Raw genomic sequence first — 144,179 nt, 5'->3', positions numbered from 1 at the left:
TAAACCAGATTAGTATGGGACCACCTCTGAGTCCCATGAAAAAAGAATTATCGAAATCGCTTGACGTGGTCCAAAGTTATGCGATAACATACATAAAAAAAAAAAAATCAGACGAACTGATAACCTCCTCCTTTTAGGGAAGTCGGTTAATAAAATAAAAATTACAATTATATAAATATTATTATTTAGAGCATTCAGGCTGAGAAGATTTTTAACACACCACTCAATAATCGCGCGAAACTCCTCATTAAACCTAAGGCCTTATGAAATATTTTGCTTAAATATTATTTAATTAAAAATTTGCTCCTTCTTGAATCCCATTCTCTTTGCTATTCATCAGCCTTGCAAAAAAAAATATAGCTCTTTAGTCGCATGCTCACAACGTTTAATCAGCTCGACAGTGGCATAAAGGTGATCTTATTGAATCTCTATTCGATTGAAGATTATTATTTATATTTAATCTGGCGAAAAAACTGTATTAAATTTGTTTTTTTTTTAGGAAAAACTGAAGTGATGGCATTTCCGAACTTTGTTATAATACTCATGATTTCGAGAATGCGCTCTGGTGATTTTAAGAATTTTCAAAGTCTGCCTTTGTTTTATTATGTCTTTATTTTTAAATCTTTATTCGTGTAATCTTCTCAACTTGAATGACTCATGCACGCATTAAAGTAAGCTTCCCAAAAAAAAACACCATCCCTGCTATTAAATGGAAGACATGATCAAAGTGATTCACCAACAGTTTGGGTAGCATAATTTTATAGCAACGCGTAAACAACTAAAAGATAGCTGATAAATCTCGAAAAAGGTGTTGCATGCATATATTTTCAAATTTATGTAACGTCAATCGAAAATATTCCAAGAAATTTAAATTCCACCGCATTTCTTTGACAGCTTTTGGGGTTCCGCCTACAGTCACATATGTACATACACACATATAATCATACCAATTTTTAAACAGCTTTGCTTCACTCGCTTGAATGACACAATTTTACATGCGAATCTAGCTGGCGTATTGCCGCAACTTCACGAATAATCGCTTGCTTGCTCAAGGGGCACACGGCAATGATCGCGCTGGAGAAAGTCTTTCCCAAAGCGAAAGATCGGCGTAAACATTTCAATATTTTACAAGCAATACTCACGCGACGACGATGCAGCAACAGAAATACACAAAGTGGATGTACATATATTTTTTTTTGTATTAGGGCTGGGAGCTCTATCCAGATTTTTTTTTTTAATATCCGGATACCTGAATATTCAAATATTTGATTAAAAAATCTGAATATCCGCATATCGGATAACAGAATGAACGGTTATTAACCGGATAGCTCAAATAACGGATATGAACCGGTTATCCAGATATCCGTATAACAAAATAAAACGGATATTAATTAAACGGATTTCCGGATATCCGGATTTTGTTCATATAAATACACGAATATCCGAACGGATAACCGAATACACGGATAGTCCCAGCCCTTGTTTGGATATTATATTTTTGTATTAGGGCTGGTAGTTGTATCCAGATTTTTTTTAATATCCGGATAATCCGGTTATTCGAATATTCAAGGATTAACCGGATAGTGATAGCGATAATAACGGAAATTAACCGGGGATAAACCGGCTATCGGGATAACAACATAGAGCGGATTTTAATTAACCGGATTGCCGAATATTCCGATTTTATTCGTATAAACGAATATCCGAACGGATAACCGCAAATACGGATAGTCTCATCCCTAGTTTGAATATCTATGCGCCAATAAATAGGAGCGAAGTTTCACAGCAGCAAACAGGTGCATTGACCCAATGCTGGCATTAAACCACGGCGGCGGCGCACAAAACTTATGGTCTGATTATGGCAACATAACGTAACTTACAGGCTCTCACTTAAAAATTCTCTTCAATGGATTTTACTTATAATTGAACAGCCGAAACTTAACCAACTAATAAGCGAATCACGCAGCGATCATTTGTGTATGCCAATTGGTCTGCGTGGCCCCAAAAAGAGCAGCGAACGCGCAACTGTAAACAGGAAAAAGCTGAACAGGCAACAAACAAAACCAAATGACGGTAAATGGCCAAAAAAGAAATTTGTTACGCCAACAGCTAAGTGGCAACAAGTTGTACTACATACATAGTTTGTGTGTGTGCGTATGAATTTATTAACATTACGTTTGCGTGAACAATTTATGCTGCAGAAAGAAACTTTCTTTTGTAAGATCGTTGAACTTCCAACAATTGGAAATTTTTTCGTTGAAGTGAATTGGTAAACACTTGAGCGGCAGTAGGGCATTTAGTGCGTATGTAAATTTTGTATGTACATATGTTTGTTGGTTGGTTAGTAGGTTTGTTGTTAATGCAGTATGGAGAACAGTGGCGCGAAAATAAAAAGGCGTGATTAGATTTTAAAAATGTTTCGATCTGCAGGTACATATGTATGTCTGTATGTATGTATGTAAATTTGCAGTTTACTAAAATTGATACTAGTCCAAATGTCTGAAATCATATGATCCTAAATGTTAGCGTAAAAGTAAATAAATACATACCATGGAAAAATAAATAGGGGCACGACAGTTTAGCAAATTTTTTCCTATTTTTCTTTTGTTTATTTAATATTTATTTTTTTTATAAAAGCATAGCTCATTTTCTAACAAAAACCATATAAATCTATATATCAAACTTTGTGCAAAATTATAAAAATTCTGCAAAATTTCATCTAAATTTTCAACTTTTTAGTAATTTTTTTTTGAGTAGGAATGTAGTTTTACAGCCCATTAAATTTTAGTAGAATAAAGTGCAAGTTTGAAGTTCCCAAAAAAATCACGTTGATTTTTGATAATTTTTATTCTGAATATATTAAATACACACTTCCATAAAAAAAAATGTCGAATATACTTTGTATGGAAGAAAATGCGTTAAAAAATTGCCAAAAATCATCGCGATTTTTTACTTTATACTTTTTTGCACTTTATGCACTAAATTTTTACAATTTATTTTTATTTATTTATTTTTTTTATAGGAAAAACACAACCGACTATTGAAGCTCATATAAAAATTTAGGAGTACCGTTAATTTCATCATGATCCAATGATCAGAGCTAAACCAAATTAGTATGGGGCCATGCTTGAGATACCACTTTTCCGATAAAAAAGAATTATTGAAAACGGTTAACGTGGTCAAAAGTACATGCAAAAATTTCCGATGAAATGATAACCTTCCTCCTTATTTTGAATTAAATAAATAAATAAATAAATAAATAGTTATTTTTCGGAAATCTAATATGTACACAACCACATCTTTGAATCCTTTATTAGTTTAGGATAAAAACTTAATTAAAATACATTTTCAATACCTATTCGTCCTTATGCGCCAAAAAAAATATTGTTTTCAACGATTTTTATTCGTTGTTTGTCAACTTGCACTAAATTTTATAAATATTTTGTTCAAGTAATCATATCTGTAAAATTTCAAAGTTCTATAAAAAAAAGTCTTGACATCAAAGAGAAAAACCGCCGTTTTACATTATTTGGCCCCTAATTTGGTTAGTACATACGTATATAGATTTTTTCATATGTTTTGAATTTTATTGGTTTTTTTCGCAGTTTTAAATACTGCGCTTACCAATATCGATGTTTTCATCATTTTGCATTCGTACTCAAACTACTCGCCATTGGCATAATATTTATCGCAACTGTGCCAAATCAGATCCAAATCGGCCTAGTGCCATTCAATTTCTTCACTCGTAAGTCATTAACTGCAGTAGTTCCTGTTATTGACGTCAACAAACAACAATCACAACCCACTGGCCAAACATTAAACAAAAAAGTCGCGCAAGCATTTGTACATATTACATACATATGTGCATTGTATTCATATAAATAAGTATCTGTTTTTAAGTAAACAAATAGGCGTCACAGTGGAGAAATTATTGTTTCGACAATGCATACGAGTATACTTCACACCTATCACATTAAAAAAATTTCGTTAAGTAATAGAGAATTAAAAGAAATTTATTATCTACATACGTACTAGGTATATAAAGGAGGTATAGATATTAGAAGTTTTTTCTTGGTAAAAAATAATAAGGTTTGCTAATATTTTATTCATTTTTTTTCCAGCGAATTATTGCCGGTATTACATATTCATATTTATAAAAATGTATGTAGGTATGTATGCATGTATTTTCAGTAATTACGTATACGTCGTGTACATACATATGCATGTATATAGTTTTCTGTGGGGAAATGATATCTTGCATGTACCCACGCCTGATTATTTGTTTATAAGTTATTGTCGAAATAAATAAAGGTAGCAACAATTCTTAATACAATAATATAGCCACGTAATATATAAAACCATTTGTTTAAATAGTAAGTATATACATAAATGGCGGTAAATATCTTATCTTCGTGCAAATTCAGCCAGCTCAACTTTCAAACCTTCTCAATAGTTTATTTCGTGTTTTTAATCGTAAAAATTGATCGCCTTTTCAGCATTTTAATGTGATTTACAATCGAAAAGTTAAATTAATTATTTTCTGTGCATTTACGTTTGTTAATATGAACGAAAATCGCAACTGCTGGCGTAAAACCTTAGCTGACGAATTAAGTAGCACGAAATATTAGCAGAGCAAACGTCTTTGGCGGAGAATTAAATCTGATCATACAATTGTAAGATTTCCGCTCGAAATCGAGTAAAACATCTTGTGCTCATCAGAATCTACCAGTATGTCTGTGGTCATAAGCAATAACCGCGTAAGTCGAAAAACCTGAATTCAAGAAAAAAACCTTTTAAACATTTGGTTTGTAATATTAACCTCATGGGGCGTGATGGGGATTTCACATACACATGGAATAGTAGTTGCAGAATACGATAGCATATATAACTCTATTATTTCTTAAGTCGACTTAGGCGGTTATTGCTTATGACCACAGATATTTTTAGTTTCTTTAAAATCAGAGACTGTAATAATTACACATCCATGCAAAAACAAAAGTTGGTGCGCCTGGGCGACACTGGAGAGAAGTGAAACTTACGTTACAGATGTACTTATTATGTCTCATAACCAATATACATATGTGTATACATATGTACATCTGCTTTTGCTTAAGGTTATCTTTATACCCGAGCGCACTTGTGCACAAGGGTATTATACATAACTTTGTTCACATAACGGCAAAACGAATCGAGATAGATATAGACAAATGTATAAATAAATGATCAGAATGAAAAGAGAGAGAGCACACGATAACTCGAGTAAAAATTGAGATATCTAAACGAAACTTAGTACGTGTACTTCTTTCGGGCGTCGGACGGATGGTATTGAAAATGGGAAATATCGAACAATAACCACGTCTACCTCCCATATAACGGTAGTATCGAAAACTGCGATATTTTAGTAACTACTGAAGATTATTCACTCAAAATTGATATTTACAATAATTTTATACATTTTTGGGAAATGGGCGTAGTCACGCCTTCTTATTGTATTGTGCAATCAGAAACTTTTGATTTTGGTTATTATGCATAGTTTCATAGGTATATGGCCAAAATCGCTATATCTGTTGGGTATTTTTCAGAAGAAAATATATCATAATAAGAGTTAGTGTAGCGTTTTTTATCCGATCTGAAACAATACCCGCTCGCTGTAATCCCAAAACTAACTAAAACATCGGTGATTATGGATTATTCAAATTTAACTAAGTTTACCTGTTTTGCCCTGTAACTTTTTTACCGTTTGTTATTTGATAATGGCGTTAAAATAATATATTATAAACCATACTCTTGAAAATTACACCAGAGCTGAATGTATGACTCTAATAGAACCAGTGTTATATGTACATATTCGAAATTTAGCATCTGATAGGAAGCTCAAGAAAAAAAAATTTCCGCTGGCACACTTATTTATCGGACTGTTATACACTTCTATAATGTGTTGAACCTAAAATCGAAGAAAACTCCTAAATTTTTGATCTCATCAAGCGAAGCAAGATATGTGTTGTTTATATGATAAGATGTATAGATGGGTTTAGGAAGCTTAGAAAAGGTGACTTTATGACATTTTTTAATATAAAGTGGTAGACGATTCGAATTTAGTAACTAAAATTTTATGGGAGATCTTATCAAACGTTCTGGAGAATCGATTTGGATCCGTTCCGAAAGCTTGCATGATAATCATCAGAAACAACTGACGATTGGATAACGTTGATCTAGCAGCTACAAATCCATGCTGACTAGGACTAATCAGCTGTTTTACACTAAAATAAATCTTGTCTTTGACGACACATTCAAAGAGTTTAGAGACTGCAGCTAATTTAGATATTGGTCTATAGTTTGAAATATTACTCTTATTGCCGCATTTGTAGTTTGGGGTAACTGATGTCAACTTCCAATCATCGATATACATATATTCCTTCAGCCAGGGATTTATTAAAGACTAGCTGGCCACAGATGCACGTTGCTTCGCCACGCGCTGATTGTATGCATATGTATTGTACATTTATGTATTTGGAGAAAGAAATCATATGTCATCATTAGTTTATTATGTACATAAAAAATCTTGTCTAAATCCGTTCAGTAGCGTGGTTAAAATATCTCGCTTTTCCTTTATACTATGTAATTTTAAATAGGTGGCAACCCTACTCAAAAAACTTAAAGTTTTTGTACATGCGAAGGCCATGCACTTTAATAATAAATTATTAACATCCAGAGGCTAAGTCTTTTCATTTGACAGTGACGGTACAGAACTGATGCCTACGCTTATTATGATTGATATGGTAATTTTATTAACATGTGGCAACCCTATTAAAAAAATATCAGTGCTTTTCTAGAGGACAATCGCTTTCATTTGACACCTCAACTTTTGTAATCTAACGAACGGTGCAGATCTTATAGTTTTTTAGACAGGTGGCAGCCCTATTAAAATTCTAGATTACCGCGTACAAAGAATCTCGACTTTCCTTTATACTATGTATAGATTAGCTTTAAAGGATGCACTAGAAATGAGCAATATTTTAGCAACGCTACAGATAGACCATCGACATCAGTTTGAAACAATTTTTAATTTTCTCCAAGCCATCAATGATGTCATCATCTCACAGAACAAGTTAGTCGAAATCAATCGAAGTAAACAAATTCCTAGATAGGTTTCGGCGAACGGCTGCCAAGTCATCTACAGGAAGATCAACATCAGACACGAAGTTTGATGAGAAGAAATCAGCGAATAAATTTGCTGCATCACTAAGGGAGGAAGCAGTGACGTCTTTATAGAAAACGGAACTTGGAATACCAGAGGTTTTTTTCATCGATTTAATATATCGCCAAAAGTTCTTCGGATTAGTTTTTATGTTAACCTCAAAATTTTGAATGTATTTATTAAACAACGATTTATTTAAGTCTCGAAACTTGTTCCTGTGGAAGATATACATATAAGTCATAAAAGCGAATTTCATTAGTTGACTAAAACTTCTTAAATAACTTGTTTTTCAAATTCTTCAGATGTTTGAGATCTTTCCAAGGATTTTATAATTCCTAACTTATTTGATATAAACCTTAAGCAAATACTTTAACGATGTATGAATTTTATAAATTAAAGAAGCAACTTTGAATGAACTCCTCCAAAAGACCTTCTGAAGTACGTCCTAAAGTAAAGCCCTTCTTAAGGCCTTCTATGGGTAGCGAAAGATGAAGCCCTTCAATTGATGTCATTCCATACAAAAAAAAAGGAGAAAGGAATGTAGAGTGGATGGCCTCTTCACTCTCACGAAGACCTTTCGGAAGGGCTTTTAACTCCTGAAATTATCTAATGGGTTATAAAATGATGTATATTTAATACAGCCATGCACGAGGAACATTTTGGCGAGCACGTTCACAACTCGCATTCGTCTTTTGAAATTTTTTCTGTAGTCCCGCAAATCCCGCGGATTCCGCATGTGTAAACCCTCATTTCTGACCCTGCAAAAAAGGCGCAAATTTGCGGGACCCCGCATTTGCGGGATTAGATACCCTAATCTAGGGACCTCTACTCATGTTCGTTCTAATTACATTTTGCCTTTATCTTCATTTTTATCTTTATACTCTATATGTTTTTATTATTTATGGCCTTATAACAATTATAAATATTCAACACTTTTTATTGGGCTTGAGGCCGTTTTTAATGAAAACTTATTGTGGAAAAGCAACAATAATTTGAAAAAAATGGTAGAAGTGATAGCTATTTCGTAAATCGCCACATTTCCTCATCAGGCTTCTTTCAGTAGGATACGAACCGACGATCTCACTGCCTCAGCCAGTTGCCTATGCACTGTGCTAAGTTCGCCTTGTTAATTCTTGTTGCTTATTTCCACTATTTCACTTGTTAAGCCAACTACAATCAAGCGCAGCAATTCACTTGATCATGTGGTTGTTGGTTTTTGTTAATATTTCTATTATTAGAATTAAGTTATTTGTCCTTGTTATTTTATGGCCTTATAACAATTATATTCAAAAAATAAAACTCAAAAAATAACCATTACTTTTCGAGCAAAAAATAAAACTTGATTTTTATAAGTAAAAATTAAAAAAATAAAAATCAGTGCCGCAGAAGGTATTCCGAGTAATAAGAATTGTATTAGTTTACTCCTTATGCACGTAGCATTTCTCTTTCAGTGTGATGTTTTGAGTTGAAATTTAAAAAATCGAGCCCTAACCGCCAAAATAACGTGAGCGACATTTTTTTCAAAATTTTCTTTTTGATGCAGAAATATTCCTAGAGCATCTAGATGCATTTCTGCATCAAAAATAAAATTTTGAAAAAAATGTCGCTTACGTTATTTTGGCGGTTAGGGCTCGAAATAATCATTATTATCGGTCCTTGATTTTCGATAACATTTGATCATTATTTTTAGGCTTGGAATTTTTCAGAACAGTAATTTAATTTTGGAATTTGTATGTCGTACTTTTAGAATTATTTTCATCTATACGATTCGAAACATCTTTTAAACTGAACTGCACATTGATTGTAATTTTTTGAATCAGTAAATTGCCATGTTTTTTCACAAAACAACTTAGTGCCAGTTTCAACGTCGCATATTTTGTCACTAAAAATGCCACAAACTGTTGCAATACCGCAGCCGACATTAATGATTGGAAATTTCGTAATGCCAATATATATATTTTTTTTACTTTTACGACACTTCGCGCATAAAAGCAAAAACTTTTCGACAGCAATAACTTAGAGAAAATCAAAAAAACGAAAACTTTCACATTTCTCTCGATTACAACATTTCCGCAGTGAAAGAGTCAACCTAGCCACCACCATAGTGACGCTTGGATTGCGGCTGCGTGCGTACAGCAACAATGTGACAACAACGTCACATAATCAACTGCTGCAGTTCAAAGACCTCAGCGATTGGCAAAGAGGCAACCAACCAACCAACCAACTAGCCAAGTAATACAACGAAACTTTAATTGTAAGTTAACAGATAAATATGTATGTATGTATGTATATGCAGCGAAAACATTCCCGCATTCATGCATACATACATACATACGCTATATTGAAAAGCAAAGAAATTAAAATATGTAATAAAAGTTTACACCATCGCGGCTTAGTGATTTGCGGAAGAGTTTTTCACGTTCGCCGTGCTGATTTGGCTTATTGCGGTTGCCGGCGGTAACAAGTTATCTGCAACAACAGCAGCAGCAATTGCTGGCAATAAATCATCGTGGCGTTGTTGTTGCTGTTTGCTTTTATAGCTGCAATGTAATGGCGAAAGTGAAGTAACTTACGGAAAACTATACAACTGGCTATATGTTAAAATATATGTATGTATGTATGTATATGTGGCAGTTCAGAGTTTGCTTATTTACCGCAATTGGAGGGATCGTAGTTCAACTACAAATACTATTCATGGCAGTAAGGAAAGCCCAGCTTACTACGACTCTATACTTAGTTTACTACATAGTAATATCGTGGATTTGAGGTGAATCACCTGAGTGTTAGCTGCTTTGTGCAGTCAGCTCTGCAGCAGGTATTTTTTTTTTTTTTTTGATAATTCATATGTAGACGATGAAAAATTGTCAAACTATCGCTTTGTTATCGTTAAATAATTTTTTAATTTAAACACATTTTTTCGATTGCCGATTTCATCGTCATACATATGTCTAGTCGGGCTTGCCTTGCCCGACTTACATACTTACATTGAATATGCATTAGGGTGGTCCAAAAAATAAAGTCGGAATTTTAATGCTCTTACCCCCTAGGATTGTTCTATATCAAACAAATATACCCCTGTTTTTTTATTCGAAATAAAAAAATGTTGATAGGTCGCTCAAAGCGCTCAAAGTTTTCCATATATGCATTTTATATGGACAAAAAACAATTTTTCGTAGAAATTATATAGAATTTTGAAAATAAATATTTTTCTATCGGAAAACTCTGTTTCTCTTCAGGAGACTTCCAATTGTTTTTAATAAACAATTGGGGATTATTATTGGAATTCTCCTGAAAAGAGAGAAACCAGGTCTTCCTGATCCTCAAGAGTTCTATACCATTTCTACGGAATGTTAGGCCGTATGCATAAAACCTGAGGAAATGGTTTTTCTTAAAATTTGAGACCTTACTCGATTTCCTCAAATAAATTTAAGTGAAAAGTATGAAATTCAAGAAAAAGCAATTTCTTCGTTTTTATGCATACGGCCCATTGCTGGCTATATTTTCCGATGTATAACAATCCTAGGGAGTGAGAGCAATAAAATTTGGCCTTTACTTTTTCACGTGCATCTTTGCACCACCCTAATATGCATACATGAGCATATTAAATTCGTTCAATTTACTGTAAATTTCATCATTATATGTAAATATAATCTTCATTTGGATGTAAATAGATAAAAAGAAGTATACATATGTACAAAGGTATGTAAGTACATATGTGTATGTATGTATGTATATGCATGCTAATATTTGCAATAAAATAACTTAACATAGTATCCCAGTCACCCAGCCGATTGTGCACGTCACCAACTTATCGCTTATCAATGAATAGATTAGAAGATTAAATAAATGTTGCAATTCAATGCATGACACCAGAGAGAAACTTGCTGCATGAAAGTGAAATTACACACACTTTTCCCCATTGTTTTCCTACATTTTTCTTTCAACACATTGCACTGGCGACCCAACTCGCTTTGATTACTCTCTACCGGGTTTTGTGTAATACCTACTAGCTACGAGTACCAGCTACGTACATACCTACATACATACATACATATCGTCGATGTTTTTGCAAAACCGCCCATCGCCCAATTGCTAAACCGTCTACATTACAGCACTCAAATTTTACAGAAGAGCGAAAAAACGGTTTACTCTTTGAAGGCATTGCCTTGATAGGCGGTACTTTCTCTAGCTATTATTTTACAAATCTGTTGTTTTAATAACGATGCCTGGAGTTCAGGGTTATCAAATCTATTTTTTGCCACAACGGCGATTTGGGCGGTTTTGCAAAAACATCGACGTTATGTAGCTACTCGCTATGCTTTGCCAATTAATTCAATTTATTGCAATCCATTACGTTTTACGGTAGCTTTTCCGCATATAGACAAGCAAACATCTTTGAATATGTACAAACACCCGTATACATACGTACAGTGCCGATCACTTGGATAGCGCCCTTTTTTGGTCCTCAGTATTGACAGTTTCCTTTTGCTTATTTTTGATTCNATTTTATTTTAATTTACTTCCGATAATTTTTTATAAAAATATATAACCCGATTCTTAATACGCCCGGGGAGTTTGTTCTCCGGGAATTCGTTTCTCCCGACAAAGAAATCCTCCAATAATTAACTCCCAGGGAGTACCATTTTCCCCGGGAATTCGGGAGAGGAAATTCGAACTTTTAAAAAGCCGTTTGACTTTCTTTTAACCGACTTCCAAAAAAGGAGGAGGTTATCAGTTCTTTAACAGCTCAACTCCGCCATTTAATATAAAAAATCCGTATGGAATTTGGGAATTTTTATTTATGATAGGAAGAAAATGAAATGAGAGAAAACTCCCAGGGAGTTTCTGTTCAGAATCGGCCTGATAGTTCGTACTAAACAAAAAAAACATAGAAATAAAATCTCTAAACTTTTGTGCAAAACTTAGGAAAATTCAATAAATTTGCATAATAATTTGCAACTTTCTATTCAAAATTTTCAGAAATATTTAAAGTATGCAGTTTTATAGTCCATTCAATTCTAGTTTTCGAAATTGAAGTTCCTAGAAAATCGCGTTCCTTTTTGACAATTTTTTTTTTCTATACAAAAAATTATTGTCGAACACACTTTGCATGGAAGAACCTGCGTGAAAAAAATCAACGAAATTTTCTAGCTACTTTAAACTTGCACTTTGTTATACTGAAATCTCGAGTAAATTACGAAAAACAAAAAAAATTACCAAAAAAAATCGGAATTTTCTCAAACTCGCAGTTAACTTTTTTCTGTTGAAAAACTTCCAAATAGCGCTCATGTTTCTACTAAATCTCAGCAAAACGCAATTGTATCACCTATATGTATTTTTTTAATATAAGAGCCGTTTATTTTTGAAAGTGGCATAAGTCACTTCATACCCCTCGTACTTAGATGACCGGTTACTTGTAACCAAATGCATGTGTAAATCTTTCTATCGGCATAAACTAATGGCCAAACGTTTTACCTTTGGTTGATGAAGATGAACAAATAACCGACGCGTCCAGAGTTACAAGTAACCACCAGTCATTCAAGAACAAGGGGTGTGAAGTGATTTATGCCACTTTCCAAAATAAACGGCTCATATAGTGTTCACACATTTTCAAAAGTGTTATATAGACATGCGAAACAACAACAAAATTTTAACAACTATCGTAAAATAATGTAATTTCGCGACGAACCCAACNGAAGAGCGAAAAAACGGTTTACTCTTTGAAGGCATTGCCTTGATAGGCGGTACTTTCTCTAGCTATTATTTTACAAATCTGTTGTTTTAATAACGATGCCTGGAGTTCAGGGTTATCAAATCTATTTTTTGCCACAACGGCGATTTGGGCGGTTTTGCAAAAACATCGACGTTATGTAGCTACTCGCTATGCTTTGCCAATTAATTCAATTTATTGCAATCCATTACGTTTTACGGTAGCTTTTCCGCATATAGACAAGCAAACATCTTTGAATATGTACAAACACCCGTATACATACGTACAGTGCCGATCACTTGGATAGCGCCCTTTTTTGGTCCTCAGTATTGACAGTTTCCTTTTGCTTATTTTTGATTCATAATGTTTTTTTATAAAATGCTAGCATATTCTATTACAATAAAAATTTTTGCATATATAGTTATGCCAATACTTTTTGCCGACAGTGTACATACTAGAGGTATACGCCGCCGAGCCACGCCGCCGCCGCCGCCGTTTTTTGTCATTCCTCACGCGCCGCCGCCGAGTTATGAAAATATCGGCGCGGCGGCGGCGGCGGCGGCGTTCGGCGCCTAAGGAATTTTGTACAAAATTTTCATGATGTATGTACATTGAATACATCGTTTGAAGGAACTAAATATTNGAACCTGCGTGAAAAAAATCAACGAAATTTTCTAGCTACTTTAAACTTGCACTTTGTTATACTGAAATCTCGAGTAAATTACGAAAAACAAAAAAAATTACCAAAAAAAATCGGAATTTTCTCAAACTCGCAGTTAACTTTTTTCTGTTGAAAAACTTCCAAATAGCGCTCATGTTTCTACTAAATCTCAGCAAAACGCAATTGTATCACCTATATGTATTTTTTTAATATAAGAGCCGTTTATTTTTGAAAGTGGCATAAGTCACTTCATACCCCTCGTACTTAGATGACCGGTTACTTGTAACCAAATGCATGTGTAAATCTTTCTATCGGCATAAACTAATGGCCAAACGTTTTACCTTTGGTTGATGAAGATGAACAAATAACCGACGCGTCCAGAGTTACAAGTAACCACCAGTCATTCAAGAACAAGGGGTGTGAAGTGATTTATGCCACTTTCCAAAATAAACGGCTCATATAGTGTTCACACATTTTCAAAAGTGTTATATAGACATGCGAAACAACAACAAAATTTTAACAACTATCGTAAAATAATGTAATTTCGCGACGAACCCAACACCTTGTGAATTGCGTAATTGTTCGATTCGAAGCGCAAGATAAAAAATCAGCAGAATATCGAAGCCGGGCCGACCCTTCGGTCGGACACTAACACCGACCACTTTTTTGTGTGCCGGTGTACTTTTACAAAAGTCAAAACTTGGGCTGTGCGCTAAATTGATTATCCGACGTTTTAATTAATCATAATTAATCGGAAATTATGATTACTCCAAAGTTCAGTTACTCGAGTAATTAAGATTTCAATTAAAAAAAACTAAAATATTTGAACAATTTGTTTTATAATTAATCAACATTATGAATAAAAGGAGTAATCAAATTTTGTATAACGAAGGGACTGATATTTTGAAATCGATCTTTCTTTTTTAATTAAAATGAAATATTTTTTTTTTGATAAATAAATACATACACTGTTAAAAGGAAGTTAAACATTTTCCAAAGCAAACTCTTTTAACGAGTATAATTCATGTTTTTTTTTATTAGTCATATTTTAAGCAACTCGATTAATCATCGTTTTGAGTATTCAAAATATTGATTAACCGAACAACTGATTAACCAACTTGCTCGAGTAATCGAATAATCGCACAGCCCTAGTCAAAACTCATTAGTTGCAAACAGAAATCATTCACATTCACGCCAAAATAATTCGCCTATTTTTCACACAGTCTGCATACAGCTTTATACTTTCATTGATAGGAGCTTAGCATTCCTAGTTGTTATTGTTGTCGTCACGATCATTGCAACAACTGTGTAATGTCTATTGCCGTAAGTGAGAGTATTGCGTTTTATATATTGCGGAAGTTAGTAGCGACCACTCCTGCGGCTGTTATGCCAATCGAATGTATTATTGCGCATACGCACATACATATGTACATATATACATGTATAAATGAATTAGTTGATACACATACATATGTAAGTATATTTACATTTTTACAAAGCTGTTCATGCGACTTTCGTAACAGGTCAGTAAACTTGGCGCTAAAAGCGACCGACGACAACAAGCGACTGATAAACAAGATTTAAGTGAAATTTCAGAGAAATTTTTTGGTTAGCTAATTTTATTGTAGCAACTTAATGCAGACATGTTAGTAAGTACATATGTACATATGTATGTATGTATGCACATATGGACTAGTACGTCGTCGTAAGATGTTTGTAAGGAGAGCTCGCTGTGACCGGCTTACAACACGCGGCTTGACAATGTGACTTGAATGCATATAATCCACACTAGACATGCGGCTAGCTTATGCTAGTTTATGTAAGACATATTGGTCATCTCCTTCTAAGAAGTACGCGCATCCAAATTTGCTTGCATACAGCGTCGTAGTTGCGCACTAATTGTATGTAAATGGCGCAGAAAACATGCAGATTTCCTTAATTCTGGGAAATTCTAACGAATGGCTGAATTGTAAAATTCAAAATGATGTTTTTGTTAAAAATGAAGTCAGCTTGGAGTTGGAGTGATGTGGTAAACAGGAAATGCTTTGAACTCTTAACCGGAAAGTTAAGAGAATGAACGCTAAAAATATAAGATCCAACAAATATTCGAGCAAAAAAAGTAAATGCGCCTGGGCCACACTGGAGAAGTGAAACTTACGTTACATATACATGTACATAGTTTGTCCCACAACCAATAAATGCACATACACAGCAAACACTCTTATGGACATGACCAGGTTATATATCTGCTTTTGCTTAAGGTTAAATTTTTTGTCATTTTTCTATCTAGAATCTAGATCCATACCTCTACCCTGGTTGTCTATTTGCATTTATGTTATTCTGTTTTCCTTTATCTTTATTTTTATCTGTATACTCTATCGCAAACAAAATCGGTAGTAACCTCCATCAAAATATCGATAACAAAATCGGTAAAAATATCGATACAAAATCGATAAAATTCTCGATAAAATATATATATATATAAATATCGATAACAAAATCGATAAAAACATCCACAACAATATCGATAACAAATTTTATACAAATATCGATAGCAAAATCGATAGAAAAATCAATGACAAAAAATATCGATAGGAAAATCTATAACGAAATCGATAAAAAAATATCGATGAAAAATCGATAAAAATTTCGGTAACAAAATCGATAAAAATATCGATTATTATATTGATCAATTCCGAAAGTATCGATAGCGAAATCTATAACAATACCGGAAACAAAACGATAGAAAATATCGATAACAAAACCGATAAAAATATCGACTATTAGGTCGATAAGTTCCGAGAATCCCAAAAATCTCTAAAATCCCGAAATACTTCCCAGATTGAGTATCTGTGTCTCTATCTATATCCTTTTCTCTATAATTACACACCTCTATTTTAATCTCTCTTCCTCTATCTTCATGTTTACTTTTATCCGTATCCTCATCTTCATCTTTTTCTTAATATTTATGTTTGTTTTTTTTTACTTTTATGTTTATCATTTTCTTTATCTACTTTTGCCTTCATATAAGTAAAGTGTTTAAATTTACCTTGTCTTCATTTTTGCCTTTATCTTTACGTGTCTTTGTTTTTGGTTTTTGTATTTACCTTTGCCTTAATCCTTTTCTTTATCTATGTACGTACTCACCTTGACTTTCATTCTTGTATTGGTCTTTTTCTAAGTGTTTTACTTTAACCTTTCCTTTGCCAGTTGTTGTTAAATTAACTAATACCATGTGCATACACTCAAGAAAGTACTTGTATCAGCCCCAACCATTTCCGTTGCACCATTTCCGTGTGCAATTTCCGTTGAATTTGCCAATTCACTCCCAACCAACCAACCGCCCTAAAGAAGTTTCACTTCAAAAATGGCGGTTTTCCAAGAACTATTTTTTTAAATGTTTTTCTTTATGACGAGATGGTTTATTTTGTGAGTATCAACAATTATTTGTAATCTGTTTTCGAAAACTTATGTTAAGGTATATTTAGTAAGGTGTTAAACATCACAGAAAAGAAACGACCGGCGTGCCTTGTTGAGCTCGGCAAAATTCTGATGTCCGTCGTGGTGATCCACTCCAAACTGTTGTAGGAGGTGTGTGCATCAAGATGTTGCTGGTCAGCTTCAGTTCGAGTAGGAAAGAACTCGCACTTGGACATTTCTTGGTTTTCTTCGCCCATCGCTAGCTGAACTCAAATTAGGCTTATCAGATGTAAGAGCACTTGAAGGTGAGAGGGTGTCATCTTATCCTGTTTCAGGGGCACTTCTTTCTAGTTGACTCATCCGCTAAACTCTTTTCTGAAGTATCACTGACCGGAGAGCACCATGAGCGAGTTTAAGTCGCCGATTCCCGCTTAGCTAACTATCAGAGTAGATGGCAGTTAATCGACTGCTTCTTTGATTGCAGCTTCCTCTGCTTGGAAATTGCTATAGTGGCGGTAACTATAGCGAAGCTGCTGCGGACCTCATATTGAGGTTGATAGAGAGTTCCTGGCAGAAGAAAATCCACTAACCCTCCCGTATATCTTCCAAACGTCTACGTAACAGCCACAGGTGATTTCCAGCTGTAAGACCAATTCACTCAATCTTTAAAAATGTCTGAACGAAGTCGACTTCGTTACCTTGACTACAACCGACCCACTAGATGGCTTACATACCTGAGATTATCTTTCCTTAGCAGCCCTGTTACTTTACAGTTAAGGCTCAAACAATCAGCTTGTTAAGCACCCAGTATTTTTCATACAGTCGAAACTCCTCAATGTTTATTGCCAACAATTTATGCACTTTGATTCTCATGCTGCCGATAAAATTTGGCGCAATAAACAAAAACTTAAGTATGGATAAAATACAAAAGTAATTTCATGAATTGCCATAATTGCTGCTACTTGTCATGGCCAACTACAACGGGTACAACATTGCTGAGATATAATAAGCAGCTTGTAGCCAACAGCAACAAGCAGCAAGCAACAACCTCAGCAATGAATTCCACAAACGGCCGCAAGAAAACAATTTGTAAAAAAATTGATACTGACGAATTGAGGTGGCTGACGCCTGGCCTCCATCAAAGCTGACGACTGCCTAATACCACGCATCTAAAATGCTTGGCAAAAGTCTTGAAAAACTTATACGAAATAGAATCAAAGCCATAACCAAGACCGAAAGCCGAAAGACAAATCTCTTTAGGTGCAACATTGTGCTAGAAACCTCAAAACTAAGGCAATGCAATAAGATGGAATTACGTTGTAGTCGTTGGCGCAGCCGCAGTTCAATGCTAAACCACAGGAACAACAACAATGGCAGCAACAATGCCAAGCGACATCGAGACATGAAACGAGATGAAAACTTACTCAGATTGAATGCTATGAAACACGCAAATGTAAGAAAAATAAAGATTTCGTTGTCGAGTTTAGACGAGATGTGATTTGAGATCAAAATCAGAAACAAAAAAAAAACAAAAACCGAATCATACAAAGTGAAGCCAAACAGCTGCGATTGTGCAGTAGGTGGAGCGGGTGCTGAAGCAGCAAATTGCTAGCAACTCTGTACATACATACAAACATATATGGGTACAAAAGTTGGCGCAGCTGTGCGGATGGTGCAATTCTCTCATTAACAAAGTCCAACAAAAAGCCTCATTAAGATCGCGTTGGGAGCAAAGAAGCACAAAAGCTACAAATAAACAATATAAAAAGTATATTTTTCTCATTCGAGTACAAAATCAAAAATGCAAACAAAGCACCAAATATATTGGCATTAATGCAAAATTGTCAATTTTTCGGTTCGATAGCCAAGCATGCGACCAAACATGTATGAGTAGCCGAATGAACGGATAGACGTTCGCCAGCCTCACTTGACTTGACCTTAAGTCACACATGTGTTCGCATCGTTTTGAGATCTGTATTGTACGCTCACTCATATGTATGTGAGAGCGTATGTGGCGTCATTTGGGTAGTCTAATTGGCAGTATTTAAGTGGCTGAGTGATGATGAAATGTCGAGGAAGCTGGCGCAGGCGGAGGTGTGGCAATTTGGAGCTATTGTTTTGAATGTCACAAATATTTGATAGCGTGACGGCGACGTAAGCGAATTTGTATATGAGTGCTGTGATTGGTCTGCAATGCATTTTCAATGTTCAGGTGCAGATGTTTGCTGAAATGTTGCTTGAACAGCGAAAATTCGCTAAACTGGGACGATGCAAGAATTCTAAAGAATCCCACAAACACTCATTGCTGCTCTGTTAGGGTATGTTCACACAGAAAGCGGAGCCGAGCCGAGCCGAGCGAAGCCGTTCTGAGTTGAGTGAAGCTTTCAAATTGTTGTAGCTATACATATTAAAGTGTTCATACAGAAAGATTTTTCAGAGGCGTTTTGGAGATGAACGCAAAGCACAGCCCATGCGAAAAGCGCTGCTTTGCTTCGTTCAATGTGAACCCCAGCAGCTTCGCTTAGTTCCGCCTTGCATCGCTCGCGCCGCTTGGCTTTCTGTGTGAACGCACCCTTAGTCAAAGACCCAGCAAGAGCCTTAGATAAGATTGAACGAAAAGTAGATGTTAATCCATTCGCCTACAGAAACTAAGGAAAAGGTTGCGAAGATCTTTGCGTAGATGGGGGTTTAGCGGTCCACGGTACGAAATAAGCCTATGACTAAATGACTTTGTACGCAACTCGAGACAACCAGCTAAGCTGTTCCAGAAGGATGGTGAGGGCCAGTGAGATAGTCAAATGGCTGATGGACCGAATTCATTGAAATAAGTAAATAACGCCGGAATTGGACGGAAAATTACTAAAGATTTTTTATGGCTGGGATGACGGTTAAACTGGGCAGATTCCTCGTTTAATAGAGCGAAGTAGTTAGGATAGTCAAGACGTTCAAAAAGTAATCGGACTGATCAAATTAAACACAATATATAAAGTTATAAAATTTTATCTTTCGACATACGAACCTTCCACTTCCATATAAATAGCAGAATCCTTCGAACCGAACCATCTCAAAACGGCCCGTTTAACCCCATTTATTGAGTTTCATCTTGAACCTTTAGTGTTCTGTTTTAATTTAGGGAATAAGAAATAGTCCGTTGGAGCCTAATCTGGACTATAGGGTGGATGAGAAAAGATTCCCCAGCGGAATTCCGGAAAAGATCCTTAGATTGTCTCGAGCTATGGGCTGGCGCGCTCATGCAACATTCCAGGTGGGGTGTATTGGTAGATACATGTCACATCCCCAGTTACTATGCGAAAAAAAGAAACAGATTCATCTGCTGTTCGGATAGAACGCAGGCATTAAAAGAGATGTAGTCATACGGGAGTTAAAAAATGCTCAACGAAGAGGTGCAACCTCCTTTTACTACAACTTTAAGATGCCTTTTTATATAGAAACGCCGTAATTTTCAGTCTGGAAGCAAAGGGCGAAAACTTTTACCTAATAAAGATAAGCGTAAGTCAAATGGTCAAAGCGCAACCAGTATCTCTTTCGCTATCTTTTTGTTAGACATTTTTATTTGTGTGTTTGGAAATATCTGGCTACATATATGTATGTAGGCAATTCCTTCAGACAAGATTAATTCAATCCATTCCATTCAGCAGTATGTCTTCAAGGCGTGATGTAACTTCTGCGAGTACGTACACGAAATTCTAAATTCAATTCGACGTATGTACATTAGGGTGGTCCAAAAACGGTAAAGTCGGAATGGTAATGCTCTCACCCCCCTAAGATTGTTCTATATCGTAAAAAGTGTACCCCTATTTTTTATTTTGAAATCAAAATCAATCAAAAAATATTTAGAGGTCGCTCAAAGCGCTCAAAGTTTTCCATGTATTTTTATATGGGGAAAAAATAACTTTTCGTAGAAATGGTATAGAATTCTTGAGAATCCCCCATTGAATTTTTCGGGGTTTTTGTGGGCGGACCTATAAATTATAGTTGCGATGAAAAAATGGTTTAATAAACAATGGAGTATTATTATTGGAAATCTGCTCCAGAGAAACAGAGTTCTTCGATAGAAAAATATTGATTTTTAAAAATTCTATACCATTTCTACGAAAAGTTGTTTTTTTTCCCCATACAAAATACATGGAAAACTTTGGGCGCTTTGAGCGACCTCTAAATATTTTTTGTGATAAAATAAAAAATAGGGGTATACTTTTCTCGGTATAGAACAATCCTAGGGGGTGAGAGCATAAAAATTCCGACTTTACTTTTTCACGTGTATTTTTGGACCACCCTAATTGTACATGCATAACGTCTCGAGTGCGCAATTTGTCTTCCTACCGATGCTCGTTTATTTTCATGTTTCGTTTTGGCTCTGAATTGTTTAAACTAAAGATGTGCTCATCGAAATTGCAAATATTCTAAGTAAACAAACAATAAAATAAAAAATGGTGACATTTTTATAAGATAAATTAAAATATCTGCGGAGGCAATATATTGGTACATCGTATGTATTTGCGACATTTCACAAAAAAATTTGAGAAAAACGTAGAAAATAAGATAGCTGGCCGGGAGGTTGTATAACGTCATGTCTTTTCGGAGTTCTTTTGCATAAATTTTGAGATTTTTTTAGGAGCATGCTAATATGGAGAAGACGTTGTTGCGTAAAGTTTTTTGCTGCAGCGTCTGCATTTTGTTGAAAGAGAATTTATTTTCGTTGTTTAAGAATAATTTACTTGGAGTGCTAATGAACTTAAAAATAACAAATGCGTAGTTCGTTTATGTAAAGATGTTTGGATTTGAGTGTTGGAGAAACGATTGTCATCTAATGCCGAATTTCCACTAGGCATTGAAATGACAAAAAATTTGTGCCATTTAAAAAATGCCACGTGGAATGAATTTAATTACAATTTTTTTAATGTGAGCTGGACCGATTTGAAAATGCCTCCTAAAATCTCACTATTTTGATTGCGTTGTTAAAATTTAAAAAAAAAAATTGTATGCGGACCTTATAAATTTAAACTCTACTATCATCTGAGGTGATTGCTTGGAAAAAATATATTTAAAAACTAGATTTATTTATAAAAAAATCGATTTTTGAAATCGGCCCAGCTCACGTAAATCTTAATGTTTTTCAGAAATATTATGGTGCTTATCTTTAAAAATAATAATTTTATAATTACGATAGAAAAACCGTACCGATAATTTTTGGTATTGAGAGTGATGCACACTAATATACATGTGTAAATCTTTAAATAACTTTTCTAGCTATACATAGCCTTTATATATACATATATCGTGGCCCGCATGCATGAAAATTTTGGGAAATCAAGTTTGAACATTTTTTTTACGAGTCTTAACTCTACATTTATGCGATTGAATTTGTAAAATATGTGGCTTCCATGTACGCATGATATTCTGGGTTTTGGTATAACATAGAACATCCAAAGGTTAATCAAGTCAGCGCAATAACTCAAAATTGATAAATTTGCACATTTATGCTTCTGGCATTAGGGTGACGACATTATAAACGAATTCTGAAAGAAAAACGATAAAAATAAATTATAGCCCATTTCCATCAATAGCTTAACTGTAGTTATGAGTTGAGTTAAGTTCCAATAATTTTAATCTGGGCTGATCGACAAGGTTTGTCTCTTACTATTTGCTTTTTAACCTTCGCTTGCTTGTACTTAATATAAGCAATCACCCCCCCGAATTGTAATCTCCTTTTTCATATAGGCATAAACTGCAGTTAGGGTTTGGTGGAAATGAACTATTATTATGTACACTTGTTTCTCCTTTTTGGAATTCTTACCACCCATTTTAGTTCGCTTAGCAGAATAAGTAACGCGTTTATTTTGCTCCGCCGATTCAAACCAAAGGAATCAAATGTACCTATAAATAAATAGTTAAAACTAATATTCTATCTTTCTATGCATTTATGTACCACTTGAAATATTCACTCAAGTGCAGCTCAGAGTTTATAACACTGCCTGTCTACATACATATGTATGCATATCCGTAGAGTTCCAAGTTCAATTGCTCTACGCTGAATAGTTGAAAGATCATATGAATATTTGAGGTGATAAGCGATATTCACTTCATAACATCCTTTCCTCGCAGACTTGAAAGACATTTCGTCAATCTCGAGCATTATTAATGTTTTACGTTGATATTTCATTTCATTTATTTTATTTTATTTTTTCAGTGAAATCTTTTCCAACAACACTGGCTCTTTCAATTGTGTAAAAGAATTTCTCTTAAAACTCAATTGAAACGCACATTTTGATGGGATTTGTAATAATGGGAAAACTAAACGCTTGTAAGCAACCAAATGTAAAGGAATGAGGAAAGCAACTGCGTTGACTGAGCCTTAGTTCTCCCTTTGCTCTTTCCGTATCAAGCGGGGCGAAGAAAGGCCACTTGAAAGGGTTACTACGCTATGGCTACCCACTGTGTCACAGGCGTTTTTTCTTCTCCAACTCGAAATACCCTTTAACGGGTTATCAAACAATAAAACTAAAATAATAACAATAGAACTTAGCAACTTCCGCTGGAACAATGCGATGCGCTCGCAGGAAATAACTGACGGTAAAAAGTGCATTTTCACAATAAATTTTGGTTTTTCATTAAAAGAAAATATATACATATATATAGCGGAAAAGTGCAAAGTTCAAACAAGGAAGCAGCATATTGCTTTTTTTTATAAACAACAAGAAAGGTGAGCCTTCTTTTGTGCATGGAAACAAGTTCAAAGTGTTTTCCCTATTTAGCGTTGCTTTATTAGATAAGGAAAAAATGAAAAATTGAATTGACGCAAAATAATGATAATTTCAGCAAAAAAAAAAGAAAAGAAAGCAAACAAACTGGCTGCGTTGAATGGGAGGGCGCGCATTCACCCTAATGATTGCTTTCACAAGGGCAATTGAGGCGACGATGATAGCCGTGGTAGTGGTGCTGGTGCCACGCATGTCGCCAAGCACGACGAGTTCAAAGACAGACTTGCGCGCTGATGGGCTTGGAAACCCTCTCCGCGCAAGGACACGACACGCATGTCAATTGTTTTCCACCTTTTTCTTTGCTGCTTTGCGCATTTCAGCCAAACAATCAAATGCTTTTTCGCATTGTTTTGCTTCCTCTTTTAGGCGCTTATGTCAAGAAAAAGGAGGATTTTTTTTTTAAGATTAATCTATTATTTGAAAGGGCAAAATGTTTTGTAATTTTCTACGTTGAAACCACCGCTAAATAGTTTTATTGGAAAATTGTCATTTGCGCATGCTTTGAGTCTAAGTATACATATGTATGTGCAACTTCTTCAACTGCGCAATTTCCAAAGTTTTTTTCCCAGTTTTTTTTCAGAATGGTTTTTTGCAGTTTTCAAGCATATTTTTGTTTGTGATGAGTTTATCTTTTATTTGCAGTGAAACAATCACTTCACTTTGCTGCAGAGATGCGTAAAATCTTTCCCATTCAATGTTGTCCCGGTGTGCCACTTTAAAAATCATTTGAGTTCTCTTCAATTAGTTGAGCTGTGTACGCAAGCAGGGGTCCGAAACTGGTTTGCGATGTAAACAAATTATGTATAAAAAGCCAAATTAGTATGTATTGCGCACAAAGAGGTTTGTTTATTCTTCTTAACAGTATTCTAATTTATAATTTTGAGACTACTCAAATATTTATTTATCTTTGTTTATTTATGTACAAAAACAGTCAAACAAAGTTTTTTCTAACTAGGAAAATGGCTATAAGAAGTCAGAATATGTATTTGGTGTTTAACCCTATCCCGATAATAAAGCTGTAAAGTGTTTGGGTTTGAAAGGAGCAACGTTTTTTTCTAAATTATTCTAGTTGGCTGGAATATGAAAAATTCGAAAAGGCAATAGCAGTTGTTTGCATGGACTGTCCAAGCTTCTCATCCAATTTGCGTTGTGCCTTTTGATGTTGCGACATAAATGGAGTGACCTTAAGCTTTATGCCGCTCCCGATCGTCAAATGGTTTTATTAGCAGCAGAAATAATGGGTGTGGTGGGGGTGTTTGCCATTGCATGCCGAGAGATGAATGCCGCTAGAAAAAGAGTTATCTATCTTTTTTGGACGTTGTGCGGGCGAAGGATGAAGGATTGCAGCTGGTTTCTGTCGAAATTATAGAGGTTTATCCATTTAAAGTAGCTTTCTAATCCATACATTTTCTCTGGTGAAAACTGACCTGATGCTCTTTATAGATAAGACAAATTTACCGACGCTTTTACCATCACTATTACAGGGCAATTCTAGCAAAGATAGTTTCTTTATATAAACTTTTCGCATGCAGATAACTTATGACCTGGGTTAACATATAGTATATTTATAGAGAAAATTAAATTTAATTAATAAGTAAAATGAAACATTAAAAAAATTATGCCAATTCAAAGAAACACTGTTTAAGAAGGATTTATTTCGAAAATCGTCTTATATATAATGATGTGCAGACAATTTCAAATTAGTTTAACAAAAAGCGAAAAAATCAATTCAAAAGTGACGCCAATACCGATGCCATACATGTACATGGTTGGGCCGGAAATGCCTCCTAAGTGTATACTTAAATATTGATAAATAAAGTTGAGTATTTAAAAGAAGAAACTAATAAATGTAGAGATTAAAATAAAAGTAAAGAAATCTAAACATAAAGACAAAGAGGAAGGTAAATTTAATTATTTAATATAATAGCAAAGGTCTGGGTGAATATTTAGATAAAGAAGAAATACAGATATAGATCTGAATTAAAGTCAAGAAAGTGACTAATATAAAAATGAAATAATAAAAAAACGGCAGAGACAAAGACAGAGATAAAGGTAGAGACAAAAAAAGAGAAAACGATAAAATTGAAGAATGGAATGTTATGTTGTGTTGTGTTATATTGTATTGTATCGTGTTGTGTTGTGTTGTGTTGTGTTGTGTTGTGTTGTGTTGTGTTGTGTTGTGTTGTGTTGTGTTGTGTTGTGTTGTGTTGTGTTGTGTTGTGTTGTGTTGTGTTGTGTTGTGTTGTGTTGTGTTGTGTTGTGTTGTGTTGTGTTGTGTTGTGTTGTGTTGTGTTGTGTTGTGTTGTGTTGTGTTGTGTTGTGTTGTGTTGTGTTGTGTTGTGTTGTGTTGTGTTGTGTTGTGTTGTGTTGTGTTGTGTTGTGTTGTGAATTCAGGTTGAATTTCAACCGCTGTACAGTCAACCCTGTAAAAGGGCATGTTTTTGCCTTCCTCACGGAATTCATAATATTGTCGTTTTAAGAACCTATCTGATTTTCTGGGCAACCATCACCCCTGACAAAGCTTCAAAGAGCAGAGAATGTACCTTTTTTGTCTAACAAGAGAGCATTTTAAGAAATGAACACAAAATTGATTCACCTTTTGCCTTTACTTTAGACCCGAACACGAAAAGAGAAATGGGCAATCCAAGGGCGACATTTTTTTGGTAGAAACGAAATCACCATAAGTTCTTTTTTATTGAAATTATCAATTCAGTTTAAATTCAACACATTGACCATGTTCTGGAACCTCGAGACGCCTCTTTTTAAATAAAATTTACTATATTCGGTGTTAGAATTTATTATCTTTTTTGTCACATTTTAAATCATGGCGTTAACGGGGCAATTCCGGCTAAGATAGTAAAAAGCCTTTCGACAGATGGCAAGATAGTTCTAGCACAAAAGTCTTAGAAAAAAGCTCTAATATTCACCACTCATTGGAGAGGTCCGAGTTCGAGTCTAAGACAGCGGATTTTTTTAATAAAATTTTTTTCCTTTAATTTAATTTTAATATATTTTTTCATTTAATTTAATTTTTAGAAACTTATTTTATATATTTTTTTATAACATTTTTTTATCTCTCAATTTAATTTTCTTTTAATGTGCAGATGTTATTGTTTTAATAAGAATATTTTTTAATTTCATTTAATTTTTACGACATTTTCTTTCATTCTTAAATTAAATTTGTTTTCTTTGTTTAGTTTGATTTTTTTTAGGTTTTTGGTTGCGTTTCAGTAGATTTATTTAAGGGAAAATCATGATAAAAACATAGCAAGGTAGAACCGTTCTCTCAATTAGTCGGCCATGATTTTTTTTTTGAAGTTTGCCAACATTTTAAAATCATATAAAAGTGAAAATAAAAAATTGAAATTGTTCGAAATTGTTGTTGCTTGAGATTGAAAATGAAAATGTGTGTGTGAGTTTGTGAGTAAATTTAAAAATTAAATTGTTTGGAAACGTCAAGAATTTTAAAAGTGACTCTCAGCGGTTCTACCTTACTATATTTTTATCATGGTGAAAATTACTTTAACTTTTGAATTATTGGTTTCACAAGGCAATTTTTTTTGTTCTTTAATTTTGATTTAAGTGACCTATACTCTTCACTTAAATAAAAATTAAATCAGAATAACCACACTCAGAGATGTTACACGTTTAATCAGCTGATATATATACACACACCACAATTTCGTGTATCAGGTGTTTACTTGTAAACCAGCCCTGCTTTCACAACCACTTTTAGCGCGGTGCTGCCATATTGTTACTCACTTAAATTTGAATGAGAATTAAATAAAAAATCAAAGTTAATTTCTACTTAAATGAGTATGGTAGGACGCAGCCTTAGATTTTATTGTGTAAAAAGGAAAAAATATATTTATTAAAATAAAATTGCATTAAATTTTTGTATTTTTTTATTTAGTTTGCTTTTCTTTGGTAATTTTTTTTTATTGTTTCAATAGATATAAGTTTATTTCATTAAATTTTTAGGATCATATTTTTTCGTCTTTTTTTAATTTAATATTTTTTTTTATTTTTAGATTTTGCTTTAAAAAGAAAGTTTTTTAAATATAAATTTTTAAGTACTATATTCTTCTTTCTTATTTTTTTCTCCTTTTTCTAATTTTATTTCTAGATTTTATTACTTTAAGAAGAAAAATAACAATAATAAATTACATCATTTCATTTGATTTTTAAAAATATTCTTTTTATTTGTGTTTTATTTTCATTTTGTTTTTTTTCTTTAATTTTCTTTTATTTATTACCTTATGTTCTTCTAATTTAATTTAAGTTAAAAATAAATAAATTATTTGCGAACAGCATAACGCAAAGCCTTCTCGCTAGCAAATCTTTAAATTAGTTTTTCGAAAGACAGAAAAGAGCTTTGAAATTAATTGACTTCGGTCTTTCGAAATACTGTGTGTACATGTCAGTCGAAGGAATTGCCCTGTTAGTATTACTAAATACTTTCATTTTAGTACTACCATTAAATATGTACAATTTCAATTGATATTTCAAATCATTGCGATTACTTTTATCTGCTATGTATAATCCTTAGATTTCGCATAATCTAATTTAAATAAAAATTAAATAGAATTTGCTTTTGCTTTGAACTCTTTAACTAAATACAATTTATACGCGCATTATTTTTTGTCGTTATATCTGCCTAAAAATCAAACATATAAGCATACATGTGCACAGAAAAAATGAGTTCGTCAAGACCATTTATTCTCTGCTACTTAACATTCATCAAAGGTTTTAAGGCGAAGGTCGCGCTCAAGGTTGCATTTATTTATTTTGTTTTTTTATTTTTCATTGTCTATTCTTCTACTTTTTTAACGTACAATATAACAATATGGTTAAACACAAATTTTAATTTTTAGTGCAGCCAGGCCCAAAAATTAAGCAAATATCTACATAAGTGAGCTGAGCTTTTTTGTTGAAGAGCAAGAGCACTCGCGCACGCTGTGTGTACTGAAATGTATGTATGGTTTGCACGTGCATATTTACATACAAATGCACATGTGTATTCACTTAAAATTGTTGCTATGCTTTAATTTTGTATGCATATATGAATAATAGAATTCATAGGCCCATTGCCGGTGTTGCGCAGGCGCGTCAAAACGCAACCTATACGGCTCAAGTATACTTTTTTTCGCTTGCGTTATTGCAATGACAAATACATACATATGTATATGTATGTATTTATATGTTTGCATTAGGCATTAACAAGCGATTTTCCAATTTTTATACAATTTGAATTTTTGAACTTTACTTGCGCTTCTGTTGGTGCTGCTGCTGCTGTTGGTATTTTAGTTTTGTTAAGTGCATCAGAAAAAAATGAAAAATGCTTTGTTGTTAACTTGTACAGGCAATGCAAGATTTACGTTTGCAGTCTAACAAATTTAGGTTTCTTAAAATTATTGGCTTGTTATAAGCTCGTTTGCAGGTTTATTTCTTTGGCTCTTCGACTGCTGCTGGTTGGTTGGCCAATGTGGGTGCGTACAAGTTTTCGTGAGTTGTTAATTCGATTTTTTCAATCTGTTTTTTTTAGTATTTATTTAATGTGAAGGTTAATTGGGGGTTACGTTTATGGTCATCTTGCAGTAGCTAGACTGCTTGCTGCCTACTTGTGTTTACTGATTTATTGACCATTCGTTTTTATCTCTTTGCACATCTCAGTGGCTTGCATTTAAAAAATACAAATCATGCATTGTGTAACAACTTGCAACACTGCCTGCAATTTTGGTAAAATATATTTCAAGAAAATTACAATTATTTGATTTTACTGCAGCTGACTTGAAACAAAGTGAGTTTTTTTGTGTCCCTGGAAATCGGAATATGTGTTAATTCGGTCGTTTAGATTTTAAAACTTCTAGAAGTGTATTTAATGCACAGGTCCGGCATCTTTATAAATTAAGAGAAACGTGCTAGGTTATGGCAGTAGATTTTCTTAGTTTTCTTAGCACACAGACAAAAGCTACGTTTTAGATGCAATGCTTTAATTATATTCATTAAATATGTGGTATAGGCTGTCTTCGTATTATGTTATTCCTTTTGATAGAAAAAATCACAAAATCTTTGGTAAAAAAAATAGCGAGATCCTGTCTCTTTATAGCTGGACCGAACCGCAAGGGTGAAGATATTAACAGCGGGGTTCCTTTTGTTCTGCACTTCTAGTTTTGAGTAATACTCACCCGAAGGTCTATGCACAGAAATATTTCCCATAGAACTTTTTCTCCTGAAGTTACAGCCACCGATTCAGCAGATCGCTGTACAACTAAATGAGCCTTTCTTCAGTCCACCACATTGAAATGACTGGGTGGTGTATTGGTTAAAACCGATATAGCACCTTAAGGACTACGCGCGTATTATTGAGTTTCGAGATTGCTTAATGCCTTTCTGAGCTACGCATCGGGATGATTGACTCGTCGATGGATGACTTCGGATGAATGGAAAAGACTTCGGATCGGCCTTTGAAGAAATAAATATACCCAAACTAGTCCTTTTGGAACGGACTGTTCACATTTTTTCCATTTTCTCTCGAAAATCCTCCGACGTACCCCGCAAACTTATTTTCCTTAAGAGGTTGAGGTTTTTTTGTTTGTCGGAACCAGGCACAAAAAAAAACCTGTGCAGAAAACAGCGCTCAGCGCTACATGCTGTCCGTTTTCATGTCCCCTGTAATCCGTTTTAAATCCGCACGATTTAGGAACAAACCCACCCTGCAAGAAATGGGACTAGTTTGTAGCTAATTATTAACTAAATAGCAATCGACTAGTGGTAACTATTTATTAACTAATTCCTTTGGTCGTAACTAACTACTTTTGGAGGACGATGGTCGCAAAATAGTGAGAACTGGTTTCCTCTGCATTAGATGTCAACTAACTTGTAGCTATCTACTTTTGGACATAAAATATCAATAAGAAAAACAAAGTATTTTTTTTTTTTTTTTTTATTTTTTATTTATTTAATGTTATTAAATTTCATATTTGTTTACATATTAAACTGTAGGTGGTCCCATATTCGAACACCGACGGACATATCTTCAAAATGATAATATAAAATTTCAATCTTCCTCTCATTTGTCATGATTACGAAAAAGAGTCTGCGAAGTTCAGAAAAAAGTGCATTGAAAGTAATTTTTGCATGAGGATATTTAAATAGAAACTTGTAAAGAAAACAAACTCCCGATAACGTCTGCATGACTGCTGCACAACTTTACGACTAACTTAAAGTTAGTTTTGACGTAGCTAATGAAAAGTTAGTTATTTATTGAATTCCCGCAAAAAAGCTAACTAGAAGTTGGTTATTTTAATCAATTTTCTGCAAGGCACGCATATTGTCGGTTATCCAAGAACCCAGGTCATCGTCTCTCAACACAACTTGGAATGATTCTTGCAAAAGAGGGCAGAAGCACAAAATGTTCCACCGTGTCTAATCCTCCTCAAGGCAGGATGGACAAATGGAGTTTTAATGTACGCCTATCACAGTCAGATGTTTGTGCCACGTGAAGTGACCAGTCAGCAGTTTTCTACAGTGCCTTCTGCTTAATGAGAGCAAAAAACTAGATAGACCTTCTGAGATTGAAGGCAACATGAGTTTTGCTAAGGGAACTCAACATTATAGAATCTCTCAATTCTACATCAAGAGCAGCACCAGTTGTTGTAGAGAAAGCTCTCGTACACCATACGGCAATAAATTCACAAATTCAGAGTATCCTCTTTGGTGACAGAACCCACGTTTTGCCAAAATGCTGTCAATGCTTTGTGCTCCACGTGAGATTACCACGATAGTTTTGTATTTATAATTACTCCCAGATACTTCACTGCGCAAGAAGGCGGAATTGTGACTCCTTTAAGTGTGAGGGAAATGAGACCATCCGACTTTCTCCTTCTAGTAAAGAGCACACCACTAGTTTTGGTTGGATTAGTGGTGAGCCCATTTCCATCGCACCAAGTGTCAATCATATTAAGTATTGTCTGCGGTTTCGTGCAAATAGCCGGCAGAGATGGGCCCTTGACTAGACAGGCCACATCGTCCGCATAGGCATGGGCGTAGATATCAGAATCATTAAGAGTGACAAAAAGATAATCAATTACCAGGCACCAGAGCTAAGCAGAAAGCACACTTCCATGAGGGCAGCCCTTTTTAACTCCGAACGTGACATATTGACATCCTTCTGCCTGAATCCTGATGACCCGCTGCATCAGCATTGAACGAAACCAAGTTACCAGTGCAGAATATACTCCATGCCATAGAGCAGAATTGCACTTGCTATCGAAGGTGTCAAAAGCACTCTCAATGTCTGCAAAAGCGCCCAAGGCGAAGTCTTTCCTATTGATGGCATTGCTAATTCTGGCAACCAGATTTTCCGAAACCGAATGGGAGCACGTCTCTACGAAAGCGCAACTCTACCAATCTTTCCAAAAATTTTGGTATGAAGGATGTCATGCTAATAGGCCTGTAGTTTCTATGGCTAGTTATGTAGTCATGCTTAGCAACCTTAGGTATAACGGCAACATCACGCAGCCTCCAAGGTTGTGGTATGTAGGCAAGTGCAAGCGACGCTGTGGAAATCTTTTTCAAGGTTGCCAACGAAAGAACAACGCCTTCTTTAAGTACAACAGGTAGGATGTCATCCGGACCGGGCGATTTGAAACTGTCAAACCAGCTGTACCTTGACACATTGGCTCTCGCATTTCTGCCCTCTCCAGTCGAGGAGAGGAAGGCGTAACTATCACCTGATTTCCAGGAAAGTGAGTCTCTAGAAGAACAGAGGTAGTATCAACACTAGCCATCAGGTCCCTTGAGTGTACCCAGCTTTGTAGTTTGTCCTTTTTGTTTGTCCGTTTGTGCTTTTTGAGGGTTATCTTGAAGTAATGGTCAAAACGACGATTTCTTGCGGGAGATAATGGGTTAAAATATTCTACGAAAAAATTTCCCATGAAATTTTACTATATACGTCTTAACATTTAATTTAGCTTAGACATTTATTATAGCCATTTCTTCCACTTTTTTGAAAGCTACTTAGGTTGGAACACGAAAACTTTGGTAGGCCATAAAATAAAAATACGAACTAATTATTGCAAATCCATCGAGTGTTCTATTACTGGACATGTATACTTTCAGAAAATATTAGCAAAGGCCGGACTGGTTTCGGCTGTCGCAGTGATATTCGTAAGGTTTTTCGAGCTAAACTTTTTTTGTTATTTTTATATAAAAATACCATCTAAGCTTTAACCAAAACTTTTAATTTTGTAATCTGAATCTCTAGAACAATTTTAGTTTAATGAAGTGACAGTTTCAACCCGCTAAACAATTTTGGAAATTTTTTTTCGATACTACTTTTGTGTTTTTTTTTATATAACAAGTGCACGGTCTCCCGCATGTTATTTCATAAGAAATTCATGCATGTATGAAAAAAGGGCGAAAATCCATCACCAAAAACAAAAACTTCTCAAAAATCAACGGGTTTTTTTAGCCATTTGAAACTTGGACTTCATTACACTAAAATTGTATGGGCAATAAAACTGCATACCCAAAAATGTGGTAAACTGTGACTTATATGATTTTAGTTAATGCTTGGACAATATTTTTATAGAAAAATAATTTAACTCGAAAAACATTTGGACTTATTCATTTTCCCCGAACCGGCTCACTTTTCAATTTTGATTTCCATATATTTACTATGGGCGGAATAAAAACTTTCGGAAGAAATTTTTTTCGAACAAAACTCAGGATAAGGCAGATTATGAATATTAAAAAAAAATCAACACGTGGTCACTTGTTTGAGGTACTGTATGTGCACTAGGCACGACCGAAGAAATTAAAGGTACGTTGACGCCCTACGAACAGGGTCACTCCCCTCCATATGCACCTTTAGACCTGGACAAGTCTGAAGAAGGCTATATCCGTCGGATGAGATAAACCCTACGGAAGTTTAAATTTCGAATGGAGCAGTAATAAATTTCTGAGTTGGTGGTGCGCCTTTTGCCCGCTCCTGAGGCAGCCCACCACTAATCGGCTTCATCGAACTCAACAGGGTTAGGGGGGCCGAATCAAAAATCCTAGGTGGGTTAAAACTCTCCTCTCTCCTTTATCTAACTTAAGTGGAGCTTGACGACAGGACATAACGAGCCCTAACCTCAAAAAAAAACGTAAGCGACAGTTTTTTTCAAAATTTTTTTTTAATGCAGAAATTCGTCCTAATGCTGTAGGAAGGAGCGTTTCTGCATTATGCAAAAAATTTCGCTTAGGTCATTTTGGCGGCTAGGGCTCGTTGGCATACTTACTCGGTTGGTTGGTTTAGATGTATGTATATTTGCATTTTTATGAAAAAAAAATATTCATCCAGCAAGTTATACCTCTCTGAGTCAAATTTCAATTATTCAAAATGCTTCACGCATATCCAGTTATCTCATTGAAATACACTGTAGAAAAACCGTACAACCGCACATCGAAACAAACTGCACCCGCATTACGCAAAAATCCTTCCATTATCCTTAGATACATACAAACAAACATACATTCGTATGTATATAGTATATGGGCAACCATGGAAAGGGCGCAAAATTGCTTGCCATTCAGAGCGTGAGAAATATTCTTACCAGCTAAAAATTGTTACAATTTACAAAAAATAAATACTCTAAGCAAAGTAAACATACATACATACACTTATGTTCTTGTGAAATGCAAACAAACAGCTAAACGAAAAAAAAAAAAACATTCCATCAACGTCATCAATATAACAAGCAAATACTACACCCATATGTGCCATTTCAAAATAAAATCTATTCAAAATCAAGCGTTTCCCATAGATCCTCCACGCACCGAAATAAAGATTGCACGCGTAACATATGTAAAAATCTCCAAACAACAACCAAACAAAAAAATCAACAAACGAAAAAATCATGCGTTGCAACAGCAGATTGCATATCAAATTTTCAAATTTTATGATAAACGACCATTTCGATGGTGGCATCTGCTGCACGAACACCACCACCACAAATGCCGCCACTGTCATGTATGTATGTACCATTGCTTCAGAAAGCACCTTAACATCCTCAGAACAATGCCACTAACTACCTTCCTTACGTACAGCCCACGTACACACATGTGAAGTGTTCTAATGTTTTGTGTTGTTGTTGTAGTTGTATTTTTTTTTCGTTTGGTTCTGGTTGCTTACAATCATCACTGCAACATATGTATGCCTTCGGATACTTAGCGTTACAAATGTGCATATGTTATAACCGAATCATGTGTATGCACACCTTTGGCGAGGATCAGGATGCAATGTAGCAGCGGATTTTGTGTGAATAGCTTCAATTGTTGTATGGGTTATTCATATTGTGATATGGTAGGGATTCTTATGTAAAATGTAAAAGTTGCACCGCTTATTGTGGATTTGAATGATGCATATCTATTCAGCAATTATGCAAACGCTTGCAAGCAAACGTAGCGGAGATTAGAAGGAAGGAATCGGATTTCCTTTGAAATCAAAGTTCGTATTGTGTGTATTTTTTAGTGTCATTCTCTTCTTCTTTTATTTATCTCAATCAATAAAGTTCCAGAAACAAGCACAATAAAAAATAAATCAAGTAGGTATTTGAAAAATGTTAGCCTTAAAACGTTTATTTAGGCGAAAAAGTACCGAAATTACTAATTTGTTGATTGTCACTCGAAAAAATCATATATTTTTTTTTTTAATAACTTTGGGAAGTTTTCAAATAGAATTTTCATATTAAAGGCAATGAAAGTTGGCATCAAATAGAACATATCTGTGAAGTTTCAATAGTGTGCCACCAAATAAAAAAAAATGGCAGCACGCCGAATATCTGGCGCAGCTATTTTGTAATTTTTGAAATTTAATATTGTTTTTTTTTTCGTTTTAAAAGTTTAGGATGCTTCAAAATGTTAACACTAAAAAGCGAAAATGTTCTTCTTGTCGAAGGGAACCAATCCAGAGTAATTAAACTAGTGTGCCACGAAATGAAAAAAATTTAACTAATTATACAATTTACAATTAAAATTTTTTATTGACACTCGAAATCCATTCAAAAATAGTTATGTATATACATAAAGAAAGCAATATGTGTATGTATATGTATACTATTTAATTACTTTTACCTGGATCCCGACATCCGGTTGCAATGGAACTCCACACCACAGCCCCCACGTTATTCCCCGAGGGGCCGCACCATGAACAGACCGAAGTAGTTCTCGCCAGCTAGACCAGCTCGAGCAGCCACAACTTGCAAAACTTATTCTCATACACACTCGATGTCCACCACCTGGGGACAGTTTCTCCTTAACTCCAATTTGCCTTCTTTTCATCATCTTTTTCTCCATTTTACAAGTCTTGCCAGCGGTGGTAGTACATGTCTTGCGCGACCCGCTCGTCCTGCACAACTTTTATTAATAAATACTAGTTATTATTATTATTATCCCACGGCCGAAGCGTGTTGGGCTACCCACTTAAACCCAAACTCCCACCGCTCGCGCAAGAATCACGCATCTGGCACCGCAATTCTGCATGTCTTCAGATGCAAGAGCGCGCTGCTAGAGCCTCTCGGCTGCTCTTTTGTAGGGGCGTTTCAGGGGTGTCCTCAGTAGACATCCCTTCGCTCGTTTGCAGCGGAATACGAATTTCACGTATCTCGCAACTGCTTCCCACTTGTCTGCTCTATTGCTCGCGCGCCCTTGCCGTGGTAGCTGCCCGACCTATCTCGGCACTGAGATTGTAAATCTCTTTTCGCTCGTAAGCAAGTAGCTCAATTAGCATGAAGCCATAATAACTAGAACCACGTCCGCGGACACTGTACGGTATGGAGAAGCAGTGCGTAGTGCCCCTCTGCGCTGGCCCGAAGACATTTGAATCCGGTATTTTTTGACTTTCAATGCGTCGGCTCGTATATCTGCCCCGTACAGGAGCACCGACTGAACTGCTGTCATCAGAAGTTTCCTGCGGCATGGCTTCGGGCCGCCCACGTTCACCATCAGCCGGCTTAGAGCTACCGTGCTCTGCGCAGCTTTTTCACATACTCCATAGATGTTTTCCCAGAATGTGAGTTTGCTGTCAAGCTTCACCCGTAGGTATTTTGTAGACCGAGAAGTTTTCACAAGTTGAGGTCCGACCATCATATTTATAATTGTTGGGATCCGTTTCCTAGTGAGGAGCACGATCTCTGTTTTGGCTGTAGCCAATTGCAGACCGTGATCGCTCATCCATCCACTGACCTGGTTTAGCTTGAGCTGTGCTAGCTGTACGTTTCTTTCTGTTATGACGGCGGTCACGTCGTCAGCGAAGGCGACAAGGAAAGCGCTCTCCGGCATTTCCCTGCGCAACAGACTGTCATACGTGGCGTTCCAGAGGTGTGGGCTCTGTGCCGCTCCGCCGGTTATACGTCTCTTTCTCTGACCTGGTGTTGTGTCGTACAAAAGCCAACGGTCCTATCGTTGAGTGTCCCTTCCTGAAGCCATGTTGTGGGGGTGAAAGGCCTCCCTCGCTCTCTATGGACGTCAAGCGTATTTTGAGCAGACTCTCCATCATCTTGCCTGCTGTGTCTAGAATGCAGAGTGGCCGGAAAGATGAAAAAGAGTTTGGGTTCGCTTTGCCCTTGGGTATAAGCACCAGCCTCGCCTTTTTCAATTGGCTTGGGAAGACCCGGGCCCTAAGGCAGCTGTTGTACATGTTAAGCAGGAGATCAGGGCTCATTTTCACTGCTAACCTGATTGCTTCCGCTAATATGCTATCGGGTCCTGGAGCCTTGCCGGCTTTCATGCTTCGCAGGGCTAACTTCAGCTCGTCTGTCGAAAACAGTGGTGTTTCGGCTTGCTCCTCGACGAACACTGTATCTGCTCTTAGTGGGTGTGTGGGAAATAGTGCATCCACTATATTCTTAACTCGGAACTAATCCTTCGCTTGCGATGATGTATGGAACTTTTTCATCACTATTTTGTACTTCTGGCCCCCGGGATCACTATCCACTTCGTCACATAGCGCTTTCCAGCAGTTCCATTTACTCATCTTTATATCGGCCCTCAGTGCTTTCTTAGCGCTCATGTGCGCCTCAGGTCTGGCACCAGCGCGCGTTGCAAGTCTCCGCATTCTATGGCAGGCCCTTCGGAGCTGTGCAATTCGGTCATTCCACGAGTATACTCGCTTTTTGCCTGACCATGCTCTCCTCTGCAGCATTGAGGCTTTGCATGCCCGGGGTATGCAGCGCATGATTTATTCGATCAGCTTAGCACAAGACTCCCTGTTGTGGATCTCTCCCGTTGTGGGTGAAATAACTTGGGAATCTGCTAAGAGTGATGTGTCGAGCTTGCGAACATCGACCCTAGACAGGTTACCTGGGAGGGATGCTGCGTGTTTGGTCTCGCATTGTGTCAATGACTTGGAAGGTGATGTAGTTATGGTCGCTGTCAGTCAAGTCTTCCATCACTCTCCATCCATCAGCGTTTCGAAGAAGGCTTTCTGTAACCAGGGTTATGTCAGGGATAGAGTATCCAAAACCTGGCCTTCGATATGTAGGGGTCGTTCCGGTGTTGAGGATGGTCAGGCCAATGGGGGCTGCCATTTTAACGACCAGTCTTCCCCTGGTGTTTGTGTTCCACGCCTCTTGCGTTGGAATCTCCAACAACAATTATGTGGCCGGTTATATCACGCAATTCGTCTTCAAGACCTTCGAGCTTTTCCCTAAAGACAAGCACTGTGTCGTTTGGAGACAGGTAGCAGCTCACCAGAGTGATTTGCGCCATTTTCACCCAGACGTTACTATTATTATTATGTGCCATGAACACTGCGACCTCTAGGATGGTCTCTAGGATGTATTCTGGCGTTTCTTCGTCCATCTCACAGAAGCGACAGACGCTCGTGGCTGACGGATTCATTTTACTGAGGTGATAACTCAGGTAACAATGTCCCGTGAAGTACCCATTGAGAGTTCGAACGTTCTTTGATCGACAGTTGAGCAGCTTCCTGTATTTGCCCTGGACATTCACTCCAGTGAATTTTGGGTCCACCCACTTGGTTACGACCTCCCTCACGAGTACTTTGGTGAGCCCACAAAAGAGTTCTGAACCATGGAATATTGTCGAAGCTCCGTGTTTTGCTGGGCGGTCTGCCTGTTCATAGTCATCGTGACCCTCATGCCCCGGCACCCAGCCCAGTAATATGTAATGTGTTCTTGCTTCCCAGAGCATTTAGGGTGCTGAGGCAATCGTTCACTAGTTTTGATGTTATTATGTGGGACCCCAGCGCTGACAAGGCAGCCTGACCGACCGACATAATGCAGATGCTTTTAGAAGCTTTGCCACTTCTGAGGAGGCATTCTCTGCCACAGATCTCTATCGGGTGAATATTTGCTAGAAAAATGATGGGGTAGGTGCCCATTGGTATCGATCTTTTAAAATTCGGCCCAAATATACCAGCTCCAGTTTTTCTATTATCAAGTTTTGATCCGTCAGTGTAGATACCTTGAAATTCCTAGAAATGACTACTTTTGGAGCTATCCCGTCTCTCATGTGCATTATGGGGTCATTTATGAATTTTATTAGGACCTTCGTATGACCTGTCATGTTTCCGGTTTTTAATTCGGACGTATTTAGGATTCTCAGTGCCAAAAGGCTAGCCTCCCTCTCTGTTAGGATATTCTTACTAGTAAAGTTGTTTATGTTCTAGCGTCTAAATGCTCCTCACGCTCCTTAGTGGCGATGAACTCATCGATCATTCGCCACTTGTCGCAACTGTACCCACTCAAACCAGTTTCATTCAGTTCTCCTTTCGCCTTTGATCTCTTAGCAATATTAAACAAATAATCATATATGTATGCGTTTTCTCACACTCCGTCATTACCCTTGTAAGCATTTCCCACTGCTGGGACTTGAAAAATAATCAGGAAACCACAGCATACCAAAATAAGACAATTTTCAAATCGATAAAATTGTCACTGTCGCGGCGGCTTGTACACTTTTATTTCATTGAAAGGCGAAAATCAAATCAATGGAAGCATAGAATGAGCGTTTCGGTGAAAATTTCTTAGCAAAATCCAATTGTAAGTAGCCAAGCAAGCATAAAATAAATAAACAATACAACAAATGCAAGCGGCAATGACTTGGGAATGGCTATGGGAATGTGAAGTATGTATGTAAGTAAATGTAGCTGAAGCGATGTCTGAATCGTGTATTTCACGCACCAAAGCCCTTAACTCTTGATGCTAAGCAATGTTGCTGGCGAACTCACGCGATCGACAATCACTGTGCTCTCCTCTATTTTCCCAACTTTGTTGCTGAGTGCTGATTTGCTTGGGTATTGTTTTTGAGCATTGACTAGCGTCTAAATTGGACGCTCTACGAATAGTTTGCTTTTTACGGTGGTGGAATGTTTGATTAATGCCGAATGTAGTACATACACGTGGCTGCAAATACACGCGCGCACATCAGTCCAAGCGATAAATATGGTAAAGCACAGCAGCGACGTGGATTTGGAATGACCATGACCATGAAGAAACCAATGTGCGATCTAATTTCAACGGGGAGCGGGGGTGCGAGGGAAACTACTTCGCAACGAGAAAACGAAAAAAATTAAAAGAGGGGAGGGAGCGCGTATGGAAGATAAGAGAGAGAGAGCTCAAATAAAAAAATATCGCTAGTGGACCGATAATTTCAAACTAACAGATAGATATTAAATTTCAGCGCATAGCAACTCGCTTAGCAACAGAGCAACATGCGTTCGCCTCAACTATTTACTAGTAGTCGGAAGATACATTTGTGTTGCCAGCGTCATGTTGTTATGAGGAATTCCCTATTTTGAGACATAAGCGAAGACAGTGGACTGCTAACCCTGGGCGAAGGGGTTGAAGTGTATGAACGTGCGAAATGTGATCCTTTATTTGGCGGCTGTTTACTTGCGCAACGCCACTGAGACATTGAGTACAACATTAAGTTTTTATTTATAGGTGAGTGCCTGTCCACATAGCAGATTCATTTAGTGGCCAATGGCCTTAGAGTATGCGTACATTGCATTGGAATTTCCTTCCATTGCAGATAATGATCACTTATAGTAGTGATCGTTTGGGACGAAATGTTAATGGCTGTGGTGGTCTGCGGCTTTGCTACTTTGCTCTTTATTGTTTTTGCTAAACGGGTTTTGCGTTGATTTTGCATTCATATGCCGTCATGCATACATATGGATGGACGCAGCTAGCCCACGATCAACGAAATTAAAATCGTAAACAGACATACATATCTACTCAGAAGTAAAATATGCCCAAAGGATGCAGGCTACTATTGAATCTAGAATTATTTGTATTTCATTTAAGCGGAATAGGAAATAAAGTGGTTGTTTTATGTTCATTTTGTAGAAAAATTCGTTAAGTTGTTTTGCATGATTTTTTTTTCTTCTCTTTAGATGCCAATTCACTTTTTACGTTGTTGTTACTCTCAACGATGCTGCTGAATTGAAAATGTGAATTTTGTACAGTTTGATCAGTTGCGAGGATAGTAAAGGGAAGTGACGCTTTTTTGGTGGAGGAAACGTTATTTTAAATTTTCAAATTTCTACATTAAAATGCATACCTATCTAGCAAATCTTGTACAGATAATAGTTGCGTTTTTTTACTCATTTCCAGTAAAATCCAGTAAAAGTTTTTAGGAATTTTCGTGTTTTGGCGTTTTCGTACGCAAAAACTTGCAAAGTAGGGGAAATTGAGAGAGCGAAAAATGACAGCTGAAGTTGCAAGTTTTTACTGGATTTTACTGGATAAATTTTTACTTGTAAGAATTTGCCAGTACGAAAAACAGCTGATCGCATGTTGCTGGATGAAATTTAAACTAATAAGGAAACTGTTTGTGGCTTTTTATTGTGGAAATTCACAAAATAAACATATTTAAATATAAAATACATTGCTTTATTAGGAATATGCTGCGAATAAACAACCAATTAATCAGCTGTTCATGAAACTTGCAAATTATTACTGGAAAAGCGTTCACGTACTTTTTTGTAAATTTTTTCTATGAGAGCGAATTCTTAGAAATTAAGTTACTGGAGAGTCGCTGGCAAGTTACTGGATAATTTGTAAAAAAACACAACTAGTATTTCTATTTAAGTATATCATGCCATCAGCCGTTCCATGTTCTTAAGTACTATCTGTCACTAGTTAGAAATACCAAAAGAAAAGAAGTTCCTCTTCGGTACTTCCAATGCAAAAGATGCTTTTGTCCATATTCCATCTATCGCAGAACCAATCTCTCATCAGATGATGCCATCTTCAGCGTTTTACATACATAAGAATGGGCATAATGAGAAACGTTTGAAGTAGTAATGAAGTAATATTAATGCTGGTATCAAATTAGGTGAACCTTTCTATTATTTCAAAACTATAATTTTTAACAAGGATCTCGTCTGATAATTTTTCTTTAAAAGGGTATTTTTCATGGCTGTCCTTAAACCTAGCGCACAACCATATTTTGGTATCATTTTACCCCAGGTGATTTCTAGTAAGGCTAAAAGGTATCTCTAACGTACACCGTCCAGTGTGCATTCCAAGTCCTTGTGTAAGAAGAAAGTTGGACCTAAAAACTTGAAACTTGCTACTGGCGGGCAATGTTTTATCCGCCATTAGGATAAACCCAACCTTAAATACATATGTATTTCGTGCTTTCTGGCGTAGGTACAACATTAAGCCGGAATGAACTGGCTTTGGATTTAGTTTTCCATAAGTAGGGGAAGGAATGCTTCCAGCTTGCTGAAAATCTTATTAAGAACACCTGCGGAATATTTTTTTTTTATTTCATCCTCAATCATTCGTTAGAGAAAATTTTGAATATTTCACTCACTCATAAGTTAAATTTTCAAATGGTCACCAGAATTATTGTACCTCACGAATATGGGCCGGATATAATATCAAAACCGGAAGCATGCTTCGATAAACATTCTACATTCAGGCGCAGCTTCCCAGGGGTACCAATTAACCATATATCCCAAAAGACCAACCACCGTACAAAAATTTAATTACTTTTGTGCTCTCACAGTTATCGAGAATTGATTGCAGTGCCCATAACGCACCCTTGGAAAATTTGAATATCATCAAGCGCACATAAATAAACTTTTTATTAGTTTTGCTGTTGTTATTATTTTTCGAGGAACAACAACGTATGACTGATATAAATCAGCAACAGCTTCCGCACAACATAAGAGAAATATTTCTATAACACAGTTTATAGTACAAAAAGCACTGCACCCACATAAATTATACTCGTACACATGTATATATGTACATATGTATGTAAGTATGAATTTGTTTTTTTTTAACCTCTCAAACTAAACTGCTCAGTTACCGCATGCCATTGCACCCAAAAGTCCATGAAACGGAACGTGTGGCAGCTTACTGCAACAACACGGCCATGGTCATTTGCTGGCTAACACAGCACCGGCTCGACGGTCACCCATGGGAAGGCAGATACTATGTCTGTATGTACATGAATGAGTACCGTGAGTACTGGGAATGTTAATCCCGGGACCCCGGCCTTTTTTAGGTCCCGAAAATGCCGGGATTCTTGGCAAATAATCCCGGGATTTTCGGAATTTGTAACTTGCACTAATGGCAATAATAGAAATTCTTGATCAGTATTGGCTATATTTATTGTTTTATTTAATAATAAATATTTTTTTATAAATGTAAATTTTACACACAAAAATCGATATATTCGCGAAACCATGAGCCAAATATTGTAAAATTGTGTTTTTAGTTTTCATTTTGACGTCAGTAATTCAAAAATGATTTAAACATTTCAGTGAAATGTGCTTAAAGAAGAAGTATGGGTATCAAATTAAGGGGGAAATTCTGTAGAATTTAGCAGATTAAATGTTTTGGTGCGTAAGGACTGGTAAATATTGAACATGTCCTTTTAAAATTTTAGCCTTGAAATTTGGCAATATTTGTTTCGAATTTGCCCTTCTAACTTTATCAGCTTAAAAGATGACCTATTCGTTGAATCCAAAAAATTTGAATTTTTTTATTCTAGAGAAATTTCCTCTTTCATTTGGTACCTATATTTTTATTCTACTTTAATCATATTGAAATTACAAAGTGTAGGTTTCAAACCCATTTATTTATTATTTATTTTATGGTAGGAGAGGTAGAAGCGCTTTTTATACCCGAGCGCACTTGTGCAGAAGGGTATATTAACTTTGTTCACATAACGGTTGTTTGTAACAGCCAAAACGAATCGAGATAGATATGAAAAATTAATATGTCTGTCTGTCCGTCTGTCCGTATGTCCGTCCGTCCGTGTACACGATAACTCGAGCAAAAATTGAGATATCTCAACGAAATTTGGTGCTTAGGTTTCCACTTATCCAAGGGAGGTTGGTATTGAAAATGGGCGAAATCGGACTGTAACCACGCCCACTTCCCATATAACAGTAATTTTCAGAAATACGAAAACTGCGATATTTTAGTAACTACTGAAGATTATTCACTCAAAATTAACATTTGCAATAAATTTTAGACAAAAAATAGGAATTTTATAATTTTTGGAAAATGGGCGTAGCCACGGCCACTTATGGTTACTTGTGTACATCTTGCTAACCGCTGCACCACTTTCTTGAAAACTTGTCACAATTGTTGACCTTCGTACAGCATAACAAAAGACCGAAAGTTTTAAGATCGGACAATAACCACGCCCACATCCCATAATTTAGAGAAATAAAAAATCTTCGATAAAAGGGTAAATATTAAAGCTAATTTATTCAAAATTGATGCTTGCAAAATATTCTTTACCAAGAAATACGTTTATGATAAAATTGTGGAAAATAGGCGTGGCACCACCCACTTATGATCACGTATATGTATCTCGGTAAACGTTCTACCAATTTGTACCAAACTCGGTATGGTTATTGTGATAACGGCATCCCGAAAATCCCGGGATCGTAAAAAGCGAAAAAATTAACATCCCTAGTGAGTACTGTTCGAAGTACGTTGGCTGCGATTTTCATTTTCATTTCATGGATGAGTGACCACCAACACCACTAAAAACACTTGGGCAGTGGCAATGGCAACAAAACCAAGCACAACAACAACAACAATATTAATGCATTAGTGCCCCTAATTACTTCATGTGCAGACGACGACTGGCTGTCACGCGTGTGAAAAATCAAATTCCTTAAGGCAAGAAAAACCCCAAATTTAGTCTGCTAAATTCAAATACTTGCAAACTGTGGCGATATTGAGTGCGTATAGTTTGCTTCTAACTCCTAATAAGTGAGCTGCTTAATCATTTTTCGAAATCGCAACAATTTCCACAAATGTGGTCGCAATGAAATTTTATAGATTTCGCTTCCGTTAGCAATTAATGAAAAATCGAAACGAATGCGTTGCGCCACTAATGCAGGGCGGGCTTCCTGTAGTTAACTGCCAATTGGCTTCTACTTTTACTTTAACAATTCATTTCTTTGATTTTTCTCATCACCATGTCATGTCAAGATTTCCTTAATTTTCCAAAATATCGTGTAAATTTTTGTGGGAAATTTATGTGTCCTGTTGTCAAAAGTTCAGCTACTCATGCAGTGCTTGGTGTGCCGTTCTCCCCATCTATGTATGTATGTATTAGGTGATATTTTCGTATGACTAGGTATGTATGTCGTTACAAGATTTCTTATCAGTTGCAATTAGTTGGAAGAAATGTAACTTTAAGAATTTTCCATATAATTATTTTGTGTTTGCGTTGCTTTAAAATAAACTAATTGGTTGCAGTGATAACTTTCTCTGTTGATTTTTTGTTGGCGAGGTTGTCGATTCGGTGGATTACGTCTGTTTGTACTAAAATATGTGCATATAAATTTATGTGTACTCTAGTAATCCACTGGGAAAACTAGTTTTGAACAAGAACCCAAGTCAAGAGCAATTTGTCACAAGTTTCCATAAAAATTAAGAGATTAAATTGACAATTTTTGAGTCGACTGAGAATAAGTTGCTAAGTAAAATTTGCCGGAATAAGCGTCCGTTAAAAGGTTACAAAGTTTTCTAAACACTAATAGCCTTATTCTTAAAAAACATAATAGGTTTGAATACCTTTATAAAGTGACATTTTCATACAAATTTTCGATTTATAAACCAGCTAAAGTCTTATTTATTTTTTATGAACTTAGGTTTTAATCATTAAATCTATTTTACCTTCATTCCATTTTTAACAAAAAAAAACCAAAATAATTAATAAATGGTTAAAAGTATACATATGGGCTATTTGGGAGATCACAACAACTGCTCATCAGATAACGATCATCGGGCCCACGTACCATGATTCAATAACACTGTACGGCAAAATCAACTTTTTTTCTGGGTATTGGACCAACACAATTTTTTTAAGAGATTGAGTCATAGGTAAATAAGTGATTTCTCCGTTTTTCGAAGTTAGCCTCCGTAATAGAGACATGGGCCTTCGAAGTTCAAGAAAGGACCTTTGGTAAAAAATTATATTTAATTATTGCATGTAAATAACTAAAAACCTAAAAATATAGGTGTAGTGCTCCTTTTGCTCTTATTTAAATGATATATAACTTTTTTTGTGCAAACTTATATTGCAGGTGCTATAAGGGGTCAAAGTTCAGGTTTTCGAAAAATTTAATTCCTTATATTTCAAAGAATTTTGAACAGATTTTTAAAAAATTTACATCGTGATTAACCCCCGTCTCTTCTGATATGCATATTTGCATACTTGCCGTATAAATACTATTAAAAAAAAACACAATTTTAATGAAAAAATACCTTTCTTAAAAAAAAATAATATTTTAGACAAAAAAATTACTAACAGATTTTAAAAAAATTGGTATCGTTGTTAAGATGATTAAATCCCCTTTCTTTTGATATGCGCATTTGTATACTTTTTATATACAAATTTGCGAAAAAACACATTAAAAGGAAAAATACCTTTAAAAAAATATTTTAAACAAAAAAATTACTAACTGATTTTTAAAATGTTAGAATCGTTGTACCCCTTTTCGATTAAACCCCCTTTCTTCTGACAGCCATATTTGTAAACTTCGTGTATAAAAAATAAAAGAAACCCATATAAAGGAAAAAATACCTTTTTTTATAAAAAAAAATATTTTAAACCAAAAAATTACCAACCGATTGGTACAGGTGTAAAGGCGATTAAACCCCCTTTCTTCTGATATGCATATTTGTATACTTCGTATATAAAAATTTGAGAAAGAACACTTAAAAGGAAAATATACCAATTTTTTCTTATAAAAAATATTCTAAACTAAAAAATTACTAATTCGAAATACAGTTGAATACTTTATTTAAATAAAACAAAAAATTTCCTTTAATTTTTATGTATAACCTGTTATGTAAAAAATTTAAAACCATGGTGTTTTTATATTTTTATATGCTGCCTTGGACATATGTTACATATACTTTTTGCTTTATTTTTAACAGGGCTGTGGGTACACAAGAACGAATTAACGCTTAAAACATTATTAATTATTATTTTTTTTAATACGGTATTCAATTGCATTACTAATTAGTAATTTTTTGGTAAATTTTTTTTTTGCAAGAAAAAGTTGGTATTTTTTCCTTTTAAGTGTTTTTTCTCAAATGTTTATATACGAAGTATACAAATATGCATATCAGAAGAAAGAGGGTTTAATCGGCTTTACAATGATATGATTTTGGGTAACCGTTCTACCAATTTGTACCACACTCGGTACGGTTACTTTGCTTGCCACATAAAAGCAAAACGTTGAAAATTATTGAAATTGGACTAAAATTGAGGCCGCTTTTCATATAAATGGTAAATTGCAGAAATGCTTGAAACTTCAATATTTCGAAATTTAAGGACGCTAACTTTCTCAAAATTGATACACCCCGGTTTATCATATAGCGGTAGCTTTCGGAAAGGTGAAAATCATATATTTAATACTTGCGCCGAGTATTTAATTTTCGGCTCCGCCTAAACTTAGACTTTCTTACTTGTTTCTTTTAAAATTTGAAGATATTTTCTTTCTTCATTCGCTGCCTATAACAGTGGTTAGCAGGTATACGAATAGCCCAGTCCAGATGTTATTCTGGGGCTTATTAATGTTACAATCAAATCTAGTCGGGATTAATTTGTTTTGTTTTTTTTCCTGAATGTTTCAGGACACAGTGCTATTTCCGATGCTGATAAAGTCCTTTTGAGGAGTCGGCAAACAAAGTCGGTTGAGGGTTTTGTAAGTAAGTGGGCGTAAGGATTTGTAAGTGGGAACGTGTTCCTATGTATGTATATGACCTCTTCGGCATATTTCCACCCAGTTTCGTTCTATGAAAGCCAAACCATCACTTAATATGTAGGTATGTCGACCAGGTGCCTCACAAGAAATACAATGCAAAGCTTTTTCACCAATCTGAAACGTGAGAAAAAATTTGAGCAGCTCAAAAACCTATACGAGTATGAACGTATGTATGTATGTAGAACTATTTCCTATACGAACTGGAAAATAAATGGTTTATCAAATACGAATATCAATTCTTTTTAACCGATTTCCAAAAAAGGTGGAGGTTATCAGTTCGTCGGAATACATATATATTTTTTTTTGTTAATTGTTCTAATATTTTACACTTCACACTTTGTTTAAAAATCACAGAAACCGGATGTTAATGGCTATCCATTATCGGCCCTAAATTGGTCATTCAGCTCAAATAATAGATCCTTTGATTTAGTCGCTAAGATATGAGTTCAAGTATACATACACCAATGGCCAAAACAATAGAAACACCACATTTTGACCAGTTTTTACTTTTTTTCTTTTGATTTTTTGATGTCTTTTATTTTTTATAAAAGTGCAGCTAAATAGCTACCAAAAACGATGTACACTCCCGTGCACTTGAACAGGGACAATGCTTTTGCGTTATTTTCTTTTTTCCTGATTAATTTTTTTATTTACACAATTTCTATTATTTTTAATTAAAACGCATTTTATTCTCTAATAAAAACCATATAAATTTAAGTTTCAAACTTTGTAGAAAATTAAAGAAAATCAGCAAATTTTCATTAAAAATTTTTAACATATGCTCACACCTTTTTTTATATGGAAAAAATTGCGGAAGAGCGTCATCAGAAAAATTGTCAAAAGCCACCTGTAATTTGTGACTACTCCAAACCTGCACTGAAATTGATTGGGCTACCAAACTGCATGCCAAGATTTCTCTTGAAGATCCTAGGAAAAATATTTTAAATTTTGATAACAATTTTATTTTTATTTTTTTTTCTTCAAAGTTTGTAGCTTACGGTTTTATGATTTTATCCCTATTCAAATACATGGGTGTGTAAGTCCAAATTTCAAACTGTATTTTGCATAAAATAAAATTTCAAACATTTTTATCAGAATTTTCAAAATAGTTTTTGGTATGCAGTTTTATAGCTAAAGTGCAAGTTTGAAGTCGTGTTTCTATCATTTCGGCCATAGATGTACATACAAATTTACATATGTATGTATGTACCTACCCAGAGGAATTCACAACAGTAATTTGAGTGTAAATCCGTTGACATTGAAGAAAATAAGTTTTGCTGTAATTGTAGCGCTCATTACTGTGCATACAGCAAATTCGTTCTTCAAATCCAAATCTAATAATCGATATGTAGCAAGTCGTCCGCTACTGTGCTAATGCCGGTACAAATATGCATACATACAAGGCTATATTGTCGAAAACATTCCACCTATTTATGAGCAACCAAATACAGTAGCACGTCCAATATTTAAAATAAAAATAAACAAATATGCAGAAGAGGCAAAGGATTGGTCAAAATCAATAGTAGTAGTAAAAGCAGCTGTCCGTCCAGCGGATTTGTGCTTATCTTTTACGAATATACAAACAATCAGGAGGAAAATTATTGTATTCAATATATACATAAATATCTTCAAAACCAATCACTCGCACCGTCATGGGCAGTTGGTTTCGTGCGCTGAAAAGGTGTAACTGCATACTTTTGTATGTATATTTTGTATCGATTGTGCTCACTGCTACATATTATACAAATATCAGTTTTACATGGCGTGGCGTCCTGCAACAGCAATCCTTTTGCAATGCACAAGCACGCATATAAATATGTACATATGTATGTGACGCTTTTCTGTGCCGAATTTGTTAGATAACAGCGGCTACTGTCATTGAATTAAAGAAATTTTCACTTTCATGCTGGCATGTTCACCCAATTCGTTCATTTATGTACATATGTACATACGCATGCGCGTCGAAAATCACCTGGCCTGCCTTTGTCCACAATGACATGACAAAGGACAAAGTAACGTCCCCACACAATTAAGCAGCACTTCCTTTTTTCTCACCATTTATACGCATCCAACTGCGTTTTTCTTTCATTTCACTACTTGATTCAATGAATATTCATGCTACGCTATTTCTCTAAAGAAATTCATATAAATCCACGAAAAATTACGTTGTCTGCGGAGTAATACAGGGTCCGAACTACCCTTTCCTTTCACCTCACTTACCCTTTTGTTCCTTTCGTATAGCCGTTGAGCATTCCTGTGAACAGGAAATTACTAAGTATTTATTCTAATAGTGATTGATTAAATTTACCACCAATGTCAGTGGTGGTGGACATTGTTTGTACATACATACATACATACATACATATGTACTTACATTGGAGCATCCTGTGTTACGTTGTGCTATAATGCATTACCGATCCTTTTCGCGCTTTCTATATTTTTTCTTTAGACAACATTTGTTTATTACGTACGTCCAAGGGCCACCATAAAAGTAAACAACCGCTTTGAAAATTTGGTTAATCATATTCCCCAATGTCAAGCAGGAAGTGCTTTCTCTCGCTTCGTTTACTTAATTCCTCTTTTGTTAGATTCACTTTCGCTAAACAAGGCTTGATCAATGATCTTGCATTTATAATTTACTTTCGAATTTAAAGTTTTTCCTAAATGGTGCTTGTCATTAAGTGTAAGCCGCTACTTATTGAATAGTTTGCTACGTGAGTTTGAATGTTTAATGTGCTTATCATCTATTTGAGAAGATTTTAGCGGCTTAGTTTTGTATTACGTACTTGCAGAATTGATTTCATGCACAGTGTGTTTGGCGAGGTTTTGACAGAAGACAAAAATATTCAAATGTTGCTATTTCAAAATCCACGAAAATCTTACGACCGCTCAAAAATGATTATCTGCATAGCAGGTTATTGACGATTTTTTTGTTTTATATCCTACAACACAAACAAAATTTTGTATTTAAGCTATCTATTGCAGGTATTGGGAAGCTGACCGAAAACCTCACTTTTCAAAATTACCAGTTCTATCGGATAGAGTTTTCTTGAAAAACTCTTCGAAGGCAGGTCTTACACTTCAAAATTATTCCACCCTCGAATGGTCTCTCTCTCTAAGCAGACCCGACGAACTTCGTCCCGCCAAAAATTATTATTTTTTATCGAAACATTTTTTTGCAACATTTTCACCAACAACTCAGTTCACGATTTCCAGTGGCACATTTATGTGCAATATTACGGTTTGGTATATTTCCATTGCCCTCTTAAATAACCTACCGAAAGTGTATGCGCGTGAAGAAGTTCTTGAAATTCTCCAATGATCCGGTCTTTCACAGCTCGGTTAGTCGCATAATGAAATACATTTTAAGAACTTTTTCCTCTTCACTCCCTGGCGGCAACAATGATCATTGAAACCGTATAGTATAGTTAGTGGCAGTTTCAAAATGGTTGAGTATCGTTGACCGACTTTCAGTTATAACTCGACTCGACGCTCTTTTATGACAAGTAATATTTTGGGTGACATGAAAGCGTGAGATATATGTATGTATATTGGGCCCAAAATTGAGGTATATTAGAGGTAAATTTAGTTGAACAGCGCTCTTTCTTTTTAACTTACAAAATATGAAATCAAAATTGATTGCTTTCGAATTTAGTTGTAGTAAGGAGGAAAATTGATCTTTATTCCTCATTGAGGCACTTTTGTGAATTCTGCTTAAAAACCACCATAACTGCGCTTTAAAATCACCGTTGTACTGTTATCATGTCCCTTTTAATCCGTTTTAAACCTGCTCTATTTACGAATAAACCTGAGGAGATTTTTGGATGTCAAAGAGCTAAGGTGTTCGTCTCTCAACACATCCCGGCAAATGCCTCATACCTAATTCTTGCAAAGGCAGGACAGATGCACAACAGTGTTCCAATATCTCAGCCTGGAAGACAGAAGCATATTCGCAAAGAGAAAAGTGGAGCTTATCCCAATTAACTTCGAAAAAAGACCCCATATCCTCACTCAGAGTCAGTTTTGAAGCCATCAGTGAAGATTCGACAATGTGTGAGTCCGGGTATATATATTATAGAATCTCTTCAACAAGTGTAATAGTGGCGTCCTATTCTGTGGGATTGAAAAGACACAAGTGATCAGATCTCTGCCGCTAGCAATTTCCGTCTCGTCCCACTCAGTGGTATACCAACATCCTTTTCTTTTTAGTCTCTAGGTGGCCTTTCAGGCTTCCCGAAAAATTTGTTTTTTTGGTCCCTTAATTTTTTAGAGTAGTGTATTATCACCCATATTATTTCACGCCCACGTAGACTCCCGTCGAGTCTCCCGTGGACCCCTGGGGGTCCACCTGAACCACTTTGGGAATTACTATACTATCTAACTAGATACCAACTCAAACACGGGCAAAAAATTTCGTTAAAATTGGTTCACTCACAAACTCACGTACATAAGAATTATATATCGTCGTTTAAAGTACAAAACCGCGTATCAACAAAATGGAAAACCGCGTATGTGAGGTTGCATAAATTATTTTCTAGAGAGTAAAAACACTCATATTTCAAAATGATTATCTTTTTTATAAAGCAATGGCATTTCTGGCTAGTATATTTCAGGACGAATGGATAAGGATCGAGCCAAGAGCTTCAAGTTTTTTTTTTTATTTAGAAAAAAAACAAAGATGTATTTTAATTTACCATGACATTAAAAATGAAAAACTTAAAAATTCATGCTAAACAGATGGAGTTTTTCGCTTCATTTAAACCAAAATGATTAAGTTATCTCTGCCCGTTCAGGAGATATGACCAGTAAAAAAATGATTATGTTAATATTGAATTCTCAATTTTTCGCAAATTAAGAGGATTATTGCAAAATAGGTAAACAAATATTACCTGGATCTCTAGCAAAGTACGTAACTGTCTTGGTTATTCGAAAAAAAATATTTTTAAGTGGTCCACTGATCAAATTTTATTCGAAAATTGGAATTTCTTTAATTTTTTCATTAGTCACTGCTTTACGAAGCAATTAATATCTCGAGCCCTATATCGAGACACCCTTTAAAAATATGTCAGCTAAAACTTTCATATACACTCTATATCATATATATCGGAATACGAAATACGGCAAATAAAAGCCAATGAAATTCTCCATAAACCGTATAAAAATCACTTCTCTGATAGTTTCTGAAAATTAAATTACAACTCCAGATTTTTTGTTTTTTTCTTATCATACTATAATAGAAAAAATAAATAAATATAATAGAAATAAAAAAAACAACCCGGATTTTCGGAATCACCGAGAAATTCTAGATAGAAATTGGATAGTGACATCCATTGAACATTTTGGCTGTAAACCAGTGTAATTTTAGTTCTTTAGTGACGGGATAGCAAGTATTATTTTAAATTAGAAGCCGCTGAGTCTGAACTCATCTATCCATTTTCTCTACGCAAACTTCACCTAATCTATAAAAATGGATTGGTGAGTTTGGCTTACACAGATATAAGCAGACGTGGTTCGTCTGGAACGTTCGGTAAGACGTAGAATTCATCAGTTTTAGATCTTCAAACAAACTGTTCGTAAAAAAGAGGTAGTTTTTTTTTAATTTTTAACGAAATGGTAGCTGATTCACATTATGACATTACTTTTGCGCCACCTTGTATAAACTGTTTCAATATAAGTTTAAATTTTTTTCTAAATTTACAAATAAAGTTATAAGGATTTTTTTTTTTATTTTTATATGGGCGTTTCCAGCGCCATATCGGAAATACCCATGTGTGAGAAAAAGCTCGACACTTTCAAAAAAAAAAAACAATTTAGAAATTAATGAGATTTTTTAGCGATTTCAAAGCCAGCAAATTATTTTACTACAAAATTTTGCAAAAAACTTAGCAAGTTTTTGGAAAATCCAGGGATTTTTTCTTAATTTTAGATAAAGTTTCAAACTTATATGTAAATGATTTATATTTTGGAGTGAACTATATTTCTATTAGAATATAACGAATACTTTTTTTTAATAAAACACATGAATATTGTATAAAAAACTTTTTCTAGTGGATGCATGCATTGATTCATACATCCTACTTGCGCTCTGGTTTTGTGCCCACCGGCTTTCGCAACTAAATCAAGCCTCATTTGCAATGTCTTTAACAAGCTTTCAGTATACTCAATTTGAGATCTTTGTCATCGTAGTATGCCTTCACGCGCAAGACGCCTTTTTCTATAAACTGACAAGAGAGGCAGTTTGTGACATTAGCCCCCAAAGAAATCGATCGTTGAGCGTCAGGCTGCGGATTCGCAAAACTTATAGCGTTTTCTTTTCTCGAAAAAGTATTGCCGTTATTCTGCCCTGCGCCGGGGCTGTCTGGCATTGCGATGCTCTGGCAAAAACTGGCATTGCGATGCTCTTCGCTATTCCTTCCGAAACTTGGTCTATTGATATTCACATAGAAATATTGAGCATTGCTTAAGATGTTTTATGCAAATACCACAAACATGAGAATGATCCAGAAATAGTCGATTTGAAGTATTTGTCTAAGTCTACAGAATAACTTGTTTTCTATCCCTGACGCTATTTGGTTAAATCGTACATGATTCTTAAGGGTACTTCACCGCCATCCTACGCTGTCCTGACATCACCGAAGGACTTCTCTTCTTAAGATATGCGTCGTCGCTGGTGTATTTGCAATATTAAACACCACCACAGTTAGTTGGTTAGTGTTCCAAGAATTTCAAAATATGTTTGCCACCTACCTGGATAAAGCCAATCAACGCCACCAACAGTATAAACATCCGTTAAAAAATTGGTAAACAATACAAATAAACTATCTTTTTACTCGCTTAATCAGAATGCCCGAGTGAGTACAAAAAAAAATTAAATAATAAAACTTTCTACAGCACGTTAACGCAAATAATAAATATATGGCAATTATGAAAGCAAACGGACAATGCAGAAAAATAAAAGAATTGGCAGTTGACACAACGAATTTAGTCATTGTGCGATTTGTGACGCTCCAGAATAAAATGCATTTAAACCGGGAAAGAAAAATTGCAACACAAAAAAGACGAGACTCCAACACTACCTGTGCGCAGAACAATGAAATCGATGCTAATAGTGAAGGGTAGCAGAACGAGCAGTGGCGTAACCACCCACCAAATAACCAGAACAAAACAAACAATGCGCAGAGCAGAGTGTAGGACGAACCGCTGCGTAGACAATAGGAAGTTGAAGAAAGCAGTGAAGTTGTTGGAGGAAATTGGAAAGGTGGAAATTTTTTTCTTTGGCTGCTGATATGTGGGTCTTTGTTTTCCTTTTTTTGCTGGCAGATCTTAGCGATCTTGATGCAATTTCCAACTTACGCAACGAAACATGCATGGTTGTTCACTAGGGTGGCCCAAAAAAGCATGTGCAAAACGTAAAGTCGGAATTTTTATGCACTCACCCCCTAAGATTGTTCTATACCGAAAAAATATACGCCTATTTTTTATTTTGAAATAAACAAATATTTAAACGCCGTCAAAGCGCTCAAAGTCGTCCGTGGTATAGAAGTACTGAAAATCAATATTCTTCGATCGAAAAACTCTATTCTTCTTCAGGATATTCCCACTAATAATAGCCAATTATTTATTTAACCATTTTTTATAGTAATTTTATTTTATAGGTCCGCCAAAACCCCCAGAAAATGGCAAAATCGTTAGTATTAAAAATGGTTGAATAAGAATTGATTTTCAAGAATTCTATACCATTTCTACGAAAAGTTGTTTTGTTCCCATATAAAATACATGGAAAACTTTGCGCGCTTTGAGCGACCTCTAAATATTTTTTGGATTCAAAATAAAAAATATTGGTTTATTTTTTTCGATATAGAAAAATTCTAGGGGGTGAAAGCAATAAAATTCCGACTTTATTTATTTTGGACCACCCTATTGTACACTAAATAGAAAGAAAAAGCAATTGAAGCGTATTGGTTTCGGTGCCGTGACAATTGCGAGCACATCAAATGTAAATACTGCCACTAGGCGCAGGACAATTTTATACCTAGGTCTTAGGCTGGCGGGGTAACCACTTGAATGTGACAAAGTGCAGGCGGGTAAATTTCAAGCGTTATTAGAGCATCTTTTTTCTTCGTGCATTTGTTAAAAAAGTGAGCCGTTTTTTGTGTTTGCCCTATTTTTCAAAATCCTTAGGATCCAATCAACGTATGTACAATTCAATGCGTCTGCACGAGCGATCTGTTTGCAGATATGTATGTCTGTATCTGTGATGCTTTGCCGGCTGCTGCTGTCACAATGAATTTGATGTACGCGCACATCTGTCGCAGGATGTTCGACGAAAAAACAAATACAACAACAAGACGCACAAAATACGCCATGCAATAGTAGTTGTAAAAAAAAAAACAAAAAAAAAAAATTAAAAAGGCAGAAGACGTTAGCGAAGAAGTGGAAATCAACAAGAAAACGAATTGAAAACGAAATAAATGCAACCACCACCAATAGCACAGCACCGACGATTCACAGTGTAACGCCATGTGTATCCTTGATCCTTTTGGCGAGTGCAAAACAGCAAGAAAAAGGCAATAATAACAGCAATACACTACCACCACTACCAACATCAGTTCTACCTTTAAGACACACATACAGCGCAGGAGCAACGCCAACGCTGAAAACCTGTTTGAACAAAAAAGTAAATAAAAAGAAATTCGAAACGACAAAAGCAAAACAAAATAAATGAAAAAGATGCGATACGAAGTAGGCAACAGCATGTTGTACGCATGCGCATTGCAATCAAATGCAATTGGGATTCGTCCCAATCGATCGTCAGTTCAGCAGGCATTCGAATTGCATTCAACTGTACGTCAAGCGACTGACTGTACCTTAACGTGACGGGGAGCCCACGTTTACGCCTTGTTGCTTGTATCCTTTCGATTTGCTTTGCATGTTTTCTTCGCGTTCCTATAAAAGGATCCNATTCAAAATAAAAAATATTGGTTTATTTTTTTCGATATAGAAAAATTCTAGGGGGTGAAAGCAATAAAATTCCGACTTTATTTATTTTGGACCACCCTATTGTACACTAAATAGAAAGAAAAAGCAATTGAAGCGTATTGGTTTCGGTGCCGTGACAATTGCGAGCACATCAAATGTAAATACTGCCACTAGGCGCAGGACAATTTTATACCTAGGTCTTAGGCTGGCGGGGTAACCACTTGAATGTGACAAAGTGCAGGCGGGTAAATTTCAAGCGTTATTAGAGCATCTTTTTTCTTCGTGCATTTGTTAAAAAAGTGAGCCGTTTTTTGTGTTTGCCCTATTTTTCAAAATCCTTAGGATCCAATCAACGTATGTACAATTCAATGCGTCTGCACGAGCGATCTGTTTGCAGATATGTATGTCTGTATCTGTGATGCTTTGCCGGCTGCTGCTGTCACAATGAATTTGATGTACGCGCACATCTGTCGCAGGATGTTCGACGAAAAAACAAATACAACAACAAGACGCACAAAATACGCCATGCAATAGTAGTTGTAAAAAAAAAAACAAAAAAAAAAAATTAAAAAGGCAGAAGACGTTAGCGAAGAAGTGGAAATCAACAAGAAAACGAATTGAAAACGAAATAAATGCAACCACCACCAATAGCACAGCACCGACGATTCACAGTGTAACGCCATGTGTATCCTTGATCCTTTTGGCGAGTGCAAAACAGCAAGAAAAAGGCAATAATAACAGCAATACACTACCACCACTACCAACATCAGTTCTACCTTTAAGACACACATACAGCGCAGGAGCAACGCCAACGCTGAAAACCTGTTTGAACAAAAAAGTAAATAAAAAGAAATTCGAAACGACAAAAGCAAAACAAAATAAATGAAAAAGATGCGATACGAAGTAGGCAACAGCATGTTGTACGCATGCGCATTGCAATCAAATGCAATTGGGATTCGTCCCAATCGATCGTCAGTTCAGCAGGCATTCGAATTGCATTCAACTGTACGTCAAGCGACTGACTGTACCTTAACGTGACGGGGAGCCCACGTTTACGCCTTGTTGCTTGTATCCTTTCGATTTGCTTTGCATGTTTTCTTCGCGTTCCTATAAAAGGATCCCCAGTTCGAGTTACGCGTATCCTTTCGTTGTTACTAGCAACGTATTTTTTTTTTTTACACTTGGCGTGCATTTTAACGATTTTTACTTCAGAATGTAGGACTCGACATTTATGCTTTTAAGAATATGAAGATTTTCTCTTTTTTATTCTTAATTTGCGTTGTTCACTACGCCTTTGGAATTGTTCTTTTTTCGGTTTTTTCTTCATAGTTCGCCGGCACATCTGCTCCAACCGTTTGTTAGTATTTTGTGCATTTTCTGCTTATTGCCTTGTTTCCTTTATTTAATATTTTTATATGTTTTAAATAGTTTTTTGCTGTTTTCACACTCCTTCGGCTGGTCGCCAGTTGGCGCAGGACACATTCGTCATTTAAGTGTGTAACTGTCGACTGTTTGCCTTTCGTTCGCTCCTTATTTCCTTAGTTTCTTCTGGTATATTTTTAATTAGTTGTTGAGCATTTTCTGTGGCAAACAATGCTGGTTGGGTTCTTTAAGATCATGCTGATTTAATGACTCCGACTCCATCTTAATTTTTTATGATACATTCGTTTGCAATTGTTAGCAGCAGGTTTCAGTAATCAAAAGTTTGCTAGTAGCAGTCTGCTAAGAAAATTGTTTTACATGCTTACATACCTATGCATTGGAATCTCTCAATAGAGAGAACCTCCTCGTAAATTGAATGAAAACGTGTTCGGAATCTCGAAAAAAAAACACAATGAATTTTGAAATAATTTTGACCGAATATTAGTATTTAGCTCTTTAAAAATCTAAAGAATCTCTCATTACCGAACGTCGATGCCTTCAAGCCCAATGAATACAACATTCTCCCAAAATGCAACCTAAGTCTAGGAAATTAATGTTTAGCTATTTCAAAATAGGTTGCATATGGTGCTGAATTACGATACCCATTCCAAACGAAAAACCAAATCATGTCTTTACCTCATCACGGGGAGAGATTGACCCCGTGGTTCTCGTAGATGATGATTTATCGTGGTGTATAGTCAAACCCGATGTTAGCTACTTAGCCCTGTCTAGATCAGTTAGTGCCTCAGACATTGTCGTCCAGCTCAACTAACGGTCCCCCATAAACATTAAGGTTAGAGGACGATTGGAAAGCGATACGAAATCTAATGCTTCTCTTAGTTAGAAGATTAGAAGCCGATTAGAAAAACTGCCGCATCATACGATTGTCGTAATGCGCAAATTGTTGCTTTAATTTATGTTCCAATCATGTTATTTCACGATAAATTGACTCATGCGGCAATCGATTCCGATAAACGGGGTGCAACAACAATTGTATAAAACGAGTCAATCGTTTAACTGAACAGGATTCGGTTGGGACAATTTCTTGTAAAATATGCGGTAGATTGGTACATTTGCGGCAATCGTGTGATTCCAGCTTTAGTTCTTTTTAAATTCTAATTGGTTTCAAATCATTCTCTAATCGAATGCTAACATAGTTCTTTAACCTGATTTTCGATTCGAGAACTACATAAGGGTTCTAATGTAAAATCAAAACGTTTCTCTAACGTTAGAGACTACGTTTGCTGGGACTGTAGCTGATAGGATTTACAGGCAAATTCGATTTATACGAACGGATACTCTCCCTCAAATCAACTTAAAAGCTTCATAAAGTTCCAAAAACACAATAAACAAAGTCAGCCTTGATTATGTCGCGGTAAATTTAAATTTGGATTTATTGAGCTTGAGCTGGCTAATTAAAGTCGTAGTGAAGCAAGAACTTAATTATTATTTTTTATTAATTAAGAGCACCTTATATGCCATTGAGTGAAGAATATAGCAACGTTCAAATGTCTGACGCCACTTCTTCCGGTAGCACGGTTCCGAGTGGCCCGATTTTCAGTGAATGGCAGCCTTAGATCCTCCTCAATTTGAGTGCTGGTGTGGGTTATGTTGTGACTTCAGAAAACTCTCGAATAACAACCCTAGCGGCTAAAACCACACGACGCACAGTGTACTTTTTTAGTGGTGTGAGTGGTCAATAATCTATAACTATTGAACGGGTTAAAATTTCTATTCGCGTTTTTTTTTGTGTTAAGAAGAAAATTGTTTATCGATAGCTACAACAAAAAATTTAAATATGCTCCAATTTTAACTTGAAAAGTTATCCCAAATTTAAAAAATAAAACAATGTGTATGCTTATTTATTTGCCAGTTCTTTTAGATTATCAAAAAACATATTATTTTATCGGTCTTATTCTATTTTTTTATGTGGGAAGAGACTCATGTTATTATCAATAGCAGTAAACAAATAAAAATGCACTATGTAAACTGACCCAAAAAAGAATTCAAAATTATACAATTTTCACTCAAACTTGAAGATCTTCGAAAATATAATTTTTTTTGCATTGCAATGTTTTATTTGCTATCGTTAACTTAATGAAAATGATCGATAAAATTCAAATTTTTAATTATTTTTTAAATTTTACCAAGTAAAATCAGCCACAAATTCGTTAGTAATCATATTAAAGTTGGGGAAAAATTTAACATTTTTCCATATTTTTTGTCCAGCTTGAAATTTTTTTTAACTACATATAAGTGGCAATACAAAAATATTAATTTTTAAATTTGACTTTGAAAAACAATGAAAAGTGGTTTAAAAATATGTATACCAAAGGATCTTCAAGATCTACCCCAACTTCTTTTCCCGTTTGTTTTTGTTTCTACATTGCGTCGAAGTGATGAGATTAGAGGATCGGAAGATATCCACAACCTTTTCATTAAATCGGCATTTTGGTCAAACGAACATACATATACTCGAAGTTATAAATTCGCATTATTTTATGATTTACTTCCCACAGATTCCTGTTTACTTTTTTAACGCAAAGTTAATCAAAATTTAATATTTTTTTATGTATTTACATATGTAGTTATTGAGAATAACTCGTAGCAGAAGCTTAGGTAAAAATAAAAAATGTTGCAAATAAACACAAAAATGAGATAACTTAGACTAATACAAATTTAAGAAAAAACTTAATTCCAATAAACGATTAATGTATCTTTCAAACAAAAACCAAATTTATAAAATATCTTTTGCCGTTTACGAATGGTACGTCTCCAAAATTTAAAAATATTTATCACAAAAATCGTTTTTTTGATTTTGGTTAAATTTAGCTGAGTTTTAAATCAAAGTAGAACCCAAATTTGGAAAATTCAGAACTTTTTATATTTACGCACAATTCACAATTAAAATTATTTCATAAAGTTTCCTATGTTTTTTTGGACAACATAAATTGCGCATACACAGCAATAATAGTGAATAATAGACAATCAGCAGGGATTAAGTATTAATGTATTTATAAATAATAAATGTGCTTATATGTGATTACATGTTTGAAAAAATATTTTTGTATACATGTTTGTTAATTATGTTTTCTTGTATAAATAAATAGACTCCTTGAAGAAGACACAATAATATTATTTTTTGAAGGCATTATACCGCTATGCCTTCTAGAACACGTTACAACTAAAATCGATTACCGATTTTTTCCTGGGATGTGTCGAAACACGTTTTTGCTTTAAATACAACGGCCGAAAAGCTCCAATTATGCAACACAAACTTCTTATGTTTTTAACATATTTTTGATCACCCACACCCCCAAAAAAGTGCACCATGCGACGTTGGAGACAATTCAGGTCACCTTTGTCTTGGCTTTAGTTCACTTTTAAATGGGAAATACTTAATACCAAAATCTGAGTTTTGATTTGCTTCCAACAAAGGTTGGAAATAAAACAAATTTTGCCTTATTTCCCATTGCTTATTTATACTATTTGTAACAAAAACAGTTTACTGACCAGAAGGAAAACGAACTTTGTTTATTCCAAAAATACAATTAAACAAAAAATTTGATATAATTCATATGAACAAAGTAATATTCACAAAATATGTTTACTTATGAAAATTCTAACAAAATATAGAAAAATAGTCGTCTTTATAAACTGCTCAACAAATCGGACATAACGCTTTGGTATGAATTTTATCTGCATGCTTTTTAATATGTTCAAAACATTGCTGGAAGACCTTAAAATGTTTGCATAGAACTATGGCGCACTAAACAGGTGAAATAATAAAACAGCTTTGTCGCTAAATTTTAAAGGTAATTTTTCAAATAAGGCAGTGGCAAAATCTTTTTCTTCACCTGGTATAATTCCGCCATGGCATCGAACAAAAAAGTTGCCGTTCCTGTTCGCAGCATATAACACAGGGAATATTGTTTTGAATTTTATCTTCAGTTAAAATTTCTGCATTATCATCACTGGTTTCACCATATCCGAAATGTGGTCTTATAGTCACATTTTATAGGCATGTTTTCAAATAAGGTAGTGACAAAATATTTGTTCTCACTCTAGTATTACTTCACCTGGTACAATTACACCATGGGTGGGGTGCATGCAATAACACCATACGCAATAATTCCCATTACTTGGACATTAAAAAGCAGTTTCGGAAGTGAACTATTATCTAAACGGCAGTGCGTAATTGCGAAAGAAGGGGGAGGGGGGCGGCGGCGCGAACGCCGAACGCCGCTAAGCTGGGCACTTTCAAATTTGTATATTTACAAATCCGTCCATTTAATTTGTTCATGTACTACTTTTTGTCAAATGTAACTGGGAGACTACCTACACTCATATGTGCACTATTTTGCTTTATTACAACGCTTTTATCAACTTGCAATGTTGTGTGTCCAGACACCATTTGCAGCTATAAAACCTTTGCTTTGCAATGTTCCTATAAAAAAGTCTAGTGCATAGGCGCTGTATATTAAAAAGTTTTTTTATATTATTTATTACTAAATTATTAAGTTTAAAAGTTTGTCTTATTGCTCAACTAAAAATGAAATAAAGCAAATTTGTGTTATTTCACATTCAATTGGGAAATAACACAAATTTGCGTTATTGCCGTTTGTGTTATTTCAATGCTTGGTGTAAGTAGGGATCACCCGTCTGACTCGCCAATAGGTCAGGTTATTGAGAAGTTGTATAGTTGAGAATGAGTCGTTTTAAGGTTTTTGGGAATTTATGGTGGAAACCCAACAGCCAAAAGTCCATGTATAAATTTGAGGTAGTAATACAAATAAAATAAAATTCAGTAAAAATTTCAGGGTTACAACTTTCTAAGGGTTCTCTGATTTATTCCCGCTATATAAATTACACTGTGCTAAAATTTTATGACAATTCAAGCCAGCCCGGACTTTGTTAACATCTTTTGAAAGTATACCCATCCAGTAGTAAAACACTCGATGGATTTGCAAAAGTTACCTCGCATTTTTATGGCCTACTAAAGTTTTCATGTCTTGGCCTAAGTAGTTTTCAAAAAGGTCGAAAAAGGGTTAAAATAAATGTCGTAACGAAATTAAAGGTTAAGACATATGTAGTAAAATTTCATTGAAAATATTTTCGTAGAACATTTTAACCTATTAGCTCCCGCTAATTCTCTCTTCTCAGGCAATAGCTTCATGCCAAAATTGAGTGAGAAGGAATGACTTCTTGGCATAGATTTTTTGTTTTGATTTTATAGAAACTTTAACGTTGGTAGCATGAAGTGTTTGCCTGAAAAGAAGAATAATTTTCTAGAATGTATCAATCCTCTTACGACCTTCCAAATTTGGTTTTTTGCGGGGTCTCTTGAAGTAAGTGTGAAAATGACCCTTTCAGGCTTTAGCTAATGGGTTAATGTTCTAGGAAAATATTTTCAATGAAATTTTACTATATATAAAACTTAAGTAGGCCATAAAATAAAAATACTACGAGCAAACTTGCAAATCCATCGAGTTTTTTACTACTATATGGGTGGGTATATTTTCAGAAAATGTTAACAAAGTCCGGGCTGATTTCGGCTGTCGCACAGAGTTATTAATTTTAAATTAATTTTCGACAATTTTTTCATTAAAAACGGCTTTAAGCCCAATAAAATTGTTAAATAAAATCAAGGTTTAACTCCCCAAACAGAACAATGCATATATGCAACCTTCCGCGCTAACTCCACGAAATAAACGTTTTATTTATTTTAATTTTTCAATCGAAATCCCTAAAGCAACAAAAAATTCACGCAACGAGTACTTACGTAAATATAAAAACCTTTTTCGAAACAACTTGCACCTGGCGATTTTTCGTTTGATGTCAGTTGAACGTCTGCTCCAAAACTTTTATCGCTTCTAATGGCTGTTGCAACACAGCGGCTGCTCCAACACAAGCAGCCTTGACTTGCTGTGGCAATCCTTGCAGCAAAACAAATCAAAAAACGAAAAAAAAGAAAAACAAACACCGGCGGTCATTAGAATAGACTCGTAACTTTGAAGAGTTTTGGCTATATTGCCATTGTTTATTTTAAGTTCAATATTTTTTTTATCAAAACTTGGCTAATATATATAATATAATATAAATCCCCTTTTCAAACTTCATACAAAAGTTATAAAAATTCGACAAATTTTCAGCAAATTTTTAAACTTTTTATTTAGAATTTTTAGAAAATTTCTGGTATGCAGTTTTGTAGCCCATTCAATTTTAGGATAATTAAGTGCAAGCTTCAAGTAGCTAGAAAATGCCGTTGATTTTTGACAACTTTCCATATAAAAATGACTCTTCCATATAAAAAAAAGCACACTTTTTATGGGAAAAATTTCGTGACACCGCCAGCAAAAAAAATTCTCAAAAATCAACGGTATTTTGTAGCCAATTGAAACTTGCACTTTATTGATTGAATGGGCTACAAAACTGCATACAAGAAATTTTTCTAAAAATTCTGAATAAAAAGTTTAAAAATTTGCTGAAAATTTATCGAATTTTTATAAATTTTTAATAGGGGACTTAAATGGTGTTTGTTGTATAGCTAGCTAGACTTTTATAAAAAAAAATATTAAACATAAAATGAACTCTGGAAATATAGCCAAAACTCTTCAAAGTAAGGCGAGTCCAGTCTAATGACCGCCAGTGTAGTTCAAAAACTCCAACAACGCAAGTTATAAAAACCCAAAGCATTACTTTACATGCATGTTGTGCATACACAATAGGGTGACTCAAAAAAAAATAAAGTCTGAATTTTATTGCTCCCCTCCTCGTTTTTTTTGTTTTTTGTTTTTAAAAGAGGTCGCTCAAAGTGCTAACAGTTTTCAATGTATATTGTACTGAAAAAAAAAATCGAAGAAATGGTATAGAATCCCCGAAAATCTCCTTTTTTTCAATCGACAACCCCTGCTTCTCTTTAGGAGACCTCAAGGAATTTTACCCAATTTTTTATTTAACTTTTTTATGGGTCTCCCAAAAAATGCAATGGGGAACCCATAAAAAATCATTAATATTAAAAACTTGCCAAATAAACCATTGGATTTTTTTCTTCGAAGTCTTCTGAAGAGAAACAAAGTTTTCCGACTGCAAAATATTGATTTTCAAGGAGTCTCTGCCAATTCTACAAAAATATGTTTTTCCCCATATAAAATACATGCGAAACTATGAGCGCTTTGAGCGACCTCTAAATATTTTTTGATTAAAAAAAAACAGGGGTGTATTTTTTTGATAGATACATAGAATAATTTTAGAGGGTGAGAGCATTGAAATTCCAATGTTACTTTTCTCACATGCATTTTTGGACCACCCTAATATGGAATCGTCAAGAACACAACAATAACGACGTGCATGCAACAAACAATAAAATCATATCAAGGTGGATTGCACCTTGATTGTGGCGCGACAAGGTACCGGCACCACCACCACCACCGCCATCGTTATTGCTTGCTACATTCACCATGCTTCTTACTCCACTGCTAATGTCGCTCGCACATCATTCAAAAATTGCATCTGCTGCAACAACTCGCAATCGTTATATGTACATTATGCCCTTGCTATTGTTGTTGCATTGATACCTTTTTGGTGGTTTTTTCTTTGATTTTTTGTGTTTGCCAGTTTCTGATACTGGTGCATGGAAGGTTGCTTGTCAATATTTCTATTTCGCTCTTATTTTGCATTGTTTATCTGTTTTTTTTTTTTTTAATTTTTGTTTTCGGGGTTCCTCAAAATTTACAGTCTACTGGAAGTAGAAGACGTTTTTCTGCCTCTTCGAAGTCGTCATCATCTTATGAGTGTGTTTTTGTTGTTGCTGGTGATGTTATTTTAATTTATATTTTGGTGCTTCTGTGGACAGTGACATGCAGCAGCAACTCTAGGTCGCTGTTTGTACAGTCAAGGCGAAAAATATGAAGGCGCTGTTTTTTTTTAAGGTTAGACTAGGAAAGATAGCGGACAAAGACAATAAACACTTTTCGTGTTGAAATTTGTTTGCTTTTTCTTTGACTACCGTGGTTTGGTCCATTCAAATTCTTTCCATCAGGCAAAATATTATTCGGTCATACAATAAGTCTCCTTCGAGTTTTGGTAAAATTTTTTAAACAAGTTTTCTTTATTGTAAATCAATTTTGATCCAGTACATATTGGCCATTATTCTCAATGACCTTTTGCAATTTTTGGCGTAGCTTCTGTGTAGAGCTTCTGTGGTTTATCGGTGAAAAACTTGACAAAGAGACCTTTAACGGCTTTTCGGTCAGCCAATTTTCTACCATCAGAATAATTATTCAGAGAAAAAAACAAATGGCGTACGAAAACCGCTCTCTATAAGTCACTCATCATACCCGTGCTGGTATATGGCTCAGAAGCATGGACAATGACAACATCCGATGAGGCGGTTCTTGGAGTATTCGGGAGACAGATTTACGGGCCTTACGCATTGGCGACGGCGAGTACCGTAGACGATGGGTCGATGAGCTGTATGAGCTTTACAACGATACGGACACGTGCAGCGTATTGTAATACAGCGGGTCCGCTAGCTTGGCCATGTCGTTGGAATAAATACCGACTCTCCAGCTCTGAAAATATTCAACCCGCTGGTGGTAGCAGAGGACTAGGGAGGCCCCCCCGTCGCTCGCTGAGTAGACAAAAATTCCACCTACTTAGCGTTAGTCCATAGGTTGATACAGGAACTCTTATACCACGTCAGGGAAGATGTCTCCTGAATAAACGTTCTATTAACGCCCTACAAATGGACAGGTTAAAATTTACTTAGAATAGTTTATGTAAAAGTTTAAGTCCGGCGCTAAAGAAACGGAGCCCGTCGTGTCCCTGAACCGGCCGTAGCTTAGCAGTATTTGGCAAAACTTAAAGAGTATTTTTGCCTCCCATCAAATGTCATTCGATGGCGCAGTACAAGTTTTTTATCTCCAAGATATCGTCAAAATACAATCAACACTGACCCAATATTCACACCCTTCACTGTCCTACACTAAGATGTCTTGATGTACAGTAGCTTTAACAATAACAACAGCAATATCAGCGAAAGCAATACACCTAAGACACCAACGAACTATTTACCTATAATCAACCGAAAAAAGGGACGCACCTTAAAGACTTCGCATACATTAAAAAACTGTGGAAGGAAGGTGAAGGAAAGAAGGTGCCTCCTGCCCGGTAATCTGCGCAATTATATACAAGTAGGTATATGTTTGCATTGCAGCAGCAACAGCAACAGCAGCATCGTCGAAATACATACAACTGCCGAAAACCCAAACTCCGTTCGAGACTGCCAGCGGGCGCATCATTTCGGAAGGACGCACAACGATTGGATGGATGGATACCTTTTGGCATCTTTTGGCTGCATCTGCGCGACAGTTAATTTGTATGCGTATGGGTGTGTGTGCATCGCATTCAGTTCTTGTTTTTTGGTTTTTGCTTGAAATGCATGCGTCTATATGTAAGTTTGCCTGTTGCATCTTTTTGTGTTGCGTAAAGTTGCATCTGCTCTTTTTTTCGCAATTTTGCTGCTTCTTTCTTTCGTATAATTTACCTTTAAGGTTTTTTGTGAATTTGTATGCTTTTTATGTTAAATGCATTGTGTACTTTTTGCAGCATATTTTTTTTTTTTTTGCTGCAGTTTTTTGGAGAAGACTTTAATTTTTTGCTTACTTTTTCGATTCTCTTTTGCATTCGCAACATTTAAAACTGTACCTGCAAGCCTGCAAACGAAAATTCAAACTTATGTATTTGCTGCCACGCGTCCTTTGTTGTTTGGACATCATATTTTATGCCAAGAAAAAATTAAAACTGAAAAAAAAATTGGGAATCTGATCGTTAACACATTGGCTGCTGCTGGTGACTTTTGAGCGCGTGTCCATAGCATTTGCATGCCGTTGGGTAATCCAAAACCATCTTCCGTCTGCTCAGCTCATCTTCTGAATACCTCATAATTTTGCTGTTCTTTCTTCTCGCACGCGTCGTCCATTGTCACCTCTTTAAAAATGCCCATACAACAAACAGGCATTAAATAAGCAAATATGTATACATTTTACTTACTACTCGTTTTAAGCGGATTTCGGAGGTTAGTCCGTCCTGAGTAAACTAAGTAAAACTAATACACGCCCCTAGACTACACGTGCTTAGCCAGCGCTTAACAGCACTTAGGCGCGCATATGGATGTTTGTACTATAAACACAAATGCAGACTGCTTCAGCCTCCGTCCCATACCACAATCCTCGCACTTGAGCCGCTCGAGCGTTCTTCGCTTTGCTCTTCTTATGCATGTATGTATGTGCCTTTTGTGGCGTTGTTTACAGTCCATTTTGGCAATTGTTGCGAAGTGCCACCAGCCAGCCAGCCAGCCAGCCGGCCTTGCCGTCGTCAATCAGCAGCACGTCTGGCATTCAGCCGCTATGTGTGTAGTTCTTTTGGTTCTTCAAGTGCCTACTCGAACGCTCGTTTAGCAGCAGGCAGATGTCAACAACAATTACTCCTACACTCACTCCCAGTGCGTGCACAGTACATATGCAGATTTCTAACTTTCTGAATGCTCTCAAATGCCATTCTAGGGTAGACAGCGTCCTCTTAACCTTGCCTCATATTTCGCATTCAAGTGGTATTTGCCGGTCGGCGGTGGTCCTGTTAAATATATTACAAGTATTTCCTTCTCTTTGCGTTGCTCTGCAAAAAAAAAAAAATAAAAATACTCGTCATGGAAAATATTCATTTGAGTGCTGCATTTTTTGAAGTACCCATTCACCTTTTGTCACAGTTTGCAGCAATGCAACAATATTTATATATATATATATATATTTTTTGTTTGCCAACTTAAGTCCCACTTAAGTTTTATTATTTTAATTTATCGTGTTTATTTAGTTTACAGACTTCCTTGCGGTTTAAAGAAATGATGCAGAAATAATGCATTAAAAAACCAAGAAAAAACAATAGAATATAAACAAAGCAACTTTACTTCTGCTATAGTCGTTTGCTTCGATTACACCGTCCGACAAAATTTAACTTTCTTTTACACCCATGAAAAATTGCAGAAAGTATTTAGAGACAAAAATACCCCTTTTTTTCGTTTTTCTAGATCAAGTCTTCTGTGGATTCTAGCCAACGTGGGTTTGAAAAATATCAGAGGTTCATGACAAATTCCACGTAATGGTTTCAAGGGTGTAAACAATCCCAAGAAGAATTCAAACTGTCCGTCGAACTTTGTCTTCATGGGCCCTTATTACTTTTTCTGAGGGACACGCTTTTTCCACAAAATTCTTCCATAAGAATGTAATTAAGTAATCAAGTTGAAAAAGTTTTTCTGTGAGAAACCCGTAAAATATAAAGCCATACTGCACTTGAGCGGTACTGGGAGAGGGGAAGGCGCAAAAAGGCCTTTTCCTCGTCGACGCAATGTCTAAATAAACTAATCCGGTTATGTAGAGTGACGTTGAGCACATCATTTAACGTCGTCCAAATTAGGAAGGAACTATCCGCGCAATTCCAGGGGTTTTTGGACAAGGCGACTCATTTTCTTGCGACTTCTTCAATCTGAGGTTTAGCAGGCGGCATTGAAATGGTCAGTCTCAACACCAGGGCTAGAAGCGCTGCATTTGTCAGCTTTTATACGGAAGCAGAAGAAATTTTTCTAGCAGTGTACGAAACACAGTACCCATCTCCAGGAAAACACAAAGGACTTTCTCAGTTGTTACTTTGAAGTAGTGCAAGTAGTCTATGGCTGCATTTCTTTATTCATTCTTATCCTTTAGAATAAACTTTTTTGTTTACTTATTCTTTAGAACGTTCCTGATGATATGCTAACTTATATTTCAAATGCATTCAGTTTATTCCGGCTGTGAAATGGGCTTACCCGGAATGTATAAAGAAACGCAGCCTATATAGTCAAATTAAAAGGTAGAGTACTTTTTCAATGAAAAAATCATCACGTTCATCCTTTTCTTTTATATGATGCATAAACATGGACGATGTCGAATAAACTGTTCTATGAGAAGTCCATGCTGATGTTCGCTTAGGCAATATACATAGGTACCGAAGAAAAAGGAATGAGGAACTGCACCAGCTTATCCCCGACACGGACATAGTTAAGCGCATAGCAATAGGCATTGGGCATGTTGTAGGCATGAATGAATGAATCGATCGTGATCTACAAATTACAAATACAAATATCCAATTTGAAGTTTAATTTAGATACCTTCAACGATAAGCTACTTTAATATCGCCGTTCGCTTAATATTTACTGAATCTACGCAACTTTCAACAACCATTTGATTTAAAGCCCATAAAACTCTATGCTATTGATAACTGCGAAATTGAGCTAGTAGACTCGGTATATATATGTTTGAAACGCCCATAACGTGATTTCTCTATAATCCTTAAGCTAATAAACAAATCATTAAACACCTTGCCATGCCTTTGAGGAGTAAATATTTATCCCAAGTATACTCAGCCGCGGTCTCACTGGCGTAGTGGTAAGCAGTGCGCGCTCCCACTCCGCAGCGCCTGGGTTCAAGCCCTGGTCAAAGCAACATCGCGAAAAATTTCGAAAAAAGGTTTTTTCTTAAAAGCGGTCGCCCCACGGCAGGCAATGGCAAACCACCGAGTGTATTCCTGCCATGAAAAAGAGCTTCTCATAAAAATACAATCGCTGTTCGGAGTCGGCGTTAAACTGTAGGCCCCTCCGCTTTGTGTGACAACATCAAGGCGCACGCCACAAGTCGGAGGAGAAGCTCGGCCAAACACTAACATATGTGTAAGCGCCAATCTATTATTATTATTCACTGCTTTTATTTTCACTTTGCTCGTAACACTAAACTACACAAAACGTACAGTAATATCCTTTATTTACTTGCCATATCCTAAATGACTGCAGCGTTTTTTTTTTGCTATTTTTCGTTCTACGAATCTAGTCAAGCAGCTGCTGCCTCAGACCTTTTCGGTACTTTGCCACATTGACAAACTAACAGTCAGCGCCATGGCGCGCTGTGTCAAGCAGTCAAGCAAGAGGACGACGGCTCCTTGTAGCAGACAACACCGGTTGCTATAAAATTAGATTTCAATTTGATTTTCATTTTCATTTAGCCGTTGTAGTTGGTGTTGCATGGAACTGTATTCGTATATCAGATAAGAAATTGTTGGTGTTGTTTTTTTTTGCATCTGAATAGGCATCCTTTTGTATGTGGCTGTACGTCAAGACACAGGAACCACCTGCTTCCTGATGATGTTACTGCTGTCGGTTATGGTACACAAGTTCGATTGTAGAACACAAGGAAAGGGCATGTGTTTGACACTTACCTTAAGAAGCGCAACAACAAATCTTACTACTTTACTAGGTATATAAAGGGTGGCCATATATTGCTTTCTTTTAAAAAATTAAAAAAAAAAAATGAATTGTATATTTTTCGTTTATTCCAAATAGCAGACATTCCCATTATTTATGGAGCACGATCTCATTCATATGGCTGCCTCGGCTGGCTTCGGAGGAGCGAAACCAGGCACAAAACAAGTAGCGCATGTGCTTAACACAGTTTTCCAAGACCTCCAAGATCTATCTCACGAATGTTAGCCTCAAAGGCCTGAATTGTTAAAAGATTGTTCGCACAGCATCGGTCCTTAACGACACCCCGCAAAAATTCTAATGGTTGATAAACCGATTACCGAAATTTAAGCGTGGTGTGTGGCATGGCGCACCATCCTGCTGAAACCAAAGATCGTCTAAGTCCATATCTTCCATTTCCGGCTTGGCGTTTCTGGCAGCATTAAAAAAATATGGGCCAACGATGCCACCTCTTCAAAATCCGAACCAAACTATCATATGCGAATTTTCCAATTCCGGATGCGGCAGTTTTATTTGTTAATATAGCCATCGAGATGAAAATATGCTTTGTCAGAAAATATGATTTTTAGAGCAAAATCGTTGTGAAATAAGTTTGCATTATTTCCTAACGTTTTGGTGTCAGTTGGCACCGAAGAGAAATGACTGGCGTGCTTTCTTGGACTCGGCCAAAATCGCTCAGGCGGTTACAGAGCCAATCAAGAAGATGAATTTCTCTCAAGATATCCAACGGGAAAGAGATGTGACTGTCAGAATAGCATATAATTAAAAAAAAAAAAACACTATATGTACCACCCTGTATGTGTTTGTAGTTAGTTATAATGGGAAATACTTAGTTAATAAGTTCGTGGAGGCAACCAACCGAGTCGACAATCTATTAACTGCAACATCCAACCAACCAACCAGCTAAATAGTTTGTGCGCGTCAGTGTGTCACAGCAACAGGCAGCCAACAGCAGGCGGACTGTCATTGTCGTTGCCAGCATGGGGCCGAGTAACCATGGCCTTGTCACACCAGGCGTGACGCGCACATAGATACAAAATTCTATGTAGTTACAAGATTTTGTTGTGATTTTTCTAAGGAAACTGTTACATCTGTTGGAACTTCAAAGCAATTGCAATGACTTTGTTGGCGCATTAGGCAGCGACAGAGACAAGCTATCGAACAACGTTCGTGATGAAAATGCAGCTACAATGCACTATTCACCTTGCTGTCTGAACAATTTTCACAAGCACTGTATTCCATGCAAATCGTTTGTGAACTACCCGATTCTTTGTTAGAATTTTTGCATAAAATGTGCAAATTTCCTGTGAAAACCTTGTTGCTCAGACTTTTTGTCCTGCTGTGTTATTCGAGCAAAGCGAAATGTCCTTTCACCGCAACCCAAGGATCCACTGTTGGCCATCTGGACGGGTTTGTTGACTCTTTTGAACACTTGTGCACATGTACTTTGTTCGATTTGCGAAAACTCGCTGAGTTATTATAGAAATTTGCACAAAAACAAAATTAATGATGTCCATACAGAGACAAATGCTTAAGTGTAGCGTAGAAATTCTCCATTTATTGAATTGAATAAATGCTAAGTAAATAAATAAATAAAGCAATTTGTGGAATTAGAGTGTTGTTATTCACTTGTATTTATGTCCATAGAAAATACTTTCTTGTTCATAGAGGTCGTTCTCTATTCAATCGGGGTATTCAAGGACCAAGCTAGATTGATTACATAAAAAAAATTAAACAATATAAACAAATTGGCTTTTCAAGCAGAGATTTCACCGAAAATTGGAATCTTCTTCAAAATAGAACAGGGTGAATGCTGTGCAAAAAAATCGTAGCTGGTACCGATGGTTTTATACAAAAAAAAATATTGGGTGTATACATATTGAATAACTCAGCGAGAGTGGAGACCGGTATGTTTGCATATATGTATACAAAAAATATTTACTTGATCAAAAAATGGTGGGTAGGCACTGTAGCCAATTTTAATCATCTACATATTACCACGTCTGCTTAGTAGTAGTAGCCATGCTAAGTCCACAAAAAGCTCCGAAAGCATTGTATGGAGGATGCTTCAGACTACGCCGAGCATACTTTGAAGTGTCATCAAATTATAACTTAAGAAAATTTTATTATATGGCAGTTGAGAAGTGCATGTGGAAAATTTTCATAAATTTAATGAAGGAAATGTTTGCATATGCAGCAGTACATAGCATGCATTTAGGCGGTTGGTGTTAGTAGTCGCGCCTAAACACATAAGTGCATATCCCTTTCGTCGTTTGAAACCAAAAAATTTCGCCATTCTACTCTGCAAAACACTGCAATTGTTCGGATTTAGATCCTTCTCCATTTGAGACATTCGTTGAGATCGAAGATGCCCTTGCTTTCGCCGTAGCATTATCTGCTGTACTTTCCACACAGTCAAGCCTACATAAGCTTTATATTTTATGCATTTCAAGATGTGTTTGGGAATGTCAAGTCTTCACAAATTTGGATATTCATTAGCTAGCTTTCGCACAACGATTGAGGAGGATGGATAACGTAAGGGAATGAAACCTAGCCGTAGACCCCTAAATATTTTCAACGGGAGTGGGTGCCGGGCTTTACTACCGAGAACTGAACGTCAGGCGTGCAGTAAGGTTACCTGACCATTGCAGCTTATTTCAAGGAGACGTTTTCGCAATGAGGATAGCAGCAGAGCTAGCCTACACCGAAATGACAATCAATTCAAAAGTTAACCTATACGTAGATAGTCAAGCGGAAATTAAGCCAGTTACCTCATATAGTATTTCATCCATAAATGTCCTTAGCAGCCGGGAATACATTATTGACAGGTTGGCCGCCGACAGAAGGCTGAATATGTATCGGGTGCCCGGCCACAAGCGAATAGAGGGTAATTAAATAGCTGCTGAGAATGCCATGCACTAAAAAATGGGTATCACTAGCGAGGATAGGTGCAGGAAGTGTCATGAGCGGGATACCATGGAAACCTTGGAGCATCTTCTCTGCCGATGTCTTTGACTGTCAAAAACACGACTAAAAAGCTTGGGATCCTTCAAATTCTCAAAAGTAGGGCTGAAATTTCTACTTAAATTGGCAAAAAAAAACGTTGACGTCCTTTCTGATGTCTACTTTAACGCTTAAAAACGAGCTCCAACTGGCAACGCTAAGGACCTACCGGTCTATGTGCAGCTTCCACGTCGGCCCGGCCAGATTAGCTGAACTTAACCTAACCTTTTTTGCCTTACTAGTGAAATATTAAGAAACGTAGACAGAATTTTCTCGCCTTTATTTTAGAATCGAACACGTAAAGAGAAAAGGGCAATCAAAAGGTGAAATTTTTTGGTAGAAACGAAAACACCATTACAGAGTGGCGAAAAGAATGGGCGATGCAAAAAAATTCGAAATAGTAAAATTTATCTAATATCTGCATAGAAAGAATACCATATAAAGAGTTAGACCACTTCAATGAGGTATCCCCATACTTTATTGATGTGTTTAACTCAGCTGGAGCATAGCGAGCAGAGAAGTGCCACATCGAAGGCGGTTAATGACGAACTGACATGGGTATCAGCGCTGACTGCAATGATTACTCTAAAAAAATTTGGACCACCTAACCGAACAACGTACATTTTATATTGGTTTTTCATGATTCGCTGACCTGCTGTTTTGAATATCGTGTGCGATATGTATCTTATAGAATATAACCACTTACTCAATCTAATTTAAATAGATTATAGGTACCGCACGACAAAAACCCAAAACATTTTGAAACACACGAAACAATCAATATACTCACGAAACTATGGGCCAAGTGTGGTTTTTCTTCCCTCCCATATAAAATATGGGCAAAAATAGACGACGGACTTTTATGAAAACTAGTGTGAAATTTAGTGAAATTGAGGACGTCATAAGCATTTCGTTTGACAAATGTTATTTTAATTAAATTATATTTGATTTAGCAAATAAGTGGCAATCCACTTAAATATATTTGCAAGCTAAAACCTTCTTACACCTATTTCGTATTTCTCCCTTATGGTGATACCTGTCCATTCCAATACCTAATTCCAATAATTTAAATAGAATTAATTTTTTTAATCAGGTGGCAACCCTCCATGTAGCTAAGATATACACCCTTTCCATACCCATTTCGATTGATAGCCAACTTTTATTAATTAATTTAACTTATAAATAATTTGCATTTATTTTTCTAACGGATCGCAACTCTTAAAAAAAATAACTTTATTATCTACAGGTCAAACTTTTTGATCTGACACCTCAGTTTTCAAACTCGAAAGAAGCGTGCAGATATGATGTCACTGAAAAAAACTAAAAAAAAAAAAAAATTTAAGCATTATCGAAAAACGCTTTACTTCAAAAGGTACAAAAATAAAACTAATTAAAAATAACATATTTTTACATAAATTTTCTATTCATTCCATTGAAAGTTACCATTTTTTGAACATTTTTATCAAAAAAATTGTTCTTTCTGGAATAGAGTAGGGACATCTCGTGTTTGATTTTATTTCAAATTTCAGTTCTGTTCTCTGCTATATAAGTATGTGGAAGTAAAAAACGTCAAACCAACAACACCCAATTAATCACATCTTTAAAATTTTTTCAAAGTCATTTTAAGAAAAATCCTGACGTCAGAGCGAAAAACTTAAAACGTAGTTTTACAATTTTTGCAAATATAATACGCAAAAGTTCCTTTAAGTCTTTTATGAGTTTGATTTCCACAGTACTTTCCAAGGAGTTCTAAAGAAAGAAAGATTCACTTCCGTTCACTGCATTCTTTATTTCCCAATTGTATATTTGTGTTTATGTACGTGTGTGTATTTTTTGTTTATGCTTAAATTTGTTTAGTAATTGTTGTTGGCTACATTTTTTCATAAATTCCATAAAAGAAAGCAATAAATAATTACTAATCATTACACATTTAGCTAAATATACATATGTATTTAATACTTTAGTTTATTAATATAGTTAAAGATAGTAGGTCTTTACACAGGCATTTTTGTATGTATGTATGTATGTATGTATATGAATATTTTATTGTATGCTAGTTTTTGCATTGACAACTACTTTATTATGTATGTAATTTAATACATATTTATTTGCATGTATTATTTACATATTTATTATATTTATTGTGCGAGTAAATGCAGAGAAAAATATTTGCAAATCGCTATGCAGATATTGATTATGAAACAAAGTATTTGATATTTTTAAAAGCCCATAATTTAGCTTCACATAAATAATTGTATTTGATTTATTTAATATCTTTTTCTTTGATATCATTTTAAACTGCTTACCGTCTTATTTATATACATACATAAATTCAACAAAAAAAAAAATTTGTTAATTTCTTTTTTTACATATTTTTTTTTCTTTCGAAAAATATAGTCAACTTTGCACGCTTGTCGGTCCGATTTAGGTTGTTTAGCAAATCGCAAATATTTTCCTCTTAACAACGCAGTATTTTTCCTTTATTTATTTTTATTTGCTGTTTTGTAAGACAAATATTGGCTAAAGTGTAGACAATTTTACCGTTGTTTTTGAGAAAATACATGTATTTGTATGCATGTATTGTACACATTTCAGTGGCATAAAATACAAATTAAATTTCTTTTTTAAACTCTTTATTCATAGTTTTTTTTTGACTTGAAAAAAATAAACGGCTTTAACTATGACCTTTACAATTTCAAGCGAAAAAATGCTAAAAAATGTGTGTTTCGGCTGTGAAAAGGGGAAAAACCATTAGTCGAGTTATTTTTTGTACCCCAAAATTACACCGAAATAAAAACGGATATATTTTGCAAACTTTTAACTTGATGGAAAATTTTGGTTTCCAAATCCATATGAAGTCAGTTCATCAAAATGCGTAAATGTCTCGTAACCACGTAAACTTGCTTAATTTTGTATGGAAACCCGTTTTATTTACGCGGTTGCCGCGATTACGACGCATTTACGGATTTAGATGAATTCCCGTATATTTCTTTTAACTTTAAAAGTTCCTTTCTAGCATCGTTTCATGCACGTATTGTATCTGTGGAAATTTTAAGGAATAGACTAAGTCCTGTTGGACCCTTTTTTCTGCAAAGTATTATTTCGTTGGGTTCCTATTCATTAGTTATTATTTTAAATATCAATGTTAAAATAATTTTTAATAAAATTTTTTTATGCTTTAGGCAAAATCATGTAAATCAAAGCTTTGAAATTTATTAAAAATTCAACAAACTACGAGTATCATAAAAATTTCCAATTTTTCAGTCTAAATTTTTTTTAGAAAATTGTTGGGTTGTTTGGGTGGTCCAAAAACAGTAAAGTCGGAATGGTATTACTCTCACCCCCTAGGATTGTTCTATAGCGAAAAAAAGTATACCCCTATTTTTTCTATTTTGAAATCAAAAAATATTTAGAGGTCGCTCAAAGCGGACCTAGTTGCGATGAAAAAATGGTTAATTAAACAATTGGGTATTATTACTCGGAACCTTCTGCAGATAAGCAGAGTTTTCCAATAGAAAAATCATAATTTTTAAGAATTCAATACCATTTCTACGAAAAGTTGGTTTTTTCTCCACATATAACATAAATGGTAAAACTTTGGGCGTTTTGAGCGACCTCTAAATATTTTTTGATTTCAAAATAAAAAAATATGGGAATGTTTTTTTTTTGGTATAGAACTATCCTAGGGGTTGAGAGCATAAAAATTCCGACTTTACTTTTTCACATGCATTTTTGTACCACCCTAGTATGCAATCTAAAAATTTTTTTCTGACGGTTTTTTGCGGTTTTATTTTTAATTTTCTACACACAAAATTCACGATTTTATGGAAAATAGTGCAACGATTTTTTTTTAATTCACGCGATTTTTCAACCGCATACCCAAAAATTTTCTAAAAATTTCGATTAAAGAGTTCAATACCTTGAAGATTTTTTTTTTAATTCTTCTAAATTTTATATAAACTTTGAAACATTGATTTATACAGTTTTGGTTAAAGAATGAACAATATTTTCATAAAAAAATGTGAAAAAATTTCAATTTGAAAAACACTGTGAATATTTAAAAAATATATCGCCATTACCTCAATTTAATATCGCCAGTGTATGTAGTATTTAAAGTACTATTCTCTCATCAAAGTTGTAATTTGTTATACCTTTAAAAAAAAATTAAAAAAATGAACTAAATTTTTTTGAGAAAGTTCATTGTTTTACCATCTAAAATCAAAATTTCTAAAATCGCCAAATTTGTTTTTTTTTTTTGCAGAAGTCCACAGATACGTATCGCTCATTTACTTCAACAGTGTCATATTACAAAAAAAAATACAAATATTGAGCTAAGTATGCAGAAGTGACCGCTACAATTCAAAATTTTAAAGGCATTTTTCTCGAGTTTCGCTTTTTTGAGTTATTGCGCTATTGAAGTAAATGAGCGATATGTATGTACGTACATACTTCTGTACATACATACATTTCTAATACCTTAGAAACTGTAAAAATCATAGTTACCACCTCTTCTTCATATATATTTTTTAATTTTATGTTTTTGAAATTAAGGTACAGTGTGCTTTTATGCTTGGAACTATATTTTATTTATATTCAGGGCTAAAGTGTTCTCATTAAATTTTTTGTTGAAAATTTTCGAAACAACTTTAGAGCGGTATTCACACCGATAAAAGCAAAATTTGAAAACGAATTCTTAATTTCTTCTTAAAAAAATCAGAAACTATAGCATTAAAAAAAAATTAGAATGAAATAAAACAGAAAACCTAAACTTCAAAATACCGAAAATATTGTTGCTAAACGAAGGTTAGTTTAGAATTTGCTTAAACTTTTGGATTGGTTTGGATTGTTTTATTTTTATCTTTAAATTTTTACGATTATATCCACACCAAAAAGATTTACTAAAAATACCAAAGCAAAAATAGTACATAGCCTGGTTAATCATTTTGTGAATACTCGTATAATGCATAAAATTCTAATTGGCTGGTCACTAGAATTTTAGAATTATACTTTTAAATCACTTTTCTCTTTTTAAATTATTACATCACCAAACCGCTGCGAAAACCACAAAGACAATTGATATACATAAATAAATGCAAAACTTCATACAAATAATGTCGAGACTTGTGTATTCATATGTATGTACATACATATGTGTATATGTGGATCCTACTCTGGACTTTCGTGCGGGCATTGAATATAAGCGCCAGCAAAGCCAATAAACTAAACAAGCTCGAACCTGTGTTGTGCCCGATACGTCATGGAAAGATTACTCATGCGCCACTCTCAAGAACACAATTCGCACTTGGGCGCTCCCAGTGGTGTGAGTAATCATACGGCGAAAATGATGAAAACAGCCAAGAAAGCTGTATTTATATATGTATGTATGTATGTACATATATTTTTGAAATTTAATAAATTTGTGATCCAAAGGCAGTGGATGCAGCAATAAATTTTGTAAAACAAAAAAAAAATCCAGTGCAGCTGCACTGAGCGCACCGAAAGTTCATGAAATTATTTTTCGCCGAAAAATAAAAACACCAAAAACTCAAATTCTTGTGGTCGCTAGTAAATGCAAAAAATGAAATCAGTTCAGAGTTTAAAGGCCATTCTAAAAGGTACACGAAATGAAAGCACGCTCTCTTCCGATCAACTTAAGTCTGTCCCTCTTCGTCCAATTCATCCACGTCCTCCTCCACAATCGGCTTTTTATCGTCCATTTTCCTGCCAATAAAACGCTGAAATACTGTTTTCTTAATCACATCCGCTCGCCCACCTCCACTGCCCAAACTAATTGTAAATCCACCGCCTGTGGCGCCCCAGTGTGACTTGCCTGCCTCCGTTGAGGTCATTAACATCGAATAGGATGAGCAAACCTCACCCTCCTTGCTGTGATGTATGCCGTACAGGAAATAGATTAGCATGCCTAGTGCGACCCAAATAAAGAAACGCAGCCAGGTGAGCGCACTCAAGTGCACCATTAGCACAATGTTACAGAAGATGCTTAGCGCCGGCACGAATGGGACGAGCGGCACTTTGAAGTTGAGGCCACGCGTATTCTGGTGATGCACCCCAATGACAGCGACACAGGCGCCCGCAATGAAGATCATAAAGCCGTACAGCAATAGCGCCCACCATGTACCCGTGTACAGCTCCGTCCAGGATACTTCAAGTTGAAAGCAAATGGCAAAGCTGAGCACTGAGAAGAGTAGCACCGCCGCCGACACGGCCGATCCGGGCTCAAAGCGTCCCAAGAGCGGTTCGAGCCAACGAAATTGCTGCTTCAGGCGACCGGCAAGTGCGCCCTCGATCAAGTCGCTGGTGGGCGAAGCGGTGTCGATGCTCAATTGCGAAGTATTGTCGTCCTCATCTTCGTCGGGTGTGTCGGGCGCGTAGATGGCATTCTCTTGGCTAACCAGCGGTCGATAGCGTAGTATAATAACGCTGGCGGAGACAATGGTATAGGCGAGCAGCGTGCCAATCGACATGAATTCGACGAGCTTCTCCAAATCGAAGAGTAGCGCGAGGGTGGCGCTTAGAAAGCCAGAAATAATAAGATTGAGAACTGGCACCTGCGTTGTGGCGTTGATGCGGCCAAAGCAACTGAAGAGCAGCCCATCCGATGCCATGGCGTACATGCAGCGCGGTAGAGCAAACAATGAACCCAAGAGTGTGGTTGTCATGCCGCAGAGCGCGCCAATCGAGATCACATATTTCGCCCACGAAAGATCCATCTGTCCGAAAGCCTCTGGCAACGAAGCAGCTGGGTTTATATCGCGTATCGGTATCATTAGCGTAAGCGCAGCCGAGACCAATATGTAGCCCACTGTAACAGCGCTGAGTGAGAGTAGCGTAGCTATCGGTATGGAAATAGCAGGGTTCTTTGCCTCCTCCGACGAAGTGGCAATGGAATCGAAGCCGACAAAAGCGTAGAAACAAGTGGCGGCACCGGCAATAACACCACCAAATCCGTAAGGCAGGAAACCGCCTTCTGCCTCAGACCAATTCCTTGCGTCCGCATACCAAAAGCCCAGACTAATTACCAAAATCATAACAGCAATATTCACCAGCGTCAGCAAGCCGTTAAAAACGGCTGTGGCCTTCACGCCGATCCCCAATGCGGCGGCATAAACCAAACACACCAAAAAGGCCAGCACATCGGGATAGCGCGCGAATAGTTGCTCATGCATCTCACCGGTTATGGCCAGCGTGGTATTACCAATCCAACCGCCAAGCATCGAGTCCACATATCCACTCCAAGCACGTGCCACTGAAGCGGCGCCCAACATGTGCTCCAGCAGTATATTCCAACCGATGACGAAAGCCCAAAACTCACCAATCGAGATGTAGGTGTAGACGTAAGCTGAGCCAGCTTTGGGTACGCGTGTGCCGAATTCCGCATAGCAGAGTGCCGCCAGCATTGAGACGAAACTAGCCAAGATGAAGGAGAGTATTATACCGGGTCCAGCCATGTCCTTAGCCACGGTGCCGGTGAGGACATAAATGCCAGCGCCCACCATGTGGCCAATGCCTGAAAGTAGAAGATGAAGGTGGAATTTCGTGAGAGATGATTTGAAGTATGAAATATAATCTGGGGAGTGGGAAGAGAGCATTTCAAAGCAGTTTGACCGAGTCGGAGATGACGAAAAAACTCAGAAATATCACGAAAGCCTAAAAACGTTTACTCAAATCTTTAAATTTGTACCAAATTTACCTTAAGAGCTTCGAGTTGCCTTTATTTCTGAGTTTAAGAAAAAAGCTCGAGTTTAACAGCCCTATTCCCACGCCAATGAGAAAATTCACCGGCTGACTATTGTCTTTACTACTGCGCCTAATACTATGCCGCAAATTTATTTTAAGCGCTTTACAGGCCTATTCTGCTCGTTACCGAACGTTTTAACACCGGGAATTTTTTTTACCAAAAAATAACACCATTTCTTGTAACCGCAATTCTAAGCACTTTGGTAACAACTTAATCTATTCAGCAATTCAGCTATGGAGTTTTGTATAAACTCTGGTATTTCATACTTCACGGGGCAATATTTTGTTACCTGCTTATGAAATGGTAACAAAATTTACCAATGCGCAGAATAATTTACCGGTAACAAAATTTTTGTTACCAACGCAGAATAGGCCTGCTAAATGGTGACAATTGTCATTGTTATTGTTATGACCTACTGAGTTCGCGATAACGACGAAACAATGTTTATATTGTGTTTTAGGCGCAGTAAATATGACGGTTTTTAGGCTTTCGAGGCTGGTCAAAAGGAATACACTTATTAAAATGGAGCAGAGAAGAATATACATACAAACTCAAAGAAATTAAAAAATTTCAAATTGCATTTTTGTAAATCTACTTCCGCTTTTCTGCTCTTTACTCTAAAGTATGTTTTCTCAACCCACCTAGCAAAGTTATGTCAAAGGTGTTGAGGCACCGCTTCAGCGGAGTCTCCATGACATCCACAGGCACCGGCTTCGTTCGATTCATCTTCGAGCACAGGCCAGACATGACGTGACCGAGTATAATGCGACGCGTACTTGGCATAATAACTCCACAGGCACCAGATTGGAACGCGCTTAACGATGTCGACTAAATTTCTTCGCACAAACTAAAGGAATTATATTTATATTTAGTTTTTCTACACTAAGCCGCGCAACGCCTACGCGTTATGCAAAAGTGCGACGTCACTACTTAGCATATGCTACGCAAACGTTGCATAGTTTTAGGCTCTTTTGAACTTGTTTGGCCGTTTTTGATAAAGCAGCATACAATTTTCACTTTCAAATCAATTTTTGTAATTTATTTATTAATCGTATAATATTTTTTTTGCACAATTAAAAGACAATTTAACACTTCTCGTTGCAAGCAATGCCGCACTAGCGCTGTTGCAATTTTCACAACTGACAATTGACTCATAAATGTCAGTGTGAAATTTGTTATCGAAGCAAAATGCGATTAAATGATTTTATTTGCGGCGCATGCGCGAAAAATCCATTATCAGGTGCAACAGTGGTCGCACATAAGTGGTTGGCGGTGTAAGAGGGCGGCGTTGTAAACTGAAACTTTGTTTACTTTAGCTGACGTTGACACACCGCTGTGTAGCCTTGATTGTTATTGTAAAGTTGGCCACTTGTTGAGATGGACCGAGATGGTTAGCTTCCGTAGTAACCATCAACTTTCTCATCTTCTCTCCGAAGAGCGAAAATAGAATTTTGTAGTCAATAGCTTTTGCGATTGTTTTTTTTATAGTTGTTGCTGCATGAACTTGAACTTCCTAAATGCATTTACTCGACGTTTTCAGCAGATGGGTGACCGCAAATACCCATGTTAACGTACTTTTATAACATTGGTTATACACTTTGCTTGTCTTTAATATGATTATACGGCGGGAGCTGTAAATGCACATTTTCTTGTGCTTCAAAAGATAGGGAGAGCTGTTGTAAATATAGCTGCAATAAGTAAATTACAGTCACAACTTAATTGCAAAGCCTAGTAAAGCCATTAACAGCTTTGTTAGCTTCACCTGTGTTTTGTTAACTAGATGGAATTTAATTTTATGCAAGTAATTTTATACGATTTTCAAACAAGCGTAACAAATTTTACTAACTATATGTTATCGAATAGGTGTACATACATATGCCAATCTACATATCACTTTTAAATAATTATAAGTTTTAATCTAAGATAATATGTAAGTATGTATATGGTATTTTCTTACTACAGACAGTGCACAACGATTTTGTTAGCGTTATTAATAATGCAAATCTAATAATTCCCACTCTATCCAACTCGTCTCAACTAGTTCCTCAGGGTCATGCAACGTTCCTTGCTGGCTTTTAAAATGCGCCCATATCAGTAGGTATATTTTTTCCAATTTATAATTAATTTCCCTTCGTTTCCTCAGCTTCGACCACCTTCTCTGTTTGTTCTTGTCGACTCTTCAAGATGCTTGTAATGAAAAATTCGCCTGCCTTGTATGAGCTACGTACTAGTGGTCCGCTCGCGGTGTACAAGAAACCTAATTCATTTCCACGCTTCTCCCAATGCTTGAATTTTTCAGGTGTCACATATTCAATAACTTTCAAATGCTTATTTGTCGGTTGCATATATTGACCCAAGGTGAGGCACTCCACACCAGCTTCACGCAAATCTAGCATAGTTTGTTCAACCTCAGCGTCTGTCTCACCCAAACCCAGCATTATGGAGCTCTTTGTAACGAGTTTAGGATTGAATTGCTTCGCTTCCCGCAACACAGTCAACGTCTGGCGGTAGTGAGCGCGTCGATCACGCACAAATGGTGTTAACTTCTCAACAGTTTCTATATTGTGCGCATAAACATCTAGTCCACTATTGGCTATGGTTTCGACGCACTTCGTATCGCCACGAAAATCAGGCACCAGACACTCAACGAAGATGTTTGGATTTCTGCGAAGACAATGTAAGAAATGTAGTGGGTGCATTTTATCAATATTACAAAGTATAGACATTACCGCTCTTTAATTTCACGCACAGTTTCAGCGATGTGATTTGAACCACCATCTGGTAAATCTGGAAGCAAAAACATTCAAAGTTAGCAAAATGTATTTACTTATACTTCATAGCTAGTTAAAATACCATCTCGATCTACTGAAGTCAGCACAATGTAATCTAAACCCCAGGAGGCAATCGCCTTGGCTGTGTTTACTGGCTCAGCGGGATCCAGTGGTGGTGGCTTTCGGGCAGTTTTGACAGAGCAGAAACGACAACCACGAGTACAAGTGTCGCCCATCAGCTGTGACAAAATAAAAGATAAGAGCGGCGTGTAAACAAATCGTGTGAATAAAATAAAACGGATGAAAGCTGTTAAAGGTTATCAGCTAAGTTCACAAAAAAACACATAAACGTAGAATAGATACATATATGCTAATCAGGCAGGCTCTGCAATTCACTTCCGAGTGAATTTCACACAAAATGATTTTGAATCCAAATTGAATGGGTTTTGAAATTCACTCGGAATTGAATTGCAGAGCCTGCCTGAATATACCTCAGACTCTTCCTTACCATAATAGTGGCTGTCTGGGTGCCATGTTCACCACCTCCCCAACATTCGCCAATATTGGGACAGCGTGCCTCCTCGCACACCGTGGCCAATTTCAATTCACGCAACTGTGTTTTAATTTTTGCAAAGTTTTTGCCCATGGGTATGGTGGTCTTTAGCCAAGGTGGCAGGCGTAGTCGTTCATTTTCTCCTTTCTCTCGCCGCAATTTGCCCTCATAATCAGTCCACTCCTCACGTGTATATTCCGGATTTTGTACGAAATCTTGGAAATTTGGTCCTTTGGTTAAACGCTCACGTATTTCTTCAATCTTTTCTTTGGATGCTGGAGCCGTGGCGTTCGTCGCCGCACTTCGTAATGCACCACAAGCGCTAGTGTGCTGCATGTGATGAAATCGAAAGGTTATTAGATTCCAAACATACTCATATCTTTAATTTAATTGACTTACCACGCGCACTGGCGACTTGGGAACGCATTGTCGCAGCATTTAGCTAAGAATGGTTTATTTTCTTTACTTTATGTGGAAACCAGTAAGTGTATTTTTCCAAAATTAATGCGTGAGAATTGAATAACATTCAGCAGCTGTGATAACATTCGACAGCTGATTTTGACAACGACTAATGTGTAATAGTGAGAGCGACATCTACCGGAAAAGGGCGATTATGAGATACTGCAATGGTCGTCAAACTGTCAAATTGAAAAGAATTTTAATTCGGTCCGTAGCCGATTCCATTTTCGGTAAAACCGCAAAAAACGCATAACGCGGTTTCGACTGTCGTAAAAATTATATGTAAACAAATGACCCTATTGACTGATAGCCGATGGGCAACCATATACTAAAATTCGCATTACGTATGGCTACTGGCTACTGACTGTCGGGCGAGTCATTTGTGTACCTGTTGACTCCCCTTCGACTACACACAGTTGAATCATTCAGAGTCATGCCAGGAGTCATGTCATTGGCAAAGTTGCCAATTACTTGGAAAAGTTCAGGTTAAAAAGGTAAATTCGGATGTTTTCAACGCTTTTCTGTATACTGAGACTAATCGCTATTTATAATACAAATTACGATACTGGTAGCCATGGCTACTAAACCAGCAACTAACCTCAGTCGCCATACATAATAGGGCCCAAATTCTTAACAAATATAACATAAATAAATAAAATTATACTTTAAAAAACTAAAACCTCCCTATTATAATTGCCATTCGTACTGTCATCACGTATGTAACTTGAGAATAGAAATCGCTGCATCTTTTAGGCGCATCAAGATTACATAGTTACATCCCGAGCTAATAAAAGGAAGGTAATCAAAAAGCGTTGTAATTAAAAATAGCTAAAATTAAATAAAGTAAAATGGGGGGATTGGCTTTCCTTTACGGCCGATTTTGCTTATTACGTCGGAATGGGTGTGCCGAAAATAATGATGATCACATACACACGTTGCTAAAGACACAATTTTGTTTTCTCTTTCTCCGGCAAAACAGAAACGAGAATTCTACTTCTCTCTAGATATCGAGCCCTAACCGCCAAAATAACGTAAGCGACATTTTTTTCAAAATTTTCTTTTTCATGTAATTATTTTTCAACATACATATGCATGTATATATGTGTGTACAAGTGTAAATCATATTTGTTGAACAATATCATGGTGAAATTATACTAGGTGTAGTAACTAGAGCGAGGAGAATGATTTGACACTATCTTATTTAAAACTTGCCTTTAAAAATTTCTATAAGATAGCCGAATGTCAAGAGAATAAAGCCAGAAAACGTTGTATTACTTCAGCTATTTATAGTTTCACCATGGAACAATATAAAAAAAAAAACATTTCTTGGGAAGATTTTCATTAAGTTGTATTTTTTAAATCATTACGTATTTAGCCTTACAAGTAGTAAGTCTTCAACAGTTTTATTATTTAAATTATTCCTACTTTCACTTAAAACGAAATTTAAAGAAGAAAATGCTCTTTCGACAGATGCTTGCGTTGCAGGTGCACCAAGTACAACAAGAGCTAACTCAAAAAGTTCGGGAGATATGAAACGGATGTTTTGATAAAAAGAAAATATGTCTTCATTCAACGGTAAGCGCCTGTGAAGATTTTCAAAATTGTCTATTTCCACAAAAACTTTAGTCAGATCTGACACGTCATCTTCAGTTGCTGTTGCCGCTGTTTCTTGTGCTATTTGATCCAAATAAGCACTGAGTAATGAGCTTTCGTGATCGCTGGAGGGCTCTCTCTTAATAAACGAACAATGCTGGCTTACTTCTTCAGTAAACACTTGAGTTGTGGGCATGGGTTTACTCTAAAGAAGTAATAACGCTTTAAAATAAATATGTCAAGTCAAACCATGCGTTGTTACCTGTTTGAGGTTGAAAATTTGTCTAGCTGTTGATTTTAAATTAGCCTTTGCCGAAGATTTTTGCGATTCCGTTAACAATACGTTTAGCCGAGGGTCCAAATAAACGGCGCTTAGCAATGTGACATTGCTAAGCAACAAACTTTCTCGATTTAACAGAGAATTATAGATAATTTGCTTGATGCCACCGTTACGACTTTCTCTAAAATTTAGTTTAAGCTCCATCCATATTTTAAAAAGATCACACAGAGGAAGTTGTTCCACTTGGAGCTTCATTGTTGCAGCCCAAATTGGTTCCAAAGCTGATACGTATTCTTGGATCCAGTCCCAATTAACTATAATTTTTTCTTCTTCTACAAAATCCCTTAGTTCTAATAGTTGTTTTACCATAACATAAGTAGAATTCCACCTTATTGCAATGTCAATTGGTGGGACAGCTCTATTGCATTCAGTCAACATATTTCTGTTAGAACTTAGATACATTTATGTAAACGTTTTTTAATATACTAAATTTTACTTACCTATATTTCTCATTACGTAAAAGTTCACAAACTTTGCGAATGTCTTCTATATTGTTTTGAATGCCCTTATCTTTGTGAATATCGGTTACACATAGTTGAAGTGAATAGACTGCACACCGCATGGAATGAAGAGAGCTTGTAAAGAGTATTTCTGGCAGCTCATCTATGCAATCAAATATTTCATAAAAATCTTGATTCACAATTTCTACTGCTTTCAACATATTTCGTCCATTATCAGATGTCACACTATGAGTTTAAAAATAGTTAAGAAAAAGCAAAATTAAGTGGTCTTTGTTTTATTTTATAGATACATAAATACCAATAAATTTGTTCCAGCCGAATATCATATTCTGCAAGGGTATCCAAAACAGTATCTTGAATTTGCTCTCCAGTGTATGGATATGGAGATGTCTTCATCCCAAGAGTTTTAACAACTATTTCTAATGTTGAATTTTTAAATTCTAAGTATTGCAGATTGATACCCAGAATTGATCTATCGAAACGAGTAGCGGTATCTATTTTAATTGATACTAATTTTTTCTCGACGACTTTTTTTATAAATTTTTTCATTTCTACCACACGTTTATTGACCAATTCCATTACGTTATGGGAGTTGATTGAATTCATATTAAGCGCCTTAAATATAGGATTCACTATCTCTCGGAATCCTTCACTATCTAATTGTGATAATGGCTGCCCATCTTTTGTTATTATTTTCACCAAGGAACTTTCGAATGATTCTGCATCTATTTCATATGAAATTCTAATTTTCTTCTTTGGCGGTTCATTTTTCTCTACAGTTGGCGTTAAGTGATTCAAAAAGCTTTTATGCTTGGTTTCTATATGGCGTCTTAAGTTTGTAGAATGTTGGCCTGCGAGCTTGGTCTTGCAAATCTTGCACAGCGAGACGTTTTCCTCCATGCTGTATTCAAACAGGCTTCGAATTTGGTTATTTAGCTCACTCTTAGTTCTGCCCATGTCCAATATTTGTCTTTTCCTATCGATATACGGCAAGCAGATGTGTTTATTTCAAGGAATTGTTAAATTTTTTTCTGTTCAAAATAAATTTCAGAGAAAAACAGAAAAAACCACATAACAAAGATTTTTCTCAGCCAAAAATTAAAATTGTTATCGGTATATCAAAAAAACTGTGGTGAAAGTCGTTTATGGAGACAGGCTTTTCAGAGGTGTAATTTTAAGTGCACGCATGGTTGCTTTTTAGCACTAATGAAATAAACAAAACAAAATTAAACAAAAAACGTGCAATGTTTCAATCTTTTGAAGAAATTAAAATACATGTTTAACATTATTTTATAATTATTAATTAATTAATTGGAACAAATTAATAGCGGTACTCACTTTCCGTAGCATTTTAGGTGAAAGTTGCTACCAACGTTCTACGTTCTTTGAAACTAATATCTGGTTAAAAATAAAAGTACTTTCCTTTAATGGCATGCAACCCTGCGCACGAAATATGCGTATGACACATTCGCTCTCTTTGAAATGTCAGATGAGTCTAATTGGAAGAGTTTTTTATGCACAACGACAAGGCAGCATTACTTTTCCTGACGGTAGGTTTTTGGTGGTTATTTTATAAATAATCAACGAAAAAATTGCATTACTATGTAAGCAAAATATCTAAGAATGTGTGTATAAATAAATGGTGCAAAATTGTGTCTCGAAATTTGTGTAAAATAAGAATAAAATATGTCTGCACACTGATGGCAAAGAGGTGAAAAAAGCAAAATGCCAATACAGCTCCCGTCGCAAAGGCGTATCGCCGAGTGAGCACCCGAGCAGGCGTTTTGTTTGTTGTTACTGTGATAAGTGAATTCTGTACAAGGAATAGACGAAAAAGCTGGCCATACACTGGCTGAGCAAACGTTACATTTATAGAAAAAAAACCTTGTCCAGGCACTGGTGAATCCTTACGAGTTTTTAAAGTTACCTATATAAAACCAATTTTTGTGTTCTTTGTATGCTGAGTGCGATTCTCACACATGAAAAAATTCTAATTGGAAAAGAGCGTTGTTGAACTTGCTGTTCGTCAGGGTGTGACCGCAAATTGGCTTCCGTTTGTGGTGTTCACTGGTGTGTAAAATGCACCTGCACCAAATTCAACGCTGTTCAACAATGACACCCACCTGTTCTTTTCATACATTACGCTTTTCTACGGCCTAAAGCGCTTTGTTAACAAAATGCACATAAAATAAATATAAAAACGCTGTATTGTGTGCAATTATTGTAGAAAGTAGTAAATGGTTGCGACGATTTGTTTCTACATCCATTCATTAGTTTTTCCCTCATTTGTTGTGCCATAAGCAATTGTCAACTTGGTAGGTAATTGGCTGAATGCAATGGCAAATCGGTGAGACTTGCTCGATCTGATTGGAATTGGCTAAAATCAGAAAATGTGTTCAGGAGAGCAAGTAGTTAGTCTGTTCCAATAGCAGTCCGGTTTACAGGATTTAGTCAGAACTTACAGGAAGTCGTTCCTATTGACGTAAAACCTGTAAGTGGGAACACATTTGAGAGAGTAACTGAGCAACTGTTCCTAGTCAGAAGTTACAGGAGTTAGTCCGGAGATTTTTTTCCTGTAAGTTCATGAAAAGTGTCAAACGATCAGCTGATTTACATGTGCAAACAAAAACAGAAAGCCGCGAAAGCAAAGAACCTTATATTTGTTTAAAAATGGAAGTAAACAACGAAATATTTGAATATGTATAGATTTTAATAATTATTTAGTGATATTTCAGCCAAATCAGTGTAGTACCAATGACGTGTAAACAAACCGTCTGACGTTTTTACAGGAAATAGTGCTTTTTGCGTTCCTATGCACTTCTGCATCTGTTCTCCTTTTACTCTCATTTGAGAGCGTAAAATTGTAGTTTGACAGTTCCACAGGTTTTAGTCCGAAGTTCAAAGGAACAGACTAATTGACTCTCAAATTAGTGTATGATTTTTAAAGAAGATACCCGGAGCTCAGGTGAATTATTGCAAATATAAAACTTAGAATTTATTTAAAAATAAAATTGTTAAAATTTCTTATAAATTTTCGTTTCAATCGCTCACTTTTAGGATACACGGCAGCGGAACGACCCGAACGAACCTTGTCTAAGATAGTTTTGCTAGAGGTAAGGATGATGTGGAAACGCTATTTTAAGTTATTTTTGAAGATGACAATCTTTTAATGAATAACAATCCTGGGAAAATAGTCGCACTGGATTACATAATAAAAGTTTGAAGACTGATGGAGATAGTTGTCCTTCCATACAAAAGACTATTATCCAATGCATAAGCTTAGCATTGTGGCTCTTAGAAGTGAAACCACAGCTTTTAACTTTTAACAATATCCATGTCGTTGGAGCCGGGGAAACCCTGGTATTTGGGTGTGTGTTGAGAGCTGCATCGAACTGATTTTAGCTATTGCCGTGTTATTCATACAGTTTTTTTTTTCAAAATAGGAACATAGCTGGTTTATATGTATCTAAGAAGTTACATATTAACTAAAATAAAGTTCCAATAAAACCGGTTATTATATACGCCTCTACAACTCGACAGCACTGACGCTCTCTTTCTCAATTTAATTATAAATGCACGCTCTTGGCCGCTTGGTCAAAACAATTCAAGCGGCTATGACCACTAGTATAAGCCAATTGGATTCAGTGCTTTTGCTAATAGAGACGATTGGACATCAAAAGGCCAAATGCGCGGATAGTAGTCGTATATTTGCCGCATACTATTAATTTAATTGTGGGCTAATAAAGGAACAACGAAGAAAAAAACGTTGAAAACGATAGAAAAGAAGATTAAAAATTTCGCTATAGGTATAAACAAATAATACGTGGAGACGAGAATAACTCTAAGAACCGAACTCATTAGCATGATAAATGGAATAAAATTTAAATAATTAAGCGCTGATGGAAAATGCAATAATTAAATTTACTTAACAAACTAAGCTTAAAATTGTGAAAAGAAAAAGTAGCTACAATCTTTGCAGTTCGTAGACCGATGAAGTTTCGAAATTTAATGTTGTTGCTATTTGTTCGTATTTTGTGTAACACAAATAGACCGAGGCAGTGAATCGTCGCCCTTGGCCGTTGAACGTTTCTACTACATGTGGATGGGCAAAGTGGACGTGTACAAGCATCTGATACAGCTGACATTAAATTGCGGTAGCTGTAATTGTGTTTTTTTCTCCGTTTTTGCCCCTTTTCACTTTCAGTTTTCAATGCCATTGACGCACTCGTGTTTGCATGGAAGCCCAACAGTATACAAGTGGGATAGGTACTTGAAACAAAAAATCGAATGCGCCCAATTTCTTAAAATACAAGAATAAAGAAAACCTTGAAAATCTTCCAATTTGAACTTATTTTGCTGTTTCCATTGATCACGAATAGTTTTCGAAGAGTGTTTTGTGTACAAAAAATGCTAAAATTGGAAACTATGTATGCATTAGTGTCTGTTTGTAGGCACACAAGTTTTCAAATGGGCAAAGAACACACGCGCCTGCCTTGTAATTACATATGTTGTTGTTGTAATATTTATTTTTTCGCTAAGTTTAATTAATTTTTCTATATTCTCTACACAGTTGCTGATTTGTGGCTAATCAACCAACCGATGAACTAACCAGCCCACTTGCCGACCTGGATAGCACCGAACAACCAACCGCCCAATCATCACGTTAGTCAATCGCATTACACGTCATTGCATGTTAAGTTCTCCTGCAGTTCAACAATCAATCTATCGGAAAATTAGCATTTGAATAATTAGCGATTTCGGCAAAAATGTTGCTGAGAACAACAGTGACCGCGGCTGCCATTGGACGCATCGCGTCTGAAATATAAAAACAAATCGAGTACCAAGCAAAACTCGCAGCACTAAATGTTAACGAACTTTGCGAAAACATCAACAAGAACATCCGCAGTGGGAACAGGAATTTAACTTTTCGCAGAATAAAACAAAATAAATACTATATAGCCGACGGAGAGGTAACACCCACGGGCACTTACACACACGGACGCACTTACAAATCCATAAGCGAGCAAAAGCCACGAAGTCATCGGCACACATCACCCAGCGACACCCACCTTTCCCCACATTGACGCACACATACACACGCATATTTGTTTACATCCCAAAGCCAACCGCAGCACCTATATATTTTCTGTTGCTATTGTAACGTCTAGTGATAAGAACAAACGCACAAAGTAGAGTAGTATGAGCGAAGAAGTTAACGCAGCAAGATAGTCAACACAGCAGGAAAAGTCAGTGGAAGGCAGAGTAGCAAATTACAAAAAAGGGAAACGCGGGAAGGCGCAGTAACGCGGACTCAGCGTATAACACGCCTAGTTAATTAAATAATTGATTTATTATAACATTTTTAGTAAGCGTAAAAATTTCTCAACACTACTACAAATAGCATACACGAAGCCAAATAGCAGATACCTGCACGTTTTCTCTCAACTTGCCAATAAAAGGGAAAAACAATTCAAAACTGAAAAAAATTGCCTGCGTGTCTATGAATATTTAACCAACAATATGACATCATACGCGACCGCAAATGATTCTAACACCACAGCGGCAACAATGGAAAACATAAATGCGACGAATGATACCGCAACCGCTGTAGACGCGAACACAAACGCAAACGCAGGTGCGGAGAATGTCGATGGCATGCGAAACTTTCACACAACTGTTGAACGCTCGCCATATGAAAGTCCAACAACACCATCAACGTATGACTGTGATGTAGCGCGCAAATTAGGCGAGACAACATTGCTGCAGCAGCAGCAGCAAGAGCAACAAGATCAGCAATTGTTAGATACACCAATGAGCAATTGTTGCACTGACTATGAGTGCGATTCGTTTTCAGACGGGCATGAGAAGACCGATACAACACCGGAAAATCTGAAGAAGATTGATGATGTCATTGAGCAGCACCAACACTTAAAAAATCGCCCATCCTCGCATTATCTTAGTAATTCGCAAGCAATAGCATCTAACGCAGCAGATTTTGAAAGAGAGTTTTTTGGTGCTGGTGATGTTGGCTATGGAGTTGGGCTCGCCGCGGCAGTTGATGACTCAAATGCAAAATTTTGCTTTGGCAAACCGCTTTGCAAAGAAAAAGGTGAGCAAAGTTGAAAGTAGGCAAGAAAACGTAAATAGCTGACTAAACATATCGTCGTTTAAAGTACAAAACCGCGTATCAACAAAATGCAAATACGCGTATAAAGATAATGCAAAACCGCGTATGTGAGGTTGCATACATTATTTTCTAGAGAGTAAAAACACTAACATTTCATAATGGTTCTCTTTTTTAATAAAGCAATCGCGTTTCAGTCTAGTATATTTCATGACGAATGGATAAGGATATAGCCAAGAGCTTGTGTGAGCAAATCCAATTTTTGGCAGCAAATGTTAGTTACGCGGTTTTGCAGAATGACGATACGCGGTTTTGCACTTTATTTATTAGTCAGTAGTATAAATGAATGAAGTAGAATGACGACAGGTCGGCTGCTCCATACCAAAACACAGTATGTGCTGTACTGTGTTTTGATGTAGAGAAAACAGATACTTTGCTTTGGAATGGGAAAAGATTAAAATTTGTGTAGATACTAGGTTTTAGATGCGTCGTATCTCCGAAAATCTTGCAGCTATCAACAAATAGGCCTAGTTAAAAGATGCGTCTAACACACAGTATATCCCAAATTATAAAAACCCGATTTTCCGAGAAAATGTTGGATACTGTGTAATGAAATAGAGCAGCCGAAGTTTCCTAATTTGAATGATTGATACTTCAGAACAGAATACATGTTTTAGAGTTCGATAAACATATAGAAAATAGAATCTTTAAGAAAAATAAGTACAAGGCTGATATCCCCGCCGCACTCTACAATGAGACGTCGCACAAATTTACTGAGGGGCTTGTGATTTGGCTGGGCCCCGAAACCTTTTCTCCAGATTCACACCCATCAGTGACCAAATCTCTATTCGTATGGAATAGTAGCTTATGTCGAAAGACTGGCTTTAGTATAATGCGGCATTCGCAGCATACGATTGCGAATGACTCACTTGCGCCGAGCCTTTACTAAAGCCAGTCTTTCGACATAAGCTACTATTCCATACGAACACAGATATTGTTTCAAGCCCCATTATCATCTAGAATCTAGGTCACCGAATTTTCTCGATTTTAAAATCAGCTATGTATGTATTTATAGCACAGATGATATATCTGACGCAAGAGTATGACAGGCACTATTAGGTAGTAGTCATCAAGAGTCTAGTTTGAAACTGCGTTCCCAAATAGGTCTTATTTTCTTCTCCTGAGCTCATTCGATTACATAAATATTTCGCATTTAGGCACCATACAGTTATAAAATCACTGCATAAGAGTTAATCCAATCCAGCTAGAGCGGAATAATCACGGCATCATTCACTCGCAGTAAATTTATCTTTATAAACTGCTTTTTTATTAGCGTCTTACACGTACGCTCATGTATATTTTTGCCTTTTTTCCATGTATTTTCAACATTTAAAGCTTACGTTCATTGTTAACTTCATTGTGACTTATGTCTATGTGCGATGGCGGCTGGCTGTGCGGTTGCATTGACTTCGCTAAAAATGTTAATTGTCATTCAGATTGTATTCACGCCGTACTTGCCGCGCCGCGGCCAGCGCATTCACATATTTGGATTCGTAGATTCGCATACACAAACATATGCATATTCGCTTATTACCTAATTCGGTTTGCACAGTTTTTTCATTATTGTTATTATAATAAAATTATCTATTTTATTTCTATTTTTGTGTGTAGTAGTGAAGTAATGTTTTGTAAGTTGGTTAGTTGGTCCACCGTTTTACATATCAGGAAACTATAAACGTATGAATGTGTATGTGCTTAAGTTTTATTAGCTCAGCTGCGCGTTGAGTATATTTTGACCGATAGACCTCAATTAGTTAAAATGCTGGTTCCTGAAGTATTCAAAACCTGTAGTCAGCTAAAAATCTATGTTTATGCCTATTGTAAACATATTTTGCGTGAGTTTGCAAAAAAAAGCAATCATAGTGTGCCTAGAAACTTTTTTGTTGTGCACAACATTTCTCCATTTTCACTTTTGTTTACCTTTTATAACTTCTGTTTACTTATTTTCAACCACTCCATGCATGTTTACATAGCTATGCATATATGTATGTATGCATATATGTATGTACTCCCGATTGTGCATGAGTTACAATGCGCTAAGTGCTTAAGCCATGATTCACCTTTAGCCGTATAGAGTTGTTAAACAGCATAGCTCAGTACTAGTTTTTTTTTGTTGATTTGGCCACATTTGTAATTCTGTTGCGCTAATCTGTAGCGTATCTGACTTTATCTACAGCAACATTCGACGGAATTTTACTCCAGCCATTTCAGGTTGTAGCTTGTCGCACCCTGACATATATGACTCATTTTGTATTGTTATTCGGTTTTTACCTTTGTTTTTCTTTTTTTTTAACAAAGCAAATAATTTGCGAGTTTTAAGAACGTCTTTAACCAAATTTGGTTTTCAGTCACCTGTGCGCTCATTTGCATACAAATTTCATATTTTTTAATAATACAATATCTTTTTCAACTCGTCGCCCACGATCGTCGAGTTTCCTTTTTATACCTTTCATGAGCATGAAATGGAATTATAACTTTGGTCCGATGTTTGTAAGTACCAGAATAAAAAGAGATAGACCCATTAAAATGTATACTTATATGATCAGAATGTCGAGCTGAGTCGATTTAGCCATGTCCGTCTGTCCGTCTGTCCGTCTGTTTGTATGCAATCTAGTCTCTCAGTTTTCGAGATATCCGGATAAAATTTGGTAGGTGGGTGTATTTTTATAATGTATTAATCATTTGTCGGAACCGGAAGAATCGGACCACTATAACATATAGCTCCCATACAACTGATTGTTCAGATATGAGATTTTTCATTATAACTTCTCCATTTATGCAGCTACGAACATGAAATTTTGCCCTGTTTTCACTGATTATCAACAGAAGACTTACAGTGAAAATTACAAAGATCGGGTCACTATAACCTATAGCTCCCATACAACTGATTGTTCAGATATGAGATTTTTCGTTATAACTTCTCCATTTATGCAGCTACGAACATGAAATTTTGCAGTACTTGCACCCATTATCAACAGAATACTTACAGTGAAAATTACAAAGATCGGGTCACTATAACCTATAGCTCCCATACAACTGATTGTTCAGATATGGGATTTTACTCTAAAACTCCTTTATTTGAATAGCTAAAGCTATTGAAACAGCTTCGATAAATTTCGTAAGATATTTTATAAATAATAATACAAAGTCTACTGAGAAAATCGTCAAAATCTATGCTGTATAAGCTTTATCTCCTATAGCACTGATTGTTAAGATACCAGTTTTTGCCATATATCTCCTTTATGTAGGAAACTAAACCCAATAAATTGTGTTACCGGTTTACATACCGATCACATAGCAGTGAAAATCACTTAGATTGGTGCCATATAAAGTATATCTTCCATACCTCTGATTGTTTAGATGCGATTTTTTATATAAGTATGTAACTCCTCTATCGATGTATGCAGATGTATTCAAAAGCAGTAATCTGTCAAAGTAAAATTTGCAGATGTTCATGAAAGGTATGAAGCCTTCGGCATAGCCGAAGACAGCGCTGCTCTTACTTGTTTTATTTCATTTCTATCCCTTTCATGTTTCTTCTCTTAGTGATGGCAATGGTGTTGCTACTTGCTAGGTGCGTTTGGCCATACTTTACATCCACTTTCGTTAATATTCTTGCTTAATGCATAGGCCGGTTACTTCGCAGATGCCACGCAAACTCAGGAGCAGATGGAAATCAACTTGAGTCAATATCTTTATAAATACACACTAATATTCGCTGAAAGCAAGAATTTGATATGTACATGTTTTTATAGTAGCTTACCAATACTTACCTACATCAAAAGACCCAGATAAATGACTAGGATTTAAATGGTTAGCAAGGTTAAGGTTGCCTAACACCCAACTGTATAAAAGTTCCCCTGTTGTTGTAACCTCATACAAATTCCCTAAAGAGTTTTTGAGGAGTGATGCCGGAGATAAGAATCTGGGAATAAGAAGTAAATCCAGGTCGTCCTGGTAAAGTTCGCCCTACTGTCGTGAAAACGTTTACTTTGCTGGCATTTCGGCTCGTTGAACTTAAAGCCAAGAATGCGGATAAACTAAAGTTCATCTGGTGTCGGTACAGTCGTTTGGAAAAAGATGTGAGAGTGCCGTGAGGACTCTGGCCGCTTATGGAGCAGCCACTTCTGAGCCAGCTTACTAAGAAAATGTTTTATTATCCGGTTTTTATTTCCATGTTTTATAGTCCTCAGGATATCCCTCGCCATAATGCTCCGAGTTTGTTGCTCATAGCGTGAACGGCCAAAATGGATATATTTCACATCTTAATCTGCAGTGCACACAGGGAACAGAGGCGGATCCTCTAACCCGAGGCAGTGTAAATATTTTCGACAGCAACCATAGCTGGTTACAGACTGAGTTCGATTCACCCAAATTTTTGGAATTAGCGATTTAGAGGACTGTTCCGAGCGCTGCTCTCATACTTCCAGAGAATCTGCCTCCATATCTACTTTCTGCCATATTTCCTTTCTTAATTGCCTTTCGATGCATACCGTTTCATAAGTTGGCCTTTAATGCGCCCAGAGCGTTGCTTCTTGCAAGTAAATATTTAAATGTTCCAATAGCAGTCCGGTTTACAGGATTTAGTCAGAACTTACTGGAAGTCGTTCCTATAGGCATAAAACTTGTATGTGAGAACTCTTTTGAGAGAGTAACTGAGCAACTGTTCCTAGTCGGAAGTTAAGTCGGTGCTATACAGAAATATTAGCCGTCATCGATTCGCCAACAGTTCGCGAATGACGAAACGAACGAACTCAATGAGGTGCAACCAAACTCGCTATCGGCTATCCGTGCTAGCTAACCTTGTTGTTGCTTTCACATGCAAAATTCTTCTTTAAGCGACCGGAACCCAAACATAGCGAGCGAGAAGTGGCGAATCGATGACGGCTTTTGTTTGGCAAACTGCGTGCAATTGTTGTTGCATCAAACTCGGCGAGAGCGAGTTTGGCTACTCTCACAGGAAACTAATGTTGTTGGCCCAACTGTTGTAAAATTAGTATTGCCATAAAGAAAAACACGAGAGTCTGGCAAGCCTCACCGCTCTCAATTTCCGTAAGGCCATAACTTAAGAACCTAAAATCTACAGGTTCTTAAGTTTCTTACGGTAAGTTAAGTTTTAACTAACCGCTAACAGAGTTTCACAAATAATAGGTTGGCCAAAATATTAAGTTAAGTTACGGAAATTAAGTCTAGACTAACTGAGCTTTAATTGTTGTTATAAACAAAAAATGCAGTGATACCGAAAGACAGAACTGAATTTATGATGTAGGAGGTTCACAGCTTAGGCCACAGTTAATTGTCTATACATATCATAAAAAATATTAATTTGTGCACAATATGTACATATAAAATCATCATTTCGTGTTGGCAATAGCCACGAAAACCACAATCAGCATACAACCCTGTGACAAAATGTGCCATTTAATTTTCCAAACAAAAGTTTCTCTGCATAATACCGACCTTACACGATTTCAGAGACCATAACGATTATAAGAAATAAAATTAAATATTGCTCTATAATTACTACTCAACAATGGAAAAGTTGTTTTCGTCCCGCGAGACGATTATTGTTAAAATTTAAATTATTTTCTTCATCTCATAATAATTATATGGGACTTTTATATTTTTTTTGTATTTTTTGGTCTCCGGGGACGTTTATTTCAAGACGAAAATAATTTACGTCTTCATATAATAATTATATGGAATTTTTTTTTTCGTCTCTCGGGACGTTTATTTCATTAAGAATACGAATTACGTCTTCTCCTAATAATTATCAATAAAATAATGAAACTTCTTAATTGTGTTCGGAGATTTGACGAGTTAAATATTTAACGCCACGATTGGTCATGTATCGTTGCGTTCGATTTTCAAAAATGTGGTGTCAAATTAAAGGGCTTTGCTTTGTCCCCTTTCAGACACGTCAAGTCTTGCTTTCAAGTCTGCTCGTTCGTTGGTGAAGGAGGTGGGAAGAGAGGGGAAGAATACAGATACCTCCGTACCGTCAATTCGTTTCAAGTTTTCTTGTTCTCGTTTGATCTTTTCGTTGCTTCCCGTTTAAAGAACCAGTAGTTCAATTCAATAAAACTTGATGCGTGTGGAAGCAAAGAGAAAACACAAAAGAGAATGCGATAAAAATTGCTTTCAAGACTTGACGTGTCTGAAAGGAGACTTTTACGTGGTTTTAGTTTATTGAAAAGGGTTGCCAGATGCTAGCAAATTAAATTCCAATAATCGAGCTCGGAGATATTTGCGTTTAATTTCGTGAAATCGGCAGTACAAGTACAAATTCTATTAAGAGAAAACGTGGGACGTAAATCATTGTCGTCTTGAATTAAACACCACGAGGGACGAGAAAAATAAAAGTCGCATATAATTATTATGAAAAGACGTAAATAATTTCCATCTGAAAATAATCATCCCACGAGCCGAAAAAAGATATTTCTCGAAAATAATTATTATACAAAGACGAAAAAAATTTCGCTTAAAACAAGGCGACGTTTTTGATCCCAAATATTGGTATAATAATTATTTTGGGTCTCTGCACGATTTAGTCCGCAGTTTGTTCCCCTGTAAGCTTATGAAAAGTGTTACTTTCGTAAACAACAACAGAACGCGGTGAAAGCAAAGCGCCTTATATTTGTAAAAACAAAATTGAAGTAAACAACGAAATATTTGAATATGTATAGATTTTGATAAATATTTAATTATATTTCAGCCAAATCAATGTTGTGCCAATGACATGTAAACAAACCGACTTACGTTTTTACGGGAAATGTTGAAAATATAAATCATGTATATACGAAAACAAAAATTTTTCTCTCCACTTTCCCATTAACAATTCACAATAGAGCAGTTTTTTCACTTACCAACACTACCCTTCCGGTCGAGTATTTTTTAACCGACCTGGCTTAACTCGGATAAATAGCCGTGTTCTTTTGTAGCTCGGTTGCAAAAGAATGCACCTATTATGAACTAAAGATAAACCGTTTAGGGAGCTAACAGGGGGTCCCACAGAGAAGGGCTCTTTCCCTGCTGCTTTTTAATTATTAAAGCCCCTTCAAAAATCAGAGGGAGTCTCTATTGTCTCTTGTGCTGACGACTGCTCGATAATGGTGTCCGGGAATGGAATTGATGACTTTTGCTCGAAAGTAAACGGTTACCTCTCCAAACTTTCTCGCTTCTTCACTGCAAGAAGCCTAACACCCTCCCCCACAAAATCCTCGGCAACCCTTTTTACCACCTGGACGAAGGAGGGCAGACTACAGCTGGGAATTCACGTTGATGGCGAACCATTTCCGATAGTGAATAACCAAAAAAATTCTCAGAGTACCTTCGATAGTCTGCTCTCCTCGGAAAATGCAACCTCAATTGTCAATATCGTACAGAGCAGCAACCAGGTCCTTAATTCGCTAGCCTTAAACCCCTAGAGCAAATACAAAGAAAAGTTGTTGGCAACATACAAAGCAATTTACCGGCCGGTTCTAAACTATGCAGCGCCCGTGTGCTCGCCGGGGACTAGCAGGACGCATTGGACGAAGCTACAGACATGCCAGAACACGACGCTATGGGACTGCAACCGCATGCCTTCTTATGTCGCCACAGCACCACCACACGATGCTCTGCAGTTCTTAGTACGCTGTCTCATAGACTCGGGCACCCGAAAAGACAATTGCAGCAGTGCCCTCGCCTAGGCACGTCAGAAGGCAATCGATACAAACTGACGGACGAAATCCAGGGGTTCATAAAAAAACCTCTGGACCCGATTGCATACCGAAAGGCCAACAACGGGATTCACACGGAGCCGGTCTCGACTTACACCGACTGCCGAACACAACCACCTAACGTGGACGAGACAGAGCTTCGTCTGCCTCGGTAGAACCGCACTACCGTAGCTCAACTTCGCTCTGGCTACTGCAACAGGCTAAATTCCTACTTGAGCAGGATAAATACAGATGTGCCCAACGAGTGCCCGGCATGCGGGGTGTCCCATCACACTACTCGCGAATCGCTATGTCCTGTCACTGTCCCCATGGACTAGCCCAGTCGGAGTTGCACACTTCCTGGGTCTCCCGTTAGTTGAGTTTGACGACAACGATTGAGAGACAAGCCAATCTAGGCAGGCTGGGAAGATGCTACAACAATAACAACAACAACAACGGAGCTAACACCAGCTGTTTGTTAAATTAAAAAAAAAAATCTGCCTTGACAAAATTTGTGAAAGCGATTAATTTTTGTTTGGTTTTTAAAGAGTTGAATCGCGAGTTTTATCAAATAGTCTCCAGCAATATCAACATCACGCCTCTTCACGCGCCCCTCCCCGACGGCTATTGTTTGGGGTTTGTCTGCAGCGGTTATACTGGGTTCAAAATGTCGATCTGGTTGTATAAATGCAGGTATTATGAGATACATAAATTGCCTTGATTATTTAAAAGAGCTCAGAAGGTTGACTAAGATACAATTTTCATATTCAAAAACTTCAGTCAATACTCTTGGCAATTATACTAGAAATTTATGTATGATTGTAATTTACTTAGTAATAATACTATTTAGCAGAATGCTACTTAATTAAAATATATAAATAATTACCACTTCTTCGCATTCCATTTGTTTGTTTACGCTCCAAGCAAGTCCAGAGCATTCGCAAAACGCAGATATAATAAGATTGGTAATTACACACTTACATACTCAGATCTAATAAAATATACATTTCTATATATGTACATACATATGTAGCATGTGTACGGTGACCATCCGTCCTGTATTATATGGGACAGTCCTCTTTTTTGACCAATTGTCCTGGTAATTTCTCTATTTTATACGGGACGCCAAATGAACTGTATTCCTTTGCATGTCTTGTATTTGTCCCATATTCAGTGTTCGGCATTTCGATGCCTTAATAACAGTCCATTCAAATGGTATGCCTATGAATCAGTTTTAAGTGATGTTGGTATATGATCGTAATTTTCTCTATAACAAGTTATTAGGGTCTAATCTGAATGCCTGTGATTCGAATAGAGAAATACATACAGTGACCAAAATATAAATTAGGACTCGACATTTTGGCAAAGTTTGGCTATTTTTCTTTTGTAAAGCTCTTTTCCTAACAAAAACCATATAAATCCAAACTTCCGACTTTGTGCAAAAAAACTATAAAAAACTAATTTTGCAAAGTTTCACCTAACTTTTTAATCAGAATCTGTAGAAAAACATTTGGTTTGAAGTTGTGTAGCTCATTAAAATTTATTATAATAAAGTACAAGTGCAAGGTGTGCTGCTCATTTGCTTCTCTTTTAAAAATATTACCGATTATACTTTGTACGCAAAAACGCGCAGCGCCGTAAAAAAAAAATCCAAAAATTAACGTAAATCCTAGCTACTTCAAACATCCACTTTTATTGTACTAAAATTTGAGGAATTTTTTGTAACAAATTTTGTGGGGTAAAAATCTTAGAAAAATATCCTATAAGTTTGAAATGTTTCTTTAAGGGTGGTCTCTCAGCTCTAATACATTTAGGATCATTGAAGAAAGTTTTAAGATCTGTTAGCTTTTGTGCGAAAAATAGCGTATTCGGCCCCCATAAATATGGTCACCGTAAGCATGTGTATGCTTGGTCTGCCTTTTCGCTGTTTATATTTACAATAAATATACATATCTATATGTGCATATGTGCGTGGGCATTGCTGAATTGTTTATTATAAGCATTTATAGAGATTGCGCGTAATTATAGTGGAAACGGAATTGTTATCTACTAACGTTTTTACTTTTATTAGCAAAATATATAAAAAAAAAATTAACAAAATATAAAAGAGAAAACTCAAAGTGAAACGCAGAAAATCTGCGATAGATGGTCGAAAAAACAAATTCACTGTTCCCGTTGATGAGCTAAAGTGGAATATCGGCGCTTGCGAGGCAAAGTTCAGTGGAGAAGAAATGTAAAACGAGAGTTGCGTTCGAACTTTGAACTTCACCAGCCACTGAAGTGTGAAAAGATGCGCGTACGGCTTGGCTATGCGCGGCTGTAAGGAAACGGCAGTGGGGCTTCAGTGAAGCAAAAAAGAGTAGGTAGTTGATTTTGAAACTGGATTAAAAAATTTGATGCAATACAAAATAAAAATCTCTTGAAAATGCGCTGCATGCATTGCCAACATATCGAGCCATAACCGCCAAAAATATTAGGGACACGACATTTTGACCAGTTTTGGCTATTCTTCTTTTGATTGTTTAATGGTTGCTATTTTTTTATAACAAGTAATTTTTGGTGGCCGTTATGGTGTATTTAGTGGTAAGCAGTGCGCGCTTCCACTCCACAGCGCCTGGGTTTAAGCCCCGGTCAAAGCAACTTCGCAAAAAATTTAGAAAACAGGTTTTTTCTTAACAGCGGTCGTCCCTCGACAGGCAATGGCAAAACACCCGAGTGTATTTCTGCCATGGAAAACAGCTTTTCATAAAAAAATACAATCGCCGTTCGGAGTCGGCGTAAAACTGTAGGTCCCTCCACTTTGTGTGAAAACATCAAATATTTTTATGCAGATTTTTTTAGCCTAATTTGTTTTGTCATCTGAAGGGGACTTTATTCAAAAAGTTCTTTAAGAAATAATTTTTATTCATAAAAAACTCCATTGTTGGAGGTATTTTCAAATCGGTCCAGCTCGCTTAAATCTTAATATTTCTCCGAAAATTTTGGTGGACGTCTTAAAATATTATAAATTTTGTAATCCCGGCGGAAAAGCCGCAACTTTTTTTGGTGATACAGTCTAATGTACATAAAGAAAAATATTCCGACAAATTGATAACCTCCTCCTTTTTTAAAGTCGGTTCAAAATACAGTTCATTATCTAACAAACACCATATAAGTCCAAATATCAAACTTAAGAGAAAAATTCCATTTTACCAAAACAACCGACTTTTTATTAAGAGCTTTAAGAAAAAATCTAAGTATGCTGTTTTAAAGCTCATTTAATTCTAGCTTAAGAAAGTGCAAGTTTCAAGTGGCTAAGAAATCGCGTTAATTTTTGACAAGTTGAAATTCGGACTTATATGGGTTTTGTTAGTTATGGGTTATGTTTTTATAAAATAATAATAAACATTAAACAAAAAAAGAAAATAGTCAAAATGTGTTATTTTTCACATGACTATATGTATGTATGTAAATGTATCTTTCCGCTCCACTGTGCCATAACACCAAACGTAATTGTCCAATAAGCAACAACAGCAAATGTAACAAACAACATGCGTACGCAATCGTTGCTCGAGGGTAATCAAAAACAATCACTAAAGCAAAGCGTATGAAACAAATTGGTACATTTGCTTCACTTTTCCGCACCCGCCAACCCACCACCTCACCGCTGCGACTCAGCCAATGGCTGGCTGCCTTGTGCGATTCCAAAGCTGCACAAATCGCAATCACTTGCGCACATTTTCATTTTTGTACATTTTGTAAAATTTGTTCACAGTTTTTTCCATTTCGTTTTCACTTAATAATTGCAATATGCGCTTAATGTAATTGTATTTTTTTTCTCTCAATTCCTATATTTTCGTAGAAATGTTGAGCAAAAGCGAACGCATAGAAAGCCATGGCCGCAGCAGCAGCATCGACTGTGGTTCGACTGTCGATTTGAGCAAAAGCAAGCTGAGTGCCGACGGCAACGGCAGTGACAGTGGTTGTGTTACACCGTCCACAATGTCGGACATCAATATGGGGGCGCTGATCGTTAGCGGCGGCGGTGCAGAGAATAGCGAATCGTTACAGCACGACGATGATTCATCAGCTTCCAATGCAACTAATACCACAACAACAGCAACAACCAATAAACAATCGTACGCTTTTACAATCGACAACTTCAATGACAGCGGCTGCGATCCGGAGACAGCGAAAGCGCGTTACAAAAGCATGATGGAGCGTTTTCAGAGTCGTCATCGACGCGGCGCTTCCATGTCTAAGCTGGAAGCGGGTGATGCTGCCAACAAGGAGTCGACAATGACTAGCTCGGTATCTGCCACACCGCTGAGTGGCCACACACGCCACAGTGCGCGCAACAACGGCAACACAGCAGACAATTCACACGATAATGGTGCTCTCGGCGGCGGCGGAGATGCGTCGAAGGTGAAATTGCGTGTGCGTGATCGTAGCACGTCGCGCGTCCGGGATGCCAGCAAGCGCCACAGTTGGTCACCGCGTTCCAGCACACAGGAGCAACAGTTGCACGGGGGGCCCGGCCAGCATGCGCGAAACGCGCAGACACCGTCTGCAGCACGCGCTGCCCACATAAACGCCAATGAACGTGCCAACAGCGCGCAGAAGCCGCTGCCACCAACGCGTAAAAACGCCAGCAAGCAGAAGCCACCGCCGCTACAGTTGCCCAAAGGCGCGGTCAACCTAGTCGCGAATCGCACGCAGTTCACGCCACGCTCGACCGCTATGCAACTAGCGCTGCAAAAGGTTGACTTCTTGTGCGTGCAACCCCCGCTTGCCGAATTGAAGAACTACAACCTGGAGGCAGATAACATTAGTGAGACGGGGACGTATACGCTGGATGGCGATAACTACACCGAGGAGGAGAAGGATCTCATGAACATCGATAAGAGCGCGAAGCAGGCGCTTAAAGCACAACAGCGCCCGAAGAATTTGCAGCTCAGCTCAAGTGTGTGTGAGAGCAACACTAAGATACCAGTGCATGTGAACAACAATCGCACAAATGTGCTCGAGGTGAACTACTACCACGATGCGGAGGCGGAACAAGTGCCGCAATCGCCGCGCGCTTACACTGAGCGCGATCTCATACTGGGTTCGCATGAGTCGGCTGGCGCATACTTAGAGAAAATCAAGTCACGTGTGCTACGCAACGCCTCGGCAACAAAGTCTGCGCCGCCGGTCGCGGACGAAGTCGAGGAGAAGACGCCTACGGAAGATGACGGTGATTTAGGTTGCTTCACGAGCGTTACAACTAGCGGCGTGCTGGCCAAGAAGAGCGCGCTCGATCCACGTCCGCGGCTGACTCGCAAATCTGGGTTGTCCACATCACAAATCGATTCTTCAGAGTATGTTAGCAATGAGACAAAGCTGAAGACAAACACGGCCAGCGCTTACGCAGGCGGCGGCTTCACGGACCACCAAAAGGCCGAATATCGTTTGAATTTGTTTACAAATCAAAAGGACAACACACAGGCGAAGTTTGCCGCCACGCGCAGTTACATTGAATCGCCGCCGGAGACGCCAACACACCAGAAACTATCCGATGCGGCGGTGCTGAAGACGGCGCAAACGAAAAACGATTGGATACAGGAGTGGGCGCGTAATGCGCGTGCACGCAGCCTCGCTTCAGAAACGTCCAAGACGCGCGTACATGCCGACGCGTCGCATACGGCGTTGATGACGCGCAGCTACACATGCGCCTCCGATACAGCTGCTGCCGATTCGCTCACCGACGATAGCATTTACAATAGTAAACAGTGCGTCAGCGCTGCCAAGCTGAATCGCAGTCTAGCCGAGCGTTACCGCTTGTCAGGCGAATGTGACTATTCAAGCGATCCAACGTTGTCGAGCGGCGCGTACAGCAGCAGCGGCCAGAAGGCCGAGGGCATTTGCAAGCCACCAAAGAGTCCTTCGAAAATACCCTCACCGCTGCATTCGATTGGACGTGCGCGCAGTGCAAGTCGTACGCGCCCACCGCTACAAAATGTGCTGCTACAGGGCGGCGTCGGCGACGAAGAGGCGGATATTTATTTGCAAAAGACAGCGGCTGCTATCAGCAACCTGCAGCAGTCTCTGTCTCGCAAGAATTCGCTGAAATCGCCGCCCACTACACATTCTTCAGCGTCGCCACGTGCGCACTCAGCACGCTCGCACGCCCATTCCTCAGCGCTGTACTCGCCGCCAGATGACTGCGGCAGCCCCCAGCATGGACTGGGCTCGCCTACCTCTGCGGCCAGCGGAAGCGCCTACCATTACTCACCGCTGCATCGGCGTGTCGCTTCGAACGATCCATACGGCCGCAATGCACAGCATTTGCAACTGATGACGAGCAGCTTCAATGAGCAGCAATTGAAGTTGCTCACCAGCGGTGAATACCTGTCGCGGCAAATGCGCGCGCGTAAGAATTCCTTCGATGGCAATATTGGCAACTCGCCAGCGCGGCGCGCAGCTGCAGTGGCAGCGGCAAATGCGCAGGCACAAGCACAAGCGCAAGCTCGCCAAAGTGGTCAGGAGTCGCCATTGCGTCGTTCCAGTTCGTTTTCGGCGAAATTAGCGACGACTCAGCGCGCGGCGCGTCCACAGTTCTCCAACATCTACACACCACCGGCGGCGCGGCACAATTACTCGCTGGTTAGCGGCGGCGATGGGCAATCCGCAACGGCGGTGGCAGTCAGTAATAGCAGCATTATGAAAAAATCGGCAAGCAGCAACAATTTCCGCCAAGCAATCGGGGACTACGATGAAAATTTCCAATATTACATCAACGACGAGGATGACATCGGCGAAGAGTATTATTCAAGCGGTGCTGAAGAGATCGAAGAAGAGTATGACGACGCGGAGCACTATTACCAACACGACGATGATATGCAAGCGGCAGCAGGGAACACATCAGCTGTACCTCTGTCAAATACGCGCCTCAACAAGGCGTTACTGATGCGCATCGAGCGTAGCAAGCAACGTGTAAGTGGCGGCGGCTTCAGTTCCGGTTCGGGAAAGCCGTCCTCAGCGCCCGTATCGAAGTTGCAGCAGCAGCAGGGCGGTTCATGCGGCGTAATGGCATGCCCCAACACGCCTGAACTACCACGGCGTGGCATACGCAATGCACCACGTTCAGCCGGCGCCGCAACGGCGCGTCAGTCAGTGCCGCGTGACACCAGTCTCAGTCGGTTGGCATCACAGGTACCCAACTCTTTGGCCTCGGCGAAGAAGCAGCTACTGCAAACCGCCGCCGCCGTGCCCTCAGCAGCGAAGCTGACAAATCAACGCGTGCAACCCAAGTATTTGGACATTTCGAAGTACAAACCGGTGCAGGGCAATAATTTTCTACGCAAGAACGAATCGAAAAGCACTTTGAAGACATCGACATTGGCCGGCGATGTGATGAAACGTAGTCCGAGTAGCTCATCGATGGGGTTGAGTCGTGCGGATCCGACACGCACCAGCAATCGCAGTGTACGCTCGGTGGCTTCGTGCATGACCACCAGCGGCACTACGCTTGGCGGTGGTGGTGGTGGCAGTGGCGGCAGTGGTCGAGCCTCATCAGCGGTGCGTAGAGACCAGTCGGGTGAGTACCATCACGCTTTAATGCATTTGCATGCATTTGGTTTTATGCTGCCTTATTTTGTTGGAAACGTGAGTGGCATTTTCGATCGTAATTCTATTTCAATATACATTTTTACAGTCACTAAACAAAAAGAGGCTGAAATGGCGATGTGGAAGCGACGCTCCACGTACGATCCAATGAAGGCAGCAGCAGAAGATCGCCGCAAGAAGGAGGAGGCCAAACGTTTGACGCTCGCCAAGAATATGGGCGAAATGCCATGCGAGAGGTAAGGCAGTTACTTGATAATTTTGTTGCTTTTATTACATATGTTGTATGTGTTTATTCTGTTTGTGAGCGAAAGGTATTGATTCTAAACTGTGTTGTATATGTATTACCTATGTTGACACAAGGTTTAGAGTACTTAAGGCCAGGTTGTTAAGGTAATTTTAAATTGTCTATTTATTTATATTCCGCTGTTTAGTAAACGTTTATGATAATACTTAGCAGTTATTGTAGGTAGAAGCAACATACATACATCCGTGCATACATGCATATGCGTTTGGAATGTTTCGCGTGTCAGTCAGACAGGTATAGCGTACATAGGTAGATCGATTTTAGTTACGGCACTGATGGAATAATAAGCTTAGCTGATCACAAAAAAACTATAAATATAAAAAATTATAGTAGATCCAAAAGCTAGCCTAGTAGTGCACTAAAAGCAAATTAATACAGTGCACATCGTTGAAATATCTTTTTTTTGGCACACAGAAAAAATTATTTGAAATATTTTGATGGTTATTTTTAACAGAAAAAGTTGTAAATATCCATCAAAATCGATCACACAAATTATAAAAAAAAATGAAAAAAAAAAAAATAAAAAAATAATTCAAAAAAATTTAAAATGAATTAAGGAAATAGTTTTACATAACACAAAAAATTATAAAAATTTATAAAAAAAAACTATAACATTAAAAAAATTAAGCATTTTAAACATTTTTAAAATTGACTTTCTGTAACTTCACGGCGTATGTATGTATTTACATTTCAGATATTGATACATACATACATACTTGTACACAAAATACACACGCACATAGCTAGAAAATATACACCAAACGAAATACGAGCTCAGAAATTAGTTATGAATTTTGATAACTTTTACATGTATATAACAATTGTAAATAATATTTTATATTTTTTAATTACATTTTTTATTTTTATATGAAATAATAATTTAGCTTAGACCAGGTGAATGGTAAAACGTATGCAAAAACTTTTAAAATTCAAATTGGGTTGCAGTTTTTTATGATATGGTTAAACATTTTTCAGGGTGGCGGTTATTAAAAAGAAAAAACTAATAATAGTAAATCCTAAAATTGAAAAGTAAAATAATATCTATTTAAAAATTAGCAAAAACTAATGAAAAACTAATGAGAAAAATTAAAAAAAAAATAAATAAATGAAAACAAAAATTAAAAAATACATAAAATATTGACAGAAAATAAAAAGTTTACAAAAAATTTTAATTTCAAACGTCAAAAAATTTATGAAAAAATAGTAATTAGTAAATTAAAAATTAATTATATTTTTAATATTTTTATTAAGCTTTGTACCTCGATTTTTTATTAGGAAAAATTGAAAAAGCAACAAAGTCTAAGCGGTAGAAGTTATAGCAACTATTTCGGAGATCACCACATCTCCTCACCAGACTTCTTGTTTCTAGACTTCAGCAGAAGCGTTAATCACTGAGCTATGTACACCCCGTAAACTCTTGTTGCTAATTAATTTTTCCTTATTCAACCAGTAGATCAAGTGAGTGCATGGTGTTTTTTGTTTAATATTTGCCATGTTTTTCAAGTTAAAATTTTTTTGTTATTTTTTTTTTTAAATATGGTTCATGCTTTAGTTAAATCCACAGAAGTCAAACTTTCAAACTTTATACAGAACTTAGAAAAATTCAACGAATTTTCGTCTAAAGTTTACCCTTTTTAATCTGAATTTTTAGAAAAATCTTGAGTACGCAGATAAATCGCTTTTTTAATTCGAGCGAAAGAGGATCAAGTTTTAAGCGGTTAAAAAATGATTTTTTCGGCTTTATGCATATAAAAGTGCATAGCGTTAATTTTTTAATTTTGTTTGCAACAGTCACTTGCATTTTATTCTACAAGAAATTCCCTTTTTATGGTAAAAAGTGCAAAAAGCCGTCAGCAATTAAAAATCATTAAAAATCAGATTACAAAGGTCAAAATTTAGACGAAAATTCTAAGCTCTGTATAAAGTTTGAAAGTTTGACTTATGTATGTGGTTTTAATTAAAGCATAAACAATATTTTTATAAACAAGTAACAAAAAATTTTAACTTGAAAAACATTGCAAATATTAAAAAAAACACCATGCATTCACTTTTGATTGTCAACTTACAAAAAAATATTCCGATAAGTTGATAACCTCCTGCTCCTTTTATCGGAATCGGTTAAATTTTGAACTAAAACATTTATAAAAACCAATTTAAAAATTAATAAAATAAAAATAAAAAATAAAATCTGAAAGAATAAAAAATAAAAACGGATTACATATGTATAAAAAATTAGTTAAAAAGTTAATAAAACTAATGAAAAATATGACAAGAAAAAACTAACTATTTGAAGATTTTAACTAAATATTCGTGGCTTAAATTACACTGGTTTATAGCAAAAATATTCAATGGATGTCACTATCCAATTTCCATGTAGAATTGCGATTCCGAAAAATCGAGTTAATTTTTTTTCTATGGATACGTTTTTGTGATACTTGCAATTTACCGTTATTCAGCTTAAAACAAAAAGTGTTTCCACTTAATCACGTATATCTCACGATCATTTAACAATCTTAAAATGAGATACGTCAAATCAAAGCTAATGAAATTCTCCATTAAACAGTTACACATCACTTTCCGATAGGACTGATAGTTTCTGACAAATAAATTAATCATTCCAGTTTTTCTTATTTATTTTTTAATGAAACAGTTAAAAAAATCAAACTTTAACAGAAGAAAAATTAAAAAAATAACAGGTTCTGTGTCAAATTTTAGCCAGTTACTAATGAAGGCCGCTGTGGTGTAGTGGTAAGCAGTGCGCGCGCTTCCACTCCACAATGCCTGGGTGCAAACCCTGGTCAAAGCAACATCGCAAAAATATAGAAAAAAGGTTTTTTCTTATCAGCGGTCGTCCCTCGGCAGGCAATGGCAAACCCCCGAGTGTATTTCTGCCATGAAAAACAGCTTCTCATAACAATACAATCGCCGTTCGGTCCCTCCGCTTTGTGTGACAACATCAAGGCGCACGCCACAAATCGGAGGAGAAGCTCGGTCAAACACTAACATATGTGTAAGCGCCAATCTATTATTATTACAGTGCTATCTGGGTCGAGTGAACTAATTAATGCAAGACCAGTTCATAAAATGCAGATTGTTCACTATATCCAGATTGAGTTTTTTTGTTCTTTAAAATCAATTTTATTGCGCAGTACGTCGTTTGAAGTTAAATTTTTAAGTACTCGGAAATGTCGTCTTTTCCCTCAGCTAATGCCAACACATGTTTCCGGTGGATGTTGTATCGTTGTCGTCAAGCTCTATTAGCGGTAGACCCAGGAAGCGTGCAGCCTCGATGGGGTCTGTCCATAAGGCCAGAGGCGTTAGCAGGGTGGGGTTTAGTGGGCATGTGAAGAGATGCTGCGAGTCATGGGGCTTTTCTCCGAATGCGGGGAATTCATTTGGCACATCAGCATTTNAGAGTACTCAATGGAAAAATTTTCATGTTCACTCTTTCGAGGTGTTCGTAGCATCGGGTGTTCACTCCAGCCAGATAACACTGTATTAATGAAGGAAAGCGAGGGATAAATAAAGAAGTAATGAGTGGTCAAATGAAAATAAGCAAAGATTTTTTGTATGAAAAATGAGCAGGAAAGGAAGTTACTCATACGCCACGTACACCTGAGCAACACGCTTTTCTACTCATATTTCATACAAAAAATCCTTGCGNGACCACTCATTACTTCTTTATTTATCAATAGCTTTTCTTCATTAGTAACATGATTTTTTTTTGTTGTAACAGAACAGGATTTAGCACAAATGTAAAAATTTGGCACAGAACCTGTTATTTTTTAAATTTTTCTTCTGTTAAAGTTTGATTTTTTTCCTTTTTTCAATAAAAAATATAAAAAACTGGAATGATTAATTAATTTGTCAGAAACTATCAGTCCTATCGGAAAGTGATGTATATATGGTTTATGGAGAATTTTATTAGCTTTGATTTTCATTTTAAGATTGTTAAGATATTTGTGATTAAGTGGAACCATTTTTTGTTTTAAGTGGAATAACGGTAAATATTCTACATAGAAATTGGATATTGGCGTCTGGCGAACAAAAACCAAACTAAAATTTGTGATCCAGTGTTATTTAACATAAATCACACGTGAATTTCTTATCGAAAACTCATGTTCTTAAAATCCGCTTCCTCATATCAAAATTCGGTTTCGGAATTTTATATACCTCTGCACCTCATTGTACACTTAAATACTTAATCTTATGCCATACTTTATGCAATATTTTTTACAACAAACCGCTTATTGCAGTGTAACTCAACAATTTTGCTTTTATTCACTTGTTTACCATACTTACTATATGATTTCTTTCTAATTTATTCACCACACCGACCACCAAAAAAACCGACATACATACAAATACAAAATAAAAATAAAAATTTACAAAACCAACAATCAACTTCAACATCACCAACGTATAAATCACCACCTACCAATACCCTAATACAACACCTGTTTACTACCTGCCACCTTCTAGGCCATCACGATCTCCCTACCGCCGTGGGCAATTATGACCGGAAGGGTTGCTTATAACTGATTTCTAAGCATAACGACAAACGACAAATACTTTATTGTTATACCTATTGCCAATTTTACCACAAAATAATCCCAACCACAACGTCAGCATATAAGTGAAAAACAATTAAGAAATATTCGTAAAAAAATCATTAGTCACCTGCTCCTTGCAAATTATTGGCGTCGGCTTTGCAAACCACTTTGAGCGATTAACACTGTTTATAACTTTTGATTGGCATGCGAATTAGCAATGCTAATTAAGCCATTCAAGTGTGGATTGTGAGGCGCTAAATGCAAGGAACGCAGTGTGTTTTGAATACAGCAACAGACGAAAAGTAAAAACAAAGCGAAAAAAGAAAGAGCAAGCCCATGGCGTCTAGCGCGGTAGTGGGGACTTGGGTAAAGCTACGACAAAAACAACAAGAAAACTAAACAAAACGAAACAATGCGAAAAATAAGAAAAACTCTATTACCTACTAATAACCGAAACTACCAAGAAGTAAGTGAAGCGAAACGAGCGAACAAGCGAATTCGAAAACTAAGAACGTTAATTCAAATCAGATGGAAAATGAAGAAGGTCGTCACCGAGAGCAACAGTCGCCAAAGCGTAGATGCATATATTTAGGCGTTACATATTTTAACAAATTAAACGAACTGTTATATTCAACAACAACGAACCAGTAAATCAAGCGCTACAAATGAATGCAACGAAGCGAGTTAGTTGCTTACTGTCATCATTAGTTATTGTTGTTGTTCACTTTGTGCACGTTCTGTATGGTGCATTAAAGGCTGTAGTGGCTTCAGCGTTAACCATCAATAGCCACTTTCGGCATCATTCTTCAACATTAACTGTTTGCTGTTGTTCTTGTTGTTGCTGATGCATTTTATTTTTGTCATTTTACATTAACTAATGCTCGCCGTACGATTTGCGGAAAAAATGAGTTGTTCATCTGCAGTTCATTAAATCGCATCAGAGAAATTTAAAAAGTTGCATACCTGCCAGCACTTACTTACGTGTAGTTGCTGTGCTTTATTGAGCTGTGGTCGCGCTTACTTCATACACACGCTCACTGCGTTCTTATTTGCTGTAGTTAGTACCTTCTTAATTTACATACATACTTACTTTTGCTCCATTTAATCATTAGTCGTTTGTCTTGTTGCAGTTTGTTATCAAAGTAGCGTGATTGTGAAATTTCTTGATTGAATTAACTAACTGATTTACTATTAAAATCGCGCTTTCAGTCACATTGATCATAATTTTCTGGTACTAATAAAGCGCTCATTCAAGTTGGAAATTAGTAAAGGCATACAATTACAAATTCATACTTACATACCTGAGAATGCAGTTCACACCTGACTAACCTCTACATTATCACTGCTAATTTCATTCACTTTCATTGATTTGCTGCCTTGGTTTAACACATTTTACATTTGTACATAACAGCATAAAACACAAACGCATATATTGACTCATACAAATAAATGGCAAACGATTTTTTATATCCAATACTTTTTTTAGTGGTTTTTAAATAATAATCTAAACAAGATTTTTATTCTTTTAAATTTGTTGAGAGCATAGTTAAAATTTTTTTAATTTTACCTTTCTGATGGGAATCGCCTTAATGATTCCTAGCTCTTTAAACACTTAAAACAGCCTTCGCGAAAGAGGTTATATTGAACTTCTGGTTGTTGGTATCAAATTGCGTTAATGACATTGATTTTCTCAATACCCTGTAGGTGGCGGGTTACACTCACATTCCAAAATTCAATTTATTTAGAGGCTTTGCATTGGTGTCAAATAGAGCAAATCATTCTTTTCGTTGACTTTTTGCATTGGGTATAAAAAATATAGGTACATTAAGCTCTCAAACTAACAGACAATACTTTAACCAAAAACATTAGTTGAAATCTTAATTTATCTTCATATTATATACTTATTATTAGTTGCATTTTACCGCATTTGATTTGCATTTTTTCGAAAGCATTTGCAATTGCAAAATATCATACGCATAAAACCTCTAAATACAATTCATTCATTACGCTTTTTGACTTATTCCCAACAGCGCTACACGTACGCCGCCGCCACCTTTCAAGCAGCAACAACTATCGCTGGACGAGCAATGGACCGAATATGGTGAAGAAGAAAGCGTCTAAGCCCGAGTCTACTGGCGACAAGTGACAATTTTATACCAGTTTAAAAGAAGATAGGAAATTCAGCGAACAAATTTTAAGCTAACTAATGGGCGGCTAAAATACGAACAAATGCGCAAAGGAAAAAGCTTTGAAAAGTGATACATAGGAACTACTACATATAAAATATAAAAATTAAAGAGAGAACTCTATTCATAGTAATTGTTTAACAAAAAAATTTAAATATGAGAACTAATACAGAAGCAGATGTAACACATAAACGTTAATTAAGCGTATGGAGAATGCTAAGTGAATGAATTGTGAAGCGACTAAGTTCTGTATTCCAAGCGTGCTGTGCTGTCTTGGCTTGATACTTGAAAAAAGGAAATAGCTTGAAAAATAACGAAAAATATTAACTAAATAAATATATTTAATAAAAAATGATTTACATACATAGATAAATATGCAACTATTTTGTGAATGGCAGCCATACACATGCTATTTGTGTATGCGTGATAGTAAACTAAAAACACACACATTCAGAATTATTTCTGCAAATACTAACTAATAAAAGCTGAAATATAAATGTATGTACATATATGATTGCGATTTGATTTTGTTTTTCTAAAATGAACTATATAGTAAATGTGTGAAATGTATTAATAGAAAAACTATGAAAAATACTCGACTAAATTTTTTGATTTTTGTATTAAGTTATGCTGCTTTTAATGATATACTAACTAATTATACAAAAAAATATACCCACTATGATTGAGCATGTATGATGCATAGCGATTTTGTTTAACAAGGAAACACTTACATACATATTTATGCAAATGTATGTACATATGTTTGTTTTGTAGTAATAGAAATGCATATGTTTGCAAACATACTAATACAACACTATACTATGTATTTTTTACATTATCTATTGTATAGGCGCTGTAATAATAATTTTTATAAGTCGTTGCTTTAGTGTTATATAATAAAAAATAAATGAATAAAAACGTATGTGAACATGTAGCGCTAAAAGAAAAAGCTTTTTAAGCCACTTTCACGATTTCATATTTGCAGACTGTTTGCTGGAGTTTGTTTGCAAAAAGGTCTCAAGCTTAGAAAACTATTTACTTTATAACAATTAAAGACAGTGCTGTCTTTGGCTATGCCGAAGCGTTCATATCTTTCATCAACATTAGAAAATCTCACCTAAAAGTACCTTAACTACTAAAATGAAGAAGTTTATCACAAAAAGAGCACAGATCTTGATGATTTTCTGTTGCTAACAATAGCTTTACGGTGTTAGCTGTCTAATTGAAGGATTTTCATTGCAAACTCTTTTATCTGAGCAATCAGTTGTATGGGAGCTAATCTTTTCGGTTCCGTCAAATGATTCATACAATAATACAACAATTTCAGCGGATATCCCTAAAACTGGAAGGCCCGGCACGTTCAACAGACAGGCGGGTATGGCTAAATCGACTCAGCACGCGTCCTGATAAATTTCCAATGGGTATTCCATTTGCCAAAACTCTGCAATAGAGATTTTCAACGGTTAAAAATTTCGAAATTTGAACAAATATGTACGTCTGAGCATGAATAACAATGCAACGTTAATTTTTCCAGCCTTTCTGACTATTGAGGCCGGCAATTAAATTCTAGAAAACGTCTCGTCTGTGATTAAAAATGTGCAACAAAAAAAGAGTTCCAATACATACGGAGTCGTTGCATATTTTTAGGCACACCTGTTATTCACTCACTTACTTGGCGATCTCTATTTGAGGTAGCGATTTTTTTATTTCTGCTACTCGGAAATTTTACTTGCAAATGAAACTTATTGGCCAGAAATTAGACATAACTCGGATATTATTTTCCTCAAGTTATTTAAATGATTTAAAGTGCCTTTTTAAAAATTTAATATCTGTGTAAAAAGTCTTCTGCAATATTACATACTTCCGCAAACACTCTGTATATGTTGGCAATTTTCCTCGAGAGAAAGTATATTTAATTTTGATTATTTTCATACATACATACATACACCACGCATATACAAACAAAAACTAAACAGGAACTTACATATACATATGTACATATGTAGTGTGTAAGTCCATGCAAGTAGTTAGCTTTAATGTTGATAAACATAAAAATATCTAAAACATTAAATTTATGGTGTTGGTAAAATATGGGTGAGTGGCTTGCAACGCAAAACCATTTCTGTCGCATATTGTAAATGTATATATTCTAAATACATACATACGTATATGTACATATGTGCATGCGTCCAGTCGCGTCAGACAGCCAAACAAACAAAAGGCAAACGAAAACTAAAAAGTCCATTTTTCTTTGCAAAAATCCGTCATTGATCTCTTTGCTGCTGACTTGACATGCGCTTAGACCGCCCTCTTGCAGCCACGCACACCTAAGTCAAAAATAATAAAAGGTTTAAGTAATTTAATTCAAGAAAATGATTGGAAAATTATTTGCTTGACTGCCGATTAACCGAAAAAACTGTCATACATAATTGCCAGCCGCAAAATAATTGCGAACCGTCTCCAAAAAATATACATGTACATGTGTATGTCCGTATGCGTATGTTAAAAAACCGCAAAAATATTTTCCCCATTTTAAATGAAAAAATATATGTATAGTTCTATTCAAGTTTTATAAAAAAATATATATGTATATATATATACATATATATATATATCTTTTCTGAATTGCTTTTTTAAGTTCTTTACACAACAACTAAATAAACAAGCCACACTAATTAAGTTTACGACTGTTAGATATGATTACAAAGAAAAAAACAAATAAAGTTACATACTACGAAACAGCAAGCGTGCTGTACTCCTGTAAACTTATATATTTTCTAAAGCATGCTAATTAGTATCGACTCAAGTCAACAAGCATGTGTTAGTGGAAAACTAAAGTTTATTCAAAAAATTAATACAACATTTATTACATACAAATTTAGCTGTTAAATACAATAACTACAAATTATGTACATGAATTGTAAAATGCCAAATGAACTAAGGAAATACATACGTATTGTGAAAAGAAATTGCAAAAATGAAATAAACACATTGCTAAACATTATAAATTTGTGCTGCTAGATTTTAATAATCATAAATAAACGCATACATTTATACATACATACTACATACCTATGAGTACATCTAAAAATATCAAATTGTGTCAAGGAAAAAGTTAAAAAAAAAAGGAAAAAATAACCCAAGAAATTAACCGTAATTGACATTTGCTGAGCCCGTTACATATTATCTACTGTGGTTTTTAAAATTAAAATCTACAACCTCTTAAGGAATAAATTCTTTTAAAAGAAAAAAAATATCATTGTAATTTTTGGCCTAATAACAATTATATTCAACAGCTTTAGTGAGCATGAGGTCGTTTTTTAACGAAAATGTTGTGGAATTATTATTGTTTTTCCATCACAGTTTTCATTAAAAAGCGGCCTCAAACTCAATACAATTGTTGAGAAAAATATTTTCAAAACATTTTAAGACCTTATCACTCTTATGAATAAGGCATGCAATTGATTTTCAGTTGAGGAATGTACTGCGACCAGGAATAAATAAGGCATACATACATATATGAGCAAACCCACGAGCTGTTACATTCTTCGACAAAAACGTGTGAATGGTGAGGTTGTGGTATGTAGCAAGAGCTGTAAAAAGTTAAATTCTAAATGCTCGAAAGTGCCCACATTATGTAGCTGTGGTTGTGGTGTATTATTACTGATGTAGCTAGCGAAATAGCTTGTGGCTTAACATTTTAAACTTTTAAAATTGTTAAATTTCAAAAATTACAAAATAGCTCCGACAGATATTCTGCATGCTGTCATATTTTTTAATTTGGTTGCACACTCTAGGAACTTCACAGATATATTGTATTTGATGCCCACACTTTCATTGCCTCTAACATGAACATTCTATTCGAAGACTTGTTAAAATTATTAAAAACTACAATTATGATTTTTTGAGTGACAATGAAAAAATGAGTAATTTCGGAACGTCTTCGCATAAATAAACGTTTAAGGGCTAAAACTGTACTTGATTCTTTTTTGTACTTATTTCTGAAACTCCATTGATTGAAATAAATGAAAGAAGCATGCTTAAGCGTTTTTTTAGTGACACTTAAAGAATAAACTCGAGAGATTCGCTCATATATGGCGACTCACACAAGTGTTCACATGTTGATTCCTTTAAATCATCAATCCAATTCAAAATTTTTTTTTACAAACATATTGTTTATGCTTTAACCAAAAATAAACTTATAACCAATATAGAAAAATTCAACAAGCTTTTGTCAGAATTTTTAACTTTTTGATAGAAATTTTTATAAAATTTTTGAATGTGCAGTTTTTAAGAACAATAAAGCGCAAGTTTTATGGAGTTGATTTTTAATATGTTTATTTTAATATAGGTATAGCAAGTGTATTATTGTAATTTTTTTGCGAACGGTCTTCGACATTTTATTCCATAAGAAATTCATGCCCAGTATATAATTTAAGGAGTTAAAATCCCTTACTGAGAGTGAAGAAGCCTTCCACTCTACATTCCTTTCTCCTTTCTTTTTGGTATGGAGTGACACAAATTGAAGGGTTTCTGCTTTCGCTACCCATAGAATCCTTTCCAAGGGGGTTTTGTAGGAGTTTTTTTTAAAGTTGCTTCCTTAATTCATAAAAATCGCACATTTTTAAAATAGCGGCTTTAGGCTTATATCAAATATGGTTTATTGCTACTCAAAATGTATATTGAAATTCATTTGTAATGGTAAATAATACAAACTTATACATTCACGTAAATTATAAATAGGACATGCCCGCCTAGAAGGAATGCAGGGAAGCAATTTTTAAGTGCTTCTTTGGTAAGCATTTTAGAATGTCTTCACTTATGAAGGCCATCGTAAATTATCTTCTGGGTGTTTTTATGCAAAAAAGGGCAAAAAGCCGTCAGCAAAAAAAAAAACAAAAAAAAAAGTATAAACACTGGGCCGTGTGAATAACAACTCAGACCTTTTACTTAAATTTACTTTGAATAAATCGAGAAAAAGGTCTGCATTTTTAATAAAAAGCAATCGCTTAGCTTTTATTCATATGGCCCCAATATCTTTATATAAAAACAACAAAATTGTAGCTTGAAGTACATTCTGAATATATGTATAAAGCAAGTAATTTTTAAGCAAAAAACAAAACCGACTTTCCGATTCCCATATAAAAATTTAAGAGTACCGTTAATTTCTTCATGATCCAATGGTCGGATCTAAACAAGTTGGTATGGGATCATCTCGGAGGTACCACCTTTCATTAAAAAAAAATAATATTTATAGAAATCGGTTAACGTGGTCCAAAGTTAAGCGGTAACTTACAAATATTCCAACCAATTAATATCCTCCTTTTTTGAAGTCGTTTAAAAATCAACATGTTCACACTTGTCTGAGTAACTACGTGCATACTATACATACGTTTTTTATTCTTTTTTATAATCTTCATGGCTTTTGTTGTGTTGTTTCTTTCAAAAAATACTAACTTAAGTGTACCTAAAAATATGCAAAAGAAAAAGTTCAATATTTAATATGAAACAGATGAATTTCGGCAGTGTGAAAGAGCACGTGTGTTCTCTAGATGTTGCATATTTTTAGACTCAGATCTTTGTTTTTTCAACTTTCAAAACTGTGAAAACTTAGCGTGGCTAATTTTAGAACTCCATTGCTATTTGAAATATAGAAATTTTGAAATAATTTAGTTTAGTATTGATGTGTAATTTCAGAACTGGCCTTCCATTCAAACGTATGGAAAAAATATAATTTGCATAAAAATTTCGACCGGCATGAAATGTGTTGTTCATGAAAACTCTGAAATTAGATTCGAGAAACGTTCGGTGTTCTACACCATGATGAAAATTTCATATTCACTGAAAGCTTTGATGTTGGCAGTTCAGTGTTTGGTTTAAGGGTGTGTTAGCAATAAAGGATTCAAGTTATCAAGTCCTTATTGAAAAATCCAAAAAATTTCTTATGTAAAAAGAAGCATGAGTTTAGAGCGATTGGATTGTTTGTTAAACCCAAAAATTAAAATTACAGCAATAAATTTGTTATCCATACAGAAACATATATTGCAGCGAAAAATCAAGCATCAACTAATCAAAGCATATGACATAATACATGCATACAACTAATCCAAACTAAATATACGTATCAATCATAAAGAAAAATCAAGCAACTGATCATAAAGTGAATATCATTTTTGAGTAAAATCAATAAACAACGATATCGATATCAAGCAAATAAAATTGTGAAAAATAAAACTATTCAAATATTTCATGAAAATGTGGGTTTTATTGTTAATTATTGGCAATATTTTGTTATATAGTTCCACTTAGAAAATTATTAATGTATTACATATTATTTTTGCTGAAAGTTCTAAGAATTATCGATAAATTTCTAAGAAAAACGAACTTACATACATTTCTATGTAGTAGGCTGCAAACATTAGTTATGCATGTACATACATTAGGGTGGCCCTTAAAAAATCAAATGAGCGATAGTTTTATTTACAACCCCTCAATCGGTAATACCACGGTCACGCCTTAAGGCCAAAATAGAGGGGGCATAACCATAACGCGCCTTAGCCATAACGTAGCAAAATACTTCAGGGCTGCTTACGAGTATGGCGAAAAACTAAAATTAAATAGATACCTGCGGTTATCGTTATGGCTCTGGCGTTGTAGTATGACACCAATAATCATTTACAGAACTTCCCGTTCGTTTTATCGGAACATTTAATTGCTGTTTTTATGGTTATGGCTATGGTATGGCACTACTAATTCAGCCTGTAACAGTCTCCAATCGGGACCAAAATTTATCTGTGATATCTTCGACCAGAACCACCCTAATGTGCATACATACATACATGTGTACTTATGATTAGCGGAATGTGAACCTTAAGCATTTTAGTGGGTGGTAACTGCAATTGCATGAGACTTATCATTAGCAGTATAAATGTCCGTTGAAAATATAAGATATTACATCAGCCAAATCGACATAGTTACAGCACAAAAACCTAGCTAAACTTAACGTCTACAATCATTTAAAAAGTAGACAAAAAAAGAAACACGAGTAAATTATATTATAGTGCTTATCATAACTATGCGACACTCACATATTGACTATTTATTTTTTAATTTTGGTTATCTTTTTATAGGAAAATAGTGCACTCTTTCACAAAAACCGTATAAATCCAAGTTACAAAGTTTGTGCTATATTAAAAAAAAAAAAAAATCAACAAACTTACGTAAAAATTTCAAACTTTTTAATTCGGTTTCTTAGAAATATTTTGAGTATGCAGTTTTGTAGCCCATTCAATTTTTTTCAAGTTTGAAGTGGCTGGTACTTACCGTTGATTTTTAATTTTTTTTTTTGCGATGTCCATCATTTTCTTCCATACAAAGTGTGATTTTTTATATGAATTGTATGGGCTACAAACCTGCATATCCAAAATATTTCTAAAGAATCTTATAAAAAATCTCTAAATTTTGATTTTATTTCATATTGGGTAAGGCTTCCTCAAGTGGGCCCCGAATTTACAAAGATTAAAATTTTTCAATGATTTTTCAGGCACCGCCGAGTTTTGTATCATTGAAAAATATTAATCTTGGTAAATTCAGGGCCCACTTGAGGAAGCCATCGCACAAAGATTGAAACTTGAATTTACATATATACATACATGGCTTTTGTTTAAGAATGATAATTTTTAACCAGCCAGCCAAAAACCGATCCGGAAAAGGAAAAAAGTCGATGAAAAGCGGAACCACAAATAACCAAAATTAAAAAATAATAAAATCCAATATGTGAGTGTCGTATAGCCATGATAAGCACTATAACTGCTACTCACAGAGTGCTGGTTAATATCTCCGCTCTTTTGCATTTGTACAAAAATAGCAATTTGGATAAGGAGGCGCTTCCAGCTTGTACACAGTGACACACCAACAGCCCATACTATATTTGACGACGAACGCCCTTGCAGGTATGGAGCGGAGGAGCAGGTGAGACGGAATGCGTACAACAAATGCGCTGAGGCAAAATCAAGGAAACAAATCTCATTTCAGAATGGCAATTTATTCATGACCTTTGCTGTACGCATCTCCTCACAGCAATTACAGAGTAGCAGCAGTCGAGCAATCGTAAAATATGTACATACTTATGTATGTATGTATATGTACGGTGACCATATTTATGAAAGCCGAATACGGGACAAAAAATAATTTTGCAAATTTTTTCCACACTCTTTTCCCTGAAAAGTATCCTTATAGTAACATAACAAATTTGTAGGATATTCTTCTCGAGATTTTTACCCCGTAAAATTTGTTAAAAAGAGTCGTTAAATTTTAGTATAATAAAGTGCAGTTTTAAGTCGGTAAGACTAATTTTTGGCAACTTCTTTAGCGACGGTTGGTTGGTTGGCAGTAAATTGGCAAATTCAACGGAAATTGCACACGGAAATGGCGCAACGGAAATGATGCGACGGAAATGGTTGGGGCTGAAATAAGTGCTAACTGTGTGTATGCATATGGTATTAATTTAACAAAAATTTGCCAATAAAAGGTTAAAGAATAGAAAAAGACCAATACACGAATGAAAGTACATAAATAAAGAAAAGGATAAAGGCAAAAGTAAAAATAAAAACAAAANGACGGAAATGGTTGGGGCTGAAATAAGTGCTAACTGTGTGTATGCATATGGTATTAATTTAACAAAAATTTGCCAATAAAAGGTTAAAGAATAGAAAAAGACCAATACACGAATGAAAGTACATAAATAAAGAAAAGGATAAAGGCAAAAGTAAAAATAAAAACAAAAACAAAGATGCGTAAAGATAAAGGCAAAAATGAAGATCAAGGTAAATTTAAACACTTTCCTTATATATATAAAAGCAAAGGTAAAGGGGAATATGTAGATGAAGAAAATGATAAACATAAAAGTAAAAACAAAGATGAGGATGAGGATACCGATAAAAGTAAAGATGAAGATAGGGGAAGAAAGATTAAAATAAAGGTAACTAAAAAGGAAAAGATATAGAGAGAGAAACACAGACTCAATCTGGGAATTATTTTGGGATTTTAGAGATTTTCGCGATTCTCGAGACTTATCGATAAAATAATCGATATTTTTATCGGTTTTGTTATCGATTGTTTATCGGGTTTGTAATCGATATTTTTAACTATTTTATTGGCGATATTTTGTATCGATTTGGTTATCGATATTTTTATTAATTTTGTTATCGATATTTACCGATTTCGTTATCGATATTTATCGATTTCGTTAGCGATAATTTTAAATTTTGTTATCGATATTTACCGATTTTGTTATCGATATTTATCGACTTTGTTATGGATATTTTTATCGTTTTTGTTATCGATATTTATCGGTTTTGTTATCGATATTTATCGATTTTGTGATCGATATTTATCGATTTTGTTATAGGGGTAGAGGTAGGGATCTGGATAGAAAAAAGACAAAAAATATAACCTTAAGCAAAAGCAGATGTATGTATGTGCGTACATATGAAAAACGATATGTATGTAACGTAAGTTTCACTTCTCCAGTTTTGCCCAGGCGCACTTATGTTTTTTTCATACAAAGTATGTATGTATATCTGTTCTGGTAGCACCACCTTGTTTGCCATCCCTCGACCNAGGGGTAGAGGTAGGGATCTGGATAGAAAAAAGACAAAAAATATAACCTTAAGCAAAAGCAGATGTATGTATGTGCGTACATATGAAAAACGATATGTATGTAACGTAAGTTTCACTTCTCCAGTTTTGCCCAGGCGCACTTATGTTTTTTTCATACAAAGTATGTATGTATATCTGTTCTGGTAGCACCACCTTGTTTGCCATCCCTCGACCTTTAAAATTCATTTCCCATTCTTTGGTCCCATAAATATGCGATTTTCGAAAACAAACAAACAAAGATCCAGAAATCAAAAGACATAATCCTCAATGCGATAAAACAAAGGTTAAATGTTATACCAAAAGGAAATAGAGTCCAAAGCTGCTCAACAGCTGAGCATATACGAAGCGATAAGATATAGACGCATACATATATATGTATATACATCTGTCCGGCTGCAGTGGCCGAAGTATATGTATTGCCAATTGAGTGATCAGATGTGCAGACTTTGAGGAGTATTGCAAAATTGCCTATGTTAACTACACACAGCTATGCAATGTATCTATTTGAAGTATGTACATACATACGTATATATGTATATGTAGCTATGGAAAGAGGTTCGTATCACCACAACTTGCCCGGAAGCCACCCCATGAAACTTAAAATAAAAACATAAACAACTTCTTGATTTCTGCACAAAAGAGAGCGAGAATTGTCAACGAGAGCACTACTAGAGATTATATACAAGTAATTGAGTGCGTTTTAATGCGGCACTAATTTTGTGACGCATATGTAACTGCCTGCTTTATTTTTCACGATGCGGCTTGAGAGCGCATGAAACGCATGAAAACGGAATAGATACAATAAATATTAGTTGTTCCTAAAACGTGGCTGAGTTAGAACGTGCGTGTTTTTCTGCTGGAGATGGTGGAGTTTTTTTTTATTTTTTATAGAGAAAAGCGGTAGTATGTGTGTGTGACTTAAGCTTTTCAAGTAGTACAAATTTAGGTATACTACAGAATAAATTTGTAGCTAAATGTCAACCAAAGATATGGATAACAAATTAATAGAGGAAGTACGTAAGCGGCCATTTTTCTACGCGAAAGGTCAAGCGGGCTACCGGGATTCGAAGTTGCGCCAAAGAGCCTGGGCAGAGATTGCTGATGTTATGGAGTTATCGGGTAGGTGAAATATTTATGTACATATTTAAGACTTGAATAATCATTTTTATATACATATAATAAGTAACTGTAAATTTATGCTCGCAGCTGATGAATGCTACCAACGTTGGCGTGTACTTAGGGATCGTTATGTCAAATTAATGGCCAAGAAAGCTGGAAATAAAAAACTTAACAAGTTTGAAACTCGTTGGGCAATGTACGAGCAGCTAGCGTTTCTAAATCCTTACATACAACCCAGAACGTAATGAATAAATAGAGCAGTTATTATACATATATACCTACATTCATATGTATGTAACATTGATAATGTTTTTGTTTTTATGATTTCTCCCAGGAATACGTACGATTTCGTAGTTAAAAAATCCGAGCCTGAATGTATGATCGACGAGTCGCTCATGTCGCTGCCGTCCTTTGAATACGAAGATAATTGCAGTGATACATTACCAATTGAAATAGCCACAATTGAGACCTTGCAACCGGAACCTACTCCTACAACTGAGGCCCCTGAAGTGCTACAGCAAAAATTCAATGAGTTGAAAGAAAGTTTAGCAACTTTTATGAAAAATACGGAAGAGCTTTTGAAGCAAAGCGCGACGACTTTAACGGCGGATAATAAAAATGAGGCATTCTATCGATTAATCGGTGGCAAGCTAGCCGAACTACCGGAGGAAGAACAGGAGGATACTAAACTATTCATAATCTCACATGTTTTCGAAAAGGTTAAGGTGTATAAAAAGCAATTGAAAAGTGAGCAGAATGCTGACAATACCTGAGTCAAACTGGGTATTCATTGTTTTGTGTGCGTGTAATTATAAACTTGTATATAAAGAGGAATTAATAAAGGCTTTGTTTGAAAAAAAATCAGAAAAAAAAAGAATTTATTTTTACCCTTGTCAAACGAAGAAAAAATATGTAGATATATATGCACTTCTCCGTCAGTTTTGCAATGGGTTCTGTAGGCGCTTTGTACGACTCTCTTCTCGTTGGCTGCTCGTTGTACAGAAAAGGGGCACGTTGCTGTATTTATTGGGCATAAAACAGCTGTTTAGCGCACACAGACCGGCTCGGAACATTAAATTTTTTTTATATGTGCCATGGTATATTTACATATGTATGCATGCATGTGCAAAGTATATAGCAAGTAAATAAATAGGAGCTGCATCGAAACCCGTTCTTCCTTGGCACTTGGCCCTGTGAGTACGCTCATACATATTGAGCCAAAGAGCTGCAGCTGTACTCAATTCAAGAGCGAAATTCACTTGTGCTTTGGCTCTTCGTTCCTTTATTTTTGACTCAGTGTAGAGAATTTGTATACAACACAAAATTTCTATAAATTTTACTACTCAATTTAAATGTGTTTTTTTTTGTTTGTTTTGTAAATTCTACACTCAATTTGAGCGCTTTGCTTCATTTGAGTGAAAGAAAATTTGCTTGTCGTAAGCAACGAGCGAACAGCTGAAAGCCGATTTAGTAAATACTATATAGTATTTACTTTCATTTATGTGTTTTTGTCTGTGCGCAAGTATGCGGATAGAGGAGCCTCTGCTATAAAAATACAATATTTATGAGTAGCTGTGAAAATTTTGTACACTTTTGGTTTAGTCGATATATAGCACCGCAACAGTGTACAACGAAAATGGGAAAAGCAGAAAGTGCTGGGTTGTTCAGCGATGAGCAATTCAGCTTGGGGGGAAAACAATTTACGTAAAATTGTGCTGAACAATTTGGCAAATTGCGTAAATTCATTTTTAAGTACTACAGCGAACGAAAACGAATATAAAACGTCGAAATTTTTTGATATTTAGTACAAGTCGATCAAAATTTTCTTAAAGTTACCACGTTGAAGCGTTGATAACTTTTTACGAAATAGCTGTGATATTTTTTTATCTCTAATACATTTCCAACTTATACGGTTGGAATAGATTTTCCTAAAATTTTCTTTGATTTATGTCGCTAAGCACAAGTTGTGTCCTTGTGTAAGGTATGTGAGCGGAAGAGCTGGAGCTTGCGAAGGGGAATTACATGGCAGACGACAGTAACGGTGGTGGCGACAATGGGGACAGTTGGGCAACGGCCAAGTCACAGAGACGGTAAGCATTTTAATGGTGAATTGTTTTTAACTTCCGTGTGTGCGTAGTACCGATGTGCGTGTATTATGTATGTATATTAATCGATTTCATTTGAAGAAATGGAAATAAATTCTGATATAGAATTTTAAATGATTCAAGTAAAATAAATTAAATTAAAGGAAAATAATTAAAACACAATGTAAAAATAACATAAAAATGAATGAAAAATATTAAAATAAAAACGGAGTGAAAAATTTGCAAACATAAAGACAAAAATTAAATAATTTAAAAAATAAAATGGAAAAAATATAATGAAATAAAGCAAAAAATAAAATAAATTAAAGTAAAATGAGATAATATTAATAAAACAAGTACTAATAATAAAAAAATAAACAAACTTAAAATAAAAAATAAATAAATTAAAGATCGATTTAAATTAATTCAAAGGAAAATATTAACATGCACTAGGCGGCAGATGAAAGTGTACACCTTGTTCTAATATAATATTCACAATTATTTTCATGAACATTTTCCGCATTAATAATTTATGAAAACATAGTTCATTTTATAATGTAAACAATATAAATCAAAGTTTCACACTTTATATAAAGTTTACAACAATTCAAAAAATTTTCGTAAAAGTGTTCAACTTTTTATTCAGAGTTTCTAGAAAGTTTCTGAGTACGCAGTTTTGTAGCCCATTCAACCATAAACCAATTAAAAAATAGCGTTGCTTTTTGAGAATTTTTTTTTTTGAGACTGTTTTTGCGTTTTTTTTATATAACGAGTTTTGTGAAATTTTGTTGCTAACGGTCACTCGCTTTTTATTTAAAAAAAAGTCATGCTTATGTGCAAAAATCCGTTTGAAACTTGCGCTTCATTTGACTAAAATTGAATCGGCTGCAAAACTGCATACTCGAAAATTGAGTAGAAGCTCTGAATAAAAATGTTGATAATTTTTTTTTTAATATTTGTTATATTATTATTATTATTATTATTATTATTTATATAAAGTGTGAAACTTTGATTTATATGGTTTATATTATAGAATGAACTACATATATTTCCTTAAATAATTTATGCGAAAACTTGCCCATGAAAATATTCGTGAATAGTGTATGTATGTAGTAAATGTATTTAGGCTAGAAGCCTGCTTTTGGAAAAAAAATCTTGCCAAATAAGCGAAAATTTGAGTTATAGCCGAGCAGCTTTTTAAAGATATCTTTTCATCCGACTTTTGCTTGAAATCAATGGGATATGAACGTCGTCACTCTGAGTACTCTACCCAATTGAATGATTCATGTTAATAAAAAAATGTTCAAACCTAATAGTTTATTAAACATTAAACAAAAAACAAAACCGACTTCAATCCTCATATAAAAATTTAAGAGTACCGTTAATTTCTTCACGATCCAATAATCAGATTTAAACCAAATTAGTATGGGACCATCTCTGAGCTACTATCTTTCAAATGGGTTATGGTGGTCCCAAGTTATGCCGTAACATTCATAAAAAAAATATTCCGACGAATCAATAACCTTCTCATATTTTTGAAGTACGTTAATAATAGCATATCACTAAGAAAACTTTTTCTCTTGCTTTTATTTCTCTACTTACAGGTCGCCCTTCACACGTCCCCAACTGCTCCACCCGACAACACTCTGCTCTACAGGCACTCAGGTTCAACAGTGATATTCTCTCTCATTAAGTGATTGTGGTGACCTTTGGCCACACAAATACACAATTGCAACCATTTGCTGTAATTGCTGTTTTTTTTTTAAGAAAAAAAGCTAGTATGTAAGCAAGTTGGCTGTCTGTGATATTTTATGTGTATTTGTCATAGATCTAAAAGCTAGAAAAACAACAAAAAATGCTGGCAGTAATCTATTTTAATTTATTTAAATTCTATTACTGAGCAAATTTTTGCTGTTCGAGGCAAATTTAGATTTATGATAAATTGTGATAAGAAACTGTGATATGTTTTGTGTTCATTTTTTTTTGTATAAAACTGAAAAAAAAACACAAAAAAAATCGAAAAACAAAAAATAAAGAAAAAATAATAATAAAAGATCGACATCCAAACTGAAATCAAGCGTTTGTTATTTGTTAGTGTTAAAAGAGCAGTTTAGGTATTTAAGTTACATACATATACATACATATTAATTTTTTGGAAAGGCTTTAGTCCAAACTTTGAAATTTTCTAGCATTTTCCAGTTTAAGTAAGCCGCAACAGCAATTTAAGGGAAAAATGATTTTTATTATTCTCACATTAAATTCGAATAAAATTTATATTTCTCTTAAATTACTTTCGTGAAACTGGCTATTCATAAAATAGATGAATCAAAAAAGTATGTACAATCTATTATATGTACATATGTATTTATGTATGTATGTACATATTTCAGAACTTTTATGTGCTCTTTTTCTAACAAAGTGCTCATGAGCTAATCTGACACGCGATGAAAGTTTTAATTTTTCTTTTTAAATTTCTTCACTGTGATACATACACATACCTAAAATGCTAATTGAAAGAGGTCTCCATGAATTTTTAAACTTTCTCTGTCCAGCCGTTTTAGAGATACCGATATTTGAAAATGCCCATAACTTTGGGACGATTCAGACCATTTTTTATTTGAAATCTTTCATATATAAAACACTTTTGGAATGAAAAATCGGAAAAATTTTCAGAACCGTATAAAATAAAATATATAAAATTTAAAACTTTTTAATATAAAATGTTAACTTTCCAAAAACACGCACTAATAGATTTATTGAATTAGTATTTATTTATTTACGCCGCCAGAATCGTCGGCAAATAGCTCTAAATTTCAAACCACGTGTCGGTAAGATTTCCAGCCAACCTCTCCATGCCTTTCTCCGATCGGTATCGGCCGGAAATCTTAAAGATATCTGAGAGATATCTGTTATTTTTGCTAGCAGGGTTCAAATACACATTCATGTATGTGATTTTTTGACGTCAAAATTTAGGTTTCGATGGCTCCAGGAGGCATAGGCCCCTATTATGAGTTGCATTCGATTTTCGACTGTGGTCGAAAGTGCTGAGCGAACGAATTTTCATTTGGTATTATGGCGCTCATTCGATGAAGAATAGCGCTATTGTGAATTTCGCTCGTTTAGGTTGTTCACAATAGTATATTTTTCAGCGCTGAGAAGCTTTGTTTACAAATCGAGCAAACTAAATAGTGTGCTTATACATATTTATGCAAATTTGTTCTAATTAAAATGAAGTAAAAAAGAAAGCAATTTTATAAAAACGTGGTAAAATGAGTACAACGAGTTCTGGTTCAACGATTCGTCAGAGGATGAGAGCTTAGTAAACTGGCCAGGAGTAGCAAATGCTCTCTTAAACATTTAAGTTTATTAGTCTTTCGAATATATTTTGATATAAAATATATTTAAGAAATTTGTCTACAGATTCATTAAAAAGTTCCGACCATCTAAAGAGGCGTTTGTGAGCCAAATCTATTTAAAATATTTTAAAACTATCAACAGCGCTACGATTTTGTTCTCAGAGATCGTGCCAACAGAGCATTGCGATTTTCTTTCACAAGTAAAACCAGCCTTTCGAGCTTGTGTTTAGTATTCACGATGTTAGAACTGCATGAAATTAATAAAAATTGTTTAAAATTAGTGTCTAGCCGCCAAAATGTAAGAAAACATGTACAAAATCATACATTTTTCACAATTTTCTAACACTTCGTTACACCATCGAATGCAAAATTCTGTTCGACAGAAAATTCGATACTCAACGAAAATTTCGACGCGCCTGCATAGCTCATAATACGAATTTCACTTTCGATCTTCGATCTTCGATAGCCAGCGAAGATCGAAAATCGAATGCAGCTCATAATAAGGGCCATAGTTTCGAAACATTTAACCTCCCAATAGTCCAGTTTGAATCCAATCTGGTTGTATATCTGAAAATTAAAACAGAAAAAATACTAATGATAGTATGTAAAATTGCCCATTTCTTCCTGCTTTCAAGATTTGAAACAGGACCCCAGAACAAAAGGTATGATCGAAACTAAATGTGGTTCTCGCAGTTTTGTTCACAAGAACGCTTCAAAACCAAGGAATGAAACCGATTCAAAATAACATTCCGGTTTGGGTTTCGGTTTTGCCAAGTGTTTCGGTTTCGGTTTTGGTTTCGTTCTTCAAATTTTTTTGGGTTTTGGTTTCGGTTTCGTTCCGGTTTCGGGTTTTCACAGAAATTTTGTTGATATTATTTAAATCACAATGTCTTAAAGGTTGAGGAAAGAAAATTGAAAATTACAGTTCACTGATAATATCAACACTAGGTTCTTTCCCTAACAATACGGACCGGATTTGGTAATTAGAGAATAAGAGAAACATTTTCTTTCAAAAATGGAACAAAGTCCAGAAGTACGGGAACGCAAAAACCACATTTCGTGCCCACAAGTCGAGAAACAGCTGATCCACGTTGTTCTTGTTTTTGTCACTTATACCATGTTCTGACCGACATCGGAAACATGTTTTCGTTGCTAAAACTGGTTTTCGACCCAAAACTGTCCATGTAAAATCTGTCAAACGAAAACCAGTTTTCGCTGAAAACTACACAGATACACAGCAACAACGTCATCACCAGATTCACTTAAATGTTTCCTTTTTGCTGTAAAACTAAAGGTGTATGAAAACTAAAATATAATTGTTATTTTCGTCATATATTTACTACATAATTATGAAACCCCTTCATTTCTGTGTCCTTTACAACTATACACGTGAAAATAAAATCAAAATGACTTCTTCCAAATAACCGATGCCAGATCCGAGATTTAATTTATTAGGCACCATTTTAGTAGCTTTTTGCGAAAAGTTACCTTGACATACTTATTTACTACTTAACAAGAATTTTAGCAAAATATTGCTGATTTTGGTTAAATAAATCATTTATTTCAAAGAAATTTTGATTTATTATTTTTGTAAATTTCTGGAAACCGATTGAAACCTGTGATTGAAATGGTTTCGGTATCGTTCCTTTTCAGGTTAAGATAACGGTTACGGTTTCGGTTTCGGTTTTGAAAAACGAAACGGTTTTAAACGGTTACGGTTTCGGTTTGGGTTTCGGTTTCATTCCTTGTTCAAAACCAAAACCGATATTAGAAAAAAACTGCCGAGAACGTTCTAAATGGGAAATATATAAGAACAAAACCCTGTGGAACGTTCCCAAATAGAACAAAATCCGAACAAAACTTTTGGTAATATTTCTAAGAGAACAAAATGGGTAACAAAAGTCTCCGGAACGTTTTAGCAAAGAACAAAACGCGATAAAAGTCTAAAGAACTTTCTCTCGCAGAACGATTTGGTAACTAAAGTCTCAGGAACTTTCCGACAGAGAACGAAAGGGAAAAAATCTACACTGAACTATTTGTGAGTTCCGTTCCGTTGGTTTGAAATGTTTGACTATTAAAATCAATCAATATAACTGAAAAATAATTATGCAATTAAAGCCAACGAAAGACTTAAGACACGAACTTTTCTTGCACAGAAAATGGAAGCTGTTCCATAAATAGACAGTTCATCCTGATGATAAACGATCTGGAAGTTGAAATGACCCAGCTTTCCTCGGGCTTAGAACTTACAATCTTAGTTCTCACTGAAACGTGTTTTCATCTCATTTTTAAAGTAAAGTTCTCAAAACTTTTGTTCTAGTTTTGTTCTCTTGCAGAACGTTCCCTAGACTATTGTTCTTATTTTTTCGCATTGGAAACGTCTCTGAAGGTTCCTTCTCGTCTGTTCTTTTTGAGAAGGTTTACGACAGTTTTGTTCGCATTTTGTTTTCAACGGAAACGTTCCCAAACCGTTTGTTCTCATTTTGTTCCCGTTCAAACTGCTCTAAACACTATGGTTCTCGTTTGGCTCTTTTGTGGGAACGTTCCTGACATATTATATTTTGTTCTCGTGCATAACTAAACCAAAACTGGAACGCGTTCTCGGTCCCTGGTTTACAGGAGTATTTTTTATGCAATTAATAAAATCTATGAAAGATCTGAGAAACAGTACATACATCTTTATATAAATACGCCACAAGGAAAATTTGAGCTCCCTTTTCTGAGGGCATCCATGTTAATACCGTTACGAAGGGGGCGTGGCATCTGACATAGAGACTAAAATGTGAAAACAGATATATCTCTAAAACCATTTATGTGGCACTTCCCATACAAACTGAACATCTCATATCGCGTATCCCTGGAACCGCTTATGCTATGATTCTGGGATTTGGCACAGATAATTACTCCATCAATTGCGTACTTATGGTGAAAAGTCGTTGGTATTCGAAAAGGGGGCGTGACACCGCCCATACAAATTTAAATTCTCATATCGCTTATCTCTGGAACAACCTATGCTAACGTCCTGAAATTTGACACAGCTATTTATGCTATCAAAACATATTTATGGCGAAGAGTGGTAGATTTGGAAAAGGGAGAGGCACCTCCCATACCAACTAACTTTCAATATCGCTTATCTGTGTAACCACTTGTCATAGGGTAGTGGAGTTTGTGGTCTTTCCATCTCAGTGGGGCCTTCCTCTTCCTCTGCTACCACCAGCGGGTTCCGAGATGAATACTTTCAGAGCTGGAGCGTCGGTGTCCATTCGAACGCCATGACCACGCCAGCGGAGCCGCGTATTTTAATTCGCTGCAATATGCCAATGGCGTTGTAAAGCTCATACAGATCATCGTTCCACCTATATCTTTAGTCATATAAAATGGAAATAATGATTAAATTCGGCACCATTTCCTACCAGATTTCTAGATCGCATAAAATGATGGTTATTTTGTGCAAAGTTTTTTTTGAAGGATCAGCGTGTTTGTCTTCCGATAGGTGGCGCAGGCAGTGACTATCCTAAAAAATCCTATTTACGGCCAGATTTTCGTCATCTTTGGAATATATATTTGTAACATAGAATTTGGTGTAACTTGGTAGCTCAATCGTGTGATATAAAAATATTGGGTTTTGGCACAATCTTGACTAAACTACGTGTGAAACGGCCGTTATAGAAGGAAATATAATATTTTGTTGTACACCTTCAAGGTACTTTCTTAGCCTTTACCGATTCTGATGAAAATAAAGCGGAGTTTATGTAGATGGTGTCAATTTTGTTTTTAACCTTCCAAGAGGCTCTCAGACCAGTATAATCGAGAAACGTAGCTACAGTCTAAATTGTTTTTACTTTTATTTATGAACATCCAGGTTCCTTTCTCGGTCTAGTTTCGAAAGCTACTGAAGAAATTTGGTTTTAAATTTTCTTGAAAATTCGCTATAACTTTTGGTGGTGGACTTCAAAATCGTCATTCGCATAAAAGCGTCAATATTGGTGACAAGCAAAATACAAAAGTGTATGAAAAAATGTCGAATTTCGAAACCTGGGCGATACTGGTACACATAAATGTACATATGAATAAGGTTTGTAGAAGAATATGTTAAAAAGGCAAAATATGCACATATTTTTTAAATTAATCTTGCACTCCCTTACCAGGAAATCAGTTTCTAATGCATTTTTCGTATAAAAAATTATATATGTAGCTTTCTTTTTTTCAGAAATAGCTAGAGGCATGCCCATTTTGAGCTAAATTTGTTTATTAAAAAGTTTAACGAACCTGTCGTTTTAGCGCGGCATTTGTTTTGGCAGCGCTAAGTAGAAATTAAAGCCAATTTTAGAAAGGCTAAAAATTTACTTGTTTTAATTTTTGCCATGTCTATTTCAGACAGCTTGCGTTGGTAACATACATATGTATGTACATAGATATGTACTTATGTTCATATACTACTTTATGTTTGTATAAAAATAAATAGAAGTTCAAGGCCGCTTCTTCCATGCATGTGTGCTTAAAAGCAGTAAAAATAAAAATTAATTACAACAAAAATAAACACAAAAAAACGCAAACATTTATTATGTATTGAAAATTTGAAGCGTGCAAATAATTTATCTGATTGTTATCGCGTTTATTGTTTTATAAACAAATGAAAGAAATTACATACTTGTATGTGAGAGACCATAACTTTATTTATAGCGTTGTGGTGGTGAGGGCGTTCCAGCGGCTAGCGGTTAGAAAATGCGATTGAATTGAAATTGGTTTTCCCGTTCTAGTTAAAAATTCGAATTTACACCTTACTCAAGTATATTTATGTGTTTCGAAATGCTCGCGGGAAGCACTGCTTCCGTAGTAGATTAATAAGTGCTTTTAGGCAGTAATGATTTGTGACATGATTTATGTGGATCTGTCTGCCTTGTGATAGCTGAAGAGAATATACATACATATGTATATACAAATAAAATCGAATTTTTAAGGTGAAATTTTACTACCTTTCACCACTTCCTGGGCACCTTAATTTTTTTCTCCAGCTGTGTGGGTGCAATTCCCGTGTGCCAAATTTCGAGCAACAAAGTGGTGAGTCAAAAACTTAAATGTCACCGAAAATTAGTCTTCCCTCCTTGCTCCAGCTGATTACCTACTGCTATTGTAGAATGTAGTCGTATGTGTGTATATATAACAATAAAACGCTGCATTGTATGAGCTTGCAATCGGAGCTACAGCGCAGTTCTGCTGCATGCCTGCTAAGTTAGCAATCAGCTTGTGCTGCGCAGACGCAACTCACTAGCAACACGCCACAACTGGTTTGACAAGTTTGCTGTTTATCTTCCTCTTTGGTTTTTATAATTTTTATGGCTTTTAAGATTTTTTCTTTTTATTCCCTCATCAAACGTTTATTACGCTTTTCTACACAACTTTGTACTTTGGCAGCAGCTATAATGGGCCGCTTTGTTTTCTTGCTTTTGTTGAAACTGATTTAACCGATGCCCCGGAGCGCTGGTTTCTTGATTATTTGTGTTGTTTTTTTGCATGCACCACAATTACCAGTCAGTGTCTCAATGCGCTAATCGCGGCTTTGGTCATTTATCAATAGCAGCTTTTTTGTTTACTCTTGCCTTATTGCTTGACATTCTGTCTATTTATGTTTTATTTAACGTTTGTTTGTGTGTGTTTTTTCCTGTGCTCACCTGCATGTTTGGTCATTTGTTTATTTACGCAGCGTATGGTGATTTTCAGTTACAAATTGCATTAAGACAGGTTTTTCAGATTTTTTGTCACGTATGGTGTACAATTTTGTTTAACTATAATGGGTTTTGGTTTAATTTTATTTATGAGATTTTTGTATGCAGCACAAAGTGTTCATTTTTATCTGAACAATCGTAAAAAATAAGTTTTTTCATGAACTCAATTTATTTTTTTGTTAGCATTTTATTTAGTGGATCCCCCTAATATATCGAAATTATTTTTAGCCTGTAACCATGCTTGGAAAGCCTGCATTAGGTGACCAATATTTCAAAAACAAAAACACGGTACAGCCGTTCTCGAGCTTTGCGAACAGAAAAAACTGGCTTTCAAAATAAATATTAGTATGGTAGATCACCAAATCGATCTATAAATTACTGGCAAGTAATTTTTCCGAACCAAACCTTCTTTTTGTAACTAAAAATACTGCAAGGAAAGAATCATTTAAATCGGTTAAGCTATACTAAAGATGCTGATGATGAAACTAACATTTGTGTCAAAAAAAGAGATTTGTTCATCGAAAGCTCCTGGCATTAAGCCTTATCCGCTCATATAAAAAATATCGACATTAATAACAAGTCAGAATTAGACTTTTTTTAATACCCGAGCGCACTTGCGCACAAGGGCATTATAACTTTTTTCGCATAACGGTTGTTTGTAACAGCCAAAACGAATCGAGATAGATATAGCCAAATGTGTACATAAATGTTCAGGATGAAAAGAGAAATCGATTAAGCCATGTCTGTCGTCATTTGGTGTGGACGCTCGAGAAAAAATTCAGATATGTCCACGAAGTTTGGTAGGTAAGTTACCCTTTATCCAAGCCAGGTTGAGAAAAGGGGCAACATCGGACAATAACCACGCCCAACTGCCATATAACGGTATTTTCAAAATATGCAATAACAACGATATTTCCGTAAATACTGGATTCAAATTGTTGAAAGTTGGTACGCGAAGTAGAATTTTAGCATAAAATACGACAGTTATGAAATTGTGTTAAAATGGTCGCGGCAACGCCCATTTACGATGAAATGCAGTATCTCTGTAGTTCCTTCACTGATCCCCACCAAACCCGGTAAGTGAATTGTAAGACTGCGTTTTATCCAAAACGTTTGAGCTCGGGAATTAGGTGCTGTCAGATTCACACAGGCACTTGTCCCAGAATAAGTCGAGAACTCGTAAAATAAACGTTCTGTGGTATCTGAGGAATTTCTTACCATTCTACGTCTTTATCTACTTGCGTACGGACTTTTTGGGAGATAGCAAAAAGGCAGGCTTCTCAGTGTAGAAGCTGCCAATTTGACTTCTGACTCCAAAGTGCTGATTTCAAAGCGTAGATACTCTGTTCGGATAATTTGCCATTTTAAATTTTAACAGCATGATAACTTTTAAAATTGATTATTGAAACTGGGGATGAGTCATAAAAATTCGAACCATTTTTTTCCAAACTTTTAAGTCTGATTACGGTAGCTTTTATTTCAAACCGCATTGAACATTTAACTGGAGCTTGACCGCTGTTCTGAGTCCCTATGCCTGCTTATTTTTGCGATGGAGCTTTTGAACGTAGTAAAAATTCGTAGTCCTTCCGTTGAGGATTTCTTCTCCCCACTTGACAAACGCTTATTTAATTAAAAAATGAATAACATAAGACACTTGCGGAAATCTTTTTAAATATAGTTATTACCAGGGAACGGATTTTATGGAAATTGCCTTTTTTTCTGCTAAAGAGATAGAGTATATTCGATTAAGAATGTCCACGATTTAGCTTTCGCTGATTCCATATATACACATTTGATGTTGCCTTTTTTTGCCTTTTTTAAAATATTTGCCTTTTTTAAGATATTTGCCTTTTTTGCCTTTTCTACCTTTAAAAGAGTGATTATAGCATTTACAATTTTTTTTTAAGATTAAAAAATATAATAATAAAGGATAAAATAGTCAAAGATTCAAAGTACAAATTTTTCATATAATGAAACTAGTTGATAGTTTTTCTCTTTTTACTTGTAATATAAATATTTCTAAAAAAAATATATTTTTTGATTGTTCTTCGTATTTTCTGTCTTTTTTTAGTGCCTTATTTTGCTTTTTTTGCAATACCTTTTTTTTGCCTTTTCCTGCCCTTTTCGCTATTTTATTTTGCCTTTTTTTTGCCTTTTTACAATACCTAGTGCCTTTTCCTGCCTTTTTCGCTATTTTATTTTGCCTTTTCCAGCCTATTTCGTTACTTTATTTTGCCTTTTTTATAGGTTTTTAGGTCCTAAAAATCCGTTCCCTGGTTATTACAGATGGGAAACTGGTAAAGTTTAAGTGAGTTTAACTAAAAAATTGTTGTAAATGGAATGCCATGCCTTTGCTGAAACAGCCCCACCTATTAATGTTTTAAATCGAAAAAAAGTAATTTACTGATTAATGGCTAAAAATCAGCACAGAAATGTGAAAGAGAAAAACTTATTAGTTAGTCAAATGTGTCGTACAAATTGTTATTAATGAATATTTGCGAAAAATACATATGCACATATATAGATATGTGTACCTACATTAGGGTGCATCACATAAAATAGTATCGGGTTTTCCAGTGGAATTATAAAATCTATTATATTTTAAGACCAACGCCAAAATATTTCGTAAAAATATTAAGATTTACGTGAGCTAGAACGATTTCAAATTTCTTCCAAAAATCTTATTATATTTATAAATAAATAAAAATATTTAAAAAAACGAATCGAAGCAAATCTTAACATTTTTCCGAAATATCTTGGTATAAGTCTTTGAATATAATAAATTATATAATTGCGAAGGAAAAACAGTAATGTTTTTATGGAGGGTGATGCACCCTAATGTACATAGTGCATACATCATATACTATATTAGTGCATACATCAATTATTATATATTATGTACATATTTATGTACATACGTATCTACATTAGGGTGGCCCAATAATTGTTTGCCATGCACGCTTTGGAATAATAATTAGCAAAATTTTAGAGCTAAATTTGCATCATAATTTTGTTGTTGGAAGATGGAAGGAAAAATATTTTTATTCGATCAACAAATATTTTTTTATTATTTTTTTAGCAATTCTTCAAAAAATGTACTTTTCCCATATAAAATATATGAAAAATTTCATAATAATAAACGATTTCAAAATAAAAAATATGGGTTTCTTTATATTCGATTATCTTCAATACTGGGGATGGCAGCAAGAAAATTCCGAAAAAGTTGATTTTTCTGTGTATTTTTGAACCATCCTAATGTATATATGTACATAAATGTGTATGTGCTTGAAGTTGTTCCACAAGCCGTCGTTTTATGATTGTCACTTTTAATAACAATTGTTATTTCTTTTTTGTGGTTTACCATCATGACGATGCATAATAGTTTTCTAAATGGTTTTGAAGTATGTACGAGTATTTCGCCTTTTTACGCTAATTGTCTCTTTTTTTTTTTGGTACACAAGTTAATACTTAGTTTTGGTGGCAACTTAATTGCAAATAACATTAGCTTTGGATTTATTGATCGGTTTCATGCATATTTTCGTGCTTACATACATATGTACATAGTATATGTAAGTGTGTACCTATGTGCACCTATAAAAAAAAACATCTCCTAATGCCCGTCTGCTCAACAACGTTCCTCATAATGGGCACAGACATTGAAATCTCTTGAAATTTAAAATAATCATATATGTACAAGAATAAAGTAGAATTTAAATTAAAATGCAATCGTCTCGCGCAATTTTAATTTCACGCTGAGCTGTCCACTTTGATTTCCTACATAAAAATCAGCATTAAAGGCTAAAAGAAATAAAAATAAAATTAATAGCAGCAAGCTCCACGATCAAAAAAATAATTGGCACTTTGAATTTTTTTGAGTGCTTGACCGTAAGACTAGCTTGCACAGCAATCGCATTATTTCTTATAAATAATACAATGGACAACATAAGCAATAAGAAACTAACCACGTTTGACGCGACGATTTTGGAGGCGAGCGAGGGGCGAGAAAACGCTTTTTCGCTTTAATTGCAATTATTCTGCATAAAACGACAGTGGAGCAGCAATTTGGTTAATCATCTAATAATATGTATCCACGGGCGTTTAATTTTACGTTTACGAGCGCTAATCCATTACCATTAGATTTTGTTGGAACATACATCCTATGTACATAAGGAGGAAGAAATAAAGAAAATAATATGGGTAATGAGTTCATCAGATTGCGGTGCCGGTGCCAGGCGTGACGCGTGTCTGGTAAAACGGGTTGTAGTAAATTAATTTTGAAAGCGATTTGTATTTTTTTGGACTGTAGTCCATGAAAACAAGATTTGTATTTCAAAACTTCGACACACTTGCTGAAAATATACTTTGTTATAAAGCGTTTTCATTGAGCCTTTAACTCGAGTTTAATGTTTTGAGTTTAAGAACAACTGTCAAGTGTTCACATTGGGGTGTTTAAGAAACTCGGAGTTTAATTTGAAATTTTCTGTTTACTTTTTCTTATTCTCATTTAGTCTGTTCCCGTACAACAACAAACATCAAAAAAAATGTAACTTTAACCATTGATATATTCTTTATATTTGATGTTTTTTAATATTCTGGACTTATGTGCACGGAACGACCTCGGACTATTTTTGATAGAATCCTGCAGCACGGGAACAGACTAACTGTCGGTAAGTTGGTTGCAGGTTTGGATTATCAAAGACACAAACCGAATCGGGTAAAAAAAAGGGTTGCAAAATGCTCAATGAGAACGCTTTATTAGGTGATGACCATATCAAAATGTTTTAAAGTTTTCGTTTATTGCGATCTATGTCTGTATGTATGCATGTATCATTGTAATCCTTGTAAAATCACTCAATAGTGGCTCTATTCTACCTCTTTAGTACCTCCAATATTGTTTACTTTTATTTTTTCCCAAATCCCTTCATTTTAATTTCATCACATTTTATTCATTTTATAACGGGTGATTTTTTTGAGGTTAGGATTTTCATGCATTAGT

General features: G+C 35.8%; 5 protein-coding genes and 2 long non-coding RNA genes across 19 annotated transcripts; 4 read left to right on the top strand and 3 right to left on the bottom strand.

Moving 5' to 3' along the window:
• Positions 1 to 79,059: 79,059 nt before the first annotated feature.
• LOC108360699 (cationic amino acid transporter 4) lies at positions 79,060 to 84,246 on the bottom strand. The gene is made up of 2 exons (XM_017613100.1): positions 83,189 to 84,246; positions 79,060 to 82,316 (listed from the first exon to the last, which is right to left on the bottom strand). The coding sequence occupies exons 1-2, from the start codon at positions 83,328 to 83,330 to the stop codon at positions 80,440 to 80,442; spliced, it is 2,019 nt and encodes a 672-aa protein (XP_017468589.1). The 5' UTR covers positions 83,331 to 84,246; the 3' UTR covers positions 79,060 to 80,439.
• Positions 84,247 to 84,349: 103 nt separating this feature from the next.
• Las (lipoyl synthase, mitochondrial) lies at positions 84,350 to 86,429 on the bottom strand. The gene is made up of 5 exons (XM_017613102.1): positions 86,271 to 86,429; positions 85,827 to 86,201; positions 85,401 to 85,557; positions 85,277 to 85,334; positions 84,350 to 85,211 (listed from the first exon to the last, which is right to left on the bottom strand). The coding sequence occupies exons 1-5, from the start codon at positions 86,307 to 86,309 to the stop codon at positions 84,668 to 84,670; spliced, it is 1,173 nt and encodes a 390-aa protein (XP_017468591.1). The 5' UTR covers positions 86,310 to 86,429; the 3' UTR covers positions 84,350 to 84,667.
• A 1,170-nt stretch (positions 86,430 to 87,599) lies between these two features.
• Positions 87,600 to 89,830, bottom strand: LOC108360700 (uncharacterized). Its single transcript, XM_017613101.1, has 4 exons — positions 89,023 to 89,830; positions 88,704 to 88,949; positions 88,186 to 88,645; positions 87,600 to 88,128 (listed from the first exon to the last, which is right to left on the bottom strand). The coding sequence occupies exons 1-4, from the start codon at positions 89,679 to 89,681 to the stop codon at positions 87,694 to 87,696; spliced, it is 1,800 nt and encodes a 599-aa protein (XP_017468590.1). The 5' UTR covers positions 89,682 to 89,830; the 3' UTR covers positions 87,600 to 87,693.
• Positions 89,831 to 90,175: 345 nt separating this feature from the next.
• Positions 90,176 to 117,772, top strand: LOC108360698 (uncharacterized). Of its 8 annotated transcripts, XM_017613094.1 has the most exons (6): positions 92,199 to 92,456; positions 92,531 to 92,990; positions 93,295 to 94,833; positions 106,450 to 110,166; positions 110,284 to 110,431; positions 117,083 to 117,772. In XM_017613094.1, the coding sequence occupies exons 3-6, from the start codon at positions 94,245 to 94,247 to the stop codon at positions 117,171 to 117,173; spliced, it is 4,545 nt and encodes a 1,514-aa protein (XP_017468583.1). In that variant the 5' UTR covers positions 92,199 to 92,456; positions 92,531 to 92,990; positions 93,295 to 94,244; the 3' UTR covers positions 117,174 to 117,772. The 8 variants fall into 8 exon arrangements, with proteins under 8 accessions (XP_017468581.1, XP_017468588.1, XP_017468584.1 ...); XM_017613092.1 differs by lacking the exons at positions 92,199 to 92,456; positions 92,531 to 92,990 and adding an exon at positions 90,176 to 90,274; XM_017613099.1 differs by lacking the exons at positions 92,199 to 92,456; positions 92,531 to 92,990; positions 117,083 to 117,772 and adding exons at positions 90,176 to 90,274; positions 114,982 to 115,150.
• A 1,793-nt stretch (positions 117,773 to 119,565) lies between these two features.
• On the top strand, positions 119,566 to 121,126 carry LOC108360703 (uncharacterized). Its single transcript, XR_001847170.1, has 2 exons — positions 119,566 to 120,797; positions 120,842 to 121,126. It is a non-coding gene; the product is annotated as an uncharacterized LOC108360703 (long non-coding RNA).
• A 6,468-nt stretch (positions 121,127 to 127,594) lies between these two features.
• LOC108360695 (uncharacterized) lies at positions 127,595 to 128,882 on the top strand. 6 transcript variants are annotated; one of them, XM_017613089.1, is made up of 4 exons: positions 127,595 to 127,805; positions 127,856 to 128,017; positions 128,105 to 128,258; positions 128,352 to 128,882. In XM_017613089.1, the coding sequence occupies exons 2-4, from the start codon at positions 127,873 to 127,875 to the stop codon at positions 128,788 to 128,790; spliced, it is 738 nt and encodes a 245-aa protein (XP_017468578.1). In that variant the 5' UTR covers positions 127,595 to 127,805; positions 127,856 to 127,872; the 3' UTR covers positions 128,791 to 128,882. The 6 variants fall into 6 exon arrangements, with proteins under 6 accessions (XP_017468578.1, XP_017468577.1, XP_017468575.1 ...); XM_017613088.1 differs by having other exon boundaries at positions 127,596 to 127,798; XM_017613086.1 differs by having other exon boundaries at positions 127,596 to 127,801.
• Positions 128,883 to 129,570: 688 nt separating this feature from the next.
• Positions 129,571 to 132,140, top strand: LOC108360697 (uncharacterized). The gene is made up of 2 exons (XR_001847169.1): positions 129,571 to 130,107; positions 131,706 to 132,140. It is a non-coding gene; the product is annotated as an uncharacterized LOC108360697 (long non-coding RNA).
• Positions 132,141 to 144,179: the final 12,039 nt, after the last annotated feature.

Source organism: Rhagoletis zephyria, unplaced genomic scaffold (genome assembly GCF_001687245.7).
Source record: "Rhagoletis zephyria isolate East Lansing unplaced genomic scaffold, Rhagoletis_zephyria_1.1 Rzeph_scaffold_00611, whole genome shotgun sequence".
NCBI classification, from domain to species: domain Eukaryota; kingdom Metazoa; phylum Arthropoda; class Insecta; order Diptera; family Tephritidae; genus Rhagoletis; species Rhagoletis zephyria.
This window is presented reverse-complemented; position numbering and strand designations above follow the sequence as displayed.

Bases quoted from the DNA above. Each gene is read 5' to 3' on its own strand.
- LOC108360699 (XM_017613100.1), bottom strand. From the start codon at position 83,330: ATGCCAAGTACGCGTCGCATTATACTCGGTCACGTCATGTCTGGCCTG. The intron at 82,317-83,188 runs GTGGGTTGAGAA...TTCTACTTTCAG, and splicing joins CTTTGACATAACTTTGCTAG to GCATTGGCCACATGGTGGGC.
- Las (XM_017613102.1), bottom strand. From the start codon at position 86,309: ATGCTGCGACAATGCGTTCCCAAGTCGCCAGTGCGCGTG. The intron at 86,202-86,270 runs GTAAGTCAATTA...CATCACATGCAG, and splicing joins CCAAGTCGCCAGTGCGCGTG to CACACTAGCGCTTGTGGTGC. The intron at 85,212-85,276 runs GTAATGTCTATA...TTGTCTTCGCAG, and splicing joins GTGCGTGAAATTAAAGAGCG to AAATCCAAACATCTTCGTTG.
- LOC108360700 (XM_017613101.1), bottom strand. From the start codon at position 89,681: ATGGGCAGAACTAAGAGTGAGCTAAATAACCAAATTCGAAGCCTGTTT. The intron at 88,950-89,022 runs GTATTTATGTAT...TTAAACTCATAG, and splicing joins CGGCTGGAACAAATTTATTG to TGTGACATCTGATAATGGAC. The intron at 88,129-88,185 runs GTAACAACGCAT...TTACTTCTTTAG, and splicing joins AAATTTTCAACCTCAAACAG to AGTAAACCCATGCCCACAAC.
- LOC108360698 (XM_017613092.1), top strand. From the start codon at position 94,245: ATGACATCATACGCGACCGCAAATGATTCTAACACCACAGCGGCAACA. The intron at 94,834-106,449 runs GTGAGCAAAGTT...ATATTTTCGTAG, and splicing joins ACCGCTTTGCAAAGAAAAAG to AAATGTTGAGCAAAAGCGAA. The intron at 110,432-117,082 runs GTAAGGCAGTTA...TATTCCCAACAG, and splicing joins GGCGAAATGCCATGCGAGAG to CGCTACACGTACGCCGCCGC.
- LOC108360695 (XM_017613089.1), top strand. From the start codon at position 127,873: ATGTCAACCAAAGATATGGATAACAAATTAATAGAGGAAGTACGTAAG. The intron at 128,018-128,104 runs GTAGGTGAAATA...TTATGCTCGCAG, and splicing joins TGATGTTATGGAGTTATCGG to CTGATGAATGCTACCAACGT. The intron at 128,259-128,351 runs GTAATGAATAAA...GATTTCTCCCAG, and splicing joins CCTTACATACAACCCAGAAC to GAATACGTACGATTTCGTAG.